Below are 144,179 nucleotides of genomic sequence, written 5' to 3'. Positions count from 1 at the left end.
AAGGAATCAAACCCAAATCAAGTTTGGTTGATGCCGTCAAACAAGCTCCAGAGCCCACCAACAAAGAAGAGCTCAAGTCATTTCTGGGTCTTGCAGAGTATATGGCCAAGTTCGTGAAAAACTTTGCAGACCAGGTGCAGCCCCTCAGAGAGTTGCTTAAGAAGTGTTCCAAATTTGAATGGAATCAACAGCATCAGTCAGCTTTCATTCTCATCAAGAAGGCAATTGCGGATGCCCCTATTCTGGGGGCGTTTGACTCCAATGCAAAGACCACACTTACCACGGACGCTAGCACAAAGGGGCTAGGAGCAGCACTAACTCAGAAAAGAAACGGACAGGAAGTTGTGGTAGCGTTCGCATCCAGAACGTTGAGAGACGCTGAATTTAACTACTCAACGGTGGAAAAAGAGGCTTTAGCCTGTTACTGGGCCATCAACCACTTTAAGTATTTTCTGTGGGGTATCCCATTTGTGTTAAGGACGGATCACAAACCGTTATTACCGTTATTCTCCACCAAAAGGTTGGAAGGTACTACTCCTAGAATAGCAAAGTGGGTGCTGAGTCTTCAAGGGTTCAACTATTCCATGGTGTACGTCCCTGGAAGTGATAACAGGATAGCAGACTGTCTTTCAAGGCTTCCTGTGAACGGGGGTGATCCGATGCAAAACCCACCGGAAGAGACGGTCTTATGGGTGGAGATTCCTGCCATCAACCGCAAAGAGTGGGAAGAATCCTTAAAGGAGGATAGCATGATGATCATACTGAAGAACATGATTCGCACAGGATGGCCGGATAACAAGTCCGAGGTGCCGGAAACTATCCATCAATTCTGGCCGGTACGTGATGAACTATCCATTGTGAGTGAACACGTCTGCAGAGGAAGTAAAATTGTTCCTCCTAAGGACATGTACGAAAGGATAATCCAGATTGCACATGAGGGTCACCCTGGTAGAAGTATGACCAAAAGTAAAATCAGACAACACTACTGGTTCCCAGGGATGGATTCCAGAGTGGAGGAGCAGGTTAAGAACTGCACGGCATGTGGTACCAGCGACAAAACCAAAGTGATTCGCAAGTTTCCCCTTGTTCCAGTTGAAGTCCCTACTACACCATGGGCTAAATTGGGGTTGGACATAATCGGTCCTCTCAACCTACTTAACCAATCTCAGAAGTTCATGTTCGTTTTAATTGACTATCACTCTCATTGGATTGAGACAAGACTGGTCCCCTCCATCACAACGACGGTGTTGTTAAGTTTCCTTAGAGATACCTTCGCCAAAGAGGGCATACCAGAAGTCTTAATAACGGACAACGGAGTTCAATTCGTTTCGGAAGAAATGAAGCTGTTTTTGACCACACTGGCTATCACTCACATCAAGGCACCACTCTACTGTCCCAAGGCCAATGGGCTAGTAGAAAGAACAAACAGGATGATTAAGAACACCATTCAGCTTGCATTGGGTTCTCGAGTATCAGTGGAGGAGGCCATCAGGAAGATGCTGTGGTCATACCATACAACTCCCAATGCGGTCTCAGGTGTGTCACCGTTTGTTTCACTTAAAGGGAGGAACCCAGGATCTAAACTCACGCCCAACTGGCTTAATGGAGGAAACCCCGTATGGGTGGACAGAGATCATGTGGCTGAGAAGACGCGGAAACATCAACAAGAGTACAAACTATGGTACGACAACCGATGGGGAGCGTCTACAAAAAAGTGGAATGAAGGCCAATGGGTGGTGGTTAAGAAGCCCTCCCTATCCAAATCCAAGGTTTCTTCATTTTCTAAACCACTGAGGATAACGAAGGTCTACAACAATGCTGTAGTGCTAGAAGATGGGGGCACATGGAGCATGGACAACATAGCGGGGTGCCCAAGCACAGTTGGTACCCAACCTACATGTGAGAGTAATCATAACACGGGTAGGCTGGGTAGAGAGGAACACAAAATTACCAGAGCACGTAGACCCCCAAATTGGCAAACAGACTACAAAATGGGACCGTGACTGTACATTGGTTTCCTTTACTTCATTAGAGTATCCTTAGTCATTTTCCATGCACAGTTTTTAGTTTGTATTGGTTTCATTGTAACCTGCAGTAGATGTGTCTGTTCATTTCTCTGCTCCGCAGGGAGATGTGTTATAATCTGTACCTGTGTTCCTTTCCCTTTCCCCCCCCCCCTCCTTTCCCTCGCCAGTGGATCAGCCCAACCTTAGAATGTTGGGGCTGAAGCTCGTTATAGAATGTTGGCGATAGCGTGAGTTAGAGGCTGAAGGATCTGGTGAATAAACGCCTGTTCTACTTACTGCTCGTTCTGGTAGTTATTCACAACAAAAACGATCTGGGATCACATTTATAACACAATCAAAATCACCCCCGATCAACACTGATCCTGTAAGAAAGTGCGGCAACCTCCCTGAAAAGAAGGCAGGCAGCTCAATATTACACCATAACTACAACATATCTGCCTTCAGTGTCTATGAGTTGGTTTGTGCAATTAAAGGGCACTCACGCCCGCACACAAATACGTAACCCCTGGGCAAATGCTAAATAAGTAGTATGAAAAAGTTGGGCACGCCCTTGCAGCTATAATTCCCTACCCTCATGGTCATCCAAGTAGGTCTCCTGAAGTAGTGCAAGCTGGACCCCTCAATGGGTAAATATGCATGTACATGATGATGCATCCACATGCATTGCATTCCCCTCACGTCACATGAAAGACAGTTATAAATCTTTAGCAGTACCCATGGCAAGTAGACCTCTGAGCCAGTCTGAGGTATGCTCTTTCCTCTCTCCCCAGCAGCTCCACGGTACCCTGCTCTGACGCAGATACCACCGGCCCAACCCAGGCAGGGTTCAAGCCCGCTCTGTGACACTTATTAGTGTCTTTGTCTTCTGACTCTTGCCATCTCTGACTTTCCCTGACGCTTGTCATCTCAGTTTTGTCCTTGGTGTCCTGTGCCTAATTACTGTTTTGGTGCGTTGGGCCTTGTCATTGTTACTATTGTTTTGCCTGTACATGTAATCTGTTCCCTGTATTCCGTGTATTATCCTCAAGTCACCCTGTCCTCCCACTTCTTACACGCTGATTTCCCACCGTTACTGCCCCCACTCCCGCGACCCAGCTGCATGTTCACGCCCCCCTCCCCTACATAATTGCAGCCGCTGCGTGGTCGGGCAGCGACGTGCACAGCGTGTGCGCCTAAGGCAAGCCTGTCTGCACCCGTACACGCCTGGACCACGCACAGCACCAGAACCACTGGCCCATGCAATAGCCACGCCACCCGACGACGCTACGATGCCAAGTTCCCCCATGAACTCAAGCCAGGCGTTCACCCAACTGCTTTCAGGCCACACCGAAGGTCAATCATGGACCCTTCTCCTGCCATGGCTGCAGCTCCACCAGCCACTGAAAACCTGCACATCCTGCCCCTCCCGCCAGGCCAGGATGCAACCACCTCAGATGCATACCACTCTACACTCGCCCCGTCCACAAGCACGCCATCGAACTCTGGGACCAACCCGACTCAACCGCCGCGGATGTCGCATTCCTAATGGAAACCTGGATGAATCCCTCCTCGGCCACCGACATTGCCATAGAGATCCCGGACAGCTACAAGTTCACCCGCAGGGACTGCTCCAACAGACCAGTAGGAGGAATTGCCATAGTACACAGCAATACCCTCAGATTCTCGACCAGCACCAAACACACCCTCAGCGCCAAAAAAAACCTGCACTTTCAGATCCACCTTGACTCAAGCACCACCCTCAGAGGAACTCCCGTTTACAGACCCCCCGGACCCCTACCAGAGTACAGCGACTCCATCTCCGACATCTCCAGCACGCACGCCCATGCTTCCACTGACTACATCCTCCTAGGAGACATCAACTTCCACCTCGAGAACACTGACAACAGCAACTCCAGCGCCCTGAACGAAAAACTCGTTAACCTCATACTCAAACAGCTTGTCACGACTCCCACACACTCCGCCGGACACACACTCAACCCCATCTTTTCTACCAGCAACCACATTACCTTCAGCCACACCACCAAACTCCACTGGACCGACCACCACTGCGTCCACTTCACCTTCCAGAAACCCACCACGCACCACCACCTGCAACGGATCCACTAACGCAGCTGGAACTAGGTCACCAAAGACCAGCTCATCACCACCTTCGCCCGAGACCCACCAACTGACACCACCGACACCAACACAGCCGCACGCAAGCTCAGACAGTGGCTCTACATCTGTGCCCACACCCTCACCCTAATCAAAAAACCCTCCAAAACCGTGGGCCTCATCCCCTTGGACCTCATGTCCGCCTTCGACACCGTCTGTCACCACACCCTATGAACACACCTCCACAACGCAGGGATCCGCGACAAAGCCCTAAGCTGGACCACCTCCTTCCTCACTGAGAGAACCCAGAGGGTATGCCTTCCCCCATACCGATCAGAAGCGACCAAGATCACCTGCGGCGTATCCCAAGGATCATCCCTCAGCTCGACCATCTTCAACGTCTACATGGCACAGCTTGCCAACATCGTCTGACCACACAACCTCAAGATCGTCTCCTACACCGACAACACCCAGCTAATCATCTCACTCACCAAGGACCCCACCACCGCCAAAAACAACATACACGAAGGAATGAAGACCGTCACCAACTGGATGAGGAACAGTTTACTGAAGCTAAACTCCAACAAGATGGAGGTCCTCATCCTCGGACCCACCCCCTCTGCCTGGGACGACTCTTGGTGTCCGGCCGCTCTGGGAGCCGCAAAGACACCCAGCAATCATGCACACAACCTGGGGTACATGCAGGACTCATCGCTTTCAATGACCCAGCAAGTCAACTCTGCCTCCTCTTCCTGCTTCAACACCCTCCGCATGCTTCGCAAGATCTACAGATGGATCCTCAACGGAACCAGAAGGACGGTCACCCAGGCCCTTGTCAGCAGCAAAATGGACTACATCACCGCCCTTTGCGCAGACACCACGGACAAGCTCCAGAAAAAACTACTATGCATACTGAACGCCTCCGCACGCCTCATCCTCGACATCCCCGCCACACCAACATCACAGGCCAGCTGAGAGACCTGCACTGGCTCCCAGTCAACAAGAGGATCACCGATATGCTCACCACCCACGCTCACAAAGCACTCCACAACGCCGGTCCAGCATACCTCATCAAAAACTCACCTTTTACACCCCAAACCACCAGCAATGCACCGCTAAGATTGCCCTAGCCACCGGTCCACACATCCACAGGATGACCACCGGCCGCAGATAATTTTCCTACCTCGCAGCCAATACATGGTACGTCCTCTCCACCCATCGACGACAGAACCAGGACCTGCTGACCTTCAGGAGATGTCTCAAGACCTGGCTGTTTGAGCAGGAACTGCACCCGCCACCCCTCAGCGCCTGTGCGCTTTACAAATGATTGATTGATTAACAATGCTTCACTACGAAATTCTCCAGTGACATATCTGGCCCGCAATATACACTTAACCAACAAAACCCGCCAACTGCCCCTCCCCAGGACAGATACTTTCAAAATAGCTTCCATCCAAGCGAAAACAATATACCCAAAATCCACTGTGAGTCCCAGAGGCATAAGGAGCGCGGCTTACCTAAGAGACGTACGCCAAGCAAAGTGCATCAGACATGTAAACAAGATAATTAGTTCTGAAACAATGACTGGCATTCTGAGTCCAGCACCCCTCCGGGGACCCAAAGCATTCTAGCTTAACATACTCATTTGAATTCTATCACCTGCTGTATTATGCGATACAACTGGCATCTTCATGCTATGGCTATGGGACGTGTCTGTTTCGTTGCCAGCAGATCACCTAGAATATTCCTCTTCCACTGTTGGAGTGGGGCTCCGTGCCTGCGCCAATGATGCCACTGCTTGTAGAGCCTCGGCTTGTAGAGCCTCGGGTCTCTCCTTCTCAGTTTTAGACGATGATGGCTTCCTCTGGGTTCTACCTCCGGATTGGCAATTCAATTGGTGTATGGGGCTGCGAGGACCCAGTCAGGGGCGAGCAAGTGCACACTCATGCGGCTTTCCACCCTTGCACACCTCTAAACAGTTCCAGGCATCTCCAGGAGAGTCAAAGTAGTGAGTGTTCCCCTCCAGGATGATACGCACCCGGGCCGGGAACATCAGAGAGTACTGGAGGCCTTTGTCCCGTAATGCTCTTTTAGACCTCAACATAGGAGGCCCGCCTCATTTGTACTACAAAAGTGAAGGCCAGAAAAAGGGTGACCCTAACATTGTCCATAATGAACGGGCCCCCAGAACACACCCGTTGCAGGAGCTGGTCCCTGACACGGAGAAGTAGCAAACGGGTCACCACCGGGCGCTGACGCCTCCCCGGAGCCTATGCCCTTGCTGGCACCTGATGTGCGCGCTCCAGAGTGTAGAAATCTGACATGCCCTCAGTAGACACCACACTACGAAAGCGAGTTCCTAGGAAAGACACCAAGTCATCTCATTCCGACCCTTCTGGAAGACACACGACACTGATGTTATCACTGCCGGTGCGTCCCTCCGTGTCCTCATCCCTATGCTCCAATTGATTTACTCTGTCTATGAGGGCTCACATATAGGATAGGATGTAGGATAGGATATAGGTCTTATATAGCGCTCGAATGCCGAAGCGTCTTGGCGCTGGTAAGTACGGAGAGGGAACAGAGTCTTCAGATAAGGGCTCCTTGGAAGAGCCTGGTTTTTAAAGCATTCCTGAAGCGTAGATGGTTATCTACTAGTTTTAACGAACAAGGAAGCCTGTTCCAACAATATATGTTGTTCTATGGCTTTCCGCACTGGAGTCAGTTCTGCAATACTGGTTTCAGTAGCCTTTACCCTTTCTGAGAGTATCCTGTGCTCTTCTCTCAATAGCCCAAGCACAACCGCTACCGTGCTAATGTCCTGGAGGAGAGTAGCCTTTGTGTCAGCTATGGCCTCCAATATTCTGTGAAGCTGCTGCTGTACAGGTCCATCTGAAGTGGACTGCGGCTTCTCAGCGGTGCCATCCTCCGGGTCCTGGGAGGCGCCAGCCTTGCGTCCACGTTGGTTTACCATGATGGTATGGTGGCAATAAACCCCAGCAAAAGCAGTACGACCTCTTTGACTTCTTTCACAATGCGTCACACAGTGGTCGCAAAGTGGCTGTTTACCATTTGCAGTCACACTTCTTTGGTTGCATATTGGCACCCCTGCGCACGTTGCCTCCCACAACAGTCGGGCTCCTCCAGATTGCCATGGGTGAGTGCTGACATCTAGCGTCCCAAACCAACCCCAGGGGAAATAGGTATAACTTCCCCTCCAAAAAGGTTTCAGTCAGTGCACGTGGTGGCCGGCAGGTAGTTATCTGGGCTTCAAAAAGGCATATGATCTCTGTGGCCATTCACTGCAATGCACAAGTAGACAAACACACCAGCAGCGCTCATTGTGCAAGGGTATGGTCCAGACCCTACCCAGGATGAAGCTCTGCCAATCGCTGCAGGAGCCAGTAACGGCCACTGCTACATGCAGGTACAGAGGCGCGTAATGGCGTCAGGGCCCACTGGCATACAGCTGCCCCCGAGGGGCCATCGCACCAATCGTTAACAAGGTCAGCCACTCTTAACAAGGACCAGTGGGCCAGAGTCACTCCCCAGGCACCAAGTCACTTGGCATGGCATTCTACCCAGTGCGAGTCTCTCGCACGTTCCCTGCGCCTCCACCGATGAAAACTTCATGCGTGCAGGGAAATTGATAGGCCACAAAGGCAACAGCAGCAACCACCCACTGCAACACCCATGTATTTATTTTATTTAGGCAATTTGTAGAGCGCGCAAATACCCTAGGGTGTCTCTGCGCTATGGAGTGTCTAGAGGTCGAACCAGTGGTGGAAGCTTATTGATTAAAAAGCCACGTCTTTAAGAGTTTCCTGAAGGCAAGAAGATTTTGACATGATTTGATGTGCAAGGGAAGAGTGTTCCATAGTTTAGCAGTAGCGATGACGAATCTTCTGTCACCCCAGGAGACTTTTTAGTGCGGGGGACCTTCAGAAGGTTGGCCGTTAGTGAGCGCAAGGGTCTGTTGGGAGGGTAGACACAAAACACCTTCTTTAGGAAGTAAGGTCCTGTATTGTGGATAGCCCTGAAGGCGATGCATAGGGCTTTGAATTGGATACGGCTTATTATGGATAGCCAATGGAGTTTCCGGACTACTGATGAGATTGATTGATATTTGGGGGTGCCTGTTATCATTCTGGCCGCTGCATTCTGCACCATCTGAAGTTTGTTGGTGACCTTTTTCTGGGCGTTGAGAAACAGGTTGCTGCAATAGTCAATTTTTGACATTACTAGGGTGCTGATTAGGGTTTGTCTGGCACTGGATGGTAAAAATGGGAGGAGTTTTTTTATCACTCTAAGAGTGTAGAAGGATGAGGAGACAATTGTGTTGGCATGCGATATGAAAGGGAGTTTCTCATCAAACATAACACCTAGATTTCTCAATTTGGTTGCCCACCAAATGAGAGACCAAACAGGAAGTAAGTTGCCGAAAATCAAAACTTCAGTTTTATCGGAATTTAATAATGTAAGCACCAGCAACGGAAAGTGCTGCGTGTGAATGAACCAAATGACAAGGACAGGAAAAGCCACGTAGGCTGGCCTTTCCTGTCCCTGCAAATATGGCGCCGCCAGTGTGTCACAAAAAGTGACGCAATGTCAGTGTCAGGGCCAGTGTCAGGGCCATAAACAGATGAGCAGCAACCTCAAACACAACATGCAATTGACACCAATATAGTTCACCATTTAAAACTCCACAAACTAGACATACAACACATGCCATGTATACTGATGTCAGCCAAAATTAACAAGTTTCTACTTCCCTTCCAATTACAGCTGATCAACGATATGGTCTACAGACGTGGGTGATAACAACATTTGTAAATCCACAGACTGAACCACAAAAGGCATACAACCATGCCCATTGTCGGACTCGAAACATCATTGAAAGAAGCTTTGGAATGCTCAAGTCCAGGTTTTGTTGCCTCGATTTATCAGGCGGAAGGCTACTGTATTCTCCAGAAGCTGTGTCCAAGATGATTATGACCTGTGCAATCATCCACAACATATGTGTAAAAACAAATGTGCCCTGGGAGGAAGAGGAACAGCAGCCTGGACAAATGGATGATGGTGAAGAACGTCAAGCCGAAGGACAAGACATCCTCCACACGGCAGCAGGGATAAGACGCCGCACACACATTGTCACACAATTCTACACATGATTTTGCAAATTTAAGTTTGTAACAATGTGTAATAAATTACCATCTAAAATTTAAAGTCGGAGCATCAACTTTGTGTCTATTAACTTTCCAGGTCTATGATAAACATATATATGTGCCGATATACATGAAACTACCGCTGAATGCCAGTGCTAGCACCTTGGTTGTGACAAGCTGTGGCACTTGCGTAGCACAGGAATGCAACATCATCTCAATGATATGTTTCATTGTTGTGTGCAACCCTATTTTGCACAAATAGCTGACATGCAGTGATTCATGCACACTTGCACCATGAGTTAAGGATGTCTGTGTGGTGTGCCTGACATGCATAGCTGCCGAAAGTGGCACCGGACATCACTCATTAAAACGCAGGTGCTAAAGTAAAAGTTCCTTGTGAGGCTGATGTGTCACGTATGGACATGTGAAAAGTGGTGCAGCAGTATCGCCATGAACCTGAAAATAAGCCACATGGTTGCGCGCAGTCACATGGTAAGCAATGACATGCAGGCAGTGCCAACAATGCGTGATGTAATGTTAGGTACCTGCTGTGCAAGTGCAAGTTAAAAGTACCACTAACAGACCAAACATAATTCAATAGGATTATGTACACATATACCATTACATATGGAAATGTTGGTGACAATAAACAACACAAGTCAACATTCAATAAGGCAACATGTTGAGAAGGAATACACACATGTACTATAAGTTACACATCCCTTTCACAACAACTCTGGGTAGAAGGACAAGCCTCCTGGGCCACCAGAATGTCACTTTGTCTGACGTACTGGAGGTGCATGGGGCCCATCCATATGTACAGAGAGAGGAAAAGCCACCCTGCGTGACTTAACATCTCCTTCTAAATACATCCTCTTCACATGCAGCACTTAGCGTAGAAGGTGCGTTCCATGGTAGTTGCTGTGGTAGTTCCCACACAACACCCATGGAACAAGATACATATTCAGATTGACCAAACTATTGAAATTCTGGCGATGCGTCTGAATTCTAAACCACCCTAGAGGTGGCATAACGAGTTGCAACAAGGAGATATTTTATATTTTCTGCTTGTCTTTTCCCTCTTTCTATACGTGCTGCATTCTACAGCACGCATTTCAAGAGGATAATGCCTGTATTGATTGTTTATGGGCAGGAAGCTGCCCCTTCATGCACACAGACAATATCCCACGACGCACGCATCCATGCACCAGGGTCCAAGGGTCCAGGGCCAGCGCATGGCTGCAGTTAGTGTGCCAGCGCAGGGGAAAGCACGGAGATGCAACATATTCCTATGAATAGGTCGCATCCCTGTGCATTCAGGAGTTTTGCAGCGTTACGCAGGCAAAAGGTTCACGGTGCAACAGTGCAACACCTCCTGGTATTTCTTCCCCCACAAATACACATCTATACAGTGACAAATCAGGGTTGAGTCACTCAGACCACAGATGAGTGTTGCATCTCAATGTAAAGTGTTGCAATTACCCAAGCGTTGATCATTTTACAATCTGCCTCCAATAAGCCCCATGAAATGTGTTGCATCCCCTGTAAAGTGTCGCAATTCCCCAAGAGTAAAGCATCTACTAATCTGACTACTCACTCAGCCCCCAAAATGTGTCGCATCTACCCGTAAAGTCTCGCAAAGTCACAAAAACGGGTAGCATCTCTCACTGTAAAAAACGTTACGCTTTGTAATGACTAATGCATGTTAATGCATGATGCAATACGCAAAACAGAGAAGCGTCACGCATGCATATGTGAGATGAAGTGCAAGAGTTGTAAAACGATGCATCGTCGGAAACGTGATGTAAAACGTTAAAATGTGTCGCATCGACGCAGAAAATGATGCAATGATTCCAGAAACTCCCAAACCAGGAAGTGCACAGTTACTTTCACTTCCACTTATTAGCTCTAGGTGTGTGCTTGGTGGAGGAGGTTGTTTGAGTTTGTGGAGTTTGCCAGTTGTCTTTTCAAGTGTCATTTGTCTGTCCTCTGTGTCTTTTAAAGTTTGTTGGTCTGTCTTGAGTCATTTGTCAGTCTTGTGTGTGTCAGTAATATTTGTATTTTGGGGTGTTTGTTTATAGGGGTAGTTAGTTTTATTGATAATATACGGGTGGGGTAACTTCTTATTTTTCTAAGTTAATTTTTGTACGTTTCCTTTAAAAAAAAAATCATGTCTGGAAGGTCAAGAAATCTGACCAACAGGGAGTTTGGCGGCCTCATATGGCTGATCTTCCACTACCTGCCCAGGATGATGAGCACGGGGGCGGGTTAGCCAGGGATACAACAAAGTGGAGCACAAGCGGCGGTGGACCCAGGTTCAGCAACATCTTGGGCGGATCTTTGACGTCTATCGCACACCCCACCAGATGAAGCACCGCTGGCAGAACGTCATCAACCGGGAGGCTGACCTGCTTGACCATCTTGGCCTGGATGTTGGTGGTCCAGTTGGTAAGTAAATGCGTGTTGGTACTCATATTGTTTTATTCAGAGGTGCAGAGCTATGCCATATCTCCCTCTGTCCATAGATTATGATAGATCAATTGGCGTTGCAATGGTCTGGGCGGAATTACATATGACCACAGTGAAAAAATTGATTGGTGTGTGGTCACAGACACATATGTTGTAACCAATATATATGATGTTGACATAGAAATTGTATATATTGACACACACACAGGCACCAGTGCCAAAAGTGGAAATATTATTGTGATGCTTAAATCTATGGGGTGGATCATTAAGATACAAACGCTGCGCGGTGCTGCAAATCATTTAAATATGCAAAGCAGAATTAGCTTCAAGTTGCAGGCATCAAACATCTTTTACACATCATGTCGCATCTCTGTGCCAACCCCTGCGCTGGCACACAACCTGCTACTATGTGCAAGTGCAGGCAACCTTGCACAAAGGTACATGGCTGCCTGCGTCATGGGGAGATAGTGTTTGTTAAGGAAGGGGCACCTTCCTGCACCATAATGTTACAATTGGACAGATTAACTCCTCCAATGTGTGCAGTCAAATGCAGCATGCATTGAGCGATGGAAAAGGAAATGAATAAATATTCAAATTTTTTCGACACGCTTTGCCAGCCCTAGGGTGGAGTGCCAACCTGATGCTTTCACAGTTTATCGCTTCATTGTAAGTCTGGCAATGCATCAGTGGATATGGGTGTTGTGTGTGAACATCCACAGCAACCAACATGGAACATACCTTCCGTGCAAACAACTGAGTGGAAAGGTTGCATGATCACAAGGGCATGGTAAGTCACGCTGGCTGGATTTGCAGGTCATTGTCAATGTTGAGCACGACCCGACACCACCAGTATGTGGAAAATAGTGAAGTACTGGTGGCACAAGGAATCTTGAAAATGTCCATGTTGTATTCAAGTCCTCGGGAATTTACACAGTGTGGTGCAGACAAAGGTCTTGTGTTGCATCACTGCTGCACACTCTTGTATTTCAGTCCATATCCTGTGTATATTTCAAGATATACATGACTCTGGTTGTGTATGTAAGCATGAGGCATCAATCGATGAATCAACCAGGCATCAGAATCATAAGTGGGCTACTCACATGTGAGGGTCGGAATCCAGGTGCAGTTGCAGAGTCTGTTCTATATAGTTCCAAAGAAGATGTGCATTGTGTGGTCTGCGCAGGATGATTGTTGTCAGCTCATTAAATGTAAGTAGGCGCAGTTCCACTTAAGGTGCATAATCTCACTATTACACAGCCGGCTTCATCGTAAACGATTAATGCTGGAGTGATGGCTGCGGCAGCTTGGTAGGAGAGGTTTGGGACAGGGGTTCATTTGTGATCATCAGTGGATGCCTCTCATGGTAGATGCGTTGTCTGGGGTGCTTATTGTTGTCCAAGATGCGATGGAGGGCTAGCTGGGTTTGCATGAAGATTGTGTGGTTTCATAGACCTGTGTCTCATATTGGAACTTATCCTGGAGGCACATGACATCTGTGTGGAAGTATGAGCAGAGCTTGTTGTAGTGTTCCTGTGAGGGAAGAGATGTCAGTATGCCCAATGCAAGATCAGCAAATGTAACTAATGAAGTGGATTCTTACCTTTGCATTTCTGGAGTTAGTGAGGATTGATTGGGGGATTCACTTGCTCATTTTAAAATATGATGTGTGGGTGGATTGTTGATATGGTATTCTTGCATTTGGATCCTTCTTCAGGGGATTTCCTGCTTTTTAGTCTCGCCGTTATTCATCTTTGCCAAATGGTGTCTGCATGTGCCTCACAAATTATGTGGTCTGTCCGGGAAACCATGTTGACTTCCTGTGCTGCTGTGTGTTGGTGTTAGAGACTGGTGTGAATTCATCTACACCTTACGATAACCATCTGTGTGGTCCATTTAGAACCAAGCTTGTGTAGTGGAAGGTGTTGGTGGCATTTTGGTTTGTGGCTCATAATAGTTTTTACATGTGAATCTTCTGTCATTTCCTTTGTGGTGTGCTAATTGTTTTATATGGATGCAGATGCTTAGTTGGCATGGAGGTGTACGTCAGACAGGTCCGTCCATGGGTGTATGTGGTCTGGGTGTGGTGGATGTGTTGATGTTCGGACCGGCCTTGTGGTTGTGGGTTGTGACAAGTTGTTACTGTCTGATGTTTACAAGATTGTCCATGCAGTTTGCAAATCTGTCGGCACTGAGGTAGTCAAGATGTGAGTTGAGCTATGTCACAAGTATGTGGTACATGTATGCGATTGCATGTTGGGTAATATGTATGTGATGTAGGTTTTGTACACAGCTCAGGGACTGGAAGGTGTGTGGACAAGGGTCCCGCAGGGGTGTTGTCCTTGGGCTGACCCGGATCTGTGCGCGTAGGTGTTTGGTGTTGAGCGTGCTGTGGCTTGAGCTTGAGTATGTGATTTGGACGTAGCTATTGAGTGCAATGGTATGTCCTCATACCGGACAGTTGTTGTAGACTATTCATGAAATTTGATTATTAATTGGTGATGCATTTGCCAATTTTGGTGGGAAAGGTAGCGTTTCCCATGATTCCTGTGAGTAGTCTTCAAAGGGTGGACACTTTGAGGGCGATGCATTTCATGATCCAGAGTTGGTGCAGTTTGGTGTGTACGTAGTGTGCGTAGTTGGTGGTGAAGGCCTGGGTGCAGTGTAGTCTGGATTACTGTCCATGGGTGTTGCTCGGTGTGTAAAGCTTGTATCGTAGAGATTTGCCACTGATACAGTCCATACAAATTGATCCAAGTTATAGCTGATGGATTGTGTATAAGCATGACCTGTGGCGATGATTGTGTTTGTATTTTTTGCTGGCTAAAGAGGAGTTTGGCTGATGAGCTGATACTGTGCATGTCTGCTGTGTGTACAAGCATCAAACTACATGTTCTTTTGAATGTTTCACAGATGTACACCTTGAACTCTGAATTCGTCAGGGTGGATGCACTTCCGGTGAATCAGCATCCACAACGGAGGGTGAAGCAAGCAGCCAAAAGTAGCACAAGTCATGTGCAAGCCACAGTGCTAAAATCATCAGCAAAGTCATATCAGTGTGCAATCAGAGAACAAGATAGAGTTTTACATGCTGCATGAATGTTGAGAGTCGAAGAAGTATTGTGAGTTTCCGAGGCAAATAAATGCTTACACATGTGCATGCGCAGACAAATATTGAAAACAGCCATCCTTACAGCAGTCAGAAATAGTGTCTGCATAAGGGCATGTCGGATGGATCTGTTGATGCACGTGCAAAATCACAGGGATGCCACACATGTTTGTTCCACAGTCAGTGAACAGTGATGTGGAATTAATCAAGTTTTTACAGTGTCCAGGTGTGGGTGACAAAACATTGCTGAACTCAAAGTGAAAGGAGTGACACGGCCTGGTAATTGCATGCATGTGTCACGCTAAAGTCATTTTTTTTCAATAGAATGTACATATGTTGTGATTCCATACCTAATTGTACATGTTACTGTTCTTTTAGGTGGCCCACAGCCATATACACAGGAGGAGGTTGACAGCTTTGAAGACCCCAATGCCACCAGTGAGTATCTAGGTTCATTGATTGTGATGTGTCTGATGTGCGAGGATGGACTCTGTATGTGGGCAACTATGGTATGATCACAACTTCCTGCTGCAGTCTGAACTTTGCATGCTCACTCAAAGTCCAAAGACCATGATGTAACACATTGTGAATGTTGTACTCCGTGGAGACATGTGTGGACAGATCAAAAGCCACAACAGTGTCAGACAGGCCTTCCCCCTATCCACAAGGGAAAATGGAGTGCCATTACCACTAGGACTGGAGTAGCAGAAGCCAAGTGGAGACGACAGCATCAGAAGTCTGACATATGGAGAGGAGGGCATTCTGGACACAGTGCTCACTACATGTGGGGAGTGGTGTTGTGACCAATCGTTGTATAGGGCGTGATTCCAGGGTTGCAGTGGGGGTGCAAGGTCAGAGTCAGCTGGTCTGGGGAAGTACATGGCTTGCCAGGCCTGTCAACATTGATTCAATGTGATGACACAGAGAACAACCAGGCACAAACTGGCCATGCTCAGTGTCCATGATTGTCATATGTCTCTTCACGTACGAGAACATGTATAGTTTAGTGACAGATTTATGTCATCCATGCATCAATTTAGCAATGTATCATGCTAGTAATACATGATCAGTGCACTTACCAACAACATGCCTAGCCCGACTCATTTGTATACAAACGAGCCATAGGAATGGCAGTCTGCCTTATTAATCAATAAATCAATCATAACATTTGTAATGTGCACTACTCACCCGTGAGGGTCTCAATGTGCTGTGGGGGGAGGGGTGCTGCTATTGCTCGAACAGCCAGGTCTTGAGTAGCCTCCTGAAGGTAAGGAGGTTCTTAGTCTGCTGTAGGAGGGTGTTCCAGGTCTTGGCGGCAAGGTGGGAGAACGATCTCTCGCCGGTGGTCGTTCTTCGGATGCGGGGGACGGTGGCGAGGGCGAGGTCGGCGAGGTCAGCGAAGCGGAGCTGGCGGTTCGGGTTGTAGAAGTAGAGTTGTCTGTTGAGGTATGTCGGTCTGGTGTTGTGGAGTGCTTTGTGTGCGTGGGTGAGGAGCTTGAAGGTGATCCTCTTGTTGACGGGGAGCCAGTGCAGGTCTCTCAGATGGGGTGTGATGTGGCTGTGGCAAGGGATGTCGAGGACAAGGCGTGCAGAGGCGTTCTGTATGTGTTGCAGACGTTTCAGGAGTTTGGCCGAGGCTCCTGTGTAGAGGGCGTTTCCGTAGTCCAGCTTGCTGCTGACGAGGGCCTGGGTGACCGTTCTTCTTGTTTCGGTGGGGATCCACCTGTAGATCTTGCGGAGCATGCGGAGGGTGTTGAAGCAGGAGGATGAGACGGCGTTGACCTGCTTGGTCATGGAGAGTGTTGAGTCGAGGATGACCCCCAGGTTGCTTGTATGGTTGGTGGGTGCCGGTGCTGCTCTCAGTGTGGTAGGCCACCAGGAGTTGTCCCAGGCTGAGGGGGTGGGGCCGAAGATGAGGACCTCCGTCTTGTCCAAATTCAGCTTCAGTTAGCTGTTCTTCATCCACTCGGCGACAGCCTTAATTCCTTTGTGGAGGCTGGTTTTGGTGGTGAGCGGGTCCTTGGTGAGGGAGAGGATCAGCTGGGTGTCGTCGGCATAGGAGATGATGTTGAGGTTGTGCAGTTGGGCGACGTGGGCGAGCGGTGCAAAGTAGATGTTGAACAATGTCGGGCTGAGGGATGATCCTTGGGGTACACCGCAGATGATCTTGGAGGCTTCAGAGCGGAATGGGGGAGGCGGACGCTCTGGGTTCTGCCGGAGAGGAAGGCGGTGGTCCATTCCAGAGCCTTGTCTCGGATTCCTGCGTTGTGGAGGCATGTGCATAGGGTGCAGTGACAGACAGTGTTGAAGGCGGCTGAGAGGTCCAGGAGGATGAGGGCTGCGGTTTCACCGTTGTCCAGCAGGGTCCTGATGTCATCGGTGGCGGCGATGAGGCCAGTTTCGGTACTGTGGTTACTGCGGAACCCAGACTGGGACGGGTCCAGGATGTTGTTCTCCTCGAGGTAGCGGGTCAGTTGTCTGTTGACGATCTTCTTAGTGACCTTCGCCCGGAACGGGAGAAGGGAGATGGGCCGGAAGCTCTTGAGGTCTCTTGGATCCGCCTTGGGTTTCTTGAGTAAGGCGTTGATCTCGGCGTGCTTCTAGCTCTCCTGGAAGGTTGCAGTCTCGAAGGAGATGTTGATGACCTTGCGGAGATGGGGTGCGATGGTGGCGCTAGCTTTGTTGAAGATGTGGTGCGGGCATGGGTCAGACGGAGAGCCGGAGTGGATGGTGTTCATGATTTTGATGGTGTCATCGTAATTCACATTGGTCCAGGTGAGCAGTGGGTTGGTGTGGATGGTGGCCGGGGGGTCTGAGGTGTCGGTGGCTGTCAAGGCGGTCAGGTTGTTGAAGCTGCCGTGGATGTCTGAGATCTTGCGATGGAAGAGGGTGGCAAGGGAGTCGCACATTTCTTGCGATGGTGGGATGTCGTTGGTGTTGGAGCCGGGGTTGGAGAGTTCCTTCATGATGTTGAAGAGCTGGCCCTTTTTGCGGTTCAGATGAGGTGATGGTGTCTGAGGAGGGCGTTCTTGTGGGACGCATACTGTCCGGTGTCTGTTCGCGGTGCCATTTCTTATCTAGTTTCTGGCAGGTTGGTTTGGAGGCTTGTATGTCCGCTGTGAACCAGCCGGCCTTCTTGTCGGTGTGTCTGTTGGAGGGTTTTTTGATCGGGACGAGAGTGTTGCCGCAATCGTTTAGCCTGAGGTTGCGTGCAGCAGTGTCAGTGTCGGTCGGGTGGACGGGTGGGCTCTGGGCGAGGGTGGTGTTAAGCTGTTCATCGGTGACTTTGCTCCAGCTGCGGCGTGGGATCAGTTGAGTGTGGTGGGTTTCTGGAAGGTGAAGTGGAAGTGGACCATGCACGCAACCTGGGGGTCGTCCTCGACTCCACTCTCTCCATGACCAGGCAAGTCCACGCCGTCTCCACGTCCTGCTTCAACACCCTCCGTATGCTCCGCAGGATCTTCAAATGGATCACCCTCGACACGAGAAAAAACGTTACCCAGGCCCTCATCACCAACAGACTCGACTACGGGAATGCCCTCTACTCAGGAACTACAAAAAAGCTCCTGAGACGACTCCAACGCATCCAGAACGCCTCGGCCCGACTCATCCTCGACGTCCCCCGCCGCAGCCACATCACACTCCACCTGAGAGGCCTGCACTGGCTCCCCGTCAACAAAAGGATCACCTTCAAGCTCCTGATCCACGCACACAAAGCACTGCACAACACCGGACCCACCTACCTCAACAACCGACTCAGCTTCCACACCCCCACCCGAAGCCTCCGCTCAGCCAACCTCGCCCTCACCACAGTCCCTCGCATCCGAAAAACCACCGCCGGCAGCAGATCCTTCTCCTACCTCGCCGCCAAGACCTGGAACACTCTCCCCACCATCCTACGACAGACCCAGGACCTGCTGGCCTTCAGAAGACTCCTCAAGACCTGGCTCTTCGACCAGTAGCACCCCCCCTCCCCAGCGCCTTGAGACCCTCTCGGGTATGTAGCGCGCTTTACAAATGCAGTGATTGATAGATTGATTGATTGCAGCGATGGTCGGTCCAGTGGAGTTTGGTGGTGTGGCTAAAGGTGACATAGGAGCTTGCAGAGAAGATGGGGTCGAGCGTGTGGCTGGCGGAGTGGGTGGGCGTTCTGATGAGCTGTCTGAGTCCGAGGTTGGCGAGGTTGTCTATCAGGGTGGCGGAGTTGCTGTTGCTGTTGTTCTTGAGGTGAAAGTTCAGGTCTCCGAGGAGGATGTAGTCTGTGGAGGCCATGGCGTGCGTGCTGACAAAGTCGGTGATGGTGTCACCGAATTGAGGGCGGGGGGTCTGTAGACGAGAGTTCCTCTGAGGATGGTGTTGCGGTCCGTGTGGATCTTGAAGTGCAGGTGTTCGGCGGTGCTGAGGGTGTCGTCGGTGCTGTTCGAGACCCGGAGGGTGCTCTTGTGAACGATGAAAATGGCGATTCCACCTCCTACTCCATTGGTGCGTCCCTGTGGGTGATCTTGTAGCCGTCCAGGATGCATATGGCGATGTCGGGCACAGAGGTGGCATTCATCCAGGTCTCCGTCAGGAAGGCAACGTCTGGGGAGGATGTGTCGAGCAGGTCCCAGAGTTCGATGGCGTGTTTGCGTATTGTGTATTATGTATTGAATTGCGGTAATCCTTGTGCTGGATCAATGACAATATCAAATTGTAATGTAGGGAAATGTCCAGTGGATATGCCTTGCGATCTGCATATCAATATGTCAGTGAGTCATGTAGTTAGCATTCAATCTGTAGCTCATCATATTTATCGGGTGCTCCCATTGTGCTAGAATACCCACCCACCTTGGATATGAATCCACTATTCCTACGACGGAGTCTAGATGACACTATGTACCATATGCACGAATAACAGCAAAGCAATGTGACTAGTATCCATGATTTTCCTTATGTTGAAAAAATGGCAGAAACAATCCACACAGTTTCAAGGATGATGTTCAAATATGTGCTCCACAGCTGGTGTAGTGTCCATGCATTAACTGTTCCTACATGTAACACAACAGATGGCAGCCCATGCGCATTTCGTCCTCCTGGACTTCATCAATGCTTCTTTCAAGAGTATGCTGGCTTTTTGTTTTTCAATTTACAGAGCAATTTGTTTGTGAGACAGGAATCACCCTTCAAGTTGATTTTTGGCTAACAGCCTTATCTTATATCTAGAAGTATCACAGAGCCACGTTCAAAATTTCTGTTTGTACTTGACTTCCAATGGGGTTCCCACAGATTATTGGATATGTAGGGAACAATCATTCAGATGCCCCTGTGCCATGATGACCTGCACAGCATTTTTGCATTCCAAAATAATGTATGGACTGCAGAGAAGCATTTCTGGGGTCCAAACACTTCAACAGCTGTGCATGAGTCCTTCGGTCATCATCCTTTGAACTGTACTGGTTGATTGTCCCTTTTTTCCCATAGGACAGATGAGGGATGATAGTGCATTGCTTTGATCTGCTTTGGTGCGTATGGTAGGTGACAATATTAAACTGTATCATCACACAAGTGTGGCACATCTTGTATTAAAAAATTGCATTCACATTCATGACAACGTAAGACTTATGTCATGATGCTGTGACGCATCCTTGATCCTTTATCATGACGACTAAGTAGCTGCGATCAAACAGTAGATATGTTTTGTGTGTCGTAGATTAGACAATACACACTAAAACTACAGTCTACATTTTGGAGCTCGGTGCATGTATGCTGTAAAAACAAAGCAGACGTTCAGTTCACCCTGCTAGTACTACGTGGCATGCTGCATGCCAGTCAACTTGAGTATTGTAATCAATTATGAGTCTCCTTGGTGTTGAGACAGCAACCACATCTCTGTATCCCTAAAAGCAAATTGCCACTACAGTGCATTACTCTGTTGGAGTGTGAAATGAATGTGCAAGTGGTAAATATGTCTAGGGAAGATGGTCTTCATCCATGACAAACTGTGACACTGTCAGAACTTAGCATCCATTGCAGTTAAATGTTCACTTGACTCCATAACTTGTGCAAGGCTAGCCAGATGATGTTAGTTTTTGGAGGAAATGATCAAATGCCATGATGTCTGTCAACTGGTTTGTCATTCCTATGGCTCCTCATTCATTTGTTAAGTGTGGGAATGATTAACGTGCAACCATGACATTCAGTTGACTGCACAGTTTATGATGTACAAAATCAGTAGTTCTGTATTGGGGTGTGTGGGCCCCACAGATACCAGATGATTGCCCCGAATGTTGATTACATAACAGATGATAGCATGCACTTCCTATTAATTTCTGTCCGTCATGTACTGGTGGACTGACACGTGTCCCTCTTTTCTTACAGATAACATGAATGCGGAAGAGGAACGGGTTTTCCTCATCAGGAAGGCCCGATATGCTCCCAAATGGCCAGTGGTGAAGGGCTTCAGGTGGACCTCCCGGCAGTATGATAAACAGAGGGCTGCCAATACGTGGGTCACCAACCCCGCGGCAAAGGATGGCAAGACAACACCCCAGCATCCTGTGTCCACCGTGGCCCCAGGCACAGCACCAGGAGCTGTCGGACCCCCCTCCCCGACGTCTGGCCAGTAAAGAGGACAAGGCATGGCGCCAGACGAGCTTGACACATTGATGGGGCGAATGGAATCAATGGACAAGAGAATAGACAATTTAACGCAAAAATTAGACATGATGCAGCAGAGCCTGGACCATTTGATCAGCCTGATCTGAGGGCTGATTGTATATAGTGTTTAATATTTATTCTGTTAGCTTTTTTATATGTAAGATTCCTTTTATTAGTAATTTTATAGTTGTTGATATATGTAGACATAGTTAGATTAGTTAGGTTTGTTATTTAGGTGTGCATTTTTGATAGCTTAATACATTTTTTTATCATAGGGGATTTTATTAACAATTAGGGGGGGGGGGGTCATGTTATGTGTGTTGATAGGTTTATAAAAAAAAAAATACCAAAAAAATATATGTTTGTTTTTTCATACATTACTAGTTAATTCAAGTATAGAATAAGTATGTGTATGTCTATTGTGCATTGATGTGTTAAGGGGGGTGGGGGATGATGTTTAGTTGTCCCACATGATCATAGTTTTGCTTAGGAACATTAAGTTAAGTTAGGTAGGTTAAGGTTAGTTAGTTTAGATAGGTTTAGGGATTTAACACTAGTTTTTAATGTATTTTAGAGTGTGTGTTATTAATGTTTTTTTTTTTTATATATAAACACTTTATTTACCTACATTGAACTATATTCTTTGATGGTCAGCATTTACTATGTTGTAGGTATGAGTAAATGGGCACATGGACTGTGACCACCGGTTCATATTTGAGTGCATCATATTAGTACATTCTGGTAGGTTGGTGCTACATGTCTGACTAGATGTACATGTTCATTCAACATCTGTGCTTTGATTTTTTGGGTAGCAAAAATAGGTCTGACACATACAAACATTTGGGATTCTAATCATGAGTCTTTGGACAACCTCTGCATGTGTATCTATCATTATTCAGTCTCTGCTGGGTATGATGTTGCTATATGTAAGTAAAATATGGCTTGTCTCATACACAGATGTACAGAATGTACTCACCACACATTAACTCCCTCGGGGTTGTAATAGCTACACCATGTTAATGTACAAGTAGTCATTGTGTTACGAGTGGCTAGTTCATATGACTGGACAACCCAATGTCTGTATACAGGCGTAGTTAAGTTTTAATGATGGTGTATGAAGTGCCCAGGTCAAAACTTCAGCCCATCTTGTTGGCTGGTATGTTAAAAATCTGAAGGCATAACAATGATATATTTTTACACAACGTCATCAATGGTGTATGTGCAGATTCAAAATCCTCTTGCACTGCCAGTACATGACTTTTTGTGACACACTGGCGGTGATTTTCTCAGCCCCATTTTTACAGGGACTCACCAAGCCACCCTGTGTAGACTTTTTTATGTTCTGTTTTGTTTAGACGTGTTATATTGCGCACATCTTCCCCAGCAAAGGGCCTTCCCAGCGCTGATAGCAGACAGAACAGGGGGCAGGTGACAGAAGGAGGCCTAAATTTAAGTGAAGAGGTGGATCTTGATAGCCTCACGAAAGCCCAGAGAAAAATCCATGCTGCAAATGTGTGTAGTAAATGAGTTCAAAAGTTGAGTTGCTATTGTGCAGTAGGAGCACCCACCAGCTCACACCCTCCTTACCCGTGCGACAACCGCCAGCTGTTGAGCTGTTGGTGAGTGGTGGTGTATTGTGACAGCATGTTGGCCACGATGCCAGGAGAGGATGGATTAAAGACCTTAGACGCAATGCAGAGAAACTTGTACTCACTCCTCTGGCCACCGGCAGCCAGTGAAACTGACAACTGGCGCTGGTGTTGAAGCAGGTTCTATGGAGACCAAGTAGAGTCTTGGCAGCTGCGTTTTTGGACCCTCGCCAGTCTCACAATCTCAGACTTGTTTGCCCCCAGCTGGAGCAAGGTGCTGTAATACAGTTTCAAAAAAACAGAGCCCTGGACAATAACCTGACTGTTGGATGGCTTGACAAAAATAACTACCAACAGCAGTGTGAACCCCCTTAGTATACCAAGACACGTTCCAGCCAATTTCTTAGTCTGGGCCTGGATGATGAGAGCCGAGTCAACCCAGACACCCAGGTCTTTCACCACCTGTTTATGTGTGAGTGCCAAACAAGGGTTGAAGGCCACCAGCATTCACTCCACAGCTTATTATCTTTACTCACCAGCAACACCTCAGACTTGCTGGCATTGAGCTGGAGGCAGTTGGCAGTCATCCACTCAGCAACAGCAGCAAGATTGTTCCAGAAATTATGGCCATCCGGCACCCAGTTATTGGAAAGTGCAGCTAGCAAGTGCGTATCATCTGCATGTGATACTGCTGTGAGCCCTCAAAAAATGGACAGCACAGCTAATGATTGGACACATGGATTAAGAAGTGTTTGGCTCAGAGCTGAGCCCTGTGGCACACCCTCTTTAATAGTGTGAGGCATGGAGGTGAAAGGGGGATCCATTCCATGGAAGCTCCTCTCAGGAGGGCAAGAGGTGAACCATTCCAGTGCAATGGCCGCTACGCCTGCCTACTCCAACCTTTGCAGTGAGATCTGTTGGGAGACCCTGTCGAATGCAGCACAGATATCCAATGGGACCAGTGCCAAAATACGTACATCATCCAATGCTGCACTTGTCACTCCAGCCATTTTTCTCTAAGCTGTATTTGTGAATGGTGCATTCCATGTGGGTTGCTGTGGGTGTTCACACCTCGAAACCCTGGAAGTAGACGGCATTCCAACTTTACAAGAAATCCTAATCCGGCAAATGGTCAGGTCACTGTGGGCCATATGTAGGTAATTTATATGTATCGGTAAATATAATGTAGGTAAAAAATCGGTAAATTTTACCGATTCAGTGATAATCGGTATTACTGATTCGGTATTAACCGAATCGGTAAGAAGGGATACCTTCCTATTCATTCCTATGGGCCTGGAGGCCCATAGGAATGAATGGGAAGCCATTGACTATTACCGATTCGGTAAATACCGATTCGGTAATAGGGGGAGCAGATTCAAGGGTGGCAGGGTGTCACATTGACACCCTGTTGCACCCCTGAATCGTGCATGTGTGCACATGTGGCGCACATACATGCCCTAAGGGCATGTATGTCTGCCACATGGCATATCTAGAAAAGCACAAAAGTGCTTTTTAACAGGTATTCAGTATTTACCACCAACCTGTAGTTGGTGGTAAATAACGAATCCTTGAAACAAAAAAGCACTCACTTGGGTGCCCCCTACATAGGATTTGAGGATTCGGTAATTTACCGAATCGGTATTTTACCGATTTCTTAACATACCGATTCGGTAAATTACCGAATCCTTAAAACCTGCCTCCTACATTGGAAAGGGCTAAATACCGGTCGGTAACAGGAAAATTACCGATTTTCGGCCGTTACCGACCGGTATTTAGCTATCTACATATGGCCCTAGGTGTGGCAGAGAGAGGCACATTGATGACCATGCTTTGCCTTTCTCCATGTTTCAGTGATTTTGAAGTTGCGCTGCAGTCTACAGCATGCATTAATTTGCCCAAAAGCCAGTTGAGACAATTTTTGTGTGTGGAGGTGCACCTTCATGCACAACTAATCACCCCACCATGACGCAGGCATCCTTGAGGCATGCTGCTAGTGTGCATACACAGGCTCATGGCAGATGTTTCAGCACCAGCAGAGGGGAGAGCACAGAAATGCCAAATATTCTGTGAATATGTGTGGCATTCCTGTGTTCAGGAAGGGCTTGTGGTGATGCGCTGCAGCACATTCATGAGTAGCAGTCACTTATTTCCACATGTGACAGCATGTATTTTCACATTTAATTAGTCATACTTACAAACATTTATCTTGTACTTAGGCACTATTCCATGTGTGTCTGGATTTCACATCAAACATTATACACAGTGATATTGTGGAATGGTACAAACTGGACCCAAGGGCACATTGTTCTTGACACACAAGTGAGGAAACAGCACTCGTTGACATGTTTGAGAGTGTTGGGACAAAGATATTTTATTTGAAACGGAGGTTGGTGATTGAAACATTGTTATTGTCACAATGTATTGGACTTCAGTTTTTCGAAATGAAAATATGTAGTGTGGCATCGTTGTACAATTTTTCATGATGCTCTTGTAGCCGGTCCTTGTTCTCATTGAAGTGACTTTTTGTGGGTTGTCATACGACACCTGTGACGTACTGTCATTTAGTGGCCAGTCTTCCTCTGGAAGTGGGTTGCAAAGTCATCGTCCGAGTCGTCAGAGTGTGTCTTGGTTTCTTCGTTTGCTGCAGGGCATGTTGTCCCACTGCTACCACCAGCAGTGGCAGAGGATGTGTGAGGGAACACATGTTCAGGGTAGATTAAGTTAGCCATTAGGTCATTCAGCATCAGTTGCTGATTTTTTATCACAGTCAGCAACTCACCATGAAAGGCTGTGAGGGTTGACATGTAAAGGTCTTGCAGTTGCTGCATGTCTCTCATTCTGTTGTCAATGTTTTGTAGGTGCTGGGCTACCTCCCTGGTGACACTTTGTGGTGGCATTTGAACATGCCTCTGACTCATGATATTAGCTGTTTAGTGATTGAGCTAGTCCCGGTGTTTGGGTGGAGCTGGCTTGCTCTGTGCTGATGTTAGCCAAATCCGGATTCATGCTTCGTAGTATGACTTGCATGATGCCGCCCATACTCACCACTGCAACATGTACCTCATTGAAGAGCTCCCGCTGTAGAGATACAGCAGTTCTTTGGAACTCGCGCTGTGTGTTCTCCCACTCGGTGCTCATGTTTGTGGTGGCAAAATCTGGTGGGGGTGGGGGTTCCGCTTGAGCAGCAATCACACCGTTGTCATGCTCTGGAGGTGGTGTAGGTGACCGGATAGTGGTTATTGGCTCCTCCAATGTGCCAGTGTCAATGGAGGGCGGGTTGTCATCCATATCATCCAACAGTTTGGTGTCCCCCACCTGTTGTGATGTAGAAGCAGCATTCTCTGAAAAAGAAGGAGCAAATCTGTTAGTAGGGTTTGCATGTTCAATTGTATTTATGTTTAGTGAGAGGCATCACGTGTCTTATCAAAGCTGATCTTTGTGACACATTCAAGCGATCTATGTCCTTAGGCAGACTGATGCTTTAGACTCATAGCCATTTGACTGGACAAAGCACCACTTATTGTTACAGTAGTGGTGCTGGTAATTGGTATGCATTGATACTGACCTGTGTACATACACCACAATGATAATGTTGCTCTTAGTGGTAGGTGTCATTTCTGGGCAACACTGCAAGTGTACATTTGTGTGTGATTCCATGGTGTTGGCCTCCTTTAAAAACAAACTAATGAGATGTGTCCCTGCACATTTTTGCAACATTACGGACCATGGGTGCCAACTACAACAAACACTAGTCAGCGTAAGTTTGTGTTGTGCCAGCTTATCACCCACTAAGGACACACTGTTCCTGAAGTTCTTACAATACGCTGTGACATAGCAAGATTTGCAGTTGTCTTCAATAAAGACTGCCAGGAACTCTGCTATGAAAGCGTTAGTAATTACACCATTGGCAAGCAATGAGTGATAAAAAACACATTAGCCAAAAATGCAATCAATTTATTCTGCACTATTTATTCTGGCATCAACTGTGTGAAAATGAGCCTATGAGTCAACCTACAATGATTACTATGTAACTAACATTGGTTATCATGCAGAATGTATTGGCCTGGCCCCAGTACCTCACAGAGCATCAAATCCCCCAGGCCCCCCAAATGCCATGGCCATCCAGAAACCGAGGAAAATGCAGAAGTAGCGGCTACACTACTGAGTACATGCACTTTGCTGAGCACAACCAGTGTGCATTACATCTCATTGGGCAATCCTACTACACAATGGCATACAAACCCATGTAGGCACCGATGAGTTCACGGCTCATGATGCCATTGCTGGCCTGCCATTAGTGAGTCAACCTGGGATGTGTAGGTGCAGTCTATTTGCTGGGCTCTGTTGTTGGGCATTGAGGCATTGAGGCATTGGTGATCACCCTTACCTGGTGTTGGAGCCAGCATGGTTGCATGGAGGCATGTTGCAGACTTGTGTGAGAATACACCCTGTACCCCCATGTATTTGTGAATGTTACCTGTTCTCCGGTGTAACTACCTAGGGAGGGTCACATTGCATACCATGCACCAACAGTACACTGTGCTGCACAAGGGATATTGCCAATGGTGTTCAACGCATATCTGCATCCTAGGCCACAGGATGGGTCAGTGGCCAGACGCTGTGGATGGTTTTGACCCTGAGATGATTCTAACGTATGTAGCATTGGCACTCAAAATACACACATAAGGGGTGCATGTTGCATCCCCTTCATCGTGTCATTGCCCAGCTGTCTTGGCAGGGAATGCTATTCCCAAGCCTGTGTAAGTCCACCTAGCGGAGGATCCTGCTGGCTGATTCACCGACTTTGTGAGGGTGCATCAGATATCACCACTGTGTGGATGTCCAAGTGAGTGCAAGGTGTGATGTGTAGTGTAGGATGCCCATGATATGGTAGTGTGCAGGGGTGCACCTGTGGGTGCAGGACACACATTGGGAGATAATCCTTTATGGAGCATGAGCTTTGGGCCCAGGAATTTGAGCAGTGCTAAACAGTGAAGCAAATACCATGATGGTCATTTATCTATGAACTGGTGCTACATTTCCTTTATGGGTGTGAGGGGGATTGGGGCTGCTCGACTCAGAATTAGGCCCATGACTCAGTAGTATGCCTACTGAAGTGCACAATGTCTGGTCATTTGTCCTCTCAAGCCGGCACAAACAGTCATGTGCACATCCCTGTTCACAATGCGGACAGTATTACATCGTGCATTAAGTACATGCCCACCCATCAAGCCTCTGTCAGAACGCACTGTCCCTGCGTGCATGAGGATTCACAAAACCACATTGCAGCCCTGTGATTGACTTACGTGAGGGAGCCTGGCTGCTTCCTGTCCCTTGAGGCAGACTCATGGGCCCAGGTGCACATATTACACATGCCCAGGCCTTGTTGCACATTTTCATTTTTAATGTGATGTAAGGCCCCCACTTACACCCACCCCCACATCCATGCCCCCTCCAGTGTATTTTCTACATTATTTCTCCAGCCAGCTGTCCAGTGCCCCTACATCATTTCTCACTGCCAGATGCTGTGCAGCCATGTGCAGCAGGCAGACCAGTTGTGAACAAACATAAGATGTCTTTTGTTGCAAGGCATACCATTCCATTTCTTTCAAATATGATGCATATCAATGGGTCTCATGTTACAACAGTGTGGTGAGAGCTGGATAGGATAGCCTTGTGAATTACAGTAACCACTACAATGAGTGCAACCCTAAAAGGAACACTTGTTAAACATAACAACGCCAGATACCTGAGATTCATCAAGACCCCCCCAAACAACAGTAGATATCACATTTGGTGCAGACAACACCATATTTTCATGGATTGCCCCCAAAAGACACCATATTTTCATGCATTGCCCCCATATGCCACCCACTTTTCATATTTTGCCCCCAAATGACACCCTATCTTCATTTTCTGGCCCCCATAGACCCACTATATTCAAATTTAGCCCACATTCGACACCCAAATTGCAATGTTTGACCCCAGAAAACACACACTAGTTTAATTTTTTTGCCACAAAAGGCATCCTGTTTTGCTTTTGACCACACAAAAAAGACACTATAGTCCCTTATTTCTCCACAAGACAGCCAATATCTCTGAATGTGTCACAAAGAAAAAGGATTACATTGCTATATCACACCGGTACACATTACCTAGGCTAGGACGGATGGAACTCCATTAGTTCCATCACAATGCATTGATATAACATGCAAGGTGAAGGCAACTGCGTGCCTGTGGTTACTTGGAATTGACATTCAAATGTGATAACTGTGTTGTAATGTACATCTAGCATGATGGAGGGAAGCCATGGATGAGACCGTATGCAGTCATTTGCCCTAGGACCACACTCACCAGCTAGGACCATTCCTCTTATACACTCCTCTGCTGCAACACAAACACCCTCCTCGACATCCACCCTGTACGCAACCACACCTGCCATCTTGCAGTACAGTATGCTTATCTTGCCCCCTGCGCAAGTCTAATCTCAGGACAGGCATTCTTATACATCAGGACACCAGTGACTTTTGTCACCCAGCAAAACAACAGTACACACAACCAGCTCAAAAAAACCTCCACAATCTGCCGGCACTACACATGCCCACTACAGAGATGTCACACAACCTTGCTGTTGACTCTTCATATGTCACCTGCTTCACATACACATGCACAAAACTTTGTTTGAGACCTGTAATCACCATCGGCATCAGTGACAGCTACTTAATTCCCCCCAAGGTCCACCACGTCCATCAAGGATGAGGCATTGCCATATCCTACGTGGAAGGAGAACACTCAAAATGAACATACACTTAAATGACCCAGCAGAAACCATGGTACGACTCAACTTAAAACGGTCAGACCAGGCAAGGCAACATCCACATTGGCACCTTCATTTTCAGGCCACCCGGGCCATGTACACCAATTCACCAATGCCATTGCAGACATCATTGCACACCAGGCTCGCACACACCCCCCTTCCTACTTCAGAAACTCTGGTTCCACCTGAACCACACCCGTGACCAGGACACCATTGCCTCCTTGGTGACATTTCTGACATCAGACTGAGGGAGCTATTGGCAACACCAAGCCACATTGCAGGAGACATTGACAGGCACACCTCCTCCACAGTAGACAGATTCAACTCCAGCCACACTACACTATTCACATGGACCAACCATCATTGTGAATGCCACATATTCACCATGCCCACCAGACACCACCACCATCATTGATCCACATTCCAAAGGGCTCCTGTACATCTAATCTGTTATCATGGAGTCCCTTGGCCACAGCACTTCGCCTACGCTTACATTCTATGACCCCGCTGCACACATCCTCCACCCACTGTTCTAAACCTGCCCAAACCTACTGGCACACCTCAAGGACGTACAGCCAAGATGTAGCGCCAGTTTGCAACTTATTATCTACGTTACGCATGTATGCATATGCATGATCTTGTGCACATCTTTTATGTACTCCTTGCACCGACAGATCTTCACTTTGGACATTCTGAAAAGTGAGGTACCGGTGGTGCAAGTCCCTACATAAATGATGTCCAGTATGTCTGCTCCATCAGAGATGGACATGGCGGTGCTTTTCTGAAATTTTAAATGTTTGATTGACATATGTGTTTGACTCACATTGAGAATTTTTGTAATTGTGGACAAGTATGAGGACAACAATATGCACATATCAGACTGCGGCACAGTGAAATTTCTAGCTGCTATGCCCACCATGACCCCTTTTGACATATGTGCATTTATTGTTACTTACCCGTTGTCTACTCTTCAGTTTCTCTTGCGGCACTGTTGTGTCCGGAGATTCCTGTCACTATTTCCTCTGGAATGACTCATGTCCCCCGCTCCTCCAGGTTGTCAAGGACCTCCGGGTCTGCTGGGCTGCCTCCTCCAGTTTGTAAGGCAGCCTTGCGGTTTGCTGCAAGTTTTTCTTCTTTTGTGCAACGCTTGCAGTCATGACACCTTTTTTTGCAGTCAAGCACGGTACGCTTGGCCTGGCCCACGCTGTTGATTTTCATGACAATTCGCTGCCATATCGCCTCTTTTTTGGAAATGGGCAGCTTTGAATTCACAAACAGCTGGTGCTTGTGGTTGGTGACCTTCATCACCAGGATTTCGTTTTCCTCATGGCTGAAGTTGGACTTGCGCTTTCGTTTGGCCACAGGTTCAGCCTGTGCATCAGGGCTTCTGCTGGCGATGTTTGCCTGTGTAGTTCCTGGGTGCTGGTGTGACCTTCAGGTTCCATTTTTGGCTCCTCTGTTGTCCACAAATATCTTTATTTCTATTTAAGTCGCTTTCCCGGTTGACTTTTGACATTTCACGCAGTGTGTGCTATCGCAGAGTCATCGGAATGGCGTTGCGTGTCGCAAGTCAGCCTTACGTGACTTTTCCTGCAGTTGCGTCAGGCTGACTTGCGGCACATTTGTGGCATCTACGTCAGTTTCTCTGACGCAGGTTGCCGTTGCGCCAGGCTCTGACGCCTTGTTGATATGGCGCTTCCGGGTTGACTTGCGTTGTCGCAGCAGCGAAGCAAGATTTCTGACGCATCGCTGTGTTGCGGCAGTGATGCGTCACTTTTCGTAAATCTCCCCCTATGTTTATTTGGAAAAATAAGCCTATGCACCTTAGTCTTAAAACTTTACAAATTCCCATACAAGAATGAGGTGTTGGCCTATCTGATTTCCAGAAATACCAAATGCTTTCTATGGTTCGAAAATATTGGTCCTTTTAAATCCCCCAAGTAGCTTACATTAGTGAAAGACTTACTAAAATCCTGCCCTCTTCCTGCTCTTATTACCATAACTAACAGTCAATTTGGTAACATTTCACCCACTTTTGCAGCCTCTAAACTTTCCCTTTTATTTTCTGATGAAATATGTCCTATTAACATTAAATCATCTAAAAAGATTCCATTTGGTTTAATCCCAACTTAAATTGAATAATCATATTTCTTTCTGAAGCTCATGGATAAATGCTGGTATTCTTTATATTACTGATACTTGTCCAGGTAATATGTTCTATTCATCAACGAATTAAGCACCAAGTATCATTTACCTGAATTGGGATTTCCTAAATATGAGTTACTTTGCAATACTATCCTTAATACGTATACATTCTGCTAAATTATCTAATATGGAACTCTCTCGAGGGCTATTTAACCACACATGACTTTTAGCTGCTATAGTGTATGAAACACGTTCTGCTCATCCTCCCCCTTTTATGGCTCTAAATCACAAATGGTCCTTAGACATAAATATACACTCTTCAAATATAAAATGGAAATCTGTTTGGCTATCTAATATCACTAGTTACTTTCTGGCTACTCTTATACAAACTAATATTTATTTATTATATCAATGTTTTGGTCCTCAGTTAAATTATTCAAAGTTAAACACTTAGATTCACCAAACTTTTGGCATTGGAAAACTGCCACTAGAGATTTCCAGCATATAATTGATAATTTTCCTATCATTTTTAAATTTTGGTCTGAAGTTTGTAACATTATTAACCAGCTATTTAAAATCCAGGTACCTTCATAGTTTCCTATATTAATCTACAAATCTTATTCTTTTAAAACAGTATTATCTCCTGATGATTGTAAACTTTTTGATTTTCTTATTTTTACAGTGATTAAATAAATTACTTCAGATATAAGGATGCAAAATTATTATCAGTTAAAGCTTGGTGGGAATGGATTATTTTCCTGAGACGTGGGCAATCCTCATTAATAACATAATTGTAAAGCCTGCTCTGTTATTAGTCCCAATATGTGGTATTTCTTGGACTCGCATATTAATACATGTAACTCATTACAAAATGAATGCTATTTTATGTCATAATTTTTATTGCAGCCCTTCTTTGTTTTCATTCCATTTTATGTATATATTTAGGTATTGATATGGTTGCATATTTCATACCTTGCAGAAATATTTTTTGTATTGTGATTATTGTGTATTATACTTAAAATTAATAAATATAAGCACTGGCCAACGTGGAACAGATATCCACGTATCTAGAGGGCGGTGATCTCTCTCGCCTGACGGATAAAAGTAGGGAGCTCCTGGAGTGGGATATTGTCAGTCAGTCAGTCAAAGCTTTTATTTCGGTAAAATACCATAAAAAGACATAAATACATAAATACATTTAAAACATGATTAAATAGCATTGTATAGAGTGAAATCCATTAAAACATTAAGACAGTTCTATGGAACTTACACAGTAAAAAGAAGATCTTTTCCACGAAACGGGAAAAAAGTTAAAATTAATCCAGGGCCAGAGATATACACATAATACCTCAAAGTACTAAGATGATGATATAGGTAGTACTGAATCAGGGGGGTGAGTAGCAGAAGACAAAAATTTGGACCTAGCAAACCACATTGAGAGGAGGAATTTAGCCATTGCAAACACTACCAAAGGGGTGGTGTCATATTTCAGAATTCTGAACACCTCCTTATAGTCCCTAAGACCCCTAGACTTGCATAGCTGGATGATCCACTTTTTCCGTGCAATAGTATATGAGGGACAAAAGAGAACAACATGCAGCTCTGTTTCGCAAGTAGCAGAGCATAGGGGGCACGAACTAACGGGGTTTGCAACATTAGACCATCTATGGGTGAGATCTCTCAGTGGAAGCGAACCGTGTCTAAACTGTATGTAAAGTTTCTTAGCCAGAGGAGGTTGGATCACGTCTAGGAAGACTTCGAATTTGGGACTGCACTTAATATCCAGAAAAGTGTCAGTAAGCCTGCCCAGGGGGGAATGGAGTAAGATACCCTTCCTAAAAGATTTCAAAACCTCCCTCAATGAGTTCTTCGAAAGTGTACGGCAGGTCACTTCCGGGGCAGACCATAAATTCCTCATCCCAATTAGGTTGCAAAGGTTCTTTATGTAGGGAAGCCAGGGGATCTTATCCGATTTTCCCCTTGCCATAACGTCACCGAGATCAAACCTATAGCTTTCCAACTCGGGCGTTGACCAAAGACGCCTCCAGAACTGAAGAGGACGGTTCAGGGCAATCTCTTCTATGGGGATCAAACCCAGATCCCATCTCAGAGGGATTAGTGGGGTGCTGACAGGTAGTTTCAGCAATCTCCTGATAAAGGAATTCTCAATAGATGAGAGGGAAGCGGGGGTAGAGTATCCCCATAATTCAGCACCATAAAGTGCTCCTCCTCTGGCTTGGGATTTGTAGATTTCCAATGGGGGGCCCAGAGGTTTACACGAAGAGTTATTAAACACCTTCAGGATACCCCCCACTGATTGGGCTAGTCTCAGATTTGCCTTTGCCAAATGGGATCCCCAATTCATTTTATCATTAAGGGTCACCCCCAAATAGTCAAACGTGGCAACCCTATCCAACTCAACCTCTCCCAGTTTAGGGTGGGGGCAATTAAGTGAATTAGAACCAAAAACCATAAATTTGGTCTTAGAGAGGTTCAGTTCCAGATCCCTGATTTTACAAAAGGAGCAAAAGGCCTCTAGTGTACTCTGTATGCCCATGTAAGATTGAGATAACAAGAGCGTATCATCAGCGAACATCAGGGCCGGGACCTTACGCCCCGCCAAAACAGGGGAGTCCAGGTTAGCGGAGCGCAAAAGATACTCAATCAGCCCATTGATGAAAAGGGAGAAAAGGGTGGGGGCCAGGACACAGCCCTGCCTCACACCCTTCTCTACCGGGAATGGCCTGGAGATTTCCCCGCCTCTCCCATATCTCACCCTTGCATAGGTGCCTAGGTGGAGTCGTTTGAATAAGTGGCAAAGGTAGGGGGGGGCCCCCATCTCTAGCAAAATGGCCCAGAGTTTTTCCCTTTGCACCATATCAAAGGCGGACCGAAGGTCCACAAAGATCAGATACAAATTACCAGCACCCATGCTGACTGTCTTCCAATAGATCAAGAGTAATCTAAATAGTTGATCAATAGTAGAAACCTTAGCTCGGAACCCCGCCTGTAGGGAGGTTAGGATGTGTTGATCCTCCATCCAGAACTGCAGTCTGGATAAGAGGACTCGGGCGAACAGCTTCTGAAGAACATCAATCAGGCTTATGGGGCGGTAATTGGCTGGGTCCAGTGGGGAAGATTTTTTGTGGATGGGTATGATTTCTGCACCCAACCAGGTGTCCGGGATTCTAAGGCCCTGCAAAATGGCATTAAAATATACACGTATATAAGGTGCCCAAATTTTTACATCACTTCGGTAGAGATCACCGGGGATCTTGTCGAGCCCCGGAGCTTTCCCTACTGAAAGGGAATTGAGGGCCAATTCGATTTCTGGGAGAGAAAAGAGGCTAGACTCAATGTCTTCCTGGCTCAGCAAGTCCATTGCAGTATCAATCTGTGAGAGGCCTGCATCGTTGCTACCCGGAGGGTTACTGGCCGAGAAGAGGGGTTGGAAATGGGCGAGCCAGACCTCCTCACTGAGATTAGGAATAATTGCTGGGGTACTAGCTACCGTGCCCGATCGAACAATGTTCCAAAACGCCCTCGAATCACGGTCTGCTAGAGCTTGGAGTAAATTTTGCCACCTTAGATCCTCCCACTCAGCTTTTGCTTCCTTGATCAGGTCTTTGTAGGTGGCCCTAGCCGCCCGGATACTGGACAAGGTACCCTCTTTCACTTCTATTAGCAGGGCAGACTTAGCCCGCCTACAGGTACCATTGAACCAGTGCTCGGGCCTAAAGGGCCTTGGTTTTGAGGCCGTAGGGTTATAAAAGAAGAAGCTAGCCAAACTGCCAAGAAAATCCTTGTGGATAGTCTGGAGTTCGAGAAAGCGGGACTGCGGGATATCCCCAGCAGGACTCAAAAGATGGAAGACTGCTTCCAAGGAGCGGGTCACAGTACTATATATATCGGCCAGCTTTAAGTCGTCAGACGCTACCCTTTCCCACCTGATCCGTCTGCCACCTGCCGCTAGAACCAAATTCTCACTATGTAATGGAGATTGGGGCCTAAAAGATTCACTACCACCTAGATTGGTAATCAATTCCAGAGACAATAGGTTGTGATCGCTATCGACCCGTGGAATAATAGAAAAGGAGGCCAAATGGCCCCAGAATTCCACGTTCACCAAAACATAGTCGATAGTCGAACAGCTCCCAGCTCTGTTAAAGGTGAAAGACCCCGGCACGTCCGGGCAGAGTCTACCATTGCAGGCCCGCAAGGAGTGTGCAATGGTAAGCCTATTAATCTCAAGGGCAAGAGGGGAAAGACGTTTGGCCGGATAGGATATAAGATCTGGGATTAGATAGATTTCATCCTCCTCGCAGGAGGGGGAAGGGATCCCTGGGAGGGGTTCAAAGTGGCAATTAAGATCTGCTCCAATTAGTTTATGGGACGCCGGTGGAAGAGAATGTAGAACATTTTCCAGGTATACGGGGTGGGCTGTCAACCGAAGGGATGGGAGAGGGGGGGCTGTGGGAAGCAAAATGCACAAGGGGGTTCGACCCTAGACAACCCACTGATGCACTGGGGGACAGGGACGATGGGGAAGGGGGCCCAGGGCCACTCTCCGTACCCGGAGCTACCGAGGGCACCATCGTCATTATATCATAAACATCCTCATCCTGGATCCCCCCCACGGGCAAGAACTCACCCTTGCGAGGACTCAGATGTGATGGTCAGTCCACCGCATTAAGCACACCAAAACGGTTTTCCACCGGGATGTTAAAGTAAGAATTGTGTGGGGCCTGGTGGAAGTAAGGTAAATCAACTGGGTCCAGAGTATTGGAGATGGAATAGAAGTACCCCAAATGCGATGCCTCAATAGCACCCCTTCTGTGGTGCCCTCCCTGCGCCAGAATGTGATCTACTACTCTGGGGTCCCTAAAATTAATCAGGACACAGTCCCCCCCTATGTCCTTTAAACGGGTCCCTAGCCAGCTAACCCTCCGAACATGAAGGATCTCCCCTCTCCCTACTCCCTTCAGTGGTCTATTTTTGGACAGCCAGTGGATGACTTTATTTTTTAGTTCAAGATAGGATTCCCCCCTTCCATTCATTACCGGTGGAACTCCTGTAAGCACGATCACATAAGGTGCTGCCTCCGGAGGAAGCTGGACTAAAAGATGTGAATCATCCACGCTCCGGAGGAGTCGGTTCCCCCCCCCATGTAGGCGGGATCCATCCCCGTCTATATTCCGAGAACCTGAATCCCTGCAGCGGGTTAGCTGCTCATTTGATGGAACGACAGTAGGGGCTCGGGGCATAGTCAGGGACAAATGAGGACCAGCGTTAAGGGAGGGGGCAGTTGGATGCACCATAGAAGGCTGGCCCAGATCCGTGGCCACCTGGATCGGGGGTAAAGGTGGCTGTGATTGGGGGGTGGAATTGGTAAGATTTACTTGAAAACTAGCACCCTCCGAACTGCCCAAGATGGGCTTAGGGTCCTGGGTTGGCTGCTTCTTCCCAAATCCTTTAGAATTAACTAAGGATACCAACCTGTCAATTTTAGATGACAGGGATTTAACCAGAAGGTTTAGAGACTGGTCTATGTGGGACTGGAGATCAATTAGTAGGGTAGTCACCCAGGTCGGAGGGATAGAAGTAGGGGGGTGGTGGGTCGGGGCCAAGAGGGGAGAGCTATCTACAGCAGGGGCTGGTAAAAATCTCCTTTTTCTCTGTTTCTGTTTGTTTTGTTTTTTCCTTGGCTTAACCTGCTTTATGGGGGCCACAATAGAAACAAAGGAGGATGATGATAACCCCTCTTCCACTAGAGCTGGCACATCTATTTGCGCCTGAGCGCACGGTAGTTGCGTAAATGAGGGCAACATGGAAGACATAGCTTCAGGATCCACCTGGTAAGAAGAAAAATCAGACAATCCATCTACAGGGGGGGCCATATTGAATGCCGGTGTGATCGACAGCCGTTTTTCTGTATTTTCAATGGCTGTAGCCACCACCCCGATTGTCTTTTGCAGCATCTTGTCTATCGCTGTAAGACTAGGGATCTGAGAAGTAGAGTTGGCTAGCTGTCTAGTCATCGGACGACTAGCTGTAGATTTGGAGTGCTTTCCCATGCTTCTAATGAGCCCCCAACAATAAGCAATGAAAAACTTATGGCACAACTCTCTAAAAACCAACGGTACTAGGTAAAAGGAACACACTCTAATCCAAGGAAATGACTGACTATAATAATTAAAATGGAAATAGCCAATGGGAGTTCAATCACTACTGATCCGAGGAGCAGTACTTAGAGGGGCGGCCCAGCCCGGCCTCCTCCGGCCCCGGACGGCCACAGACGGTCCCGCCCTTGTCCCGGGCTTCTCCCGGCGCCGCCCGCGCGCGGTCCCGCGACGCGGTGGTTCGCAGTGTTTTTCAAGCGCCTCCCGGCGCGAAAGAGCAGTGGGCGTGTTCGGGTTCCGCTTCCCGTGGCGCCGCTAAGGATCCTGGGGATGGTAGTCTCCCTCCGTGCAGCATCCGCGTTAGTAGTGGCGGGAGCAGGAGGGAGACAGACCGCAGCAGTCAGGAAAACAATAATCCGGCAGAATCACCCCTCGCCTCCTCACCAGGTAGGAACGCCGCCCGCTCTGTCGATGGTTCGCAGTGTTTTTCAAGCGCCACCCGGCGCGAAAGAGCAGTGGGCGTGTTCGGGTTCCGCTTCCCGTGGCGCCGCTAAGGATCCTGGGGATGGTAGTCCCCCTCCGTGCAGCATCCGCGTTAGTAGTGGCGGGAGCAGGAGGGAGACAGACCGCAGCAGTCAGGAAAACAATAATCCGGCAGAATCACCCCTCGCCTCCTCACCAGGTAGGAACGCCGCCCCCGAGTGGGATATTAGTGAAGAAGAAATATCGGCAGCCATTGCTAAACTGCCCTACCACAAGGGACCTGGCGAGGATGGATTTCCTGCGGAATATTATAAATGGTCTAGAGAGAAAGCGATTGATGCCCTACATGCCGCCCTGCAGGAGGCAGAAAGGACAACCTCCTTGGGCCCTCTCTCTAACAAGGTGGTGATTGCAGTACTACCCAAACCGGTGAGGAACCCACTACTATGTGGCAGTTATAGTCCCATCTCTCTCCTGAATGGAGATATAAAAATACTGGCCAGCATCCTGGCTGCGTACCTGACATCCACCACTCACAGGTTGGCTGTGTTCTGGGCTGCTCCTCTAGAAACCACCTCTGCACCCTAGCCCACACCCTATGGACAATGGAGGACCTGTCGGAGGATGGGGTAGCCGTCTAGCTCAATGCAGAGAAGGCGTTTGATGCAAAAGCAACAATTGATGGACAGAATGCAGAACAATGTCATACATTCACCCCATTACAGAGATCTGGGCCTAAATCCATCGTTTTTTTGCTCACCATGCCATTCCAGTTTGAATCCAGCCATATGCAAATCAGTCTTGACCCTGTGCCTCATGGGAACAGTCCAGCCCGATCTGCCAAGCCGGGTCCTCCCTGGACTGGAAACAAGCATCCTAGGACCGGTTTCGGGGTTTCACCCCTCTTCAGCCAGGATAGCTTGATTCCAGTGGCATGGAGAGCACGGGACTCACGTCTGAGCATACCCGTCCCACTCAGGGTGACAAATGCAAAAACAACAAGGCGTTTGATGGCATAGACTGGGATCCTTTTTCAACACTATGAAACACTTCGAGATAGGTGATCAGTTCATCTCCAAGGTCCGCCTACTGTATGACTCCCCAGTGGCTCAGGTCAACTGCAGAGGGTTTCTGTTGGACACTTTCAAGATTCAGAGAGGTACACTTCATGGCTGCCCACTTTCCCCCCTCCTATTCCTACTAGCCATGGACCCAGTGGCTTCTGTCAATTGCCACTCGCCACTGGTAGCAGGCATATCTATCGTGGGTGGCCTCTCTAAAATATATCTATATGCCGATGATATCCTACTTACCCTTAGCGACATACTGAGCTCCCTACCAGCATTGCTAGAAATCATAGAAGAGTTTGCGGCCCAATCAGGCCACAAGGTAAATTGGGATAAAAGCAGAACCCTCTCATTTTCCTTAGGCACCCCAAGGGCTGCAAGTCATGGTTACCTATTCAGGGGTTAAATCCTCATGGCTCAAATACCTTAGAGTACAGGCAATCAGCGGCTTGGAAGGAATGGTGATGGATAACCTATCGCCCCTTATATTGCAGATGAAATCAGAATTTGATATGGTCCCTTCTGGTATTATCCATCTGGGGTAGACTTCAAGCAGTGCAAATGGTCACGCTGCAGCGCTTCACCTATATAATGGGAATGCTGCCCATGGTGGTACCCTTAACTACTCTACGCCTCATTGACGCACGAATACTGGCCTTTGTCTGGGGCTCCACCTGCCCCCGATTAGTCACATCCAAGCTCACGGCCGGCCACCCCTGTCGCGGTCTGGGCTTACCATCTGTAGAACACTATACTTTAGCCCTACATCACTCCCAGCTCGCCTATTCGCTCTCGGGGACAATAGACACCCCCAGTGGGTGGCAACGGAAAGGTTACTCCTTAACTCTGGTGTTGGCCTAGATCCCCTACCCCCCACATGTCGGGACCACATCCTGTGAAACAGGCTGTACACAAAGCATGGAATTGTGCGCACAGACTACTGGGCATAAACCATCACGTACATGTTAGGCACCGATCTGGGGCAATGATAGCATCCAAATACGCAAACTGAGCCTTCACTGGCCCATATGGAAAGATCTGAACATCCGACTTTGGGCCAGGTGATACTGGATGGTGACTTTAAACCTTTCGATCACCTATGAGAGGAATTTAGGCTGCCCCCGCAACAGGCCTGGCAATATCTGCAACTAGAACACTGTCTGAGAAGATGCCTTGGCCCCCGACCTTGGACCCTCTTGTCCTCTCCAATAGGGGAATATCTATTGATATGGGGCAGACACAAAGGAGAGATGTCAGGACTCTATGGGACTCTATGGGACTCTGCCAAAACACCTGTTCTCACAACCTCTCCTACAAGGCCTCCGTGTCAAGTGGCAGGTATGGTTCCAACTTGCAATTGAAGAAGAGGACTGCACAGAAATCATAGAGGCCCAACTCAGATTTTGCCTTTTTAAATCCATTCATGATTGGTTTTGGACCCCGGCAAAACTGCAAAAGGCTGGCCTACTACCACACTCCAGATCTTGGAGGTGCCCAAACACACGATGCGACCTCCCCTATATACTATATATATATATCCCTCTGTTCAACCTTTTTGGACCTATGTAGGTAAAACCTTGGGAGAGACAATCCCCCTTCATCGTCCTCCCACATCCCTCGTCACCCTCCTACATGATACCAGAGACTCTCTGGATATCACCTGCCCACAATACCTGCTTCATACAGCACTGTCCGCAGGCAAGCTCTGCACCCTCCGGCAATGGAGGTCGACCACTCCCCCCTTGCTGTGAGGACTGGATGGCGGCAATGATCCAACCAGCGTCCCACAAACGCTTCATTTACGGCCTACAGGACCAGATGGAGGTGTTCATGCAGACGTGGACCTCCTTCCTCCCTGACATTATGAACTAATGCCCCACTGCCTTACTCAGCCATCACTGGGCTATTAGTCCTAAACCAGACGCCTAATTCTATGATCAACTTCCTCAACCGACCCCCTCTCCTTCCTTCTCCTCCACTAATACATCATTCCATCACACACCCTCTCCCCTAACTTTTCCCCTACCCCTCCATTCCCTACCTCCCCCTGCACTATTCTTCTTTCCTCCCCCTCTCTCTTCCTTACCCCCTCCCCTCCACACTGACCTATAATCTCCCCCCCACCCGACCGACTCTCAAACCCACACTTGGACGCGTAGGCAGGCACCTTCTCCTCCCCATACCCTTCCCCAACACGGATAGCCATCATCGTATACCCAAAGTCTGACACAATACTTCTCCTTTTACGGATACAGCCTATTCTGCTCTCTTGGCAACGCACCAGCCCTAAGTTCCCATCGATTGGCAGACATACACCCCCTTACTACACTTGACATTCGTCCCCTCACCTGAACGCCTACCACCATCACTCAAGACTAACAATCCCTCTTTAACCCACATCTGATAGGGGACTCTCCTCCCACCACCCCGACCCACCCGTTCTCCACCCCCTCCTCCCCTCCACCCAGCAGCCCATACCAGCATACGATCCCCCCTACTCTCCACCTAGATCACCCACCGCTGTGGTCATAACAAAGATCTCACCTGAGGGCATCTCCTAGATGCCATCCATGAAGCCTCTTGTCTCTAGACGAATGCCACCACTTCTTGGATGCTCTGAGCTGTTATACTGACAATGCTGAAGACGTTACTATCTGTATACGCCCCCTTCCACCCATCCTCCCCCTCTCCCCCTCCATCTTTCCCCCCTACTTCCCCATGCAGGTGGCCATTTTGATTAGGATGTGTCACTCCTGACTACAGCCTGCTCCTTCCTAGCTGGTTCCTTGTCCGGCCACTATCATAGAGAAATAATGTATCAGATACGAAAGCTCTCCTTCTTGCAAACCTAAAACAGATCATAACGTTCATAGTGGTGCATTTTTGTACTGCTCGTTTTCTCAAATATATAGTTTAATTTTTGGAAAAAAAAGATATTCTAAAATGTTATGTTGACATGGCATCCCGTGTCCATCCCCTCCCGCTTCACACCTCAAAATTATCTTTATGGTAGAGGTAACGTTGAGTTTGAATACTGAACTTGGCCAAATTTTCAATAAGATCTCAAAACAATTCTTCCAAATATTTTTCAATAGAAAGATTGAACAGATCCTTATGTTGCTCAGCACACCTCCCTTTTGGAAGCTGGCCTAGTGGGCCTCTTCTTTCTCCATCACACAGCACCCCATTGATAAAATAAAACCTCTTTGCATGATGTACAGAGTTTTGAAGGATTATGAAGCTAAAAAAAATCTTTCCTACTGCTGTTTTCAGAATTCGAGGTTAATTCTGGAATCATGGCTGATTATTGTGGAGGGAGACATAAGTATTACCTAAGGTTAAAGTACAGGACTGCCTCCCTCTATAAATGGACACTGAAAATTGCCTTTCAGTTACATAGTTCTGCAATGCCAGACCTTTTACACCTTTCTAGTCTGTTGTGAGGGAGAATAGAGATCTAAACAGACCACAAACAGTAGACAATATGAAGCGAAGTTCACCACCACCTTATGGAGTAAAAGTTTCATCCCTCAATGAGTTGAGTCTGAGTGAAGTGCAATCTCTAAATTCAAAGCATATGCTAGAAAGGGATTCTCTGTCAAGACATTGGTAGGCACATTCATCATATAACATGGTAAACTATCAGTTGCCCGAAGAAAATTTAGTGTGCACCAGTGCTTCATTGTCTGGTTGAATCAATATAAAACGTGCGATTCAAAGTCTGGCAGATGGACGATCCAACTGCTGGCGTGGTGGAGCAGACACCTATCCCGTTTTGTGGTGAAAGCCTGCCATGTAAAGATTGCTGCCAAGGCAACAGTCCTTTTCCTTTTGTGATCTTCCACTGGCATTGTGTCAACTGGCTCTGTGGGAAGCTCTTTAACAGCAAGTCTTTTTCCTCTGGTGGAATTGCAGTCATAGCATGTGGATACTGGAAAATGAACTAGGAAAAAGTTGGTAAGCTTCCAGTATCCACATACCCAGTGGTAACTTCCCTTTGGGAAGCCATTCTGCACACATGAATTCTACTGGGTGGTTTCAACCTGCACGTTGTGGGCACTTGTGTGCAATTCCATGCAACAGTTCCATCTTTCTTATGGTGACTTTGCACAGATGAGGTGTTATAAAAATAGTTGCAGGCATGCAATTTGTCATTTTCGCCAGAATCTACACTGCAAACCTGGATTACTCAATGGCAGAGCTGGGGGGGAGGGGCTGTGCCAAAAGGAAAGACTCCTTTCACAGACACATCTCCTGAGTGGCCTAGTGTTGCAAATTCCTCTGGAAAGCCCACATTTCCAGAGGCAGCGGAGACTCACCCCAGGCTGATTGCCCATATCTAAGACGGAAACGCAGGAAGCAGTACAAGGGCAGCTGCAGTGCCTCACAGCACCTGTGCTCTTCTGAGGGTAGGGACCGAATCCCAGTAGCTATGCTTCTGAGAGGCACTTGGAGAACCAGATCAACAGGGGCCCTTGTGCTCCATGGCCTGCTGGTGTGTCAGTGTTGTGAGCCAGAAGAAATGCCCATGAAGGACCAGCTTCATTCTTCAAAGCCCAGCTACTAAGAACTTTGACTCTAAACTCTTAACTTAGTGAGTTGTATGTGTGATCACCTAGTTGACATTGGCCAACTTCAATTCCACCTAAAGAAGCCAAAGGAAAAGGGGCAGGGGGAAAGAAGTATTAAACTTAAGGCAGAGAGGGGAGCTGATGACTTCCAATTTGGCTGAGTGAGTCCTTTCTTTTTGAACTTCCATCTGACACATAGCACAAAGGTAAGGTTTCTTATGAGGAAAGCACTTTAGAAGAACTGAAAGCAAATGTGACTCAAACTGAGAAGAAAGGGAGGGTCTTGATTAGAGTTTGTTGAACCTAGTGGAGTCTGTGGCAAACCATGTTCACAGAAACAGAATTAGAGGTATATTTGCATAGTGTTCCATACTGGCCCTCTAGAACACAAGGTGAGAAGTCTGAGAATGCAGCTCATGGTGCAAAATTGAGGCCTTTAGGAATTTTATTGATAACCAATATTCACCACTTGAGAGCAGTGATGCCTCATTTTCTGCAGCTGGGTGTGTGGTGACCTAATTACTTCTTTGAGCTTGAAGTCCACATAGCACTTAGACTGCTGATGGTAGGGCATTGGGGCTAGAACTCCAGGGCTGGGACCAAGGGGGGTTGAGCTGGGAGCACTGATACAGCTTGAAACTGTCACCCAATGTTGCAGTGAAAAAGAGATTTAAAGTTCAAAGGTTGCAAGCTTTCGTTGCTCCTGCATATAAAGGTACAGCACATCAACAATGTCAGAACAAATGGGAAACAGTAAAAGGTAATCTCTGCTCACTGTTTTCTAATTGTGCTGCCTGCACTTGACAAATTCTGAGCTATATGTATGAACTTTAGACATGTCAAAGACAAAAAACAGTCGCTCGGGCTCTGTGCTGAGCCAGCTTATGACTCTTGAGGCCATATGTACAATGAAGTGGCGGAGAAAGGCGTTAGCCGTCATGGCTTAACGCCTCTCTGCCACTTCTGAAACGCAAGGCTGCACCATATTTACAAGAATGTGGTGCAGCCTTGCGTTTCCCCCTACAATGGCGTTAAGTTTAGCAAGTTAACGCCAACACAGGCACCCTTGCACCATAGTGCAAGAATGCCTTGGCGGATTGTTTATGTGTAGAAAGGTGTCCCTTCCTGCACATAAACAATCCTAGAATGCCATTCTGTCACTTTCATGTGTCCTGCTTCATGCAGCACACATGATGGTGACAAAATGGCATTTTTTGTTAAAGTTTTATTCATGAACAGGAAGGGACACCTTCTTGTACATAAACAAACAATGGCATTTTGCTTTCTCCATGTGTGCTGGACAAGGCAGCACACATGGAAAAAGCAAAAAGGAGGAGAAATAAAGCATTTCTCCTCATTTCGCCATGTTAAGACCAGTTTTTACCTGGTCTTAATTTTGGCACTGCCTCCTATGTACGCCACCCTTGTACATAGGGGGCAGCATCAAAATGAATGGGTGTTGCGGTGGAACGGCCACCGCAACACCCACTGACCACCCCTTTCACGCTGACCATAGTGTGAAAGTGAGCCTTATGTACAAGGCAGCGTTAAGCCCTTAACGCTGCCTTGTACATAAGGCACAGTCCCTATTGCCACCACAACGTCACTATAGGTGACGTTGTGGTGGCGATAGGGTTTTGTACATATACCCTTTGGTGTCTCACTTGTCCGGTTCCCCCCTTCTTTCCCTCTCTTATTGTGGGGTTTGCATTGTGATTCCAATGCTGCCATCAAGTTACTGGCGCGAATGTTTCTTGGAAGTACCTTGAAATAGGTGTGTGCATTAAAAGTGGCTAAAAACAGAATTACAACTAAATAGTGACATTTGTGTATTACTTTCCACTAAAAAGTAAAGGATGGCTATAGAAGAAATCATATTTTCATTTAGGTTACATTTTCCTGGCACAGATCCAAAGAATGTTAACTTGAATGGCTGGAAAGAGTACGCGCCATAATTCATTTTAAGACTTACGTCTGTGTACCGCAAAAAAAACGTTAAAGGGATCTGCCAGAGGAAAGATATAACATGTTATTTGAATACAGAAAGTTACGATCTGCAGGGAGGCCGGTGGCCAACTGCTGTGGCTTTATAGGCAGCGTTTTTTAGGCAGCGTTGGTCATTGGGGGCTTGTTGAATCTGAAGTGTGGAGGGAAGGGTAATCGTGTGAGTGGACAATGGGGTGGAACTAATGACCAAAAGACAGAAAGGAGGCGAAGGCTAGGATTACCATTAGGGGGCTAAAAAGATCAATTATCCATCCAGTTGCACATTAGGATAGACCCAAACCTCCATTTCACTCCTTGCTTTACCCGACCTCCACTCTCTGACTCTTAACATTCCCCTTGATCATGTTCAACGCAGTGCACGTAGATTGCATATAAACTCTGGGGCAGATTTATGACGACTGGCGCATCCCTGCATATCAGCAGGGATGCGCCAGTTATTATGCTTCACTGCTGCGCCACCATGGATGCGCCGCATTTATAATGCGGCGCACCATGGGGCAAAAACGGCACAGATGCGTGACGCATCTGTGCCGAAAAGTGGCGCATTGCTGGAGTTGCGTCGCAAGCGCGACGCAGCTCCAGCAATGATCTGGGGGGCCCTATCTGTACAATGCTGCGTCAATCCTTACGCCTGCTTCAAGCAGGCGCAGGGTTTTGACGCAGCATGGGCCTAAAAGTGACTGAGTGAAATCTTGTAGATTTCACTCAGACACTTTTAGGAGGCGTTCCTGCGACGGAACGCCCCCACCTGCCCTGGAACGCCTACATGTGGCGCAGGGCTTTACAACGTGACGCATCTCCCAGATGCGTCACGTTGTAAATACCCCGCACCATGGTGCAGGATTTGCGCCGCTGATGCGTCACAAAAGTGACGCAACGGCGGCGCAAAAGTGGCGCAAGTGCAACATAATTCTGCCCCTAAGTCCTTAGCACTGATTTGTTCACCCGTACCCGAGCCGTTTCTTTTACAACAGTTAGTGCACTACCCCTTTCCTTCAGTGTGTCACACATTGAACGTTGTGTTATCCCCTGAGCCATGTACGTTATTCACTTACACTTCTGATTTGGGTCAACCTTTTAGCCAACTCTTATCTTGCCCTGTCAGGCTTCAATTTTAGTGTAATTTGTTTACTTTTTTAAATCTGAGGGCTTTGTGAGGAAATACCCAAATCATTTCGTACCCTACTGAGGTTTTAAGAAAGTATGATGTTAAGTACAGAGTCCGGCGTGGAGCTCCCTTATCTGCCATTCATTTGATGCCTCTGTTCTTCTAGTATTCAGTTGAAGGCCATCTTGTATAGACCGGTTTTCAGGTATTTCCTGCAGCGCAAGCAGATAGGATCTGCGCTCAAACCTATGTTCGACCTATTGCACAGCCTGGAGCCACCAACCTGCCTACATGTTTCACGCTCTTGTAAGCTTGTTGGTTGGTTGATTGTGTGCGCATCTGCAAAGTACAGGTTCCTCTTCAGCTAGGGTGATAAGACGTCCCGGTTTTCACCGGACAGTCCCGGTTCCCGGCGGACTGTCCTGGTGTTCATTTTGAATAAATGTACCGGGTTTTGGGACAAAGCTCAGGTAATTGCAATTTTAAGGAGAATTGGACGGCATGATCTCCTTACACGGGCGCTTCATAAGAATGCAAAAATTACGCGCGCAGAGCCTGATTCACGAGGTACTGACGCTAGCTGAGTGTCAGAGTGCTCACCTTTTATCTTTTAAAAAAAATCTATTTTCACCTGTGTTGCTACTGGTTTTAATGCTGCCCCCATTACGCTGCTACTGTAAAAATCAACTTGCTATTTGCACATTTACCTACTATACCCGCTTGAGTGCTCCTTAAGCCCCGGTCCGACTCGGCAAGTGCCGTTGAGCGGAGGGCTGGCTGGAGTCACTTCCTGGGCACTGCATTTCCGGGTCGTTCAGCGCTCTAGTTCTTCTTCGCTGACGCTGTATATATTCAGATGCACTGTCGATCTCGCAGCGGACGCGCGCAGCGTGCGTGCCGGCGCTGCGCCGAAGGCATGCCCGTCTGCGCCCATCCACGACCGGCCGGGACCTAGGGCCACAACCCCTGGCAGTTCCCACACCGCTATTCGCTACTGCGCCCAATCTCTTAAAGCCCTACAGGGTACTACTGCCACACAGTGCGCTCACTCCATAAATCCCATGAGAGAGCTCTCTGACTGCCCTTCCTGTTGCTTTAAACTACTACCAAGTGTCAAGGAGTCCAACACACCCGCCCTACCCCTGAAGCTGCTCCTACTAAACTGCCGCTCCCTCCCCAGACACTCCACAGAACTCCGCCTTCTACTAGAAGATCGTCAGCCTCACGTCCTATTTTTAACGGAAACCTGGCTACATAACAACTCCGACCCAGATATTGTCCAGACTCTACCCCCCGGTTATCTCATACATAGAGCTGACCGTAAGAACTCTAGAGGCGGAGGACTAGCAATAATATGTAAAACGTCTATTGGCTGCCGCTCATCCTCAGAGGGCCCCCTCCGACTGCGAAGGTATGCAGTTCGCTCTGGAATTCTCACCCACCTGTACCTTCTCTGGTCTTTTAATTTATCGTCCTCCCGGACTAATAGGCCAATTTCTTAACTCCCTTCCTTCATTCGTGACCGAGCGTGCTGTAACCCTTGCTAATTTTACGATGCTCGGTGACCTTAACATCCATTTGGACGACCCCGCTAATCCTTCCGCCAAGGAGCTGTCCACCTGCCTTTCTGCCCTTCAAATCATGCAAATGGGCTTCTCTCGAACCCACGACAAAGGCCACCTACTTGATCCTGTTTTTAGTAATGCACAGGAACTATCAGTGGCCGCGCCTATCCCTCTCCCTTGGACTGATCACTTATTAATTCCCATGACCTGGGAGACTAGTTCCCCTAATCCCGTTTTGCTGTCTACAGTCACCCTGGACAGAAAATGGTCGAACCTCTCCGCCAGTATTTGGTCGGATACTCTTGCCTCCCACAGACCCCTCTATAACCCTAACCCGGATCTGGCCAATAACATTTCAACGCCTGGATCCGTAACTCGTTGGATACACTCCGGCCTAAACTACCGGCCCACAAGAAATGTAGGGAGAAATCGGCCCCTTGGTACACTCCTAATTTAAGGAAAATTAAACAAACCTGCAGACAACTAGAAAGAAAATGGAGACTGAATTACGAGGAATGTAGGAAATCTGAGTACAAAGAAGCTTTAAGATCCTAAAAAGCTGAAATTAAATCAGCGCAAATTCACTTTTATGAGGACAAGATCACGGCCGCCGCTTCTTCCCCGAAAGAAATGTTGCGAATAGCCAAATCCCTGTCCTCCCCTCCCCAGGAGCCTCCCAAGTTGGAGGATGCCTCTCAACACTGCAATGAATTGGCTGAATACTTCCACCAGAAAATTCAGCTAATATGTCAGTCTTTCTCCCCTTATGCACCTAACCCCTCCTACTCCAGTCCCAGATCAAAAACGACGCACTCTCTAGAAGAATTCCCCTTGCTAGAGGAGAAAGGTCTGGACTACCTTCTCTCTAAGGTAACGTCTGGCTCCCCTACTGATCCTGCTCCCCCCACACCTTTTGCTGGTCTTTCAAACTATAGGCCCAGTCATCATTGACATACTCAACTCTTCCATTACCTCCGGCATAGTTCCCCAGGCCTGGAAATGTGCCCAGGTTAGAGCTCTGTTGAAAAAACCCAATCTGGACCGTTTGAATTTGGCAAACTACCGCCCCATCTCCCTCCTCCCATGGCTGAGTAAACTGGTTGAACGTCACATCAATGCCACTCTGGTCAACTACTTTGAATCCAACAATCTACTTCATACCTCCCAAACAGGTTTCCGTCCCCAGTTAGGTACCGAGACGGCACTGCTTGCTGTTACGGAAGAGGCCAGAAGACTTCTAGACCAGGGCGGTGCTGCAGCTATCATTTTACTTGACCTCAGTGCCGCCTTCAACACTGTCAACCACAACATCTTACTTGAACGGCTGATTAACATGGGGATAGGAAAGGTGGCGCTCGCCTGGATTCAGTCCTTTCTTAAGGATCGTCTCTACCAAGTTTTTGAGGGGACATCCATGTCCAATCAGTGGCCTCTTAACTGCGGGGTCCCGCAGGGATCCTCTTTGAGTCCCACCCTCTTTAATTCCTACATGGCCCCACTAGCCGAGATAGTGCATCCCTTCGGTATCAAAATAATCACCTACGCAGACGATACCCAACTGGTGGTATCATTGAACCACACTGAGGGCTCGTCTGGCGCTCTAGGACTCTGCCTTGAGGCAGTCGCCCAATGGATGATCCGCTCCCAACTCAAACTAAACGGGGAGAAGATCGCACTTATGTTCCTAGGGAAAACCCCCTCGCCCTCCTCCTCTTTTGTCTGGCCACCCTGTCTTGGACCTATGCCCACGCCAAAACAACAGATCAAAAGTCTCGGCATATGGCTTGACAGCTCCCTCATCATACTACTAAGCTCTCGGCCACGTGTTTTGGTCTACTACGAATGCTCAGGAAAATCCTCCCCTTGCTCCCTTTTCAAGCTAGGAGAATCATGGTTCAAGCCCTGATTCTATCCCGCCTGGACTACGGGAATGCACTTTACCTGGGTGCCCCTCAGTCCACCTTAAATAGGCTCCAGGTTATCCAAAACTGTGCAGCACGTCACCTATTACAGATTCCCCGCAGACAGTCAGCCAAGCCTGCTTTAAAAAATATACACTGGCTGCCCATTCGAGCCAGGGTCCAGTTTAAAGCTATGTGTCTGACTCACAAAGCCTTCTGGAAATACGGGTCCGACATTATTCAATCCCTAGTTGTTCCCTATCAACCTTCCAGAACTCTCCGTTCTAGTGCCGCCTTCCTTGCCATGCCTCTGAAAGTTCGTAAATCTAGATGGGGCGGCCGCTCCTTCACCCTGAACGCCTCCAACCTCTGGAACACCCTCCCACACACGCTCTGTAGTGAACCTAACATATCGGTCTTTCGTAAACACCTCAAGACCCACCTGTTCCTCTCAGCTTTTCAGTGATACTCCTTCCTTCTGTGCTCTCCGTGTTCGCAAGCGCTAGGAGGCCTCCGGGTAGCTACGCGCTATATAAATATAATTTCATTCATTCATTCATAGCACCGACGCATTTTTACACCGCAGTACTATAATGCTTCAGTGTGGATTTAAAGGGAAATGGATGCCTGATGTTATATACAAACACCTTCCTAATGCACATTTCAACAGTAGGAAAGACAACATAGTCCACAGACAGGGCTTTATTGCGTCTATGCACATGTATGTGTTTATTGTGCAGTACAAAACAAGCTGTAAGAAGTGGAGCACAGTCAAAGATAGGCAGCGATTGAGTCTCAAAGAGTGCGTCTTGGGATTCTAGAGCCCTTTTTATGAGTTGCCCAGGATGATAGGTTGTGTATATGTCCAGGGAATGAGGGGCAGGCACTCCAGGCACAGGCTCAGCCTAGCCCTTGCCAGCCTCCACCAGCAACACAGGGGGGAGGGGGCAGAAAGCAAGGCCACGGCCTCCCTTCACCCTACATGGATCCCCGCCCACAATCAAACAACCCGGTAATACATCTGACATCATTTTGATACCACCTTGAAGGATTGCTCGATTGTCACTTGCTCACATGTGTTAATTAAATATGTTCAGTCTAATCATTATGCAATTTCATTTGAAACATCCGTATGCATAACATGGTGTCCAGTAGTGTTGGTAACAATTTGAAATCAGACTTAGAACAATGAACCGTGCCATCCAGCCTTCTTTTAGTGTCTATGTCGTGTACTCATTTGCCCCCTCTGTGTAGGTTCTCTTCATGTCTGGTATATCGCAAACTCCACATGTGCCTTTGGTGTCAGTGCCTGACCAGGTGTAAGTCTCTCATCAGGGAAGCTGGGACTCCTGGCATCTTCCCCTTTCCATTGAGAATGTCTAGTAGGCATGCATAATCTACCTCCAGTGGGTGCCTCCCGAGCCCTCTGTTTTCCCCATAGTTTGGTGCTGAATCCTCTGCCAATGCCCATTTAGCACATTCCGACCTCCACCTGCTCTAGATAGGTCTCTTTCCAATGCATCACTATTGCCCTATTTGCAACTATGAGACCCAGGTCTATGAATCTAGTGTCAGCCTTGCTTGGTGAGGACTTGGGTGATCTTGCCCCAGAATCTGCCTATCGTTGGCTCACGTTGTGCAGAAAGTTGGCATCTTCTCTCCCGCATCCAGACATATTTTATCTGTTGTATCTGCTATGGTGTTCAGTCTCTATGGGGTCAGGTATGTAATGTGGAGGTAATTAAGTTGTGTGTATTTGAGCCTGATGGGCGTAATGAGACGCATCGTGACGGGTGCAGTGTAACGTCTCCTATTCGTAAGGTGGCATTTTGGGGTATCGCTGATCCTGTTTTCCATATGTCACGTATGCCCCCATTGAGTGCACTGTAGGCTAGTAATTAGGATTGCTGCAATTTGTCCTCATCCACTAGAGAGTCAAATCTCAGAAGTTCCCCATTGGTGTACCAGTCTCCCACCTTGATATCTCCAACTCCGTCCAACTCTCCAGTCTCTGGGTTGTGAAGAGCGCTCCTCTCAGCATTGGGAGTTCCACTAGTGCAGAGTTCTTCGAACGTTTTGATGCCGAGACCCGCTTGTCAAAAACTTTTAGTTGTAAGGACCCCCTCCTAACAAAAATATCAAGAACCTGGTACTCCTCCTCATTGACAACTATCGACAACCATAAACACCCCCAATTCCCGCAGCAAATTATTTTTACGGCGGGAAAATATTATTAAACAGTGTTCAGCAAACCAAAGGTCAGTGAGCGTGCAGGCATGGTCAAAGGTGTAGCTAAAAAAAAAGGTCCTCATTTATGAGGAATAAGTGTAGGGCAGCGCCACCAGTCTTCTTGCCGGCCTGCCTTACGCCAATGTGAAAGGGCAGGAATTCACAATATTTATGAAATCCGGTGCATTCCTGTCCTTTCACCTTGGGTTGGCACATAAATTGCTACCTAGCACCAGGGCCAGGCGGGCTGTAGCAGAATGCAGCACACATGGAAAGAGGAAACATCTAGGAGAAATGTAGCATTTCCCCTTTTTTATGCCACCTCTGGGGAGGAGTAAGGATTTGGCGCTGCCCTAGGTTTACGCAATTTTGTAAATCAGGAGCAGCATCAAAGTCCATGAGTGTTGTGTGGAAACATGCCCCGCAACGTCCATCGAATGCCTCCTTGACGCAGAGTAAGAAAACTCAGCGACTTGCACTGCTTTGTCTTACTCCATATCTATGAGGGCAGGCAAAGCCATGCAGGGTGAATTTGCAGCGGTTCATAGGTATGGTTTAGATGCTTGCGCCACTGGAGCATCAAAAGAAGTGATGCTCTGGTGGTGCAAGCCTCTCATAAATATGTCCGTTTCTGTACGTTTTTGGGGTCTTTTACTATCAGGTAGCTACGTATAAAATAATGGGCAGCTTAAATGAAAAATAAATTGTTAAAAGTTGTTACTCAGTGAGAAATACACTGTAGTACATTATGAAACCTCTAATCGTTAATGCACTGCAGAGGTGTGTGTAACCAGAGAGCCACAGAATTAAATCTTGGTTGTCACAGTGTAGAATAGTGACTTGTGTTTTTTTAGTGCTACGATGTCACAGCCTTCGATAGAAAGCACTGTGAATATGCAAGTCAATATTTTATACTTGCATTACACACAGTATAGGATAGGCTGCTTCAGAATTTGCAAATAGTATTACGAAGAAATCATGCTTTCAAAATGTAGATTTTAGTAATACCAGAAATGCATTTTCTTTTTAACATAACTGTACCATCAACACCTCCTTATGGGTAATAAGGACTGTGTAAATACAATTGCTATTAAAAGCACGCTCTCCACAGCCGAGTTGTTACCTCTTTGCACTAATACTCCAAAAAAACGGAGGGCTCCATTAGAATGTCGGGCGGTGGCGGAAAAATGCATTTTTCCGCCCGTGAGCAGCGGTCCTCATGGCCGCCATATTAGCATGGCCAAACATAGCCTATTTCCCGTCCGCCGTGGTGCGACGCGCACCGCCATCAAAGTGAGCCCGTCACCGCCGCAGTGGGAGCCAATGGAGACTCACTGCCGTGTGGAATGACGTTCACCCCGCTCCACAAATTAGGATGCCCCAAACAAGCAGACGCACCGCAGCGGAGAAACTGCCCAACCAGAGACGGCGAAAGTTCGATAGCTGAGCGCTAAACCAGAGTACTGGCACACACCACCCAGTAACGACCGCCATGGATCCAGCTCTACACATTTTTCTGGTGCTGTACCTGCTGCATCAGCAGCAACTCATGGACCGCCGCGGCGCCGCCGCAGATACACAATAACACAAACACAACACACAGCACATGAGCTGACACAGGGTCCAAATCCACATCAGACACCATGGTGGGGACAGGAACACATCCACAAGGGCACCCACACATCACCCACTTGCCACCAAGTCACCCCTCTGCATCCTGGACACACATCTCCTGTGACCATGCAGCAATGTCCCGGTCACGTCACCGCAGCGGTGAACACAAGGAAATACATGTGCACAATGCAGAAGGCAGGGCCAGTGCCAGGCATGGGCAGGGCACAAAGACCACAGGGCCACACCCCCACCCACCACACACTAGCACACCCCATGAAGGCACATGCCATGTGCCTCTCCTGTGCACCCCCATGCACAACAAGCAAGGTGAATCCACACCCTGCACCACACAACAAACAACCAGGGAGACAGCCACTGCAGGAGTGGCTGCACAGGAACACACAACACACAGCACAATAGCACAGGGCCAGGGAAACACACACACCACCACAACACCACACTCAGGGAAACAAAAATGAGCACAAGCACCAAATTAACACATACAAATGGACACACAGCCTGCATAGTCACACATACATACCACAGACTTACACACAGACACATACACACCCCACATGCTAACAGCAATGGAGCACAACAAATAGGAAAGCCAAAGTGGGCTGCACACAAATGGAAGGCCATGGAGACACACAGCAAGACAAGGAACAGAGAACAACACTCTCAGACCATCAAAGCACACATGGCTGGTACAGTCAGTGAGGTCAAACCACAGACATCACAGTGCAACAACACAGGGAGACAGCAAGGCAAACCATGTATAGGCACAATGATGAAAGGAGGGCCCTGAAGTCAAACTGTGAACAGCCACACATCTATACAATTATTTCAAAGGAGTACACCAGAAGCACTACACACAGGGCCCATTGACACACCCCATGACTGACAAACACCAGTAGGAATCTACACACATACCCCCCTCACACCAGCAGCACACAAAACCAGTGTCAAACACACTGAAGGCTGACAATACTTGCCAGTCAATACACACACACACAATCACACACCCTGGGGGTAGCCACAAACATCTCAAACACACACACAGGGATGCCACAACAAATGTCTGCACAAAAACAACTGAAAAATACATAACCCAACAGAAACACACACAGAACCACAACAAGAACAGACATTCCCTGTGCAGCTAAACTGTGGAAAGGCAATGGGAGCACAGACACAACTGGAGTGCACAACCTCATCACTCAGGAACAATGCACAGACAACATACCACAACACACACAAGAAGTGCACTATCACAGAACAACACAGCCACATCAAACAAACAACAGTTGCACATGCAGATAAGTCACATAGCAAACACAGCTGGACTTCAGGGGATGGACACCAGGCAATGACAAGGTAACATACACACACAGCACTGCATGCTCAACAAGCAGTGTGTGCACACCAAGCATACCAGCCACACACAGACAAGAGTGACAGAACATCAACCCACACAACACCAATCAGCACAGCACAAAGACAACAGCACACCCAGGAAGTGAAGCAATAATACAGCCAACACACATACATCCAACACAACACCAACAGGTGCACAAGTCTGGGACACAAAGGTGGAAACAATTTGACCAAAGGACTGGGCAGCACACACAGTTGAACTGCATAGGAGCAACCATGACTGCCAAACAGCACATCAAACCCATTGGTGAAATGCCCTGAGTGACACTGGGCAAAGAACTGCACCACAAAGCACAGTGTCACAAATGAAGGGATGGGGAGGCACACACACGTAAACCAAGGGGACAGCTGACACCAAAGTGAAGTGTACTGCATGTCAGTAGGGGACATGGCAGGAGTGTACCACACACAAAGAGAGGGAGTGCAGACCTATAATGGGTAGGCATCTGAAGCACAGATAGGGGATGGTATGACAACACATACAACATGCCATACTGGAGGCAAGAAGGCACCATGTGACAGCAGTGCATGAGAAAACACAACCACAATGGCAGTGTGGAACAGCAGGTCTGCACAGTCTCCACAAACAGTAACAAGACCAGTAGCGGTCCGTGGAGGGAGTTCGGTGAGGCAGTGAGGTGGGGTGGGGGAGGGGCAGGGTGTAACGGAGGTAAGTACACATTTAAATAAATAAAATGAATTCCTTTGCCCGCGCTGCATCGCAAAATGCGATGCAGCACGCGCAACGAAATTAGTTTTATTTATTTAAATGTGTACTTACCACTGAACTCCCTCCATGGACCGCTACTGAACAAGACACATGGATGTGCAACAAAACACAACACTGACTTGCCAGTCACACACTCTGCATACTCCCAAGTGACAAAAACAACAAGTAGGAGTCAGACAGAACTGCAAGGACACACCAACACACTGCACAGTGCACAACATACAACTCACACATGTGCATACAACCACATACACAGGGCTGAACAATCAAAACAACAGGCATACAACTCCTGGGTGACACGTGTGTAGTTGACAATGCAGGGGCATGCACACATCAACACTCCCGACAAACTCACCCCCTTCACACTGCACACTTCCTGACCATCCAAGAGCACACATGGAAAGTAAGCCATGGGACCAGGATGACTGGCCATCATCACAAGATGACCACACACATACACCACTGGGCACACATAAAGGAAGAATACACATACATGATGACCCTGGCCAGCCTGCCTGCAATACTGTGTGCAGAACCCCACTCTGTGCTGGCAGTGCCCCCCAACCTGACATGTGTACAATAAAGCCAACATGAACAAAATAAGAAAATGATAACTGCTCCCCATTGAAAATTGACACCATTGCCCCCACAAGTATCTGGAGCCCGTTATCCTTTCTACTGTCATCACCGCTTCTGAGTGCCGGGGACCCTGACCGCAGGCTGTTGCTGAGACAAATTACTGCCAGACTTCATCTCCTATCATCCTTTGCAGCGCGCACACCGCACACGCGTCGCACGCGCCAGGAGGCGCTTAAGAGGGGCCAGGGCTCCCGCAGCGCCGGAGCCCGTTATCCTTTCTGCTGTCATCACCGCTTCTGAGTGCCGGGGACCCTGACCACAGGCTGTTGCTGGGACAAATTGCTGCCGGACTTCATCCCTCGTCATCCTTTGCGGCGTGCACACCGCACACCGCATTGCACGTGCCAGGAGGCGCTTAAGAGGGGGCCGTTATCCTTTCTGCTGTTATCACCGCTTTTGAGTGCCGGGGACCCTGACCGCAGGCTGTTGCTGGGACAAATTGCTGCCGGACTTCATCCCCCATCATTCTTTGCGGCGTGCACGCTGCTCAACGCTTCGCACACGCCAGGAGGCGCTTAAGATGGGGTCAGGGCCCCCACAGTGCGGGACGCACGCGGTCGTGCCCGGGACGCGCCCGGGCCAAGGGCAGGCCCATCCGAGACAGCAAGAGGCTGGGCTGGACCACCCCCCTAAAACCTTGGACCGAAGACAACGATTCCACAATCTATTGATACATAAAGGTACTGTGTAGCTATACAGCGAATCATTGGTTTACCGAACTATAAGTTACCCTAGAATGGAGAAACGTAAAGGAGTTGCTGGTACGCTAGAAGCTTTTTTGGTCAGAGTGGAGTCACTGTTAACACACGAAATAGAACTTACCGAGCGACGCCTTTCCTTGGACCCGTCTATCATGCAGAGACATTTAAAAGCAGGTACCCATTCATTTTCAATGGGATGCTCTGCCCAAGAATGTGTGCCTAATATTGCCACAAATGTTTCTCCTACTCCTGCCCCCGTAGCACTTCCAAAATCCCCGGTAGTTTCTGCTAGAGCTACTAGGACGAGGGCCTTGAAGAATGGGGTAGCTCAAAAGGTGGAAGGTTTGCCAGTAAAAAGAAAGCGGGGGGTTGGGACAAGAAAAGTAAAGGCTGTTAAGGGCTCCCAAGTAACCGATTGTGCCAATATTGTTCTCAATGCTACTTCTTCCTCCTCAAAAAGCATTTTGGTTGGGACACAAACTGATATAGTTTCCGCCCTCACACGTTATGTGTGCTGTTAATACTAAGGATGTTATGACTGAGTCTGACGCTGGACTAAATGATCCAGCATTAGGAGCAGTGCTGCCTTGTGTCCATGATTTGGTCGAAAAAAACTTGCTCTACTTTGGGGAAAAAATTACTCTTTTAGACACTGCCATAAAAAATGTAAGTAGTAACAATTTGGGCCCGCAAGTGAGCAGAACAGAAAGGGAAGACTCGAGGACAATGGTGGCTAACTGCCCACCATTAGTACATGATGGTAAAGCTAAGAAAAATCACCTGATCATTCCCACTTCGAATAGTATGGGAGGTAGCTTGCAGGAGGCACCGAATGATATGAATGGTATGAATGTTCAACGCCCACATGGCCAACTGAATAGTTGTATGACACCCTTAGACTCAGGAAGTCGTGTGAGTGCTCCTGCTAAGAATCTAAGAATTGATGTAACTAATGACTCTTCGAACCCCAACATAGAAGTACTTGGGGGCATATGTATCAAACCCTTTTCCCGTTCACAAACGGGCCGATTTTCAGAATCGGCCCGTTTGCGAACGGGAAAAGGCCTTTTGGGATGTATCATCCCAAAAGGACCTCACAAATTAGAGAATCGCAAAATTAGCTTTTCTCTACTTTGCGATTGCATTTAAGGAATCGCAAATTGCGATTCCTTAAATGCAATGTATGAAGCCTAGAAAAATTGCAATTTGGCTGTAAGAAATCGCAACTTACCACCAACTTCAAGTTGGTGTTAATTTGCGATTTCATTGAAAAATTCACTTTTTGGCATTTTTCAAAGTGCCATGTGACGCACAGACATGCCCTTAGGGCATGTATGTGCGCCACATGTGCATACATACATATTTCAGGGGTGCAACAGGGTGTCCTTTTGACACCCTAGCACCCATGAAATTGCATTCTCCTTTTGCAATTCTCAAATTGCGAATAGCAAAATGAGAATGTCTTCCCATTCATTCCTATGGGCCTTCTAGCCCGTAGGAATGAATGGGAAGGTTTTCCTTAATTGCGATTAGCAATTTGCTAATCGCAATTAAGGAATGCCAAGGAATCGCAAAACATTTGCGAATTTTTTATTACATCCCGTTTTGCAATTCTCAAATAGCGATTCCCTAAAAATCGCTATTTGAGAGTTGCAAAAACGGAACTTGATACATATGCCCCTAAGTCTTCCCCCAGCTTCATGTCCTTATGTTTTAATTTTGGCTGGTGTTCCTACGTTAAGGGTTGGCCAGAGAGAAAATTGGAATGATCTACGGAACAAAACCATGGACTGGTTGATAAAACATAAAAGGTTCCATCCTTCGGATATTGAAGAGATTTTAATGGTTCGGAGATTAGGGTGGGTGGGTCAATCCATAAAGAGTATAAAGGGTGATTGCGTTGTGGTTAACTTTCGTAGGCCACAGGTGGTTCGTTACCTTTTACACCACCGTGAGACAACCTTTGCTCCTAACACTGGCATTTGTGCACTCCCTCTAGGATATTTCTACAAACCGCCAGCTGGATCCTTACCTAATAGATCTATACCAATTACAACATTTAACAGGTTTCAGGCATTGTTGGACTTGGATTCCCAAGACTGACAACTACCTATAGCCCATCTGGGAAGGATACTAGCTGCTGATTCTAATGTCTTGGAAACTATGTATTCTGCAAATGACCATAAAATGGAAAACACCACTGATAAGGTTGATGTAGGAATTGCTTCTAACATTTTAGAAAGGGATGCAGGAGAATTAAACACGAATATCTGTCATAGAGACCGAATATGTAACCCTAATAATAGTCAGAAGGCTACAATATACAGCAATATTGGTGGACCATCGATATGTATGGCGGATGCGAATGGTGCGTATGTTGAGATGTGTAAGACCTGGGGTCTCCAGGCCCTAAGGGGATAACGTGACACGAGCAGCTGGGCACCCAAAGGCTTGTGTGTAAAGCGACCATACAACATGCACATCCACTGAAGCCAGGAACGCACACAATAAGGGAAGCCACACTGTAGAGATTTATGCAAATAACTCAAGTTTTATCCAAGCAGTTCGAGATTAATGCAGTTCATAACATATATATGCACTTCATGAGATATAAATTCAGTTAAGGAGATGACAAGGGCAATTCACTTATGTCAGCGGTTGATCAGCCAGCACCATATTCACCAGTATGATATTCACCAGTATGATATTCACCAGTATGATATTCTCCAGTACCTTGTATATTTTACTCCCCGTGGTAGGGGTTGGGGATTGTAGCGCTACTCCTGGGGGCGTGCAGGGGCCCAGGGCAGACCTCGCGGGCCTACCGTTACCTTGGGACGAATCTGACGAACACCTTCAGAGCAGAGCATTAGACCATAGCGCCACTCGTAACCAGCACGCAGTGCATACTTCAGAGCAGAGCACTAGAACATAGCGCCACTCGTAACCAGGAAGCGGCGACTACTTCAGCACTGAGCATTAGAACATAACGCTACAAGTAATCAGTAAGCAGTGAATACGTCAGCACTAAGCATTGGAACATAACGCTACTCGTAATCAGTAAGCAGTGAATACGTCAGCACTAAGCATTGGAACATAACGCTACTCGTAATCAGTAAGCAGTGAATACGTCAGCACTGAGCATTCGAACATAACGCTTCTCGTAACCAATAGCAATGTATACTTCAGAACGGAGCATTTAGAACATAGCGCTTCTTGTAACCAATAGCAATGTATACTTCAGAACGGAGCATTTAGAACATAGCGCTTCTTGTAACCAATAGCAATGTATACTTCAGAACGGAGCATTTAGAACATAGCGCTACTCGTGATCAATAGCAATGTATACTTCAGAATAGAGTAATTAGACCAGCGCGCTACTCGTAATCTGTAGCAATGAGGACTTCAGTTCGGGAGACACAAAGTTCCAGGATAGTCAGTGGGGAACAAGGGCCTAATCCCTCGGAGGGGTCTCTCTGTCGTGGTGACCAGGGGACTCCCACGGAGAGGGAACCCGGGCTCAGGGTGCGGTGTGGCTCCCAGCCTGTAGGGGGCGCACCGGGGTCAGTCCCAAGCCTCCGGGCTTACCTTGCTCAACGTCGGGAAGGCGTCCACACCGGCTCCGAAGTCCGCAGGCGATCCTGTTGCGACGGGGGTCGGTCACGGCCTCACGCACCTTCACCACAGCTGTGACGGCAGCGACGGGGCCCCGGGCTTCTCCTCGGGCCTCGCGACGTTGAGGGACACTCTTCCGGCCTCCGGGCCACAGTGGTGAGCGCGCTTCAGCCTCCACGCCACAGGGGGGGCTCAAATTAATCTGGGGGGCTCCGCGCTTAACGGAGCACGCTGCCGGGGATCCCAGGCCAGGTCAGGGAGCGCAGGGGTCACAGCGCTAAGACCTGGTTGATCCTCAGCGATACCACAATCAGTTAGGTAGGTAGTTTCAAGGTTCAGTCTGGACACGCAGTCTCAGCATTCAGTTCCGGCAATCAGTTGCTCTTGAAAGTCTTGATGGCGCAGATGTATCTGGCGCCCTTAAGGGGTTCTGTTACAGGGGGGTAGGGGGTGAGTTGGCGACTAGGTCCTTCCTAGTCAGGTTGGGCAGAGGTTCCCTGGGTCCTCCTACTGCTGGGCAAGATCAGTGGGTTTCACAGGATCCCTCACTCACTTAAGAGGCAGCACCTAAATCCTGTCACTCTCAGAGGCATAAGTCCCTGGCTAGGCCCTACCGCCTACACTCCTGCATGGATTCTCCAGCTCTGCTTTACCCCACTGGCCAACTAACTACAAAAAGTTCCCTCCCTCACTTATGTATCCCTAGGTCAGGTGACCTCTAGCCAAGGCGGCAAAAGTAAAACCACACCTCCCTTCTAGAAGGTTCCAGCACATTCCAGGAGCTTCCCCATTCTACCTATGGGACAAAAAAGGCGGGCTGGTGTCGCAACATTGTTGTGGGGTTCCAGCCAGCTCCGGGCAGCTAGGGTGCTACTAATAAAGACCACTCTGCAGTAGCAGGGGCCTGTGGAAGCCATCTTGGGAGAAGGGAGCACCTGCATCTTAACACTGATTATCTGTATTAAAAAACGAAAAAATTCAGGGAAAAGGGCCAAGTCCAACAAGATGCGTTCCCTAAACCAGAGTAGTGAGGGAGATACCACAAATAATACCACAATCAATATCTCTATTTGTAATTTTCCAAATGAATGTGAGGAAATGCCAAGATTAGGAAATGAAGCCGAAGGAACAGGTTATGAACAAAACATGGAAGAACGCCAAGTTGAGATAAAACTGACTTTGTGGAACATAGCGGGCTCAGAAGAAATCAAGGGGATGTAGTATGGCAAGAATATATTGGTCAAAGCGAAATAATTTTTATTTCAAGAAACATGGGCTTTGGAAAGTCTCCACAAAGTAGGCTTTAAAACTTTTAGTGTTGCAGCAATACCTTCAGTTTGAGGAAGGCCCTCAGGACGTCTTGCTATTTGGGTAAAAATTACCCTAGGTGTTAATATAATACAGATAGATTTTCCTTGTCAGTATATCTTGGGAATAAGGTTTTTAGCACCAGACAAAAGGGAAGTATACATCTTAAATATATATTGTAGATCAAATTTAGATCTGTTTTAAACCTCTGTTAATCAAAGGGCTTTGATAATTGTGGGGGGTGATTTCAACCGCAAATTCGAACATGTGGTCGGATTTGAAAATATTTTCGAGGAAGAGGATATGGCCAATAACAGCCCATCACTGGACAGTAGTCCTGTAGTACCCTGTACAACTGCCGTAGCGCAGTTAATAAGACTGGTGTCAGGCCACGGCCTTCGTGCCTGTAATGGACGATTGCCTTCTGATAGCCCAAACTCCCCCCACATTCAATAGGGGCAATTCCAAAAGTTGCATAGACTATATATAGGTATCAATTCCTTTATGGTCAATGGTCCATGATCTAGTAATTGTGGACAGAACTGAGAGTGATCATTACCCTTTATGCCTGACACTGGATGCTAATCTCTTTCAGTTAGCCACCCAGAAGGCAGGTGCCACTAGCATCAGTGTAACTGAGCCACTATTATCCCACAATCGTAGAGCCCTTAGGTGGCCTTCGATAGGGGGAAATGAAATGGCTATTAAAAAGATTTACGACACATGCCGAGATACTTTCCCCATATATAGACCTATCTACAACAGAGATTCCAATTATGGAAAAACTCTATCGGCTGGTAGAAAATCTAATGCCCATACTAAGTAAGGCTCCAAAAGAACGTAAAAAGAGTGCAACAGAGGTTGCCGCAGTGGATAATCCATGGTACAATACAGAATGCCGAGAGGCAAAAAAGGATCTCATTCAGGCAACGAAAACCAAAGATATATTGATCCTAAGGGAAAAAAGGACCTAGTACAAGAGGTTATTAATCCAAGCGAAAAAAAGCTGGGAAGATAACATCTGGACTGAGTTAATTACGGCAGCTAAAACAAATGATCAATCAACCTTTTAGCGTTTGATATTTAAGGGCAACAAAAAGGGGAAATGTAGCAAAGATCTTTTTTTAGATACAATCACATGAGTAACCCATTTTTCCCGACTCTATTCTTCATCCACAAATGATTTCGAGTATAGTCTACCAGACTACGAAACATCCTTAAGTAGCACCTCATTACACTTTAGCTTAGAAGAAACAATAGTAGCAGTAAATGCAGTTAAACCAGGGAAGGCACCCGGACCTGATAAGATACAAGGTGACCAGGAGACACGATAACGAGGTCTGGGGTCCCTACATCAATTTTTTATCCAACTCGGTTGCCTCAGGCGCGCCTATACAGGAAACGTGGAAAGGGGCTGAGATTGCAACCATTTTTAAAAAGGGTAACCGCCATGACCCTTCGCACTATCGACCGATTAGTTTAATTGATGTTTTACAAAAGATATATACATGACAAATTTTAAATAAATTGAGTGATTGGATTGAGGAGCATAATATATTATCCAAATATCAGGCAGGTTTTAGAGCGAAAACTAGCACAATTGTCCAGGTTTTTAGATTCCTTTGTATAACTTGGAAGTATACTATATTCAGGAAAGGTCATTTGTATATTGCTTTTGTTGACCTTAAGGCAGCCTTTGATCTCATCCCTAGAAATCTCCTCTGTAAATTCTTGAAAGATCAGGGGGTTCTAGGGGAAATCCTCTTGCAGATAATAAGACTACATGAGGATAATTTTGCAAGGGTTAGATGGGGACTAAAGGGTGAACTTACGGATCCTATTTACATAAAAAGGGGGGTAAGGCAGAGATGTGTGCTGGCCCCCACTCTATTTTCGTTGTATGTCAACGACATTCCTGAATATCTTTTGGGCTGCGAACACGATTGTCCCAAATTGGGGGGGTGCCAGTACCGGCACTTTTATTTGCTGATGATACAATTTTAATATCGCAAATCCCCAAAGGACTCCAAAGTTTACTAAATACCTTTGGGACATTGTGAAACTAAGGGCCTGGAAATAAATTCTACTAAAACAAAATATATGGAAGTTAACCCACCCAAATCTTTTTTTAAAAACGCAACTGTCAACAATGAAAAGATAGAATATGTGCTAAATTTTAATTAATTGGGTATTACTTTGGATACCAAAATGAATTGGAGAGCTCAGTTGGAAAAAAGTAAAACTATTCTACTCCAAAACTCTATGCCAATAATAAGAAAACATGAGAATAGTTTGTCTAAAGCAGTATCTCCTGCCCTGGAGATATACGAATATAGGGTGCAATCGGGATACCTATATGGGGCAGAATTGTGGGGCCCGCTACTAATAATACTTTTACAGTGGAGGAGCACAAGTTTTTTAGAAAACTATTAACCCTTCCGGTGCGTACACTGCTGATACCAATAGTAATGGACCTAAACATATGCCGCCTTGACCAACAGGCAGTTCTAAGGCCATTATTGTTTTGGGTCCGCCTATGGTCTACAGACGAACTCGTTCATTACAGAGAAGGACTAGGGGAAATTCTTAGACTCAAAAATGGCACTAGGTTGCCATGGTTAAAACGTGTCCACGATTGGTTCTACAAATTAGGACTTAAACACTTTTGGGATGATCCTTTAGGATTGCCCATGGGTTCAAAAAAACTGTTGAAGCAAACCTTCTGGGCTTTTAAGCATGACACATTGTCCCATTGTTCAAAATTAGGCACACTGGGCCCGATTCACAGAACTAACTTAAGACAAAATCCTAAACTTACTACTTTTGGTATTCACAGAAGTTAGGATTTTGTCTTAAATTTGTCTTAAGTCAAACTTAATACAAAATCCTAACTTTTGTGAATACCAAAAGTAGTAAGTTTAGGATTTTGTCTTGTTAGTTCTGTGAATCGGGCCCAAAATGTTCACGGTTCCTAGAAATGAAATCAAATTGGAACTTTGAGTCTTTTTTGGACGAAATACAACCACAGTTGGCTAAATCTTTATATTTGAAACTTCGCTATGGTGTTTTACAGATAAATGCAAATACAGTAAAATGGCTCCATAGTGATGGAGATACAAATGTGGGATGTTGTGTTTTATGCCATACAGGTGCAAAGGAAAATGAACTACACTTATTATTCTTCTGCTCAGCTTACATACATTGCAGGAGGACATGGATCAAACCCATTTGTTGTCTTTTGGGTACCAGATCCTGTCATGAGGCAGAAAGAATATTGCGAACAGACAAAATGCAAACAGTGGTTTTTAGTGTCAGCAGATACCTGTTCGGCGTAAACCTAATAAGAAAGAGAGTAGGGTTGAAACTTTAGAATTTGTGTGAGTGCTTTTTAAGTACACATGGAACCCTTATTAGCTTGGTATTGCAATAAGAGGAATCATGCTCCATTACGCATCATATTAGGCATATGCTACGATTTTTGTACATTTTAATAGAATTTTAACAGATTTTACTTGTTAGTTTATAAAAGATGAATTTATTTTAAGAATGTCAATAACTTAATGCTGCTCAATCCATCTTTTCAACAAATGTACTAAATGATGGGTTTTTACTCATATTTATTTCTCTTCTTAATCTTTAAGAAAGGCCTTGCATTGGGACAGTGATTCCCAATATGTACGTATTTGTCTGGCGGAGCCCCTTTTGTAATATTATAATATGATGGGTTTTTGTTATTGTGAAGTATATTAATTGTATTAATTGAATGTAATCTTTTATGGTTTTTCAAACCAAAATAAAGATAATTAAATTGAAATAAAAAAAAGAAAATGACAACTGCTTCCCATTGAAAATTGACACCATTGCCCCCACAAGTATCTGGGTCAGGAAGAACTGAAGACCTTGTCACCCCTGTACAAAATAGGGTAAGTGAGCACAAACATTGACTATGTTGAAGTGGCACACAGACCATGTGGCACAGTAAACCATATACACACAGCAAAAGAACTTTATTCAGTAAGGACACTGACAAAATAGACAACAGGAGCAACTGTCTTCATTCACATATTGCACAGATAGGCACCATGAGAAGAGAAGAGTAAGGCACAAAATACAAAGCATGTCCATGAGAAGCTGCACAGGCAAGGGCAAAACAGCAGTGAACAACAAGGCCAGTGGCCAGTCCAGGGTGCAGAGCATGTCCATGAGAAGCTGCACAGGCAAGGGCAAAACAGCAGTGAACAACAAGGCCAGTGGCCAGGGCTAAGTGCAGAGCATGTCCATGAGAAGCTGCACATGCAAGGGCAAGACAGCAGTGAACAACAAGGCCAGTGGCCAGGGCTAAGTGCAGAGCATGTCCATGAGAAGCTGCACAGGCAAGGACAAAACAGCAGTGAACAGCAAGGCCAGTGGCCAGGGCGAAGTGCAGAGCATGTCCAAGAGAAGCTGCACAGGGAATACTTGAACACAGCAAAGAGCAACAAGGCCAGTGGCAAAAACGAAGTGCAGGGTATGTCCGGGAGAGGCTGCACAGGGAATGTGTGCGACTGTACCTTTCCATGGTCTGCAACACAGTCAGGGGGTAACAATGTGCTGAACAGGCCCACCTGTGTGAGAGACAGGTGTGTGAGGGTGACTACCACTCAGACTTGGCAGGGTGATGGGCAACATAAGCCCTGTGAGTGGGGGTGGCAGGGGTGATGGGCAACAGGTCCCCTGCGAGTGGGGGTAGCAGGGGTGATGGGCAACAGGTCCCTTGTGAGTGGGGGTGGCAGGGGTGAAGGGCAACATAAGCCCTATGGCTGGGGGTGGCAGGGGTGATGGGCAACAGGTCCCCTGTGAGTGGGGGTGATAGGGGTGATGGGCAACAGGTCCCCTGTGAGTGGGGGTGGCAGGGGTGATGGGCAACAGGTCCCCTGTGAGTGGGGGTGGCAGGGGTGATGGGCAACATAAGCACTAGGGTTGTGGGTGGCAGGGGTGATGGGCAGCATAAGCCCTGTGAGTGGGGGTGGCATGGGTGATGGGCAACAGGTCCCCTGTGAGTGGGGGTGGCAGGGGTGATGGGCAACATAGTCCCTATGGGCGGGGGATGGCAGTAGTGATGGGCAACATAAGCCCGATGGCTGGGGGTGGCAGGGGTGATGGCCAACATAAGCACAATGGGTGTGGATGGCAGGGGTGATGGGCAACAGATCCCCTGTGAGTGGGGGTGGCAGGGGTGATGGGCAACATAAGCCCTGTGAGTGGGGGTGGCATGGGTGATGGGCAACATAGTCCCTATGGGTGGGGGTGGCAGGGGTGATGGGCAACATAAGCACTATGGGTGTGGGTGGCAGGGGTGATGGGCAACATAAGCCCTGTGAGTGGAGGTGGCAGGGGTGATGGGTAACATAGTCCCTATGGGTGGGGGTGGCAATAGTGATGAGCAACTGGTCCCCTGTGAGTGGGGGGGCAGGGGTGATGGGCAACAGGTCCCCTGTGAGCAGGGGTGGCAGGGGTGATGGGCAACATAGTCCCTTTGGGTGGGGGTGGCAGGGGTGATGGGCAACATAAGCACTATGGGTGTGGGTGTCAGGGGTAATGGGCAACATAAGCTATGTGAGTGGGGGTGGCAGGGGTGATGGGCAACATAGTCCCTGTGGGAGGGGGTGGCAGGGGTGATGGGCAACAAAGTCCCTATTGGTAGGGGTGGCAGTAGTGATGAGCAACAGGTCCCCTGTGAGTGCGGGTGGCAGGGGTGATGGACAACAGGTCCCCTGTGAGTGGGGGTGGCAGGGGTGATGGGCAACAAGTCCCCTGTGAGTGGGGGTGGCAGGGGTGATGGGCAATATAGTCCCTATGGGTGGGGGTGGCAGGGGTGATGGGCAACATAAGCACTATGTGTGTGGGTGGCAGTGGTGATGGGCAACATAAGCCCTGTGAGTGGGGGTGGCAGGGGTGATGGGCAACATAGTCCCTATGGGTGGGGGTGGCAGGGGTGATGGGCAACATAAGCACTATGGGTGTGGGTGGCAGGGGTGATGGGCAACATAAGCCCTGTGAGTGGGGGTGGCAGGGGTGATGGGCAACATAGTCCCTATGGGTGGGGGTGGCAGGGGTGATGGGCAACATAAGCACTATGGGTGTGGGTGGCAGGGGTGATGGGCAACATAAGCCCTGTGAGTGGAGGTGGCAGTAGTGCTGGGCAACATAAGCCTTATGGCTGGGGGTGGCAGGGGTGATGGGTAACAGGTCCCCTGTGAGTGGGGTTGGCAGGGGTGATGGGCAACAGGTCCCCTGTGAGTGGAGGTGGCAGGGGTGAGGGCAACATAAGCCCTGTGAGTGGGGGTGGCAGGGGTGATGGGCAACATAAGCCCTGTGAGTGGGGGTGGCAGGGGTGATGGGCAACATAGTCCCTATGGGTGGGGGTGGCAGTAGTGATGAGCAACAGGTCTCCTGTGAGTGGGGGTGGCAGGGGTGATGCGCAACTTAGTCCCTTAGGGTGGGGGTGGCAGTAGTGATGGGCAACAGGCCCCCTATGGGTGGGAGTGTTAGTGGTGCTGGCCATGCAACCCCTATGGTGGGCTGTTGTTAGTGGCCAGGATGTGGATCCCCTGTGTGTGTGTGCCATTTTGCGTGTACGTATCGTTTGTTTGTGTTGTAGGTGTCTGTCTCACCGCCTGTGCCGTCGGCGTCGGTCCCTGATCCAGTCATAGATGTAGAGTACTGGTATGACCTGCGCGATGGGATTCATGATGTGTTCGTGTCGTACACGCTGCTTGTTGCTCTGTCTCGTACCCGCTGCAAGCTGGTCCGTCTCGTAGCCGTGGATTGATTAGTGGCACGAATCGTATCTGATATGCTTGTTTTCCGGATGCTGTGACATGCTGTACGTGGCGACTCGTCCGGCGCGAAGGAAGTACGCATCGTACTTGTCATGCCGGAAACTGCTATGGATACTGCTTCCGGGCGACTCGGTTCCTCTTTAGGAGTTACGGCTCGTACGGAGAATGGGGCTTGATTCACAGCCTACGTGTCGGTCGTGTTTTTGGCAGTTATGCGCATCGTACTTACTCTACAGGACGGACCGGCTCCGGGTACGTGTCGGTCGCAGGGTAAGGCTACGGACAGCTGTCCGACCGGCCATCCGAATCGGCCCCAATGTTGGGATTGGAGGATGCCACCGCCACGGTGGCGGTGGCATCCTAATCGCCCTTGCGGGACCGCCGCACCACTGGCGGTCGGTCCCAGCACCGCTAGGGTTCACCCGCCATCCTAATGGGCCCCTAGGTATGAATACCTACAACACAAAACTCGACTATTTCCAAACACCAAAGGGCTAGAATACCTAGATATGATTGCTAAATCTATACTTTAAACAAAAAAATGCTAAACATCATGAGCATTTTAAAAATCACAAAACATTTAAGTCTAACACATAAGTCTACTCTTTGTTAAATTAATAATTATAATTATGTCATCTACAATTTAAAAACGAACACAAAAATATATGACATAATATAATTATTAAAATAAAAAAGACACAAACAAACCAATGTAACCAAAAACATTTCCCACCCATAATAATAAAAAATAACTTTTATGCAGTAGACGATCCTCCAAAACAAAAAACAAAAAAATCCATAGTAGATAAATCGAAAAACAAATCCATTAAAAGAAAGCCCCCCAAAAAGCAAAAATACAACTGTGGAAAAAAGACTCCAATGACGCAATCCTCTCAATAACAAATCCCTCAAAAACCCAAAAAGTAGCTTAAAAAATAAAAACTCTCCAACAGACCAAAAATAAAAGGAAATGTGATTGAACTTGTTTAAAAAAAAAAAAAAACATTTGCCTTTAAAAATAAAAAAAGCGTTGTCAGCACCATCCATTCACGAAACGGAAAGCCTGGAAATAAAAAAAAGAACACTCTCCCACAATAACATTTACAAACCTGCACGCATCAATATCAACATTAAAGACAAGATAACAGAATCAAACAACTCATAACTAAAACTACATAACACTCTACTCATCCAACACTACGTCAAACACATCAAACACTATACTACCAAAACAACACCTAACTACTCCAAAAATGAGCAAATAACATCCTGACAAATATAACTACACCACTACTACCTCGCCCCTACCCTAAAACTACTTTAAAATTAAATTTAATTAAACTTACCTTAACCGCCGAAACACAGCTCCTAACTACGAGGTTCGGTCTTCCTAAAAACGAAATAGATAGACAGAAAAGTGAGGAAATGGGAAAAAGATGGCTGCGTAATAAAAATGAAAAAAAAAGACAGAGTCCCCATAGACAAGAATGGAGAAATAATAAGAAATTTCAATCAATTCAATGTATATTTTTATTTCTTGTAAAAAACAAATCAAATGTTCAAGAAATATTTAAAAAATAGTAAAATATACATTAAGGGGCCGATTCCAATGGCCGGTCGGACCGACACGTACCCGGAACCTGTCCGTCCTAGAGAGGAAGTACGATGCGCATATCTGCCAAAAACACGACCGACACGTAGGCTGTGAATCAAGCCCCATTCTCCGTCCGAGCCGTAACTCATAAAAAGGAACCGTGTCGCCCGGAAGCAGTATCCATAGCAGTTTCCGGCATGACAAGTACAATGCGTACTTCCTACGCGCCGGACGGGTCATCACGTACGGCACGTCACAGCATCCGGAAAACAAGCATATCAGCTACGATTCGCGCCACAAATCAATCCACGGGTTGCAGCGGGTATGAGACGGAGCAACAAGCAGCGTGTACGACACGAACACAACATGAATCCCATCGCGAAGGTCATACCAGTACTCTACATCTATGACCAGATCAGGAACCGATGCCGAAGGCGCAGGCGGTAAGTCAGACACCTACCACATAAACAAACGACACGTACACGCAAAATGGCACACACACACAGGGGATCCATATTCTGGCCACTAACAACAGCCCACCGTAGGGGTTGCATGGCCATCACCCCTGCTACCCCCACCCATAGGGACTATGTTGCCCATCACCCCTGCCACCCCCACTCACAGGGGACCATTTGCTCATCACTACTGCCACCCCCACTCACAGGGGACCTGTTGCCCATCACTACTGCCACCCCCACCCATAGGGACTATGTTGCCCATCACCCCTGTCACCCCCACTCACAGGGCTTATGTTGCCCATCACCCCTGCCACCCACACCCATAGTGCTTATGTTGCCCATCACCCCTGCCACCCCCACCCATAGGGACTATGTTGCTCATCACTACATCCACCCCCACCCATAGGGACTATGTTGCCCATCACCCCTGCCACCCCCATTCACAGGGCTTATGTTGCCCATCACCCCTGCCACCCACACCCATAGTGCTTATGTTGCCCATCACCCCTGCCACCCACACCCATAGGGACTATGTTGCTCATCACTACTGCCACCCCCACCCATAGGGACTATGTTGCCCATCACCCCTGCCACCCCCACTCACAGGGCTTATGTTGCCTATCACCCCTGCCACCCACACCCATAGTGCTTATGTTGCCCATCACCCCTGCCACCCCACCCATAGGGACTATGTTGCCCATCACCCCTGCCACCCCCACTCACAGGGCTTCTGTTGCCCATCACCACTGCCACCCACACCCATAGTGCTTATGTTGTTCATCACCCCTGCCACCCCCACCCAGAGGGACTATGTTGCCCATCACCCCTGCCACCCCCACTCACAGGGGACCTGTTGCCCATCACCCCTGCCACCCCCACTCACAGGGGACCTGGTGCCCATCACCCCTGCCACCCCCAGTCACAGGGGACCTGTTGCTCATCACTACTGCCACCCCCACCAATAGGGACTATGTTGCCCATCACCCCTGCCACCCCCACCCACAGGGACTATGTTGCCCATCACCCCTGCCACCCCCACTCACAGGGCTTATGTTGACCATCACCCCTGACACCCACACCCATACTGCTTATGTTGCCCATCACCCCTGCCACCCCCACCCATAGGGACTATGTTGCCCATCACCCCTGCCACCCCTGCTCACAGGGGACCTGTTGCCCATCACCCCTGCCACCCCCACTCACAGGGGACCAGTTGCTCATCACCTCTGCCACCCCCACCCATAGGGACTATGTTGCCCATCACCCCTGCCACCCCCACTCACAGGGCTTATGTTGCCCATCACCCCTGCCACCCACACCCATAGTGCTTATGTTGCCCATCACCCCTGTCACCCCCACCCATAGGAACTGTGTTGCCCTTCACCCCTGCCACCCCCACTCACAGGGCTTATGTTGCCCATCATCCCTGCCGCCCCCACTCCCAGGGGATCTGTTGCCCATCACTACTGCCACCCCCACCCATAGGGACTATGTTGCCCATCACCCCTGCCACCCACACCCATAGTGCTTATGTTGTCCATCACCCCTGCCACCCCCAGCCATCAGGCTTATGTTGCCCATCACTACTGCCACCCCCACCCATAGGGACTATGTTGCCCATCACCCCTGCCACCCCCACTCACAGGGAACTGTTGCTCATCACTACTGCCACCCCCACCCATAGGGATTATGTTGCCCATCACCCCTGCCACCCCCACTCACAGGGCTTATGTTGCCCATCACTCCTGCCACCCCCACTCACAGTGAACCTGTTGCTCATCACTACTGCCACCCCCACCCATATGGACTATGTTGCTCATCACTACTGCCACCCCCACCCATAGGGACTATGTTGCCCATCACCCCTGCCACCCCCACTCACAGGGCTTATGTTGCTCATCACCCCTGCTACCCCCACTCATAGGGCTTATGTTGCCCATCACTCCTGCCACCCCCACTCACAGGGCTTATGTTGCCCATCACCCCTGCCACCCCCACTCACAGGGGACCTGTTGCTCATCACTACTGCCACCCCCACCCATAGGGACTATGTTGCTCATCACTACTGCCATCCCCACCCATAGGGACTATGTTGCCCATCACCCCTGCCACCCCCTCTCACAGGGGACCTGTTGTCCATCACCCCTGCCACCCCCACCCATAGTGCTTATGTTGTCCATCACCCCTGCCACCCCCACCCATAGTGCTTATGTTGCCCATCACCCCTGCCGACCCCTCTCACAGGGGACCTGTTGTCCATCACCCCTGCCACCCCCACCCATAGGGACTATGTTGCCCATCACCCCTGCCACCCCCACTCACAGGGCTTATGTTGCCCATCACCCCTGCCACCCACACCCATAGTGCTTATGTTGCCCATCACCCCTGTCACCCCCACCCATAGGAACTGTGTTGCCCATCACCCCTGCCACCCCCACTCACAGGGCTTATGTTGCCCATCATCCCTGCCGCCCCCACTCCCAGGGGATCTGTTGCCCATCACTACTGCCACCCCCACCCATAGGGACTATGTTGCCCATCACCCCTGCCACCCACACCCATAGTGCTTATGTTGTCCATCACCCCTGCCACCCCCAGCCATCAGGCTTATGTTGCCCATCACTACTGCCACCCCCACCCATAGGGACTATGTTGCCCATCACCCCTGCCACCCCCACTCACAGGGAACTGTTGCTCATCACTACTGCCACCCCCACCCATAGGGACTATGTTGCCCATCACCCCTGCCACCCCCACTCACAGGGCCTATGTTGCCCATCACTCCTGCCACCCCCACTCACAGTGAACCTGTTGCTCATCACTACTGCCACCCCCACCCATATGGACTATGTTGCTCATCACTACTGCCACCCCCACCCATAGGGACTATGTTGCCCATCACCCCTGCCACCCCCACTCACAGGCCTTATGTTGCTCATCACCCCTGCTACCCCCACTCACAGGGCTTATGTTGCCCATCACCCCTGCCACCCCCACTCACAGGGGACCTGTTGCTCATCACTACTGCCACCCCCACCCATAGGGACTATGTTGCTCATCACTACTGCCATCCCCACCCATAGGGACTATGTTGCCCATCACCCCTGCCACCCCCTCTCACAGGGGACCTGTTGTCCATCACCCCTGCCACCCCCACCCATAGTGCTTATGTTGTCCATCACCCCTGCCACCCTCACCCATAGTGCTTATGTTGCCCATCACCCCTGCCGACCCCAGCCATAGGGCTTATGTTGCCCATCACCCCTGCCACCCCCTCTCACAGGGGACCTGTTGTCCATCACCCCTGCCACCCCCACCCATAGGGACTATGTTGCCCATCACCCCTGCCACCCCCACTCACAGGGCTTATGTTGCCCATCACCCCTGGCACCCCCAGCCACTGGATGGGTGATGCGCAACACATCCAGCATACGCAAACATCAGGTATGTCCGCAAAATACATCCCCCATGACATCATGACAACCGTGTGTAGTCTGTGACAAATGCCCACAACAGTGATTATGGCTATGAGCATACAATGTAAGTAACAGCACATGTGTGACCAACACATGAGTGAGACATACACAAGGCAAGCATCACCATAGCACTTTGGCAATGTAAAAAGAACACCCCCTCACTGTGTACAGCAGAAGTTAAGTGGGGGATCACAAAATGCAGCAGATGTCGAGCATTGTGGTGATGGGGACCAAACCCCCATCAACACAGTGACCAAAAGGTCATTGTCAGCATGGTCAAAGCTGCAAATAACAAACAGCATGTATGATCCCTGCTCCCAACACATTTAACACTTCTGTGGCAAACTAGTGGTTGTGTCCCATTCCCTCAGAGATGTGGTAAGGCTAACAGTGCAGTGAAAACCTAACACACTCTCGGCCATGTGCAGACAAGCACCACCCATGGGGACTGACAATGCATACAGCGTACAATGACACAACAGCAGAAGTGACCATCACCAAGCATGCACACATCTCGAAAATAGACACACCGATCAAAACAACATGTGTAGACTGTAGGTGTCAGATCCCAAACTCACATTCCATGCCAGCAATGGCACCCAACAACCAGGATCAATGTGCACAATGATGTGAAATGACTCACAGGGACAGCATGCAAAATCACAGAAACAGCATCCAGACAAAGGCCCCCAACAGCAATACCAATGCACTTGTGCAGATGCACAAACACAAACAGGCAAACTCACACTGTACATCGGACACAACATGTGTGTGTATGTGTCACAGTATCCCCAGGCAACTACACAACACATGAGGGGGGCTGAACCACAGTGACACAGATGTAGACACAGTGCCATACAAAAGTAAACCATCATTGGGACACCCTCAGTGGGCAATCAGGCGTTGGGAGATGAGAGGAAGCACAACAGACACATGTGACACAAGCTGGAATGAACACAAACTAACACAGCAAGAGACTGACACACAACACCACTACCCCCAGGGAATAGACAGTGGGGTGACACGAGCATGCATGACACCTCCACTGTGATGACAAAGGCAGATGTTGTACAAACTGGGAAACCCAGGCATGTGTCCTGTGCCACAAACGTACATCACACATACACAAACACAAATCACTCAGCATGGCCCCTCATCCATGGACAAACGGGATCTAGGGTACCATCCATGCAAACATTCACATCAGTCCACCATCAACACCACACACCTAAACTGCAACAATGTGTATCTGTGAAGTTCACATGGACAGGTGACATTGCACATGCACCCATGACAAACACAGGAATGTTGCTAGGAACTAAGGTGCACACACACATCACACTGTTTACAACCCTGGGGAATGACAGACACACTTCACAGTATGCGGTACATGGCCATGACCTCAAAGGTCATGTGACCTTCAGAATCCCTGCCACAGTCCCAGGGCTATGCAGATGCCAAGGAGGAACACAAGACACCCATGCTGACACCTGCCAGCATCGCTGCCGTGAACCCGACAAGTGGGAGCAGTCACACACACATACAAATGTCTCAATCACTGAAAACTACCACCTATGGACAACTACATGATATTGCGAACAAACAAGTGCCTTGAGGAACCCTGACTGTGTCCCATCTGTGTCTGACAACATCATCACCACTCAGAACTGACAAATCATAATGATGATACACCAATTAACAGTAGTGTGTCATGCACCCACACATCTGGTAGCCCATTGGAAAAGTAGTGGGATGAACCCAGTACCACTCAGCAAGCATTAACAACAGGAACATATCAAGGGAACACTGTCTGTGTATGAACAGGGATGTGGACACACACACAAGCACATAGAACACACACCATGGGCCCAGGCCATGTCACTGGACAACACACTAACTTGAGGGGACACAACTCCTGTGGGAGCCCAGCTGTGCCAAACATATTCACCGCAAGTCCCACTCATGTCTGCAGAACACTTGGACAGTCAGCCATCAGTTACCACACAATGAAGGCTCTGGTCACAACAGCCTGGGTAAGGGAGTCTCCCCTAAGTCAGCTGCACATACCCAAAACATATGTCTAGCAAGTTGCACAGAGGACCCAGTTGCTCCTATTACAATGATGCCCACACCTGTAGGGCCAGTAGTGATGAGCACGAAGTATGTTGAAGTGACAATTTGGACAATGGTAAGCACATCATATGTGCAGGGGTGCAGGCCACAGATGTGACCATGACAATGAAATGCTCACAGAGAGATGTACACAAATAGTTGATCCAGACACACCCAGGTAGCTGTAAAGGATGACATGGATTTCCACCAGAATAGGATACATATCTCATGGACCACAGGGAGTACCTCACATCAACACATCAGTATGCAACATTGTAAACCAAGCATTACAGATGCAAGGGCATGTAAAACAATATCAACATGATGTACAGCTAAATCAAGTTCACAGGGACAAAGTAAAAAGCTTTATTCAGCATATGAAAAGTGAAACGTCTGTTCCAAGAAAAAAGGCCAATGGCCAGTCCATGTCCAAATGGCAAGGAGTGAACTAAAGTCACAAATTCAGTATATGAAATGCTAAACGTCTGTGCAACCAAAAGGCCAATGGCTAGTCCATGTCAAAATGCCAAGGAGTGAACTAGAATGACAACTGTCACACCTTGCTTGCCTGCACTGCTAAGGACCGGGGTCATCCCCTCGGAGGGGCATACATGTGGGCAGGCCAGGCACCGCAGGGACACGATCAGGGCGCGATATCTGCTAGGAATCTTGGGGTGATGATAGACCCTGCCCTGGACATGGGCGGACAGGTTAGTAGAACCATCTCTACCTGTTGGGGCTTAATTCACACCCTGTGAAGAATCAGGAAATATCTTTCTCTGCAGTCCAGAAAGCAAATAGTTGTCGCTCTTATCTGCTCACGACTGGACTACTGTAATGCGCTGTATGCGGGGCTAAATAGGAGCCTACTACAGCGCTTGCAGGTAGTCCAGAATGCCGCAGCCAGATTTGTTCTGGATGTTCCCAGACGCTCCTCGGCCACGTTGGCCAGGAAAGCGCTGCATTGGCTACCGGTAGAGCATCGAGTACGGTTTAAAGTCTTATGTATGACTTATAGAGCCATTGCAAGGAATAGCGACATGGGAGTTGGTTCTATCATCTCCCACTATATTCCTGGAAGGGACTTGCGTTCCTCCAGGAAACTGCTCCTGACAGTCCCACGCATACGAAGAGCTAAGTGGGGTGGCAGGGCTTTCTCCACTTTGGCTCCTAAATGGTGGAATGATCTCCCTTTGGATCTCAGGTCCCTACCTTCCCTACAGAGATTCCGAAGTGCCCTTAAAACTCGCCTCTTCCTGCGAGCCTATGTGTAAGGCTGTACATGTACATTTCCATTTCTGTTTTGTTAGGCGCCTTGATACCTGCGGGTTATTGTCATGCGCAATATAAATCTTCTATCATCATCATCATCAGCAGCAGAAGGCGGCAGTGAAGAGGTGGGGGATGCAGGCGAGACACTTGCAACTGCAGTGGAGATGACTGAAGTGGTGGGTGCGGTCACAACTGTGGGGCACAAGTCAGATGGGGTGGGTGCCGGCACAACTCCAGTGGGCAGGTCAGATGGAGTGGATTGGTTCACCACTGCAGTGCCCAAGTCATACAAGGTGGTCGTGGACTCCAAAGCAGTGCCTACATCCATGGGAGCGGAATGGGGTACAGGTGAGGTCGGCAGGGCAGGGTGGTGGACACGGTCCCCACATCAGTGGCACCAACTGTCTGACCAGGTGTGGAGGAGCAAGTGCTGGGGGGATGGCCTTAGCATTTTGGGGATGGTGTATCTGTGTGTGGGGGAACCCGGGCAGGGAGTGGCGGGGGAACCTTTGGAGTGGTGGCCTGGGGGATGGAGGACGGAGACTTTGACTTGGAGCTGAGTGCTGGCGGGGGGATCTTGCTCTTCTTGCGCCGGGGTGACTTGCGGCTGGGCGTCTCGGTCTGACTGCACCTGGGGGATGGTGTCCGGCTGTGAGTGGCACTCCCTTCTGTGTGTGGGGACTTCCTCTGTCCCTTGTAATCAGGATCTTCTGGGCCGGTGGGGAAGAGGCCAAGATCACAGAGGAAGAGCTTCTGGGGGGATGGGGTTGCAGGTGAGGCAAGGGAAGGGAGCTGGGAGGGAGAGGTATCGGAGGACTGTGGATTGGTTGTTGATGACTGTGTGTGTGTCAGCAAACCAACCCCTGTGAGTGTGGAATCAGTCCCCTGCGCTTGCTTGTGTGCACGTCTAGCCCTTGGTTTGGGGGTTTCTGTGCTTGGGACAGGTACTGTGCTAGGAATCGTGGGTGGTGCAGGGGTAGGAGGGGTGTGGGACTGTTGGAGGAGGAACACTGCTGCCGTCAGGGAGGAGGCCACGGACTGGTTGGTCCTCTGTAGGGCAGACATTCCTGAGGAAATGCCCTCCATGAATGACACCAGTTGTGTCAACAGACCTGTGTGTGCATGGAGGACCTTCAGCATCGTTGTCTGCCCTACATGGATCTGTCGAAGTAAGTCCACAGACTCCTCACTCAGGGCAGCAGGGGACACAGGGGCAGGGCCTGGCACAAAGGAGACATGCTCACGAACACGGGAGCCCACAGGGACCTCTGGGATGGGAGCCAATGGGAGGGGGGTGGAGGTGGTGGTGGTGGCGGTGGCGGTGGCGGAGACAGCCTCACTAGCTGGTGTTTGGTGGCTGCTGACACCCGCCTCCACAGGGGAGTCATCCTCAGAGCTGCTGTGGCCTTCAGCTGGGGGGGATGGTGCTGACGACTCCTCTGTGTGGCTCAACTTGCCCTCCGTGCCACTGGGTCCACCTGACTCCTCTCCTTCTTCCCTGTAAGGCTCTGTGGCTCCTCCTGGTCCGTGGAGCTGTCCCCTCCTGTGGCCGTGGATGTATCTGGATAGGAATAGGAAGTAACAGAACTACATCAGTCACCTGCACCAACTGCACACACCACAGTGAGTACATCACATCACAGGGCAAGCCCTGGCATCATCAGCTGAACACAGCTCAAAGTGCCAACACTGTTTAGGATGAGACAAATGTCATTCTCAACCTCAACCATGGCACACATATCCCTCCTTGACTTTCACACATATGTCCGTTGCATGTTGGATGCTAACACACCAATGTGCCAACATGCACCACCCACACATTAGTTGTACATGCAAGTGAACATGTAGGAGTATGTCACTAGACCCACAGCACATCTCTTGCAACTGGCTCAGTACAGGTGTCCGGATGAAGGGATGGGCAGAGACTCATTTCACATGCTTGGGATGCATGCCAGCAACACATACTATGATGTACTCATGTCCTGATGGGCAAGGCCACAATGGGGTGCATGGTGCACACTTTAACACAACGCAGGCTCACTCATAGCAAGTTTAATGCCATGGCACTGGGATGCCCTGCAAGTCAGTCAACACTGTCTCCTGTCACAGGGGCAGGGCATCCAGACAGCAACAATATGCACTGACTCACAATCCTAGCTCAGGGGTAAATCTGACCAGCACACTTGCCCATCCCATGCAAACAACATATCCAGGACCCAGAAGACCCCACATCATGAAAATCAGACATATGAGTCTCAGCAAACACAAATCCATGTACATTAACACATCACAGTCTGCCATGCATATAACCCAGCTGCATGAGGGACACAGTTGCATACACCATTGTGCGCTGTCCGATGATCACACACCTATATGTCACACAGGTCTTGTCTCCCACAGTCACATTGCAGATGTCATGCTGACCCTCTGAATCATGGACACCCCAGTTGTACGTAGCAACAAGCCACACCCTAATGACACAGAGGCACACACCTGAGGGCACATGTCACTATGCACAACCTGCAATTTCAGACACAGGAGTGGGATTACAGAGTGTTTCTGAATGCCCTTGAGGGGGCAGGACTGGGCAGGACTAAGTGAAACAGTGTTTTGGCCCGGACAGTAGTCAGGTGGCTAAGAAATTGTACTTGATATACATACTCCTGATGCCCAAAAATTGGAGGCCCCTGCTGCATGGTTTTGTTTTCAATACCCCAGAAACATGTTGCGAGTCAGACCAGCAATTGGTACACATCTCAAGGGCACACACAGTTCACATGTCAGATCTCAGGCATTGTGTAAACAATTGAACCACCCATGAAACGCACAACAGAGTCACGGGAACTGATGCTGACTGGTACCTGAAACATAGCTGACTGCAGGGACACAGTGCCCTAGTGACACAAGCAACAGACTGTAGGGGCCACACCTGTGGAACAGATGAGGAGGGTGCATCACACAGATGAGGGACCTGATTTTGGGACTACAAGACCTACGTAATGTGGAAGTGTGACCCGGAAAAAAGAGTGCTATTTGCATGTCAGACAAAGTACACAGATCAGACATGGACTTACCCCCTTCCTGCTGCTGTCTGGCCTTCAGCTGCCTATCCAGGTCCGGGAAGACCACCGCCAGTATCCGGAGCATGTGGGGAGTCAGGGTCCGGTGTCCGCCCCTCCTGCGTGGAGGTGACAGCTTCAGCTGGACTCTAGCTATCCTCCGGGTCCAGCCCCGAAGGTCCTGCCACCTCTTCTGGCAGTTGCGGATGCGGCGCTTGTAGACCCCCACAGAACGAACAGCCCGGGCGATGGTCAGCCAGATCTCCTGCTTCTGGTGGGCATCAACCTGTGAGGATGACAAAGTGAAAAGTACTTTAACACACATGCCCCAGATTTGTGCAGCACACAATTGGTTATACATGTCATAATCACAAAGGGAAATAAATTACACAGGTAGTGCAACAATGGGGAATGAAAACTCACATGCATGTCTGACATGTTAACAATGCCTGGATAGTTTAAGCTTGCAATAATGCACTTTATCAGCAGGAAAACTATTCATTACATGTACCTACACACTTTGGTGGATGAAAGTAGTCAGTGAGAATGCTTGCCACTGGTGTACACACTGCTAGTACTGCTAGTCAGACAACATGCATAATCAGGAAGGCAGTGGACAGCACACTCACCTGCTCCCCTGGTGTCCCATAGAGCTTTTTGTACTCTGGAAGGAGCCCGTCCAGCAGGGCCTGGTTCACCTCCTCAGTGAAGGCTGGGGCCCTCTCCAGTGTACGTGCCATAGCAGGAGCCAGAGGATGCATAGACAGCAGCAGTGGTAGCAGGGATGTGGTCCAGTAGCATGTAGTGCAGGCAAGTGAGCTCCCTGGGGGCCAGCCAGCCTTATATCTGTGCTGCAGAGGCAGACTCTGTGCCTCGTGTCCCAAGTGATAGGTCCAACACGGTTTCATCCTATGAATCTGGCCAATCCATTCAAAAGTACGACTCGTACACACCTTCTGCATCTTTCAAATCTTCACCTTCATGGAACACTTGAAAATGCAACATTGTTGTAGGCATCCAACTGAATTTCCAGTGAACAACTCGTACAAGTTTTGAATCCGCATCCGTCTCCATGACAGTCCTGAGCCAATGGGTGCGCCCGGCTCGTTCAATTGACTGTACAACGCGTATTTTGAATATACACATGCACCCGTCTCCATACGATTCAATGACCAAGGCGTACGCCTGTCTCGGACCATGTCTGTCTGCCGCGTATGCATGATAGTCACCCGCGTCGGACCTCATTGGATTCACTGACAAGGCATACGCATGGCTCGGTCATGACCCGTACAATGCGTATGCATTGTCACCCGCGTCGGACCTCATTGCATTCACTGACAAAGTGTACGCACGGCTCGGTCATGACCCGTGCAATGCGTACGCATTGTCACCCGCGTCGGACCTCATTGCATTCACTGACAAGGCGTATGCACGGCTCGGTCATGACCCGTGCAATGCGTACGCATTGTCACCCGCGTCGGACCTCATTGCATTCACTGACAAGGCGTACGCACGGCTCGGTCATGACCCGTGCAATGCGTACGCATTGTCACCTGCGTCGAACCTCATTAGTGTGACTATTAGACGGATGCAACACACATATACTGGCCATGGACACCTGCACACACCTGCCACACTATAGCATTGGCCACACAGTGTCCCATGGCATGTGAGGCTGCATTCCCTGGGTGTTTGAGGGGGCCACATCTGTTTTTTTGTCCTGCACTTTGAGCAGCCACTCCCAGGCTGTTATCTTGTACATGGGGGCAGAGTCATTTGTGTGTTGTGCACATTAGCACCGGGATGTGCAATTGGACAGTAATGGGCATGAGTGAAGGCCACAGTGTCAGCTTGGATATGTTTAAGACATGTCACATACACCCTGAGTCCTGGGGGTGATGGCATGTATGTCACAGTGAGACCTGTAGCCCCAATACTGATGTGCACCCACAGTCTGTGTGAATGTTGTGTCTCAGATGTGACTGATCACATGTTACCAATGGGTGACAGTCTCCACATGCATGTGGTATATGCATCAACCTTGATGGGGTGTGTGTCTAAGAGACGTACATGTAGGGCCGGCAGGAACAACAGTAGCCACTACCTGTGGGACTCACGCTTGCCTTGTGGTTTGTACGTGCTACGCCATGTCCATTGCTGTGTTGATGTGGCAATACAGGGACCCTGGGTTTCTGCATGGAAAAAGTTCTGTGATGCCTGGGAGACATGAGTCCTCATTTGTCCCTGGGGTGGGTTTTTTGAACATTGTAGCTGCACATAGGTTGGGTGACACAGCCAGATGATTAGCCCATTTCACTACATGGCACTCATGTGGACATGTGGAATTGAGATGTGAGGTGGTGGTCTTGTAGGTGACATATGTGTCCATGCCCAACAGCACACACCTCAGTACATTGTGTAATGTCATGAACTAGCATGTGATAGTGATCGTGGTCATGGCCACTAGGGGTGGGCGGAATTAGCGAAATCCACTTTCGCAAATTATCGTGAAAATGTTAAAAATTATCTCAAACACGCGGAAATATCGCGAAGATGCGGAAGATTTTTTCCCGCATGTTCGCGAGATTTTCTGCATGGTTGCGGCTCGCCAACTTACCCATGTGGTTGCTCGCGGGCACGGCCATCTTTTTTTCAGTTGTCTCTTGGTGCATGATCGCGAGAAGAAAGACGTGATCGCGCGACGCATGACATCACTGCGGGCGCGAACTGTCGCGAGACAGCACAAATGGCTAAAAACAATACAACATCTCATGGAGAACGCGACCGGATCAAGAAAACTTGTTGGCGAACGCAGGGATTCAGGTAAGGCGATCGCGCGCGCGAGAATGTATTATTTTACAGCGCGAGCAAGAACCAAATTATCGCTAAGCTGCGGAATGCGGAAATTTTGACATTTTCGCGCTTTCCGCGGAACGCGAAAAGGTCAAATTATCGCAATTTCCGCAAACGGAACGAAATTTTAGCCCAGGCCTAATGGCCACATGGGTGGATGTACTGACAATCTTTCTTTGTGCATCTCTGTACTGGAGGGCACCAGCTGTCCATCGTCCATTCCCAGACCTTGCAACCATGCAGGAACACAACAGCATCAGACGGTACCGCTTCACCAGGCCACTGATTGAGGAGTTGGCGGAGCAGTGGGCTTCAGTTCTGCTACCTGGCCGGACATACCCTACAGCACTGACCCCAGAGGTGAAGGTGATGGCAGCCCTGCACTTCTTTGCTACCGGTACCTTCCAGTACACTGTGGCTACTGCTGGTGGTATGTCGTAAACGATGTTTAGTCGGGTGCTACACGATGTCTTGGAGGGGATGTTGCAATTCCTCTACCTGTATATCAAGTTCCCGAGCCAAGATGAACTCCCTGAAATTAAGGATGCCTTTTATACACTGGGGAGGATGCCAAACGTCATTGGATCCATTGACGGGACACATGTTGCCCTGATACCACCACAGGCACATGAGCAGGCATACCGGAACAGGAAGCACTACCATTCGATCAATGCTCTGGTGGTCTGTCTTGCTGACATGTTGATCACACATGTGCACGGTTCCCTGGTTCGGCGCACAATGCCTACATTATGAGGAGTAGTCATATTGCAACGCTGATGTCACAGATGCCAGCTCAGCGTGCCTGGCTTGTCGGTGTGTACTGACTGTTTCTCATTGTGTGTGTTTGTCAGTGTTGTATTCTGCACTCCTACATAACTCAGCTACTTGTTCATTTTTGTGTGTGTAGGTGACTCTGAATACCCCAACATGCCGTGGTTGCTGACACCCCTCAGGAACCCTGTGACACCAGCCGAGCTGCGCTACAATGAGGCACATGGTCAGAGCAGGAGGGTGATTGAGTGGACATTCAGCCTCCTGAAAAGCTGCTTTCGCTGCCTGGACAGGATCGGTGGGGCCCTCCCATATGAGCCTGCAAAGGTGTGCAAAATAATACTGGTCTGCTGCATGCTACACAACATGGCGGTGCGGAAGGAGGTGCCTCTCATCCAGGATGAGGATGACGACGACCAATGTCCGGCACCTGTGGAGGATCCCAGCCTGGGCCAAGATGTCAGTGATGATGAAGATGATTGTGACGTCTGCTCCCAGCTCATCAACAACTTCTTCACCTGAATGTGAGTTTCCAGTGTGGTTATGTGAATGTATGGAGGTAGCCTGGAATGTGTTGAGCCAGCTCTGTTGCTGTCTGAGTGTGTCTGTGTGCCACTTGATTGGATGCGTGCTGTGATGTGTCCATTTAGGTGGTGTGTACTCCACAATAGGGTAGTACTGCTAACTAGTGTTTATGTAGATGTTTTGCTACATGTTTTGTGCATGTGTATTACATTTCTCTCCTGTGTGTCTGTGCTTTTGACTGTATCTTGTCTGTCCTTCCCAGGGTACTTTGCCTGTTGTGTGGTCAACACTGGCCCCCAACACCCAGAATCCAACACCAGTGTGGAAGTTGACAATTCCCATCAACTGATGTACCACACATCCCTGGTCTTCCATTCTCCAACACATTGTGAGCGTGTGTCCACTGTTACGTCGAATTACCGTGCAACTAGTGTGGAATAAACGTGTTGCTGATGTGTAATGAACCTGTGCTACGCTTTGTGATGTGCGTTGTCTATCTTCCCACATCTGTTTGACATCTGCTTACCTCACATGTGGACTTGTTACCACTGACTGTGCTTGGTGTTGTCTCTGTGCATGCCAATGTGTTTCAGGTCAACATCATTGTGTGTGATGAGTAACATGCCCATGGTGAGTATGTTTTGTGTTGCCATAGCGGTGTGTCTCTCTCACATGTGTCACATCCCCATGACTCACCTTACGTTGGTCACATCGTTGCAGTATTTGGCATGCACTGTGTTGTGTAGCAGATCGACTTCGCCCTGAACATGACAAGTTGGAATCACAATAGAGGCAAGTATGGTGTACTGGTGAGTTTATTTACAAACATGTGTGAGTGAAGTGCACAGGATAGTGGGTGCTGTACAGTGGTTTGGGAATCCAAAGTTCACATTGGAGTTGGAAGTGCTGGTAGATGAAATGTCCAGAGTAAAGTCCACAGTCGTCTGCTACATTGGCCCAACATGAACCCTCCATGTCATGTGGGCGAGTTGTGTGCGATTGGACAAGGTGAACGGGTTGCGCACAAAGAACATTGTCCAGGACAGGTTTGTGGGCCCTGGGGGATGTGCTGGACATCTGCCTCTCACATGTCCTTCTTCGGACGACCCGTCTTCTTCCGGGGAGGGGGATCCTCATGTGCAGGCCTCTGCGGTGCAGGGGACTCTCCGCTAGAGTCCTCCTCCCTCCCTGTGGTGCTGGCAGATGGTGTTGCGACAGATGTTGTGGGCACACAGGGGGGTGGGGACAGGTTGGTGTTGATCTGGCAGAGGCATTGTAGTATGTCCCGATGCACCGCAGTAAGGGCATCTCACTTTGCCTCCATGCAGGCATGGTGGGCGCCCTGCTCATGTTGCATGTCCTTGAGGATCCCCACTACCTGGCCAAATCCTCCGGTGCTATCCTGGTACGCATCTGAGATGCATGCCAGTTGGGGGTCATCATGCAGTACAGACCCCTCTGCAAGGCGCGCCCTGTGGCTCCCACCCCTCCCAGCACCCCTCTCCACATGGGCAGGACCAGCGGCCGTACGCACAGGTGACACTGGGATCCATTGGGTGGTGTTGCTGGTGGTGTTGGCTGTAGCTTCCCGGGGGTCCTGTGTCCCTGTGCTGTGGGTGTTGATTGTCCTTGGTCTGTCCGTGTTGGCGGGTGTGCCCTGTCGGTGTCCAGATGCTGGAGACGTGGGTACAGGGGGGGCAGATGTTGCTGCTGCTGGTGCTGCATGATGGCTCACACCGGAGGGGCCAGGTTGGTCGTCGTCATCCGAAGAGGACAGTGAGAGAGTCAGACCAGAGAGCTCAGTGTCCACCAGAGTCTGGGACTGGGTATCCTCGTCATTTGGCGCTGGGTGCCCAGCACGACCTGTGTTTGGAAGAGACAAACAATGTGATTTATGTTTCTACATGCATCGTTGGTTCACAAACATGACATTTTCTACTTTTCAAACAGATGCCTGCCTGTACACTGCTTTTTCCCAGCTTGTCACATACAGAGTTTGATCTTGTTTTTGGCCATTTGCCAGCATGGTCTTGTGCTCCCCACAACAGAACCCAGTGTCAGACATCTTGTCAGTCCCTTCCCACTCCCTGTGAGGCGAATATGGTTCATGTTGATCTTTCTGTGCCATGTGGGTGGGTGTAGGTTGTCTGTGACTGCGAGTCCCATCATACTCTTGGCTACACCCCCTTTCCCAGCATACCCATGCTTCCTCCCTGTTGACTCTGCTTCTCTGTGAGGGGGCGTGACATCAATGGCAAGATGGCTGACTGTGAAATCCTGGTGTTTGTTTGGCTACCAGTCCCAGCATGGCCTTGTGCTCCCCACAACAGAGCCCAGTGTCAGACATCTTGTCAGTCCCTTCACACTCCCTGTGAGGCGAGTATGGTTCAGGTTGATCTTTCTGTGCCATGTGGGTGGGTGTAGGTTGTCTGTGACTGCGAGTCCCATCATACTCTTGGCTATACCCCCCTTCCCAGCATACCCATGCTTCCTCCCTCTTGACTCTGCTTCCCTGTGAGGGGGTGTGACATCAATGGCAAGATGGCTGAGTGTGAAATCCTGGTGTTTGTTTGGCTACCAGTCCCAGCATGGCCTTGTGCTCCCCACAACAGAGCCCAGTGTCAGACATCTTGTCAGTCCCTTCCCACTCCCTGTGAGGCGAGTATGGTTCAGGTTGATCTTTCTATGCCATGTGGGTGGGTGTAGGTTGTCTGTGACTGCGAGTCCCATCATACTCTTGGCTACAGCCCCTTCCCAGCATACCCATGCTTCCTCCCTCTTGACTATGCTTCCCTGTGAGGGGGTGTGACATCAATGGCAAGATGGCTGACTGTGAAATCCTGGTGTTTGTTTGGCTACCAGTCCCAGCATGGCCTTGTGCTCCCCACAACAGAGCCCAGTGTCATACATCTTGTCAGTCCCTTCCCACTCCCTGTGAGGCGAGTATGGTTCAGGTTGATCTTTCTGTGCCATATGGGTGGGTGTAGGTTGTCTGTGACTGCGAGTCTCATCATACTCTTGGCTACACCCACCTTCCCAGCATACCTATGCTTCCTCCCTCTTGACTCTGCTTCCCTGTGAGGGGGTGTGACATCAATGGCAAGATGGCTGACTGTGAAATCCTGGTGTTTGTTTGGCTACAAGTCCCAAGTGAGCCCCTGTGCTTCACACAGCAGCACCCAGTACGGGTTATCTTTTGCTGATATTTCAATGAGGTGAGTGTCAATGCATTGTACCCCGTGAGTTGTGTGGAGTTTGTGTTGGGGGGTGTCTCCTCATGCTGATTAGTATGGTCAGGGCTGTCAGTCCTCCTTCCCATCATGAAACGTGCTTCCATTATAGGGCGTGCAAGTTGTCGTTCAGGATGTCAGTCAGTGGTGTCCTGCTTCTGATTTGCACACAAGCCCTAGCAGGGCCTTGTGCTCCCCACAGCAGGAGCCAGTGTCAGTCATCTTGTCAGTCATTTTCCACTCCCTGTGATGTGGGCATGTTTCAGAGGGGTCTTGATGGGCCATTCAGGAGGGGGAGCATTATCTGTGACTACAGGCCCCATCATGCTTTTGTCTACACTCACTTCACCTGCATCCCCACTATTCCTTCCTGACAGTCAGCTGCACTGTGAGGTGGTGAATTTGTGGTGGCAAACTGTCTGGCTGGGTGTATTTGGCTTAGTGCCACTGGCTTGTTCTTTTTGTTTGTAGGTTGGTACATGTCATGACACAGTCCCCAGTCACTATGAGATGGCAGGTATTCTGTTTGTGTGACTGGCATACACATCTTGGGTTGATTATCTATTGGTTAGTGTAGCTTTGCTTGGGGTAAATGGTTTCACTGTCCCTTTGCCACACAACATTGGGTATGTTGTTTGTGTAGTCACCAGTCTCTGGGATGTCTGTTAGGCCATGGACGCTCTCTGGTAGTAGGATGTCCCGCACCTTCTCCTCGCAGGTCCTGAAGTAGACTGGTTTGGCAGGAGGGCCACCGCCGGTGCGCTGACTCAAGGCGTGATCTTTCTCGATGCGTTTCTTGACCCTCCTGCGCACGTCATACCACCGGTTCTGGATATCGTCCTTTGTGCGCAATGTTGGTGCTTGTGCGTTCACCTTGTCCACAATCCTCGCCCAGATCTTGGTTTTCTGTGAGATGGGGGTCCTTTGGACCAATGTACCAAACGAATGTGGCTCTACTCTGATGATCTCGTCTACCAGCACTTCTAACTCACTATCTGTGAACTTTGGATTCTTCTTTGGAGGCATGGTGATGGGTGGTGGTGGTGAGGGATGTGTGTGTGAGGGTGCAAGTGAAGTTGGTTTGGTGTTGGTTTTGCTGTGTGTATGTGTGTGTGCTTTTGTATGAGGTGCTGATGGTGTGTGAGTTGTGTGATGGGTGATTTGTGAGTGTGTCTGTGGTTGCTGTGTACTGGTGTTTGCTGCTGGCTGTGTCTCCTGTTTGCAAGGGATGATGGTAGTGATTGTAGTCCTTTATATAGTTGGAGTTGTGGGTGTGTCTTTGTCCAATTAATTTTTTTGGGGTATTTATTGGCTTAGTCATTGCTTGTTTGGTCCTTTTTTTGAGTTTTTTCCTTTGTTTTTTGTGGGCATGAAGGAGACGTTCATGTGACGGAAACGGACGCTGCTGTTGTCTCGTGCGGGTTTCTCCGCCTCGTTCACGCTGCCTGTCTTCTGTGTTTGGTACGCATCGTTCGCAGCGGTCTCTATTGCTTGTGTGCCGGGTTGTCTGTGCGTGTCGGTCGTGCGGCTTGGTCTCCGTGCGAGTCGGTCTGGTTTTACACGCATTGCATCGTACTGCGCTAATCGTACATCGCGGGTACGGGTCGGTCGGGTTGATTCCGGGTTTGTGTCGGTCGGTGAAAATCGCGTCGGTTTTCCGGCCGGATCACTATTTTCCCTCCGGCTCGGTCGTACGGATTGTATTCCGTACGTGTCGGTTGTAATTCACTCGCGTTGCATCGTACTGCAGGGGTCGTACGGCGCTGGTCCGTGTCAGTCGGTATTCGTTCCGTGTCCGTGTCGGTCGGTTCGTTTTGCGGCCGGAATCGGAATCGGCCCCTAAATAATATATTATCAAAAAACAAAAAATATAATATTTTTTAAAATGATTAAAATGTATGTTTGTTTCATGTACTGTAAATGTGCAAACAATAGCAAAATGTTCAATAAAAAATTATATGATGAAAAATATATTTGTTAAAAATAGTGTAAATCATTTAAACATAAAATATTATTTTATTATAAATAATATTCAATATTCTAAATAATAAAATATACAAAATATAATTTTGTGAAATACATATGATATAATTTTAACAAAATAAAATTATATAAAATGTATTAAAAAAATGAACAAATGTATACAAATGTTTACTTTTTATCATAAAAAATAATAAACAATAAAAATCAAACTGTTTATAATTAAAGTACTACAAATATATTTACTTTCCTATTACATGACTAAAGTTCAGAAAAATTTACCATTTTTCAAGTCTGTTAAAATAAATATGTATGTAAAATATATTTTGTTTTTACAATTGTACATAAAAAATGTATGTTAAAATATATTATACTTTCTGATCAAATCAAAATACCATCAACATTTCTGAATCTTTAAAACAATTTAAATGTAAACAAAAAATACATGTTTTTGCAAATAAATATTTTCACAATAACATAAGCCTCCTTTCTTATTTCAAAATACAAATAAACTCTAAAAAAATACATAGTAAAGAAATAAAAATACTATTCCAACTCCAAAACCAATAAACTCAGGAGAAGTGCTGGATAATAAACCGTAAAAATTGCTATTCCAACTCCAAAACCAACTAAACTCGGGGAGAGTGCTGGTTAATAAACCCCCAAAAATTACTATTCCAACTCCAAAACCAACGAAACTTGGGGAAAGTGCTGGATAATAAACCCCCATAAATTACTATTCCAACTCCAAAACCAACTAAACTCAGGGAAAGTACTGGATAATAAACCATAAATAATTACTATTTCAATTCCACAACCAACTAAACTAAGGGAAAGTGCTGGATAATAAACCATAATAGATTACTATTCCTAAATACAAACCAAAAAACACTACTTACTAAAAAATGACAAATATAGCAAAGTAAAAAATATGTTTATCCCCCAAAACATTTATTTATAAACATTTACATTTCTCTAACAATTTAAAAAATGTAACACAATTTTTTTTAATTCGTCACAAAAAATGTAAAATTATACATTTAAAATAAAAATAAAAATTAAAATTTTAATTGTTTTAAAAATGATAAGTATAAATTTGAGACACCCCTTCTAACAAAAATAAAAACAATATTAAATATAGATTCAGAATACATTTAATATTTTATATATTATCCAGTTTTTAAACTTTTTTTAAAACTAATAATAATAGGAAAAAATATATCTTACATACATTTTTAAATAAATAAACTAATCATATAGTTATATTTCTAAAATATTTTACACAATTTACATCAAACTATTAGCAACTAAAAATCAATACAAAATGTTAAACAGGTTAAAAATTTATTTTTTTAAATTATTTAAATATTTTAAAAAATCAATAAAATTGTATTTTTAACCCACATTCTTAAAATAATCCCCACCCTTATCCCCTATAAACCCAACATCCCGCAGTTACATTTTTACATAAAATAAAGAAATATAAAACCTTTTAAATACATATTTTTAAATTACTCCTCACCCTTATCCCCTATAAACCCAACATCCCGCTCCTAAAAATAAATTAAAAACAATAAAAACAAACATTATAACATAAAGAAATTAATTAAATATTATAAATAACTACAACCAAATTAATTAAAAAAATTACAAAACATTAAAGAAACTAAAACAAAAAAATTGATATTATTTACAACTAAGGGCCTGATTCCAATCTCGCTAGGAAAGCCCTCTGTATGACCCGGATCCGGAGGGCTTTCCGAGCGAAACGCGATCCGGGATTACGAACAAGCGAGTACGATGCAGCCGTATGCTTACGGACTCGGTTCGCTCGGACTACCATTGAACTATACGGGAGCCTGTGTACAGACGCGTACACTGGCTCCCACAGCAAAAATGGGTGGTTGGGGATAAGCATACATCCTGTGGCGGACACCCCATGGTGTCGGCCCCACCGTGCATGCCTAGACCGGGGGGACCCATGGGCACCCCATGACAAATCCAGAGGGCCCCGGGTGAAGTGCGGCCTGCTGCGGCGCTCCCGAAGTACTATTCCGACAGCCATTTCGTCTCGCTGAGACCAAGGCGAAGTGGCCGTCCGAACCATGCACTGTACTCGCTCGGTCTGAATTCGGCTCCATTGCGTGGCACGATTCAGCTACGAATAAGTCGTACGGACAGGTTTGGGTCCCGGAAATGATTCAGTCTACGCGTCCGCGATCTTCATATTGTACTTGGTCGTTCGGACCTGTGTACGATTCGCTCAGAAACAAGGGCTACGAATCGGATCCGGTAAAGCCAAATCCGATTCGGAGGCCTTCTGAACGACATCGAAATCGGGCCCTATATATTTGTCATTGATATTTATAAAATCGATATTTCTACATAACACAATAATCAATAGTTTTAAAAACTAAAAGACTTACCTCGATATTTTACACCATCGATATTCTTCACTTGATATTCAGGCAATTCGATATTTAGGTGTCCATATTCTGTCTCTGCACCCATGAGAGATACGGAAATTAGCCACACCTAGGGGGTCATTAGGATGGCGGGCGGATGTTGATCCGCCCGGCATCCCAACTTGATTTACTCCCTGCTAAATTATTATGGCGTTGGTATCGCGGTGGACGCACCGCCATCCATAGTATGATGCCTGGTCTAAAAGGCCTTGCCATGGTGGTGTGCTCTGGGGGCCCGCAGGGTGGGGGGTGGGGGTTGGGTGGTGCACTTGGGGGGTACCCATGGCACCGCGCAGTGCCTGCCACCTTGTGCATGGGAATGCACAACATGTACATTTGGCATTGCGGCGGGTGCATCCCAATCAGCGGTGCTGGACCGCCGTATTTCTGGTGGCCGGTCCCAGCACTGCGAGGATGGCGGGCGGACTGAGGTCCGCCCGCCATCCTAATGGGCCCCCAACAGTTGGTTTAGTTAGCTCTTGCTGCTCTGCTGAGATTGTAGCCATAATGATTTTGGAGGAATAGTGCTTTCTGGGACATGAAAATGTAACACCATGGAGGACGTGGTCTTGCACCGGTGTCGCACCCTGCCTCCCATTGATCAGGGGTACCTCCCCCCTTAATGCCCAGAACCTGAGATTAAATATGTGAGAGGTGTATAGCCTCTCAGGTCTGCTGCCTGAAATTAGAAGAAGAAGAAGGAGGATTGTCCTGCTGGAATCATGAACTGCACCTAAAGACATGCGTGGTGAAGACTGTGCCTGCTGCACTATCTGAGACTACAGCTCAGGGACTTTGCCTTGCTTCAGAAAAGAGTAAGGAGTTGACTCCCTGCAGCTACAGGGTAACAGAGCTTAACTGACCCTTCTTCAGCCACATTCCCCCTCCTGAACTATGTCCAGTGGAGTCTTAAGGGGTTGACCAAGTGCATTTTGGGGAGTGAAGTCCAGGCCTGCCAAGGACTATCTAGGAGATTCCAGACTCTTGGATTTGTGTTTTGGTCACGTTGAACGCAACAGGAGACCTTGTGAAAGAACCTCCAGAAGTTTGTGAAAATGTGGGAAACGTTTTGGAAAAAGCTCCAAGAGGTAACCGTGAGAGCCAATCCGGCCACCTTCAACCATGACTCAACCTGTATTCCAGGTTTGTCCTGCTGAAGAGCTCCAGGGGTCTGACTTCCAGGTCCCTGAAAGTCAACCTCACTGAATCCACACTGGAGGAGAGCATCGAGGGCCCACAGCTGAAAAACCTTCAGGAACTTTTCAGAGTCTGAAGGTACAATTTTGACTGAGGCCTACAACGTGGGGTATTTGAGCAGGGCTCCATCACGGCCGGCCTCAAACTTTGACTTTGTCCCGGTCTAGCGCAACCAGTTGTCTAGAAGTGGTGCTGTTGGTTGCTAAGCAATAGAAATTGTTTATTCTTTAAAAATTCATATCTCCAGTTCCCTACATTGAATTTTCATGGGTTTGGCGCAATTTTAAAGATACAAAAATTTCCTATTCGTATAAATTGGTGTAATATTTCTATTGTGTGTTTTGTCTTACTTATTTACTGTATTGGTGTTTTTAAATGCTTTACATGCCTGTCTCCTAAGTTAAGCCTTATTGCTTGGTGTCAGCTACCAAGGGTTGAGCGAGGGACTAATTATAGAGACCCTATTTAGGACCCAGTACCATGTTTATGGCTTTGAGGCTGGTGATAGGTACCTACCTACCACACCTTATAATCCACCTTCCAACATTTCAACATGATTCTTGCATAACATATATATGTGCTGCAATCAATAGACAGAAACAAATGAAAGTTATTAGAAGTACTAGGACAGTGAACAAACAGAATAAAAAGATCCACCATTTTACTAAAACAAGGTTTGTCTGCAAGCGCATAAAACAATATAGTAATCTGGCACACTCCTACTATGCATCCCCTAACCTAAGTGTCTAGGGTGTGTGTATATGTTCTGCCAAGAATGCCCGTACTGAATTATCCAACCCCTGTTAACAGAAGGGAAAGAATGTAGTTCCCCATCGAGGACATAAGCTGCACACGCCTTACAAAGATATGAGCAGGCTGCTGGGTCAAAGTAAAAGCGTATAGAGACCTCAGAATGACAGCAAAGCACTTCTCTGTTAACACCCGGAAACTGATGCTTATTTATAAGAAAAGGTATCCTTGCCTTGGGCCAAGATCTTGATCAGGATGCCATTGTTTGGGTGTTAACGATAGTTTTGTTGACATATGTATGAAAATAACAAGCACATTTGCACAACATATGTATACATCTTGTACATGGTGTCAAGGAAGCATGATAGTGTTCTTACAAAGTTGGTTCTGTAAGCAAGTATAGTTTCCAAGAAACTAACCCTGACTGTTACGGATACAAATGTGTGTCAGAAGTAATAAAGTAAAAGTGAAAACAGCACTAGGAAAGACCTGTATATATGTAAAATGACAGTGTTTCCCTCCAGGCCATACTGGAATACATGACACCCATTCCTGGAACATAAGTGAATTAAGAAAGGTATCTACAAGAGCAAATCCTATTGCTAAAAATGCAGCAGCATATGCAAAAGGAATCCTAAAATGTATAATTAAAAATCAAGCTAAAAGCTGTTTAAAAAGCAATCATGCTATTCAAAAGACCAAAGCAAAAAATCTTCGACCCATTTCATTACTCCCCATCCTTGGTAAAATCATTGAAAAACTGGCAAATTACCAATTGATGGCACTCTTGGTAGAGGCCAACATCCTCTATCCTCAGCAGTCTGGCTTCTGCCCTAAGTATTCTACGGAGTCAGCTCTGCTCGAGGTTGCAGATACTCTTGGCTTCATTTATGGGGCACTTGCGCTGCCAGAACATCACTTTTGTTACATTCCAAGGCGGAGGAGCGTGCTCCATATTTATGAGGTAGCACTACGCCACCTTTTTTGGCTTAATGTTGCCTGTAAATATTGTTCCCTTTAAAACAGTTTTCTGCATTAAAGGAGCATGCAATGGGTGCTGGGGTGGTGTTCCCAGGACCTTTCATGGCTTTTTTACATTGTCCCAGATTTATGATAAAGCGTAAATCTGAGGCAGCACCAAACATTTACGACTCCACAGGGGAAGCGTAAAGGAGGCACAATGAGGAGAAATATCCTTATTTCTCCTCGTTTTTCCTTTTTCTATACATGCTTCATTCTGCAGCACACATAGAAAGAAGAAAAAGCCTCTTGTGATTGTTTTTGTGCGGGGAAAAAACTGCACAAACATTATCATCACCGTAATGCAGGACCATTGCACCATGGTGTAAAGGTGCATGCATTGGTGCACGGCAGACCATTGTGCACCAGCGCTGGGGAAAAGGTCAGGAATGTGTCATATCTGATAAATATGGCACATTCCTGCCATTTTCTTTTGCCGTAGGGCAAGTTGGAAGCAGGAAGGTGTGCGGCACTGACTCTACAGCAAAACCTCATAAATGAGGCGGTCAAAATGTAACTTCAGATGCTGGAAAGAATGCTGTGCTGATCTTATTAGATCTATCAGCCACATTTTATACCATCGCCCATGATATCTTATTACAGCAGATCAAAAGGTGTGGCATTTCGCATATAGACTAAGCCTGGTTGGAATCTTTCCTTACTGATTGCACACAAACAGTGGTACTGGGACCTTTTCTATCCCCTGGGAAAGCGGTTACCTAGAGAGGGCTCATCGCTCAGTTCTGCATTGCTTAATGTATATGGCCTCTCACATTACATTGATTGCCTCCTTTGGAATCGAAACTATTTCATATGATGATGACACACAGCTTATCCTTGCCTTGGATAAAATATCCATTGGATCTGAGATGAATTTTAAACTCTGTTTAACAGAGGTCATTCGGTGGATGCAATCTAACCACTTTAATGCAACACCGATAAATCAGAGATCAGGCTTTTAGGTATGGACAACATATTTGATCCTATGTTATGGTGGCCTAATTCCGCACCGCTTCTGCCCAATACCGTTGAGGTAGTAAAAACCTAGGTGTCATTTTCGATTCCTCCTTATCATTCCACCCACAAGCTTTGGCAGTGGCAGGGATGTGTTTTAACCCAATATAATCACCAAAAACACTTTTTAAGATTATCTTCCTTTTGTAGCAAGAAAGACAGTGGCATTTGCACTGATTACGTCCAGATAGGACTATTGCAATAGTCTATATGCAGGTACCACAAAACAAATTCTTCCAAAGGTACAGGTAGTACAACACGCATCTGCTAGCCTGGTTCTATTTAAAATCCTTCTGCTCACCTTTAAAGCTTATAGAGCAGTAGGACCAAAATAATTAATTGCCAGATTTATTCATTACACTACCTCTCGGACTCTGAGATCGTCATCTGCTAACCTTCCTAAACCTCTGTCATGTAGGCTCAAGACTAAAGGGGGCAGATCCTTTGCTTTCTTGGAGACTATGGCTTGGAACCATCCTCCCATTCAATTGAGACACACACATTCCCAATCCCTTTTCAGGAAACTACTGAAGACCTGGATCTTAATGGCCGATGATTCTTTGTGTCATTCACTAATTGGATGATTCCTCTTAAGGCCTTGTCCTGCTGTTTTGATTTCAGTTTTTTGTCTATTTGTTTTACTGCTCAGCGCCAGGATGCTCACATGGGAGTGACAGCCTTGTTTTATAAATACTAGAATCATTCATTCATTCACGTCTTTTTGAAACAGTAAGGCTTTCAGTTTGCTCAGGGCATCAAAATGCACAGTGGTAAGATTTATTGAAGGCCAGAACGTTGTCTCCATAACCGTATGGATAGGTGAAAACTGTATTTGTGTACAATGAGTAACAACAGAAGAAACCATTACCAGATAGGAAATCCCAAGATTCATTCTGCAGCAACCCTGACCATTCAACATCAGGTACCTCCCATTAGAGACCAAAGTCTGATGTATTATGGCCACCAGGGAACCTTTCAAGTAGCAGGATAGGTTTGCCACAGAAGTATCACAAGCCCCATGCAACAAAATATCCTTGCAAACCAAGGATCAAACTAAAGTACTCCACAGTCAGAACCGCTGAGAAACACTTCAGTTCCCTTATTTCAACACCAAAACTTAAAAGAAAGTTCTCAAGACTCATGTACAAACCCATCTCCTAACGCTCATATGTGCCCACTGGGTGATGTTGTGGGTAGTACTGAAAATGAAATGTCAAGATTGGCGTGTAATGTACTCATAGATTATTCAATCAGTGGATGTAATTTCAGCAGCGGTGAAAGGTAACTTCTCTAGTTTTTCTATGTGTGAGATAGTGTATTTAGCATCCTTGCATGCCAGAAGTATCTGTTGTTCTGTAAGATGGAATGGGCAAAACAGATTTGTGACGTTGAGATGTCGCCACGGCACGTGGCTAGAACATAGGGCACCATTAGTATGGCATGCAGATTTTGTCCGCCCGCCATACCCTCGGGAAACGGGACCGCTGGCTGAGGGTGCGGCGGTCCCGCTCCCCCGATTGGCATGCGCCCGCCACACTGGCTGGCGCATTGTGAATCTGCAACATTGCGGCAGGCGGTGCAGAGAGCACCGCCTGCCGCAATGCCACAAAGGCAGCCTGTGCCTTTCAATGCACAACGTGACAGGAACCGCGCTGTGCCTGCCACGTTGTACATTGAAATGCAGGGGGTACCATAGGTACCCCCATGTGCACCCCCCACCCACCAGAATCCCTGGGGTCCTGCTACGGGCCCCCAATGTCAAACACCGCCTGCCTTCATAGTAATATGGATGCGGTGTCTACCAGACACCGCCACCATATAAACTGCTTTTCCGCGCGGTAGAAAATCGGGCAGATTGCCTACCGGCGGAAAACCGGCGGACGGTCTTCCCGTCCGCCGGGGTCCCCCCCACCATGGTAATGTGGCGGGGGAAATTGAATGCGGGCGGAGGTTTTTAGCGCGCGCATCGCCACCGCCATACTAATGGGCCTCAGAGTGTTTGTAATGTCCAGCTCTATAGCATAATAGTCCAAAGTTGTGATTGCCCATCTTTTAACACAGACATATCTTGTTGAACAATGTCTATCGCTGAGGATATTATGTTTCCCAAAGAGTATATCCTAGATGATAAGGTGGTCATACCTTTGTCAACCACTGCAAGAGCCTGTTCTAAATTAGCCCTATCAATTTTGCACAATCTTTCAGCAGTCTTCTGCTGAGAGACCTTCCATATTTCATTGAGTATGGCATACAAGAAGTGCTTTTGACATGGTTTCCAAGACCTAATAAAAGGTGTCCGAGTTCCAGGTCATCAGATAAAAGGGATAAGTGGTGTTTCGCCTGAGACAGTGTTGAGGTTTTGAGACAATCAAGGCGCAACTTGACAATACTGTAAGTTGGTACTACCCTCTTGTGTTCAGACTGCATGGACCCCATATCAGTCCTAGTTGTTTTAAAACCCTCAGTGTTGTCAAAGAAGCATGCCTGTCATCTGTTCATGAGACACACAGATGATGGACGGAATGCAGGGCAAATCAAACATTTAACTCCATGCCATCCCAGTTTAGACCCAGTCATATGCAAATCAGTCTTGACCATGTTTCTTAAGGGAACAGTCCAGCCTGAACTGCCAAGCCAGGTCTTCCCTGGCCCAGAAACAAGCATCCTGGGACCGGTTTCAGGGCATCACCCTCATCTGCCAGGCTATCTTGAATCCAGTGACACAGTGAGCCCGGGACCCATGTCTGGGCATACCCGGAGCACTTAGGGCGAGAAAGCAATAGACAGATAGATTATGCAGAGCAAATCAAACATTCAACCCCAGTCAAGACATCTGGGTTAAATCCATTGTTCTTTTGCGCACCATGCCACCCCAGTTTAGACCTAGCCATACCTGGCCTAGGGCATACCTGGCACACTTAGGGTGAGAAAGCAAAAGACACACAGATGATGGGCGGAATGCAGAACAAATCAAACAGTCACCCCCAGTTAAGGGAACTGGGTTAAATTCATCGTTCTTTTGCTCACCATGCCGCCCCAGTTTCGACCCAGCCATGTGGAAATCAGTCTTGACCTTGTTCCTCATGGGAACAGTCCAACCCGAAATGCCAAGCCAGGTTCTCCCTGGACTGGAATCAAGCATTCTTGGACCGTTTTCGGGGCACCACCTCATATCAGCCAGGCTAGCTTGAATCCAGTAAAACAGTGAGCCAAGGATCCAAGTCTGGGCATACCCAGCGCACTTAGGGTGAAAAAGCAAAAGACACACAGATGAGGGACGGAATGCAAAGCAAATCAAATACTCCCCCCTGCAAGGGATCTTAGTTAAATCCGTCATTGTTTTGCTCACAATTCCACCCCAGTTTAGACCCAGCCATATGCAAATCAGTCTTGACCCTGTTCCTCATGGGAACAATCCAGCCCGAACTTCCAAGCCAGGTCCTCCCTGGCCCAGAAACAAGCATCCTCGGACCAGTTTCAGGGAATTTTCCCTCACCTACAAGGCTAGTTCAAATCCAGTGACACAGTGAACCAAAAACCCACGTCTGGGCATACCTGGCGCACTTTGGGCAAGAATGCAAAAGAAACATAGTTGACAATGGAATGCAGAGAAAATAAAAAATTCACCCCAGTCAAGAGACCAGGGTAAATCCATTCTTCTTTTGCTCACCATACCACCCCAGTTTAGACCTAGCCATATGCAAATCAGTCTTGACTCTGTTCCTCATGGAAACAGTCCAGCCCGAACTGCCAAGCCAAGTCCTCCCTGGACCAGAAAAATAATTCTTGGACTGCTTGCGGGGCATCACCTCATATCAGCCTGACTAGCTTGAATCAAGTGACACAGTGAGCTCAGGACCCACGTAAGCACGAGAAAGCAAAAGACACTGAGATGATGGATGGAATGCAGAGCAAATCAAACATTCACCCCTGTCAAGAGATATGGGTTAAATCCAATGTTCTTTTGCTCACTATGCTGCCCCAATTTAGACACAGCCATATGCAAATCAGTCTTGACACTGTTCCTCTTGGGAACATACCAGTTCGAACTGCAAAGACAGGTATTCCCTGGACCGGAAACAAGCATTCTGGGATCGGGATCACGCATCACCCCTTATCAGCCCAGCTAGCTTGAATCCAGTGACACAGTAAGCCCGGGACACACATCTGGGGATACCCGGCAAACTTAGGGTGAGAAAGCAAAAGACACATATATGTAATGCAGAGCAAATCAAACATTCACCCCCAGTCAAGAGATCTGGGTTAAATTCATCGTTCTTTTGCTCAACATGCCACACCAGTTTAGACCCAGCAATGTGCAAATCCGTCTTGACTGTGTTCCTCATGGGAACAGTCCAGCTCTAACTGCCAAGCAAGGTCCTCCCTAGACCAGAAACAAGAATCCTGGGACAGTTTTTGGGGCATCACCTCATATCAGCCAACCTAGCATGAATCCATTGACCCTGTGAGCCAGGGGCCCACATCTGGGCATACCCGGCACACTTAGGGTGGGAAAGCAAAAGACACACAGATGATGGACAGAATGCAGAGCACATTAAACATTCACCCCCATTCAAGAGATCTGGGTTACATCCATTGTTCTTTTGTTCACCATTCCACCCCAGTTTAGACCCAGCCATATGCAATCAGTCTTGACTCTGTTTCTCATGGGAACAGTCCAGCCTGAACTACCAAGCCAGGTTCTCCATGGACAGGAAACCAGCATCGTGGGACTGGTTTGGGGGTATTCCCCTACATCAGTGAGGTTAGCTTGAATCCCGCGACACAGTGAGCGCAAGGACCCACGTAAGGGCATACCTGGCGCACTTATGGCAAAAAAGAAAAAGACACACAGATGATTAACGGAATGCAGAAGAAATCAAACATTCACTCGCTGTCAAGAGATCTGGGTTAAATCCATCATTCTTTTGCTCACCATGCCACCCCCGTTTAGACCCAGCCATATGCAAATCAGTCTTGACCCTGTTCTTCGTGGGAACAGTTCAACCCGAACTGCCGTGCCAGGTTCTCCCTGGACTGGAAACAGGCATTCTGGGACCAGTTACAGGGCATCACCCCTCATCAGCCAGGCTAGATTGAATTCAGTAAACAGTGAGCCCAGGACGCAAGTCTGGGCATACCCAGTGCACTTAGGGCGAGAAAGCAAAAAACACACAGATGAAGGATGAAATTCATAAGAAATCAAACATTCCCTCCCAGTCAAGAGAGCTGCGTAAAATCCTTCAAATTTTTGCTCACCATGCCACCCCAGATTAGACCCAGCCATATGCAAATCTGTCTTGACCCTGTTCCTCATGGGAACAACCCAGCCTGAACTGCCCAAGCCAGGTCCTCCCTAGACCAGAAACAAGCATCTTGTGACCGGTTTTGGAGCATCACTCCTCATGAGCACAGCTTGCTTTAATCCAGCGACACAGTGAGCCCGGGACCCAGAACACTTAGGGCGACAAATCAGAAGACACACAGATGATGGGCAGAGTGCAGAGCGAATCAAGCATTCACCCCTCCAGTCAAGATATCTGGGTTAAGTCCATTGTTCTTTTGTTCAGCATTCCACCCCAGTTTAGACCCAGCCATATGCAAATCAGTCTTGACCCTGTTTCTTTTGGGACCTTCCAGGACCGGAAACAAGCATTCTGGGACTGGTTTCGGGGCATTACCCCTCATCAGCCACACTAATTTGAATCCAATAACTGAAAATAAATTGGAGTTTCCCTGGGGAGCAGTGGTTATATGTTAGGACGCCCTTAACATAGTAGCGATTCATGCCAGTTGTAATCATATGTATAGTTGTCTAAGAACTTTTTTAGCTTGGATCCAGTAACAAAGTGAGCCCAGGACCCACGTCTGGGTATACCCGATGCACTTAGGGCCAGAAAGCAAAAGACATACACGTTCATGTCTAGTGGCCAAACTAGCCATCCCTTCCAATTGAAAGCATGGTATCTAATGTATCCTCACTGGATTGTGCAAATTGTTGCCAGTTTTCAAAACGTGCAAATGTGGGAATTCGTGGTGTGTTAAAATCTTTCATCTTGGCTATTCCAAGACATGATGTTTGTTGAGAAGGTTTGTTCAAGAAATTCATTTGTTGTGGTATCAGGCATGCTCTAAAGAAAGCCTCAGTTCCCGGAACAAGACAGTTTTTTTGACCCCCAAATAGACTTTACATCTACAGTTTCCCTCCAAAAGTCGAAACCCTGTACAGACAGCTGGGAAAGAAAAGAAGCAGTTATTGTATTTTTATTTGCATGTGATAGTGCAAGTTTATAAAAATATGAGGTTGGGCCAGATGTATTGTAACCAGAAACATAAGCAAAAGTCTGTGTAAACATTTTTTAACTACACCATGGTGTTGTACGGCAATATTTCAATTGAGTGTAATTGCAAACACCATCTGGAATACTTGCTTTATGCAAAAAATGAACATTGTTGAAAACGGAACTTGTCATCGTAATTTGATGTACCATTATGCAATTATTTAGAGGCAAACTCAGTTGAATGCCCTAGATCTTCTATCAGTTCATGCACTGTATCAATGTCCCAATCGTCAGACACATTACTTGGGGTAATGACATAATTAAAAGAAATTTTGAACAGATATAGAATTTGTAAAAGCTCAGTGGGGCCATACACATCATATGATAACCTATCCCAAAACAATCCCGTCTGGAACTTGAATACCTGTAATGTTCACCATGGAAAGGTCTCTTCGTACTCGGTGTGATGACAAATGTCATTTAAGAAACAAGTTCACCAGTTGTATCACAGAGCATTCTGGGAAGAAATATCCATTGAGAAGCGGGAGAAAGACTTTAAAAAAAACAATCCAAAGGACTAGGAAAAGTAACGAAATTATAATCCAAAAATGTATCCGTGGAGGAACAAAATATGTTGTTTTCAGCCAAAGATAGAAAACACACACTTACGGCCTGAAAGTAAGAGGGGTTGTGGTTCAGTTGAATCCGATGAGAAGTCAACAAAGTCGATGAAGTAGTCAGAGGTCGTCTGATCTATTTTTGGCAGCTCAGCTGGCTCTGTAGAACTAGGAGTTGACTAGATCTGTGGTACATTGACATAAATCATTTTCTTGTCAGGTTTCCAAACTGAGATCTGTGTTTCTGTACTAGTTGACTGCACAGTTGTCCTAGTTGTAACAGGTAGAAGGCATAATTTGTTGTTGTTGATTGTTGTCTCTCGTTGGAGGGAGGAGGCCTCTTCAGTTCTCAAAGCTTCCATACAAACTTCCTGTACGGTAGCAAGAGCAGGCAGGTAGCTACCCAGGAGCCCATGTGGATATTGTTGAGAATCAGGCACATAGTGTGGTGTGATCCGATCAATGGAGAAAAATCTTTTGTCTTTGGGACCAGCAAAGGGTGGAAGAAGTATGGTTCTGGTACCTACAACAGCCAGGACACGTACATTCGCTCTGTAGGGTGACCCAAATACTTTCTTCCCCGCAATTTTTTCCTGACCAGATCCCCAACCTTCAGGATACAGCCAGGCCTCACTAGGACTACCTGTGTTTTACTTGGACATTGGTTTGTTTGTCCCAGAAGTCATTCAGTTCCTGTAAAACAGCAAAACATTCATTGATGTCAAATGGTGTTTCCAGCGCCACGGTGGTGGAATTGTCAAGGTCTGGGACCCACACCAATACCTCAAACAGAATTTAATAGGGAGTTTGACAACCCAGGTATTTCTCTGCATATTACTGTGTGCCCTCTGGGCCCCATATAGCTTATGGTCCAAACTGCGACCTGAGCCTAGTACCCTTGCTGTTAAAGACTGCTTTATGTCATGTTTTTTCCTCTTCACAACAGCATTTCCCTCTGGATGGTATGGAGACAAGAAACGCTGTGTCACACTCAAACTTCCCATGGCCTCTTTCTAAGCTCTAGAGCTAAATGCCAGACCTTGGTTGGAATGTAATGTGCCAACTGTGTAAGTCCCAATAAAGATCCTTTATAACAGTTTGTCCGTCAGCCGACTGCTGTGGCCATACCCACAGGAATCAAGAGCAGGAATCGACAGCTACCAAGATTAATTTGTAAGCCCCATCTAATTATAAGGGTTACAATGGTACAGATAAACACAAGCCGGTGGCTTGTTTGAAATCAGGAATAGGACACGTTACAACGCAAACATTTACAACGAATGCCTTTACAACGCGGTTTTTACATCGCAACATCCAACTCACAACGGCCAACCTAACTAATTACATCGCATTATGCCGACTAAAAATGAGTAATATAAACTATTAACGTGGGTAAAGTAACATTTTTTAAACATCAGCCTAACTAATTACACCGCATTTTGCACAACTAATTACATTGGATTGTGCCAAATTAACATAGCACCCCACAGAAGTGTATGATAGTTGATCATGCGGTCATTCTAACTAATTATACTGCATTTTGCACAACTAATTACACTGGGTTGTGCCAAATTAACATAGCATACCACATAATTGTATGAGAGTGGATAAAAAAGCTTTTAATACATCACTCTAAGAGGCTATTCTCTACTTTCTTAACCGTTACAGATTTTAACTACTGAGTTGCAATGCAAAGAAAGCAACACAATCAGGTAATGGTTTAGCCCATATTTCCAGAAATGCAATTAAAATGCATATGAATAATGTTATTTTAGATATTTATCAAGTATAGTATCTTTGTCGCGCAGTGAAATTGTCAAAAGATAGAAAATGATCTACCCACAGGGAGAAGTTCAATCACAACTCACTAATCTAGTGGATGAAGGGATTCTTTTGATTTTAGCAGTAATCATTGATATACTTCGTTTAATACCCTATCATGAATAAATATATATAGGGAAATTGACATTCAATTCTTATTTTGAAGGACGCTTATATACAGCGACTAATAGTATCGGTGGTTCCTACGAATGTATCGTTTAAGAACATAGTACCACATAAAAAGGTTTGCTATAAGGAACGCATTATTATTCTTAATTTAAGGGATGCAAAATACATGGATTGCCCTGTTTTTAGTAAGAGTGTGGAGTAATAATTGATTAACTCTATTGTAGGTTACTTTTGTTATCGCTTCCACAAAAATGCCTGGAAGAACGAATCTCAATAGAATCATACAGAGGATACTTGGTTGAATTGTATTAGGTAGGTTATGAGAAAATGGTTCATGTGCTGTTGTGTACTCATTTTTGATACTGTAGAACCTGTATTTCCAACTGGGGTCACATTGTAATGAACAATATGGAGTTGTGTATCAAAAGTAGACTTGTGGATGAATACTAATTTATTGATTTTTGTTGTTGACAAAAAACTTTTTTGAATGTGGATTTATAACCTATTGCATTGTCTAAATTCTAAATTTTGTAGAAAACTTTGTCCTGAAGAAGGTGGTTGATCCAAATTGCACCGAAACGCAGCGTCGACTTTTAGTTTTCTTGTTCAGATGATCAACACGAATATGTTGTAAAAATTGATTGTTTTTAAGATATTTTTAACATTTTAAAATGGATGTGTATCTTTGATTGTAATAATAGATAAAAATCGATTTATACTTTTTTATGAAAACATCTTTTTTTTGGCATTATTGTCTTCACTGTATTTACAAGTCACATGTAATTAATGTTTATGTTTAAATACTGTATATGTTTTAACCCCATTTAGTATTGTACATGATTACGAGGCAACACATGATCCACAAATTAGAATAGGGACCTGTTTTTCTTTCTTGATGAAAATCACTCTTCCCACTCCAGTGAGTGCAACAATAGGGTAAGTGTTGGATAGAGTAGGGGTAAAATGTACTATTCTCATTCTAATGAGTGCAACAGTAGGGTAAGTGTTGGATAGTGTAGGGGTATTCCCATTTACTCATCTTATAATGCGTTGTAATGGCATGCGTTGTAGTGACATGCGTTGTAAGGGCATGCGTTGTAGTGACATACTTTGTAATGGCTGCTTTGTAATGGCATGCGATGTAAAGGCAGTTGCGTTGTAATGACTGCATTGTAAATGTAGTGTGTTGTAATGACTACGTTGTAATGGTTTGTGTATTCCGAAATCAGAACAGGTGTCTGCGGTGAATGCACTAAGGCGGAACCCTTCATCTGCTGGCAGATGTTGCATTTAAGGACAAAGTCCTTGGTCTGGTGTAAATACTTGGCCACCAATAGCGCTGCTGCAATAATTAAATTGTACTGGTAACCCCCGCTTGTACTGAGGTCAGACTCTTGTGTGCAAATAGTACTAACCCCCATCTGCGGTCAGTGTTTGGTATTATTCTATCCCCCACCCCCGCAATGTGAGCATATGGTATGTTCTGTGCATCTAATTTGTAGAAGTACTTCACTGGAAAGCCTTTAGGCAGGTAGGTGCCATCGCATTCAGTGTTGAGAGCCAACATGATGTCTAGGTCATGCTAGAACGAATAAGTGCAGCAACCGCAGCAGTGTAAACTGTTGTCTTTGTGGCTTCATCAGCCATGATATTCCCTGCAACCTGGACACCAACATATTGATTAATCAATGTGTGTATTATATGAGTCTGTGGCAAGTCGTCTTTTAGCTTTGCCACTTGTTCCCAAAGCATCTTGTGGTTTATTGTGCAACCCTTTGGACCTCTGAATCCATTCTGGCTCCAATAGTTTAGGTATTCCTTAGAGGACTGGACACAGTAATACGAATCACACACTATAAGTGTGGGGAATCCGGGATCCATATTTCCTAGTGCCAGTATTAGAGCCTGTGCAGTCACCAAGTGACTTCTTGTAGGTTTTCACAGGATAGAATTTTCCATTGTGCATGTGCCCTTTCACAGTTGCTCAAGCAGCTGAGTATTGGTGCTTAGTCCCTATGGCAGGCTGGGCAGACCCATCAGTATATATATATGAATTAATCATAGCGATCTAGATGCATTATTTCATAACAGAGGATATTCTTGTTCGTACTGCATCAGAACTTGGGCTTGTAGTGTACAATCTAATCTATAGTCTAAATTTTTTGCAGTGAGTGAGTAAGCTCATTGTATCCATCGTGGATTTAAAGCTTTAGCATTTGGAATGCTTTCTTAGGTGATGGCCTCTTAGGTTGGCACCGGGGTCACAACAATTATGAATTTACCCTGATCCAGGGTTTGCTCCCTCACCATAGCAGCCTGCACTGCTATCAGGATTTTTTCAGTAGGTGTAAAACGCGTTTCAGAATTAGGGGCGGATTACGATGTCTGTCGGAAAGCTTTGGACTGCTAGTCGGAGGCTTTCCGATCGCGGTCAGAGGCTCTCTGACCGACTCAGTCGGTCTGCGGTACGACAGTCCGATTCAAATGCCGACGGTCAAAACGTAAACCAGCTGGTCATTTCGACTCGTTTCTGACAGGCTCTTGGTGATTCCAGCCGGTCGGAACTTCACTACAATCCTCTATGGACGGTGTTTCTGCCGTCGGTATTACAATGTCTGTTTACCACAGCCTTTCCGTGCAGGCCTTTCCAACACGGAAAGGTTGTCGGACAGTGACTTTGGAGGCCCCTTGTAGGGCCCCCTTGCCTCAGCGGTCTACAGTCAGTGGTCAAGGGGGTGCCGGCCACAGGGTGTAGGGTTTTACACCCCCCCATTTCTCTATAGGAGTCTGTATTACAGCCAGTTTACGTCTGTGACACAAGCTCACATAATAAGTGGGAATCCGACCTAACAGTGTTCCGTCTCATGGTAATCAGGCGGTCGGAACCGCCGGCCTCAGGTCCGTCGGTCCAAAGTCTGAGACGGTGTCGGTCGGAGGTAACTTTGACCGACATCGTAATAGGCCCCTTAGTGTATAAATGTGATTTATATGCAAATGGTACTGTGTAACCTTCATTGAAGGTGACATAAGTGTACCCTGATGTTCCTGCGATGATGCAGATCACCTGGTTCATGTGTTCACGCGTGTGTATAAATGTATGGAAGCTATGATGTCAGCCTGCACAGAACAACAAATATTTGTGTACCTGTGTCCAATGTCTGCTTGAGAAGTCTTCACTCATAAAGTCGTTGAATGGTTTAACCCATTTTGCATAATCTAGAGTGTGTGGTCTGTCCAAATTTAGGACTGTAGACTTTTCAATGTTTTTGGAGGTTGAAGCAGAGCACATTTCTCTAAGAAGAATGTAGCAAGGCTTTTGCCTTCGCTTGACAGCTCATATCCCAGAAAAAGGGCATTGAGGTGGTAAATTTGATATTTTCTTATATTTCATTTGCAGCCTATGTGAACAAACCCTAAACTTATACTGTCTACTCTTGTCAAGTGTTCCATGAGGTCATCAGCCATCAGATAATGTCATCAACATATGACAATGCCTGGTCATCAACATTTTGTAGTAGATCGGTTACTCTGGCTGAAAACAGCCCAGGGCTATTCTTATTCCCCTGGGGCAATCAACAGAATTGCCTCTGAGAGCCTAGCACTGCAAATGTGGTCAGATGTCTGCTTCAAGGCACTATATTCTAGGAGAAACTGCTGTTTTGTATTTCTTCCACACAATGTTGTTCATTAGTGCTGCACTGTGAGCATTCTGCACTGCAAATATGCGAGTAGCTGTGTTTAAGTTTCTGTAGTCTAATACTAGATTATATGAATTTTTATTCATTTATTTATTTTTAAATTGTTTTATAAAGTGAACATGACCCAAGCGGGTATCAGAGCGCTTTACATACGAGATGAGGAAGACATAGGTAAATAGCTGTGGGAGAAAAAGAATAAAAATATATATCAGGAACACAATAAAGTATTGGCAGGCGACACTGAGATCGAAGCATATGCCATGTAGCGTGTTAAACAGCAAAACAAGATAGGAGACAAGAGGAGTGAAACTTCTAGTTCAGCACATTATTCAACAGTAAGGCTTTCACTTCTCTTTTGAAGTTAAATGTTGAGGGAATCAGTCTTGTTTCCACACGTAGGGAGTTCCATATTCTCGGGGCAATTCCAGAGAATGTACGATTGTAGGTTTTAATTTTCTCACATTTCTTCGGCTTGAGCAGAAGTGTGCTGGTGCTCCTAGAGAGCCGGGAGGCTCCCAATAGTTCAAGCTTATTTTCCAGGTAAAGGGAAGTGTTGTAGTGAATCGCTCTATGAGTAAATCATGCAATTTTTTACTGCATCGTTGATTCAAACATGAGCCAGTTGAGCGATTTCAGGTCCAGAGAGGTGTGGTTGGTTTTCCTAGAGCTAGTGATGAGTCTAGTCACAGCACTTAGCGATGCTCTAATGGCGGCTAAGCTGAGTTTCAGAAGCCCGCATGGAAAAGCACTGTCGTATTCTAGTCCGGAGATGACTGGTGCTTGCAGCGCAGATTTGAAGTCATCTTGGGGACGATAGGGTTTGAGTTTTCTTAGGATGCTCAGTTCATAGTGCGCTCCTTTGGTATATGCTCTGATGTGATCCTGAATGTTTAGGTTCTTATCGAGCACAATTCCTAGTGATTTCATGGAATCAATGATGTGAGGTGTGCAGTTCAGAGCTGAGAGATTTTTAAGATATTTCTCAACAATCGTGGTTTCTTTAGCGGGAAAAATGAGGAGGAATTCCGTTTTAAGGGCGTTTAGTTTGAGGTGGTTAGATGTTAGCCAATTAAGAGTTTTGTGCAGGGTTCCGTTGAGTGACTTATTATCTTCAGGGGAGGTTATTTTCATGTACAGTTGGGTGTTGTCTGCGTACATGTGATATTGGATGTTTGAGTCTTTGAGAATTACAGTGAGTGGTTCCATGAAGAGGTTAAAGAGCGTGGGGGAGAGCGAGGACCCCTGGGGCACACCCAGCGAGCAGTGACTGGAGTTGGATAGTGTTTGATTGGATTTGATTCTCTGAGTTCTATTGTTGAGAAAAGAGGCAAACCATTTTAGAACAGTGCCTGAGAACCCCATCCTACATTCCAATAGGCTCAGTAGATTGTCATGTTTGACAGTGTCAAATGCTGATGAGAGAGCAAGTAGTATGAGTAGGCAAGACTCGTTCTGGTCAAGCAGGGTGAGAGCGTCGTCTACTATATGAGTGATGGCCGTTTCAGTGCTGTGGCCGGGACGGAAGCCCGATTGGAATTGGTCAAGCAGTTGAAATTGCTCAATGTGTTTGCGCAGTTGTTCGTGTACACATTTCTAAAGTAGTTTTGCCAGGGTAGGGATGTTTGTGATTGGCCAATAGTTATTCAAGTCTTCAGGGTCTGCTGTGGGTTTGTTGAGAATGGGGAGAACTAGGCCCTCCTTTAAGCAGTCAGGGATCACACTTTGCAGGAGACACTCATTGATGATCTTGGACCAGAGTGGGACTAGTGATACTATCATTTCTTTAAAGAAGTTGGAGCGGAGGGGATCATTGAAGTGATTTGATGGTTTCAGGGTTGAGAGAATGCTGAAGATGGCAGTGTCATTGATGGGTGTGAATTGACTCCAAGAGGCACTGTTTTTAGTGGAGTGACAGGGCGGAATAGGAGGGGATGAGTGTAAGGAGGAGTCAGGAGAGGGTGAGAGATCAATCAGGGCAGACTTTGGATCTGATTCGATCTTACTCGCCTTTTCAAGGAAGAAGTCGCCAACGTCATTGCAGTTAGGCTGAGGGCAGGAGATGAGAGGGGATTAAGCAGGAGTGGTATTGGATTGTGACTTAATCAGCTCAAACAACCTTTTCGGGCGATTTTTGGCTTTGTCCAGTTGTGGTTTGAAGAAGGTTGATTACGCCTTTCTGATGAGTTTGTTGTATCTACTCCTTTTTAGTCTTAGAATCTTTAGTAGATCAATGGATGGAGCAGATCCCCAAGCACGTTCTGCTAGTCTCATGCTGCGTCTGTCAGCATTTAGGCTGCCGTTGAACCAAGGTTTGGAGTCTTTGATGGCTTTTCTTTTTAGTTTAAGGGGGGCAGTTGCATTCAGGGCAGACAACATGGAGTTGTCATAGTGCTTTGTGAGGTCATGCACATCAGCCATGTTTGCAGGCGGCGGTAGGGAGATATTGCAGCGAGCTATGAGCTCATTAACGTTTGTATTTTGGAGTGTTCTTTTCCAATGTTTTTGTTTTAATGGTTGTGCTCTTTTGGAGTTCCAATTTTCTAGGATACGGAAGGTGATCAGGTGATGATCAGACCAGTCATAGGGAGGATAGATTCGAGCTGTATGGAGTTGGGATTGGAAATGATTAGATCGAGGTTCGATCCTAAATTGTGCGTCATCTGAATGATCTGGTTTCATTACTTGAAATAAAGGTTTATTCATAGATGAGGTGCAACTTTCTATTACACCTTGGTTGTAGGATTTCCCTATGTAGTCAGATGAGTGTTGTTTGTCTTTCTTTTATTTCACGTGCTCCTCAGATCTGTGCTCTGACCGTTCACCTCTCTCCGAACATTGATCGAATGACCTTTGGAAGGAACGAGATGAGCATGTATCAGTGTCCTGATACTTGTCAGGAGGTCTAATATTATTATGGTTTCAAAGATTATATCGTTTTTTAGTGTCATCCTCTTTGAGGACACCCACCCTGTGATTTTTGTCTTATCTTTATTTTGTATGTTTATTCTTGCACTTCTTCATTGTTGAACAGTCGGGTACTTGATTAGAGTTATTCATTTCAGAATTACTCGTCAATTGTGGTTTACCAAGTCTGGCTCCAAAATTATCTTTACCTAGCAAAGCATAGGCTTCTTCGATAATTTTAGGTAATTCATGCTCCTGCTGTGCCAGAGTGAAATCCCACATGGCTGCGCTGGTTTATAGCCAATGCTGCTGCTTTTCCTTTTATGTCACTTAACATAATGGCGAATACTGAAGCAAAATTGCCCATCAGTTTCATCACCAAGTCCAGGGAGGTGCTGCCCCATGCTCATTCTCAAGCTTTTTCAGCACTTCAGGCAAAACAGCCAGGGAAGGGGTACCATGCGTTCTGGTATATACTGCAGCAAAGAGTGCACCCCAAATTGTGCAGTCTTCCAAAGGGGGAGCCATCCCCATTGGCAAGCAAATAGTTAATATTCTGTGTTTTCTTGCTGGCCAGTATGGGGAAACACCACATCAAGCTGACTTGTTTTTTATGCAATCCGGAACAGAATCCCCTCCTGTCTGACAGGAACTTTTGCCATGACTGCATTTAGCGTTATTGGGCCGATTACTGAGGTTGCCAATTGTGGTTGTGCAGCTTCAGCAGTCGGCGCAGGGTTAAGTATCAATGTTCGCATAACAAACTGTGTAAGACATTTATATATTGTTACTAAATCTTTGTATAGTATTTCCACCTCTGCTGTTGGTAAATTATCAACATTAAGATGCAGTGTGTTACTGGCTAAGACGGGTCACGTTGGTCCCGCATTGCTGAGAGGATCGACCCTAACATTTGCTGTCATGTCAACCAGTAATCGATCACCTCTGTCCTAAATGCTTCGTGTGCCTCAACCTCAAAGGTAACATCTCCACTCCTGGATGTGAGGCCATCGTCTAAAGTTTCCTAGTTACCTCATGTCTGCAGTTCTCAGCTATGTTCAATGCCTGAGGATCTTTGTCTCCAGACATAATAAAAAAATGAATTGCAGAGTGGATAAACACAGTGGAAATAAGATCCTTTAAGAGTTCAAGCTTGAACAGCCTACAGCCAATATATAGGTGTTACCTACTCAGCTGAGGAGGATGTGTCCAGTTAGTAGGTAAGTACGTGTCTCTGAAAAAGCATGATTGAACTACTCAGGCAATCCATTAAAATAAGAACTAAACCAATGGTGGTGGTGCCTTGTCCTGTAGTTTCCACCCTACAGAAGGAAGTGCTCTAATGTGGACAGCATAACCGTTGGGATGGTGCCACACTGATTAAATGCAACTCCTCAGTATATGTCGTCCCTATAGGCCAGCTAGCTCACAATGCCACAATAAGTACTTCTAAACCTAGGCAGGTAGCAAATGGTTCTGGCAACCACTAAACATGACAAACCTGTTCCCCCAAGAATTCTGTAACAGATTTAGAACCCTTTTGCTCAGTCACTTGTGCTGTCTTTCTCTCAGAGAAATATCCATGGAATAAACAGTGGGACGTTTTTAATATTTATTGAACCAACATGATTCTTGTATAAAATATATGTGCTGCAATGATCAATAGACAGAAATAAATGAAAGTTATGAGAAGTACTAGGACAGTAAACAGAATAAAAAGTTCCACCATTGTGCTAAAACAATGTATATATGTAAGGATATAAGATAATATAGGCATCTGGCATACTTTTATTATGCTTCCCCTAACCTGAGTGTCTAGGGAATGTGTATATGTTCTGCCAAGAATACCCGTACTGGATGATCCAATCCCTGTTACCTGAAGGGGAAAGAATGTAGATCCCCACCGTGGTCAAAAGCTGGACAACCCTTGCAGAGATATCATAAGGCTGCCGGTCCGAAGAATCAGCATGTAGAGACCTCAGAATGACAGTAAAGAGCTCCTGTGCCAACACCCGAAAACAGATGTTTATTTATAACAATATTCATCCTTACCTTGGGCCAGGATCTTCATCAGGCTGCTATTGTATGTGTGTTATAGATAGCTAGCAGTGCTCTACACTGCTCCATAATTACAAACTGATGCATTGGGCCCAATGCAGCAGTTTGTAGAGGCCTGCGTGACATTATGTCTGCACCAGGTATATGTCAGCAGGGTAGGCATTCCCACGTTAAAAGCCACGTAGAACTGACGCAGGGAAATTTACAACTTTTTCACTGTGTCACTCTATAACTTGATGAAATTCCTACGCTTTCTCAAACCAGGCATAAGGATTGACACAGGTCTTTTAACATGGGACTTGCCTCTGTGTTCTGACGTATTGCTGGAGTGGCACCAGTCGTACGACCAATTCCAGCAATTCATCACTTTAGTGCCAACAGATGCATCAAAATGTATAACGTATTTGTAAATACTTGCCCATGGAGCCCTGTATTGTAAAAATGGTGCATCCATGGCGTATTTAAGGCACAAGAAATCTGACGCATCGATGGAAATGCGCCAGTTCTTGTAAATATGCCCCTATGTCCGGATCGATGCTCTATGTCTGCCCTACTCCATCCGCATAAGTAGCAGACTGTGGTTAGAGGTGGTGCAGAAAAGATACTTAATGGATGTGGCAGCCGCTCTAACTATGTGCGTATCCAGCAGGGCATCTAATCACACGTGCAGGTCATGTACAGGGGAAAATAATGAGCATTCCCCTTGTCCAGGATATTTTGCATGCCATGTATCGGGGACTTCCTAATGCACCATCCACTGACCAAACTCCTGGGCCAACCAGACCGAGGGAGAATTCGGGAGGAGAGGGGTTGAACTATCCAGGTTTACAATGGCTATACAGTTATAGCCTCCTCCTAACAGTATTGGCAGGTGCCCCTCTCTGGCCAAGGTCTTAGTGATGGTCACGAGAAATTCTTGTTGGCCAATATTAAGGGCGTCGAGACTACCAAAATAGCACCTCGATTTCATCTAGTCTCCCATGCAATAGCACACACCTTCCGTCCTTGTCTATGTGGGTGATGATGGCCTCAAAACGTGTTTCCGGTGTGACCCAGATTAACGTGCCACCATCCTGTGGCAAATACCTGCCCTCTCCAGTGCTTCCTCAGTTTTGGTGTGCCCACCCTTGCCAGGAGCGTTTCCTATCATAGCTCAGTGTCCACTCCCCTTTGTCTCAGGTAGGTCAGTACCTTGTAGAGCTTCCCAGGGTTTTAAGGTGTTGCATTCCTCGTATGTTCCTTGTTTGGATTTTACTTACCTGGTGAGTCTAATATGTGGGTGGTATAATCTTGTATGTGGGAGACTTTTTGTGAGCGGCTTAGGTCTTATTCATGTGTGCGGTGTGGTGGAACAACCAATTAACCATAAATACTTCCCAACTCCTGCACCCTTGCTTGTTCCGGCTTTAGACTGCTCCAGCGAGTCCCAGGCGTTGAATGGTTCAGTGAAGAAGTGAGTCTGCCCATCCATTATGATCTTTAGGTGCGATGGGAATAGGAGCATATATGTCATGCCAGCTGCCATCAGTTCTTTCTTGACTTCTGAAAATGAAGTCTTCCAGCATTGGACCAGCATGGTGTAATCAGGAAAAATATCCACTTTACTGTTTTCCACGCGCAAGTTGTCATTGGTTCATCCCTTCTCGCTGAGCAAGTCCCCATCCTTGTAGTGGAGAAGGTGGGTCACCCCTAGCCTGGGCTGGGGCCCCAGGGGTTGGAGGTGCACCAGACACTATGGGCACGTACTGGTAAGATCGGGGACCCATGCCCCAACAGGCCACCGCTGTGGGGCGTGTATTGTCCCGGCCTGAGTGCATTCCAGGACTCCTTGTAGATCCGGTTCACCCAATGGTGTGGTGCGCTCCACCGGCTCCCACTCCCCGTGTGCATCAATGCCTATCCGGGGCCTGCTACAGCAGAGAATTTGGGGACCGAGCGCGATCCTGTAGGGAATACGGGTCATTCTTGCTGGTGTAGAAGGTGGCATCCCCAAGCCCAATCATGTGAAAGGTCCAGTTAGACGGGCATATTCCCCCTCCACCCTTCTCAGCCACAGCAGGTATCAGCAGCATAGTCCCCCCTTCATGATCCCTCAGGGCACTGGGAGCTTGTTGCTGGTGCAGCTCGACATCTCAGAGCTGCCACGAAGCCTCAGGCAGCAGAACCGTTCCAGGGGCCTATTCCCTGCCGGCCCCAGCAGTAAGGGACCCCCGCAAGTTGCAGTTGATACCTGGGCAGGTAGCCGCCCCAGGGGCCGCACGTCATTCCCCAAGCCCCCAGTTGTTGGCGTCACATTAGCTCTTCCAGGAGCACTCCTCTGGCCAAAAGGGGTTTGCTTTCAGTTCCAGTCCACCCACACAGGTGTCAGGCTCCCCCTCCTCACCCTCACCCTCCACCATCTCCAGGCACTCACAGTGTGGTGCAGTCACTGCAGCCTCCACTCCATGCGTGTTCCCCAGATCATCAGGCAGCAGGGCCAATCCGGGAGCATGACATCTGTTGACCACTTCCGTCTAGAGTCGCCACCGGCACTTAGGGCAGCCGTCGGGCCCAGAGGGGCCAGCAGATCACTCTTCCTCCCCGATCTCCAGGCTCTACCACCACGGAGGTCACTCTGGGTCTCACACAATGCCCCCCTGACAGAGAGGGCGCCCGAGTTGCACCAAGCCGCTCGGTCACCCCAGCCCCTCAGCGCTCTTGATGCACCCAGCCATCTGCAGCTGCCATCCTGGCCCGGTCCGCTGCTCCCACAGCATCTCTGATGGTCTTCCAGGGTGCGGTGATTGCGTTCAGGGATCTCTACCCCCATGGGGCCCTAGGGGCAATGCTTTCGGTCTCAGGTGGATGCAGTATGATTCTGGCAGCTGGAGCAGGAGTTGGAGTCAAGCCACAGTCTTCACCTGCAGTTTGACGCGCCCTGATTACAGTTACCACCTGCTCAGAACCAGTGGCAGATTTCAGTGGAATCGTCACAGGAAGTGGAACGAAACGCAGATGATCCTATGGTATTTCCAGGTCTTCCTAGTCAATCCCCATTCTAGGGACTAAAGCATGCAAAGGCTGTATAGTTCGGCAGTGAGATACGAGCCGAAATGGGAGATTCGGGGCCCCAGTATCCCAGAGCTTAAAACTGGCTAAATTATAACAAGGGCCGCAGTTGGTGGTAGGATGCGTGTTTGGTTGCGGACAGGGAACCGGGCTGTGTTTTTCTCAATGGTTTTTCTGCTGCTGCTTTGAAAAGGCAGGTGAGTTTTTATTCCATTCCTGAAGTGCAAAAGCCGCGTAAAAATCCCAATGCGAGACGAGTCAGAATGCCAGATCTGCTGCATTTTGTTTTTTTTTAAAACTCTTCGGGGCAGATTTATGTTGCACTTGCGCCACTTTTGCGCCGCCGTTGCGTCACTTTTGTGACACAGCAGCGGCGCAAATCCTGCGCCATGGTGCGGGGTATTTACAACGTGACGCATCAGAGCCCGGGCCGGGTAGGCGAAGCCGGACCCGATAGGGGCCCGGGCAAAACGCCGTCCGGGGACGGCGCCCCTCCCCCGGCCACCCCCACGGGAATGTAAATTAAGGGCTAGGCCGACGGGTGCCAGGATTGGCCCCGAAGGCGGGAGCGAGCCCCCCCCCAATCAGGGGGCGCGCTCGTGGGCCAGGGGGGGGAATAAAAGGGGGCCACCAGGGCAGGTCTCCACAATTCCCCCCCCCGGGCCAAGGGCGAGTGAAGAAGACGGCGCGGGATCACCTGTGGAAGCAGCGGCGACAGCGGTGACCGGGTTTTGGCGCCAAAGGAATTCCAGGAACGACGCGTAGAACAGGCAGCCCACGCTGCAGCGAGCCTTGCTGAGTCTCCGATCGAGAAGCGTCAGCAGCGGAAGGGCGGAGCGACGCAGGCAGCGGGAAGGGCAGCCAGCACCGAAGGACCCCCGGGGACGACGAATAGCAGGGCAAACACCAACCTCGCTGCAACGCAGGCAGCCTCTCGCCAGCGCGCCATTCCCAGGACACCTACAGCGAGCCGCCCGGCCGCACCTCCACGCAGGCGGCCTCTCTCCAGCACGCCTCGCTCCAACACGCTTCCGCCTGCATCAATTTCATCAGCGGAGGGGAGGGAGTTGGTGAGGGGCGCGCCCACTTAAAGGGACAGTACACGTCCTCAGAGCAGGTGGCAGCAATAGGAAGGAGAAACCGAGAAAGAGGATGGCAAGCAGGAAAGGGGCGGCAGGAAGGAAGAGGCAGCCCCCAGCCCGCTTCAGGGAACCACAGGAGCAGCCGGCCACAAGGACAACAGACACAAGGAAACGCAAGGAGGACGACATGGACGAGGATTTATTGGACATGCTGGAAAAGGCAAGGGCACTGGTGGCGCTGAAGGGCAGGAGCTGGATGGAGCAGCAGATCAAAGAAGCCCCCCCAGGGAAAGGGAGGCGACGGAGCCAGGTGCCCACGCCGCCACCAAAGAGAGCAAAGACAGGGGGGTCTGTAGCCAACACGGCGCCCCCCCACAAAGACAAAACACGGGCAAACAAAGAGGGAACCTCGTCACAAGCATCCAGGAGGAAGACCCAACCACCAGCGGTGCAGGTGGACAGCTCGGACTCGGACGAGAGCAGCGAGGGCGAGGGGTTTGTGGCCAACACGGCGGCCCCGCCAGAAGGACCCACGCAGAGCACCCTGGGTAAGCATGGACTATCACGCAGCGCTCGGGGGCAGACAGGGGGGCTGGGGCCACAAAACAGAAAGGGGCCACAAGCAGAGACAGGTAACAGCGCGACAGGAGGGGGCCCATGGCAGACACCACCACCCTGGCATACAGGCGCAGGCCTGGAGGCCTGGCCCGGGGGAGCGATGCAACCTCCACCCTGGGTGCCCTGGTGGCAATGGCCAGGTAGTGGGGTGCCATTCCAAGGGAATACACCTTGGAACGCAGGGGGGCCAGCAAGGAACCTGGCGGCGGACAAAGCGGCCAAGCAAGGGCCACAAGCAGCCGGGGGGGCGGATGAGGAGCCCGCAGGGGGTGGCCAGGGAGAAGGGGCAGAGGCAGTGCACACAGGACATGGGCACGCGGAGGCCAGGACAGGGGAGGGCACAGCCACAGCCGGGGTAGGCGAGGGCAAGCCGGCAAGCGAGTACATACGCCCATCCCCAAGCGACCCTCCCACGACAACAAGGTTGCTGGGTCTGGCAAACCTCATCCCAATCACGGTGAAGGAGAGAATCTGGAGGAAGGAATTTATAGACATATTTTCCTTGCTAGAGGTGAGGCAGGCAGGCCTGGATCTAACCACTCAGGACAGGAAAGATGAGGACAGGAGGGGCCCCAGGAAACCCAGGGTGGAAAGAAGCATAGAGAACTGGTTAAAAGCCTTTAGGACATTAGCGTGCGTATTTATTGAGAAATTTCCAGAAAACGCAGCTGCACTGATACTATACGAGCAGAAGGTGCACGAGGCGCAGCAGCAGTTCCAGGGGAATGCATGGCTACAATATGACGAGGGCTTCAGGGAAAAAATGCAGGTATGGCCAACGATAGGCTGGGACTGCCAGGACATGGAGGGCTATTCCAAGCACATGGTGGCGGCCAGAGAAGGAGTGGGGGTGAAGGAGTCTAATTTTCGTGCCTACGGGAATAAGGGCAAATTTGAAGGGTATGGGAAGGACCACAAGGGTAGGGGACAAACAGCCACAAAATCCAACAAAACATGTTGGAAGTTTGACAAGGACGAGTGCAAGTGGGGGGCCGCATGCAAATTCAAGCACGAGTGCGGGTCTTGCGGGGGGAACCATCCCGCAGTCCGATGCCGGCGGCACACAGGGCAGGCAGCAGAAAAACCAAAAGCTGACCCAAAGAAATAGAAGTGAGGCGCAGGCCCCAACGGGGGGGGCCGGGGGCGAAGGGGGCGGGGGACAGGCGCTCCCAACACCCATAAGAGCAGGTAGGCTATTGCACCTACTAAACAGGTACCCCAAACTCACAGACAGGAAACTATTGGCGGAAGGGTTTACGCGCGGTTTCCCCATCCCATATTGCGGCCCGAAGGGGGCGCGGGAGAGCACTAATTTGAAATCGGTCAAAGACGCCCCTGAGGTAGCAAAACAGAAGGTGGAAAAGGAGGTCGGGATGGGCCGGGTGGCGGGCCCTTTCCCCACCCCGCCAATGGAGGGCTTAATAATATCCCCGCTGGGTTTAGTCCCCAAGAAGGAGCCAGGCAAATTCCGCTTGATTCACCATCTATCATACCCGGAGGGGGAGTCAGTCAACGACTGGTTGGAGCAAGGAGCATGCTCGGTGACCTACGCCTCGGTCGACGATGCTGTGGACCTGGTTAGACAGGAAGGGGCGGGGGCTCTCATGGCCAAATCCGATATAGAGTCAGCGTTTAGGCTACTACCGGTGCACCCAGACAGCTACCACTTGTTGGGCTTTAGACTGGACGGGGGTTACTACTACGATAAGTGCCTCCCCATGGGCTGCGCAATCTCATGTTCACATTTTGAGGCTTTTAGCAGTTTCTTAGAATGGGAACTGGGGCAGCGGACACCAAGTGGAGGGCGGGTCCACTACCTGGACGATTTTCTGTTCGTGGGTAAGGCGGGCACAGAGGACTGCAACAACCTCCTTGCTAGTTTCAGGGCGCTGACGCAGGAGCTCGGGATCCCGCTAGCCCACGAGAAAACAGAGGGTCCCACAACAAAACTGACATTCCTGGGGATAGAGCTGGACTCAGTGGCAGGGACATGCAAGCTGCCACCCGACAAGATAGCGGACATGCTCAACGATATGCGTAGGTTGAGGCAGCAGAAGAAGGCGACCCTGGGAGAGCTACAGCAGCTACTGGGGAAACTGAACTTTGCCACAAGGGTCATCCCCGCAGGACGCGCTTTCGCCCGGCGGATAGCCTGGCTCACGAGGGGTCTGGCACAAAAACACCACAGGGTTCGCATCACGCAGGGAGTAAGGGACGACTTGGTCCAATGGGAGAGTTTTCTAACAGAGTTCAATGGCACCCGGATCTGGCGGGCCCCCTGGGCTCTGGCCTGTGAAGTGGAACTCTACACTGACGCAGCAGGGGGTTACGGCTTCGGGGCCCTGCTGGGGACGGCGTGGTCGGCAGGGGCATGGCCGGAGGCATGGCGCACAGCAGGGTTAACCTCAAACATATCTCTACTAGAACTGTTTCCCATTGTAGTAGCCTTCCACATCTGGGCCCCCCAACTAGAGAATAGACAGATCACGTTGTGGTCAGACAACCACGCAGTGGTGCAGGCGATCAATACAGGAGCAGCGCGTTGCCCAGCAGTGGCGGCCTTGCTGAGGAAGTTAGTGGGCTGCCAGTTGAGAGGGAACATTGCATTAAGGGCCAGGCACATTCCGGGCGTGGAAAACTTAGTGGCGGATGCTATTTCTCGTTTCCAGTGGGACAGATTCAGGAAGCTAGCCCCGGGCGCGGACATGCAGATGACCCCGATGCCGGAGGAAGCATGGGCATGGGTGGAAGCGGTTTGAGATGGTTGCTGGAGAATGCACTGGCCCCAAAGACCAACAGCCGGTACCGGAAATGCTGGGAAACGTTCAGGGCTAAAGCTGGCCTGCGGAGGGGGCAATTGGCCTCAAAAAGGGACATCCTGGATTTCATCGAGTGGGCTTTCCAGGAAGGGAAATCAAAATCTTGGGCACAAGCACATTTAAGTGCAGTAGCTTACTACACGAAATTGGCAGGGCAGGCCGATCAAACAGGGGGATTTGAATGCCGCATGGCCATGAAAGGGTGGGGTAGGTTGCAGCAGGCACCGGAGGATGCAAGGCGCCCCATCCATTTCAGATTACTGCAGGCAATGCTGGGGGCCCTGGACGGGATATGCTCCTCGAGGCATGAAGTCAAGCTGTTCCGGGCAGCATTTGCAGTAGCTTTCTTCGGGGCATATAGGGTCAGCGAGGTGGTAGCCCCCTCAGTGGTGGAGGCAGGAGCAGCATGCATACAGAGAGAAGGGGTGGTCATGCAGGAGGAGCACATGGACATACTGCTAAGGAGGTCCAAGACGGACCAGACAGGCAAGGGAGTATGGACCAGACTGCGCTGCACGGACAATGAAGACCATTGCCCGGTATGTTTGCTAAAGAGGCACCTAGAGAGCGTGCAGGGGAGGACGGGGCCGCTATTTCAGCACAGAGATGGATCTTTCCTCAGCCGCTTTCAGTTTATAGCGGTAATGAGGAAGGCATTGGAAGCGTTGGGCCTCCCCGCTCGGGAATATGGGTCACACTCCTTCAGGATCGGGGCGGCAACGACGGCGGCAGGGCTGGGCATGGGGGGGGGCGCTATCAAGGGGATAGGGCGGTGGGCATCCGGCGCGTACAAGCGGTACATTCGCCCAGCAGTATGCTAAGCCTCCCCCCCCCCCCCCCCCCCCCTTTCCCCTCTCTTCTAGGCTCGGATGCTGCACGCAAGAAGGTGTGGATCGTGGGGCACTCGTACGTTACGCGGGCACAGCGGTGGGCAGCGGCCAGACGGGACTTTGGCGGTATCTGGCTGCGGGACACCGACATAGAATGGTGGGGGCGCCCCGGGATGAGATGGGGGGAGCTGTTGTCCATGGCGCAGGAGGCACAACGGCGGGGCAGCAAGCCAGACGCAGTGGTGGTCCACTTAGGCGGGAATGACTTGGCAGCAATGGGGCGAAAGGCACTCCTGGAAGACATGCGGAAGGGCCTCACAGCAGTAGCAAGAATGACACGCCCCGCGGACATAATTTTCTCAGAAATCATCGTGCGGAGCACCTGGCGGGGGGCGATTGACCTGGGGGCCGTGGAAAAGTCTAGGAAAAAACTTAATATCACCATGGCAAAAGTATGTAAGGCCAATGGCTGGGGCTTCGTGCGGCATGGGTTCATAAACTTAAGATCCCCGGGGTATCACAGCGGAGATGGAGTCCACCTCACAGGGGTGGGTATGGATATGTTCCTGCTGAACATCGTGGGGGTTCTGGAACAGAGGGGTTTCCTATGACAGTCGAGGGTAGGAGTCGGCGAGGGGGGAGCTCCCTCTGATCGGAAAACCATAGGGAGCGTGGCGGAGCTAGGTAGACTAAGCTATCAAAAGAAAGGGGAGAACCCAGTAGAAGATAGATGAGAGGCTCTCGCAATGCCTTGGGGATGCCGCACGGCAGGGGCACTGAGGGAGCCAAAAGGGCGGCACGCCGCCAACAAGGATTAGAGACAATACTCTCCCCATGACCCTTGGGATGCCTCACGGCAGGGGCTCAGAGGGAGACAAAAACAAAGGACCCAGTCACAAGAAGTTACAGTAGATGCACAAGAAAGGCCCTTGGGATGCCAGCCGGCAGGGGCCTCGGGGAGAAGGGAGGGCCCCTGTAAGGTCACAGGGCGAGCGGGACGGCACTTGCGGCCCGGACAGGTCCAAACGGAGACCCGCCCATTCGGTAGCAAGCTGAAGCCTAAACCCGGAAGCAGAAAGGGTTCCCTCCCCTCCCAGTTGATTGACAGAGCTGGGACAAGATTAACCATGCATTATGTACATGACCTTGAACAATGCGTTACGATTGTATAAAGTTTTTTGTGATATGAATAAAACTGCGACCTTTTCAGGCACCCAACAGAAGTTGTCAGTGGTGATTTGAGGTAGCAGAGCATAACAGGTTGGAAAAGGGGGGAAGCAGGGAGGGGAGATCCGACGCCTGGACGGGGTTAGAGCCCGGGCCGGGTAGGCGAAGCCGGACCCGATAGGGGCCCGGGCAAAACGCCGTCCGGGGACGGCGCCCCTCCCCCGGCCACCCCCACGGGAATGTAAATTAAGGGCTAGGCCGACGGGTGCCAGGATTGGCCCCGAAGGCGGGAGCGAGCCCCCCCCCAATCAGGGGGCGCGCTCGTGGGCCAGGGGGGGGAATAAAAGGGGGCCACCAGGGCAGGTCTCCACAATTCCCCCCCCCGGGCCAAGGGCGAGTGAAGAAGAAACCCACCCACCCACACCTAAAAGTCGGGCGTCGCAGCTGCAAGGTGGAGGGTAGCGGAGCTAGGTAGACTAAGCTATCAAAAGAAAGGGGAGAACCCAGTAGAAGATAGATGAGAGGCTCTCGCAATGCCTTGGGGATGCCGCACGGCAGGGGCACTGAGGGAGCCAAAAGGGCGGCACGCCGCCAACAAGGATTAGAGACAATACTCTCCCCATGACCCTTGGGATGCCTCACGGCAGGGGCTCAGAGGGAGACAAAAACAAAGGACCCAGTCACAAGAAGTTACAGTAGATGCACAAGAAAGGCCCTTGGGATGCCAGCCGGCAGGGGCCTCGGGGAGAAGGGAGGGCCCCTGTAAGGTCACAGGGCGAGCGGGACGGCACTTGCGGCCCGGACAGGTCCAAACGGAGACCCGCCCATTCGGTAGCAAGCTGAAGCCTAAACCCGGAAGCAGAAAGGGTTCCCTCCCCTCCCAGTTGATTGACAGAGCTGGGACAAGATTAACCATGCATTATGTACATGACCTTGAACAATGCGTTACGATTGTATAAAGTTTTTTGTGATATGAATAAAACTGCGACCTTTTCAGGCACCCAACAGAAGTTGTCAGTGGTGATTTGAGGTAGCAGAGCATAACAGGTTGGAAAAGGGGGGAAGCAGGGAGGGGAGATCCGACGCCTGGACGGGGTTTGGGAGATGCGTCACGTTGTAAAGCCCTGCGCCACATGTAGGCGTTCCAGGGCAGGTGGGGGCGTTCCGGCGCAGGAACGCCTCCTAAAAGTGGCTGAGTGAAATCTACAAGATTTCACTCAGTCACTTTTAGGCCCATGCTGCGTCAAAACCCTGCGCCTGCTTGAAGCAGGCGTAAGGATTGACTCAGCATTGTAAAGATAGGGCCCCTCAGATCATTGCTGGAACTGCGTCGCGCTTGCGACGCAACTCCAGCAATGCGCCACTTTTCGGCACAGATGCGTCACGCATCTGTGCCGTTTTTGCCTCATGGTGCGCCGCATTATAAATGCGGCGCATCCATGGTGGCGCAGCAGTGGCGCATAATAACTGGCGCATCCCCGCTGATATGCAGGGATGCGCCAGTCGTCATAAATCTGCCCCTTCTTTTTTTTCCCTCTAATCTTTGAGGCTGGTGAATTCGTTTTTTTTCTTATTTTGTTAAGAAAGGATGTGGTGTTACAACCAGAGCTGCTGACTTTGGAATTGAACAGCAAGCATCGGCTCAAAATCCTAGGATTCTGGGGAAGTCCCAAATTTACTAAAATGTTCATGGTTGGGTTTCAAGGGTGGAGTATGGACGCTCCTGTGCATCCACCCATGGATTTTGATGCAAACCTAGTTTTACTAAAGTCTGTATACCTGGGTTTGTGCCAAAATGCTGTATCTACCCAAGGTTGGCGTAAAGAAGAGAAATACCTTTATTTCTCCTTGCAATTTCCCCTTTGAACGTGTGCTGCATTGTGCACCATGCAACTAAAGGAACGTAATCCTCTAAGAATAGCTTTTGTGCAGGAAGGTATCTCTTCCTGCGCAAAAACTGTTCTGACCACAGAGGCATCATGGTGCAAGGGTGCCTGCGCTGGCCCTAGGCTGGCACAAATTGGCCAGCATATGGACAGATCAGAAGTGTGCCATAACTTTGTAAATATGGCGCATTTCTGCTTTATCCCTTTCATGCAACGCAGAGCTGCGACTTCCCTTGCTGTGTTGCGTGGAAGCTTAGTAAATTCAAACCCCGGGCCTTAATCTCACCATGTCTAAAAATGAATGAGACCTTGTGTAATGTAACTAGTGCCCATGTAAAGCGCTCCAACATCTTCGGGGCTAGCACGCGCTATATGAAACGCCAGATAAAACCTCCTAACAAGATGGAAAGTGATGAAACAAGTCTTAAAGATGACACAGGCTCCAAGCAACAGTCAATGTATATTCTTTAGAGTTGGTTGATGTGAAAACATTTATTTAACCCTTTGATTCAGACTTTTTTTTGAGAATACCTTTCAGTGGGGCCAGTGTTATTTCAGGGTCACTGGAAATGAGGGTGTCTGTTTTAGCTATGTATGCGTCTTCCCCCATGGAAGGGCAGGTTGGTGCCATGCTATCTGAGTTTTCTTGCTGAAGGTAAGGTAGTTTTCAAAGGATTGTTCAAAGCAGCTCATGCAATTGAAGCATTTGAGGCATGAGCAAATGCATGCCACCTTCAATGTTCAGCTATTGAGGGTTTGTATGGGCAACACATCTTGGGATATCAAAAGGCGGATAGATCTCTGAACTCAATGTGAAAGTATTCATCAATCAGTGTACTAATCTGTCCCTGAACTGGAAACATTGGGAGGGACTGCTATAAGGTCACATTTCTCATGATTTAGTTGCCTTTCTAGGAATACATGACTCATAAAAGGTGTATCAACACCCACTTACCTAAATGGATGACGTAGAAGTAAATAAGGCGTAACCTAGAAGATCTTTCCTCACCACAATCACTCATCCCTCTTGACTGTCGGCCAAGTGGATCCATTTCCTTGTAGAAGTGAATGACGATGTGAAAGGAGAGGGCTGTAAAGTTAGGTAGGATTTCGAATCTCCGCATCTAGCAATGTCCAAGAAAGTGCAGCACCGATGAAGCGACAAGTGACCCGCTGGCAGGCAGTCGGTGTTGACTAGCTCGCCTTGATTAGCTTCATTCCTCGCTACGCGTTCTTGGTCATGGATTCTTTTTTTTGCACTGATTGATTACAAAAGCATTAGTTGTGGGATTTACCTGAAGTCTCATAAAACAGCTGTGGTTTATTAAGAGGGTGTGGGAGCGCCTGCTGCACATACCAGGTACAGAATGGAACTGCCAATCAAGGGGAGACTTGGCAGAATGTGCAACTATTGGAAGAGAGGCAAAGAAATGTTTGAAATGTGAATGTCGCTCACTGGGTACGAGGTGCGAGGGTCACAGTGTTCTGGTTGGCCGTCTGGATACATTGTGAGTGCTCTCCGGTAGGTACGGTGATGGCACATCAGTTATGCGTGTCTGTGACACATCTGCGCAGCCCATTATGAGTGAGATCTCTATTGAGTACAGGAGCTCAGGTAATGGAAGCCTGGGTGGTCCAGCAGCCCCCGTCCAGCCTCAAAGCACTCAAGGACTAAAGAAAGAGCTGCTGTTTGCAGTCATGCAGCTCAGAAACCCTCCCACTGACCATGGTTCCAGCACCGGGGCAGCAGAGAGAAGGAGCTCTGATATTGAAGGAGCTCCGATATTGAAGGAGCTCTGATATTGAAGGAGCTCTGATATTGAAGGAGCTCTGATATTGAAGGAGCTCTGATATTGCAGTGAAACAGCTTCCAGTGCAACCCCTTTCCTTTCAGTGTGTTATTGAACATACAACCAATGAACTGTGATTCCAAAACATGCATGTTTCTAGCACATTCTTCTGTTCTCAGATGTGTCATGAAGTTATGATAACCAAGTTCGTGCAAAAACACATTAATTAATTGATTAATTTAGAAGTTTTTCCAGGGATGTCATAAACACTATGGGCCGGATGGATCAAACAGTTTTACCCATTCAGTGCCTATGGGAAAATGTGTTCATACATCTGGCCCCATGACCATTCCCCTTCATAATTCTATGAATTTGTTTATTTTATTCACTTGCTTTTGGTATTCTGTATTTGGGTTTTAGTGGAAAGTTCGAGGTTCGCAAATACATGCAGGGCAGATTTCATTTTAGCGACGGTTTCCCTGTTGGTATGCCTGTCTGCACTTTAGTTCACAGTCAAATGTTATGTCACCTTTTGCAGAACTAGTTAAAACGTGTTATGTTTGAATACCCTCTAGCCTGAATTGTTACTTTATCATGAGTCACAAGTCCAGAACATCTGATCAATCTCAAAATCTCAAGATGTTAGCAGCAGGACTTAAGGTAAACGTGAGTTCAAGAGAACACAAATGTTTAGAGGCGTTTCACATAGGTGACATACCTTGCAGTCCGGTTAGATCTAGGGGCAGATTTACAAGATTGCCATGCAATGCAGCGCAGCAAGTCACTCCGCTGTGCTAATTTTGCCTCCGCCTCCAGCCCTCAGCTTTGGATGAGTCTCAACGCGGACCTTGATTGAGAGTTTCTACAGACGTGTTGAGGCACTGATGGTGCGGGCATGAAATTGAAATGAGCCCCATGTTCCAGGTCCTGAGGAGAACCCTTTAAACAATTGTAGGGTTTGAAACGCGTAGACCTTCTATTTCTATTTTTTGACCAAACAAGTGGGGTCTAAAAGTGAGAGTATAAGGTCTTGAGGGGACAAGTGCCCTGTAATGTAAAATAAAACCGTTCGTTGAAGACCTGAATAGGACACTGTTTGGTCACCCTTGTCTAGGGCTGTGTTGCTTTGAAGAAATCAAAATAGAATCGATCTGCCTTAGCCCCGGGCTTCCTTTCTATTTTTTTCTCTGTTTGCTTTAAGTTTTTCTTTATACTCTTTCTTTATCTGTTCTTTGGAACTTGAGCTTTCTCTATTGTCTTTAAATGGTTTTTAATGTATTTGAAAAAACAATTTGTTATATATTTGTATGTTTTCATGTGGTCCGCCGATTATGTTAATTGAATTAATAACATGAACTGATTATAATTGGAAATTAAAAATCTATTTAATTAAAAACAAAAAAAATGAATATATTTTTTCCGATCACTGTGAGTGGCACGTGTGATTGGGACGAGTGATAAGATAAGTAACTATCAGCACTGGCACTTTTGTTGTTTCTAGTTTGCGGTGTAGGCCTAGCCTTTCTGATTAAGGGCCAGAACCCATTTTTGATTTAAAGTGCTGCACTGAGGGACAGGGAAAGGGCAGGAATATGCCATATTTATGCCAATACGGTGCATTCCTGCCTTTTCCTCTGCACTGGCAACCTTTTCGCAACCTAGCGCCAATGCAGGCATCCTTGCACCATGGTGCCGGGGTGCGCCCGTTGCAGGCAGGATTGTTTTTGTGCAGGAAGGTGCACCTTCTCACACACTAAACAAGCCTGAGAGGCATATTCATCTTTCCATGTGTGCTGCACAATGCAGCGCCCACAGAAAGAGGGAGTAACGAGGAAGAATAAAGATATTTCCAGGTTTCTCTGTTCTGGTAAATCTGGGAATGCATCAAAAACCATGTAATGCCAATGGCATGCCTCCCTAGCGCAGAGTAAGGCAACGGAGTGGTTTCCGCTGCATTGCTTTGCTCCAAATATTTGCAGCCAGTCAGGGCCACACAAAGTCGCCTTGGGCGACTTCATAAATCACATTTAAGGTTCCTGTAGCGCATGTACCACGTTGCGTGGTGCAAACGTGACACAATCTGGCTCATAAGTGTGCCCCCTAGTGTCTAGAAATCCCTATTTGATTCTGCAATGCAGGCTGAAAGTCAGTAATCAATCCTACATAAGTCTCCAGTTTTGACCACTGAGGAGAGAGAATCTTCATGCGGAGCGCAGATCCAGATAGGACCGGCACCAGATTCCAATGCCTTAACCAAAGCTGCTACACTCTTGCAAACCATTTTACTTTCCCTGGCTGGTGCCAGGATTGCCTTCTCAAGCAGACACAATCTCCCTGTCCCTGTGCTCGAAACAGCTGGCGAGCATTCCATACAGACAACAAACCTGGTCTCCACCTACAGTGTTAGTGAGGTCTGATAGACATAGTTTGAGTGAAATCTCTCAGAAAAGTGTAAGAGGGGTCTGATGAGTGGAGTGTGAGTGACATTTGCCATCCAGCTTGTGAGCTAGATGCGCAAGGCACAAAATAAGGGTGGGCTTCCAGGCATAATATGAAGGAAGGCTGGGAGGCACACTGGGTGAGGGCAGCTGGGTAGAGTGTGAGTCAGTTTTGCTATGTGCTGGGTTAGTGAGGTCGGCTATGCCTAGAGTCAGGTAACTATGTATGAATGTATATGATAATTCTATAGCCCAGACCTAGCAAAAGGCAGCAGAGCTCTGTACCTGGTCAAAGCAAGCTTAAAGTCGGCGAATAGTGGGAGAGTAAGAGGCGCTGTGGGTGGTTAATGTACTGTGGCCTGGTGCTCCTTGGAGAGGTAAGTCTTCAACTAGTTAATTGTAGCAGCTTTGGGGAGTCCGGTAGGCATGTGTGATTCATGAAACAGAAGCTACGGATACACGATGTGGCCCGGAGTCCCTCTGCGGGGTTTCTGATCTTGCATTCTGCAGCTCCTTCTGAGGGCTCCATTCACAATGCCATTAGGCTTGTAAGTTTCACTGGCACACGCACATGACTTGATTTACAAATGCAAACCTTTTTTCAAAACGCGAATAAACACATACATTTACTCATTCCCTACAATGGTGTAAAAATGCAAATGAGTGACAGGGCCAGAGTGTTGGCAGCAAAAGAAGGGATGCTCTGGAAATGTGGGAGCAACAACAAAATATAGGATTGTAGGTATTTATTAACCTTTCCGTGGCACATCCCGACCCTAGACATGGCAGGGATTTAGCACTGAGAAGGGTAGGAGTGTATTTCATTTCTATGGATGGAATGGACTTAGAACACCACCAACATAGGTAAAGGGGCAGGAGAAGGCGTTTATCCAGAGAGAAACATGTTTTTCCCTAAAGAAGTTAAAAAGGCAAAGGTGCGATGGCACAACAGCGACGGTGTCTCCCCATGCTCTTTGATACCCTATGAATAATTGTGCAAACAGGAGTGCAAACATGGTCACTTTCAGCAATGCCTTCAAATCTATGACTCATGCAGAAATCCAGGCTGTAAAATCCGACAACTGGAAAACTGCACACATCCAGCCTTTCAAAAATGTGGGTGTGAAATGTATGTGAGAAGCGGGACGTGTGTGTTTTGGACAGAGATTGTGGATTCTTAGGGGCAGGCGTCATTGCACAAAGGGAGGGGCTTCCTTGCAGAAAGTTTGCTTTTGAACAGGTCCAAAAAGAATGAAATATGTTCGCTGCCCGCGCTGCCTCGTCCCATGTGTTGCCAAAGCTTTGGGGCCACAGTGTGGTGTATACTGGTGATGTAGCGCTTAGAAGGTTGAAAATCGTAGGGGTGCGTTATATTCACTGTTAGTCGGCACCCGCATATAATCAAATGTGTACTCAGGTATTTTTGTGTGCAATGTATTAAGAATTGTATAACCTATGTCGATTTCAATAGAAGTGTTAGCTATGTACAAGCATCTTATGTATATATTGAAGCAATGCATAGAGCTTAGTCCTTTGAACAATGTGATGTTAAAACGTGTAGATTAGAATTCGTGTCTGTAGACTGTTTAGTTTGACCACACATGAAAGAAAGACGTAAATGTCAATACTGTGATTTAAACCTGCTTGTGTAACCGAAGTAGTGGCCAGAATTCGCATATATCGTTGAGGCGAAAGGCCTGGTATTTTCTTATGTTAGCCAAGGGCAATAGGCCAAAAGGGATTTATTTCAGTAGAGGTTTTAGGCTGTAGTAAATTGCAAGTTAAAAGATGTGAAGTATGTCTGCTTTGCATGATCTCACCCCAGGTGCAAGGACAGTTGCTCGTTAGTAGAGAAGCTCTTTGTTCACAAATTGACTTATGTAGAAAAAGCCAGACATGGGAGTGTATTGGAATGTGCCAATCGTAACTCCTAGTGCGGATGGCGTCTGGGACTCAAGGCCAAGCGATGGACGATGGAACTGGACAGCGCTCTGTGGAAAATTACTGAAAGTCGACCCCGCAGAAGAGGAGGCGCAAAGGGCGTGTTCTGAGATTTGGGGTTCTGTATTAGGGACAGCGCCCCGAGGGTGGAGGCAGATCAGAGCGGCCCTGAGCAGAGGAAGGCTAGGCGAAGAGATAGAGGGGGCAACTTAGAACAAGCTCTATAAGTGAAGACTTCTTAGGAAGTTTCACTCTGACACCTTTTACTCGATTGAGGGTCTTGGGGATTGCTAAGTAGGGATGTCATCTAGTACAGAGTAGGGACAGAGATGGTATGGTCCAGTGTCCCTAATATCGACATTGGCTTGGTAGTTTTCTACCTCATGCTTTTAGAAATTGTACTTTTAGTTATTTTTAGCCGTATGCGGATTCTTCGTAGAGTAGCATTTGTGTTAGTGCCTATGTACTTGTTGTGCCTCGTATTGAGGACTCTGTATCTTCAAATCTTTATGCTGATAATAAAAGCCAGAGAGCCAAGAGATTAAGTTTCGCGTCCTTGATTATGGCAAATTGTGGACAGTAATTTTGATAATTGTGTTTATTCCCTCTACGCTATTGGGCAAGTAAAAAGTTCCATCCGACCAGAGTGGGTTCTAGTAGATAATTGCGAGATACTAAAATGGGCCGGAGCAGTTGGTAGCAGAAACGGATGGTTACTTCCGATAGCGAGGGACGATTAGATTAGATAAGGATAAGTGATCCTCGAGGCCCAAAAGACGATAAGTGATGCTGAATCATCAGATGGCGAGCAGCAGACGGCAGCAGATGAGCATCGACGGCGAGTAGCAGCGCGGCCGAAAGCAGCAGTTCCAGGAGTGAGTATGAAAATGAGATGTTGTAGATTGCGGTGTTGATTTGTTGTGTGATGTCTTGCGGAGTTGATGTGTATGTCGTGTGATTGTGAGATCAGGCTGTGAGCGCGCGCAGCCCGGGAATTGTGGTGTAGAAGACACCTGAGATAGATTTTGTTGACCACCCAAAGGAGATCGTGAGTTACCATCGATCACCTGGACCGAGATAGGGGGAGCGAACGTGTGTGTGTATGGCAACTTAACGCTGGTCGTGGGTTGTTGTGTGCGGATCGGAGTGTTAGTAACCTATCAGTGGCGATCTGTCTGGCCGGACGGGGGCAGACGGGCGCCAAACGAGGTCAACAAGGTCGAGAGACTGTGGACGAACAGTCAGAGGCTGTGGACGGACAGCCAGAGCAGTGTATGAATGGGACGAGAGCAAGCGTGAAACGTGTTTGGAGAAGGGAACTGCTGCGAACGGAGGAAGGTGACGTCAGAGGGTGTCGCGCTGTGATAGGCCGGTTGGTGTGAGTCGCGCTGTTATTGGAGGATTTAAGAACAAGAAGTAAACAGAGCGTGAGATCGAATTCGCGCATCATGAAGTGTCTCAGGGTTTTGCGAGAATTGTGTAGAGGCGATAAACATGTGGTCGTGCGAGAGGGAGAAGAAGCCCCTCCCGAGGACACCCCAGCACATTATATGGCGAAGAATGTGGGGTTACATACTATAGTTTGGATTGAGAATTGGCACAAGATTACACAAGGGGAAGGGGAATTAGCTTTCCCGAGGTATGGCTCATTTAGATTAGCAGTGCTGTACCAACTGAAGACGGTGATGGGGTCCTTAAGACCCTTGCCAAGACCGGCGCAGTTCGAAGCATTACATGCGTGGATTAGAGCAGCGCATGATAAGGAAAAGGGAAGAAGTCAGGAGAGGATGAGGAAGTCGATTAGAGCATTTCAGGATGCCAAGTGGGACGCAGCGGAGAAAAGATGGAGAGTGCAGACAATTGAGGAAGAGAAATTGTATCCCTTGCTGATAGACTCGACGGGGATAAGGCATGTGAAAGCACAGGAAGAGGAGAGTGACTCAGATGATGGGGTATTGCAAAGACTGTTAGACGAGAGACCACCTCCTTATAATCCGGACGGAGAGGATGATAGGTGGGGTGAGAGGGGAGAAACTAGAAGGGTAACGATCCAACCCGAGACCCGAGTAGAGGGGTTGGTTTCGTTTGAAACAGCGAGTTCACAGGGTCAGTCTGAAGCTAGTGGGAGGATTGAAAGAGAGATGAGGTTACCGGATGCATTGAGGGTACCGGTCACCATTGGACCGATTGTGTCGATATACAGTCCGGAATCAGAGGAAAGAGGGAGGTCAGAACGAGTGGCAGAAAGAACGAGGAGAGAAAGCGGAGAAAGTTGGTTGGAAGGGGCAACGGCCCGACCTCCAAGCCCTGTCCAATGGAGTACACCATTAGCAGCGGTGTCAGATACATCTAGGGGCGAAGAGGACCAGAGATCGGAGAGGCCGAGGACTCTGATGGAGTCGAGATCAGATTTAAGGTCATGGGTACCGTCGGAGAGCCACCTGAACAGGAATGCGGGCCAAGCAGAGAAAACTCGAGAGGACTTTAGGAGTTATTCTGTTCCCATAGAAACACCAGAAGAGAGGAGAGGGAAGGAACCAGAATGCGAATATGATGAGGGACGTGGAGCAAGTTGTCAGGTGTTGAAAGGAGCCTTGAAGGCAGGGATGATAGACATAGTAAGGCTCAAGGCAGAGGTAGATGAAATTATATATGGAAGTCTACCTCTTGAGAGGATAGTATCTTACAATCCAGATGAGCTGTTTTTCGTGGCGAAAGATGTGACGCGGAAAGCACGAATGGCACACGAGAAATTGAGGGGATTGGCGAAGGAATATGATGTGGATTTATCCAGGACTAGGGTGTTGCAAGGAAGCCATAGGATGCATTATACTGAGCGAGAGTTGGAGAAGAGGGTTGTTGGATTGAGGTCACATGCCAGAGAACTGGTCCTAGCCATGCGGCCATGGCTGACGCTGGACAAATGGGAAGAGAAATGGTCAAAGAAAAAGACCTCTAGGGGAGCGGAAGGAGGGACCCCGGGTGAAGGGTTGTTACTAGCAAAGACCTTTCCCCTGCGGGAAGTGGCGAATGGAGGGTATGTGCATGTACCATGGAGTAGGGGGGATTTGGCATCATTTACGAATGATTTTCCCAGGCTCAGGGAGAAGCCTGCAGAGTGGTACAAGCAAGTTGAGCGTTTTGTTAAGATTTCGAAGGTATTGTGGATAGACCTGAACACCTTATTTGATATTGTGGTTCCAGGAGATCTGTGGAACGCATGTAAAATTGCTGTTGATTGGCCGGACTATGAGCCTGAGAGGAATATGATTACAAATGGTCCGTCGCCAGCGGTGATGAGGCTGTATGAGAAAGTAATTACTTGGTTGAAATCGAAGGTTTCACCCCAAGACATTGATTGGGTGAAAATAGACAGGACGGTGCAGGAGCCTAAGGAGACAGTACATGAGTTTTATGAGAGACTTTTGAAGGCTTTTAAGCAATACAGTGGCCTAGATGAGCTGGAAACGAAGGATATGGGACAGTTTGTGTCTAAGTTCGTGCTGGGTTTGAAGCCCGAGGTTAGTCTCATGATACAGCAGCATTTAATCTGTTGGCAGAATAAGCCCGTAGATGAAATCTTGCGGTACGCCCGGTACTGCACGGATGAGATTGAGTCGAAACACAAGAAGATGAAGGATAATCTATTGCTCATTCAGATGCAAGCTGCTCAGGGACCGCCGAATGGGGGTCCAGTGGTAAGGAGACAGGGAAACTACCAGACAGGGAATCAGAACGTGCAGGGTCAGGGGAGGCCGAGGCCCGTAGACCCTAGGACAGGCATAGATGTAGCAATACTGAAAAAGACGACAGCTTGTCACCAGTGTCACCAGGTGGGACACTGGAGGCGCGAGTGTCCCTTGAACCCCTATAATCAGCCACAGATGGAGGGAGGAATGGGTCAGGTCCCTGGGGCGGAACAGGTACAGACGGTGACTGTACCGAGGATGATGCAAGGGGGGACCGGCATCTCGCAAGTGCAGGTTCCCCAGCCACCCAGAATACAGAACATACAGCAGGGAGCTCGGACTTATTTACAGATGCCCATGTTTGAAGTAAACGAAGAGAAAGATGTGGATTTGCTGGCCCAGTTGAGTTTAGGCCAGGACGATGATTGCATACTTAGGGCTATTCTAGAGGTGGATCAGAGAGGACCCTTCGTGAAAGCAGAACTCGACGGACACCCTACTACCTTTTTGGTTGATACGGGGGCTACCAGGTCAACTATAAGATCAGCAGTAGTTCCGGGTGTAGCCCTTTCTGGAGAAAGCATACAAGTGGTTGGAGTAGCGAACAAGAGGCTAGTTAGCCCCTTGACAGAACCGATTCCAGTCAGGATAGGAAACTTTAGGGATCGACATCAGTTCGTGGTGTGCGATTCTAGTCCTGTTTGTTTGTTGGGGAGAGACTTATTGTGCAAGCTCAATTGCACAATTTACTGTACCCCGAAAGGAGTAGAGGTGCAGACAAGAGATGAGGATGCGACCTTTAAGGTTGCAAATCAGCGGGTGTGCGTGGAAATGTACCCAGCTTTGACAGTGGAAGAGCTTCCACAGGATTTGAGGGAATCAGTATCGGCTGACGTGTGGGACCTAAGTGGAGAGGAGATTGGCTTAGTCAGGGGAGTGGAACCAGTGAAGATTCAGGTTAAGCCAAACGCGGAATTCCCGAGAACACCTCAGTATAAATTATCCCCTGAAACGATTGCTGGGATCAAACCTGTGATTGAGTCTATGATTAGGCAGGGAATACTGGTGGAGATTATGGGTAGTCCATGTAATTCGCCCATTATGGGATTGCAGAAACCAAGTGGGAAGTTCAGGATAGTGCAAGACCTGCGGAAAATAAACGACATAGTCGTTCCATGTTATCCAGTGGTACCGAATCCATCTGTGATACTGTTTCAGATCCCATGTGAAGCTGGATGGTTCACGGTGATTGACTTGTGTCAAGCATTTTTTTCGATCCCCCTACACGAAGAGAGCAGATTTCTTTTTGCATTTAGATTAGAAAATCATTTATTAACATGGTGTCGTATCCCACAGGGGTATACGGAGAGCCCATCGATTTTTAATCAGCTCCTAAAGAAGAATCTTGAAAGTCTTGTGTTGCCACGAAACTCTGTTTTGGTGCAATACATTGACGACCTGCTTGTTGCGTCAGAAACAGAAGACGCTTGCAGGACTGATACAATTGCGTTGCTGAACTTCTTGGGAGAAAATGGTCACAAGGTGTCTCCAAGCAAGTTGCAATACTGTTTACCTGAGGTACAGTATTTGGGGCACAGAATCGAAAAGGGTAAAAGGAAGGTGTCTCCGGATCGCATTGATGCGATCCTAAGAATGCCAGTTCCCTCGACCCAGAGGGAAGTTAGAATGTTTTTGGGAATGGTGGGCTATTGCCGCCAGTGGATCCCAAACTTTTCCTTTGAAGCGAAGCCTTTACAGCGGCTGACGCGAAAGGATGTAAGTGATCCGGTACCATGGGACGACAACTGTTTGAAATCATTTCTGAGGCTGAGAGAAGCCTTATGTAGCGCTCCTGCGTTGGGAATGCCGGATTACAACAAGGCATTTGCATTGTTCTGCTGCGAAAGAGAAGGTTGCGCATTAGCTGTGTTAACTCAGAATCATGGAGGTGTCCGTAGACCAGTTGCCTATTTCTCAGCTACTTTAGATCCAGTAGCTTCTGCGTTGCCCGGATGTCTCAGATCCGTTGCGGCAACAGGTGTCAGCATCGAGAGATGTGAGAGCATTGTGATGGGTCATCCTCTTACTGTACATGTGCCACATTCTGTTGAATTGTTAATGACTAGGACTAAAACACAGCACCTCACGAACAATAGGTTGACTCGCTACGAGCAAGTTATCCTTGCAGCCGATAATGTGACGTTGAAGAGGTGTGCTGTTTTAAATCCTGCTGCACTGTTACCTGTTCCCAAAATAGATGATAATGAAGATTGTGAGGACCATGATTGTCTCGACGTTACGGAACTATGCACCAAACCGAGACCTGACATTGTCGATGAACCACTCCCAGTTTCAGATGAGATTTTCTTTGTGGACGGTTCATGTTTAAGAGACAGTGTCGGTCGACTGAGAGCAGCGTTTGCTGTATGCACCATCACGGGTGTGGTTGAAGCCGCTTGTCTAGAAGGAGTACACTCCGCGCAGGTGGACGAGCTCATTGCTTTGACTCGTGCCTGTTTGGCAGCTGAGAAGATCCGTGTAACGATTTACACGGACAGCCAATATGGGTTTGGTGTGGTTCATGACTTCGGACAGCTATGGTCCCAGAGAGGGTTTATGACGTCGTCAGGTTCACCCATAAGAAATGGCGACCACGTACGAAAATTGCTTGAGGCATTGCAAGGCCCTGATGAAATTGCCGTTGTTAAATGTGCTGCACATACGAAGGGGAATGATTTTGTTTCGTTGGGTAACAACTATGCTGATGAAGTAGCTCGGTTTTGTGCAGAGCAGGGATGCAATTTTACGGGGACTCACATTGAAGAAACTGAGAAGGAATTGGTGTATGATCAAATGTTAGCAATGGCAGACTCTTGGGAGGAACTGAAACAGCTTCAGGAAGGGGTTTCTGATCAGGAGCGAGACAGTTGGATACGAGCTGGATGTGAGAAAGGAGATGTGGATATATGGGTTTCGAATGATGGACGAGCAGTGTTGCCGGAAGGGTTGTTGAACCCCATGGCGAGGCTGATACATGGTGCTGTGCATCTTGGGAGAGACGCAATGATGAGAGTGTTTCGTCAGACTTGGTACAACCCAAAGTTTCGGGCAGTGGCTGAAACCGTGTGCCAGAGGTGTGTTACTTGTCAACAGATGAATGTAGGAAAGAGGACAGCTGTGACGTTGAGCCACATAGGGAGGTCAGGAGGACCTTTCAATAGGATGCAGCTGGATTTTGTTGAAATGCCGAAGTGTAATGGGTTGAGGTACATATTAGTCATAGTATGTGTCTTTTCCAGGTGGGTGGAGGCATACCCTACACGTAGATGTGACACGCTCACGGTAGCAAAACTACTATTGAGAGAACTCATTCCAAGGTACGGGTTCCCGACGTCCTTTGAATCGGACAGAGGAACTCATTTCCATAGCGAAGTTATGAAGTTGCTTTGTGCTGCCTTGAATATAGATCAGAGACTACATTGTAGCTATAGACCAGAAGCTTCAGGGATAGTGGAGCAGGTGAATGGAACTCTGAAGGCTCGGATGGCGAAAGTATGTTCGTCTACGTCTCTGAAGTGGCCTGATGCATTACCCTTGGTCCTTATGAGCCTCCGAAGTGTGCCTGATAGAAGAACTGGGTTGTCTCCCCATGAAATCCTCATGGGAAGAGTGATGCGTTTGCCTGCAATACCTGCCACTGCGCTGATAAATATCACTGATGATATGATCCTGGACTATTGTAAAGGCCTTGCTGACGTGGTCCGTTCTGTGTCTCAGCAGGTGCAGACAGCAACGGTTCCAGCTGCGAGTGACTTGTGCCACGACCTTTGTCCAGGCGACTGGGTCCTAGTTCGCAAGCACGTGAGGAAGAGTTGCTTGGATGCAAGGTGGCGCGGCCCATTTCAAGTGATCCTCATCACGAACACAGCAGTTAAGTGTGGAGGTTTACCGAACGGGGTGCATGCTTCCCATACCCGCCGAGTCCCAGCACCCTTAGAAGATACAGCCCCTCTCGAGAACGAAAGTCCAGCTGAGCCGATAGAATCACCTGAGAGGGCCAGTCAAGCTGTAAGGGTTGCTGAAGCGGCTGATGGTGCACTGAATCGAGTTGGGGAAGGACGTGAAAGAAGTACTGACCCAGAAACAGGCGAAGGAGCAAGAGGTGCAGTGGGTAGTACGGAATCGAGTTCTGCCGAAGAGGAGGAGATCAGTGCACAGGGTATCGAAGGGAAGACCGGAGGTGCCACCGAAGCAGAAAGGGTTTGGCCCGCAAGACAGAACCGGGTAAACCTGAGGTCGGTACCGGACACAGATCTTGCACCAGTTTCAGAGGAGCCAGAAGAAGAATCAGGCGACGAGGAGAATCCTCAAGGTGTGAGAAGATCAAAGAGAACAAGAGTGCCAAGTCGGAAGTACGCTTCACCCGAGTGGGCATATCAAGTGACTGATGCCAGGGTTACCGAGCACGGGAAGATTGAGGTCGATGACATTGGTCAACAGTGTCCCGCTCCAGAGAGTGGAAGTGTTGTTGAAAGTTCCGGGATTGGAGATCGAAGGAATTCTGACAATTCATATTCCGAGTCCGCCTTTCCTGAGTGTCATTCGAGGTATGATCTTGGACAATTTGGAGTTCCCGACGTTCACGACTGTGCCGGACCCACAAGAACTGACCATTCTTAAGCTCGAAATATTGCAGGGAGTCTTGGAGCTGTTGGGCCCAGCGGTTATGTTGGATTGATTTGAGAGGGTTGCAAGCAGAGAAGAAGATAACCTAGACCCGAGCGGAAGAAGAACAAAATTAGGGATTTTTCCGTTATAGAACGAAGAAAAGTTAGGGAGGTTTGCCTAAGTTCACGAAAGAGACATTAATGAGAAAGAGATTTACCTTTTCAGAGACTGTATTGGACACTGAGTATATTCCGAAGATGGCAGATCCTGCAAACCCACATCGTAGGGCTAAATTGATAATAGGCACATTGATAGGAGTTGTGATAGTCACCATATTTGCAGTAGTGATAAGTTCGTACATGGTGGCTCACAGGCAAGAGGGAAAGGTTCAGGGAGTACCCACACCTATTACCCCAGAACAGAGAGGTGTCAGCATCAGAGAGCAGGGAATATCGAAGTTGAGGGATGATCGCAGACTCCACATGGATTTGTCGAGGGGTGATTTTAAGCTTAACGCGTATGCAAAGCTGCTGTATAAGTATGTTGATGCGATGGATGTGAAAGATTGCTATGTGTGTATGCAGTTGCCTGCTTCAGTGGATGAAGGTATCAAGTATCATCATCTCCCATTGACATATGGGATTTCTTGTAGTTTATTGCTCAGTCTATTTTATGACCGGAGGCAGTTCGAGTATTTCTTTTCGAATTTTGACACAGTACTTCCTGAAGTACCAGCAATAAAGCATTTGAACAAATACGATTATTATAAGAAAGAGGGCAGACTCCTGAAGTATTTTAGACCGACTGTGAAGTTGGATACGGCGCATGCTCACAGGAATAACCTGACATGTGCGTTATCTGAGACGGAGAAGAAATTCATTGATCAAGTAGAGGACAGGTATAGAAAGTTGACCCAGACACGACACACCGGAGATAGTCCAGTAGATTGGACAGAGGAGGAGAGGGCTCACAGGTCAAAGGGAAGTTATGGACCAATAGCATTAGATGAAGTGCAGAGAGGGAATTTGTGTATTGGACGGCCTCAATCGGCCACAGAGAAGGTTGCGGTAGGACATAGCACCTGTTCACAGACTTTCACTCTGGACGCTTCTGTTAAGGGCTTTATGCAAGGTCCAGTAGAAGTGATTCCGACAGTGTATTATGTCTGTGGGAAGAATGCTTATGTCAGGCTACCCGCGAATTGGTATGGCATATGCTATTTGGCTATCATATTCCCGAAGATTTATCACACAGAGGACTTGGAGTTGTTAGAGACGAAGCGACATTCTAGAAGACGGAGGGCTGCAAACGCAGGTGCAGTGATTGGGGACATATACGGAGCAATGATACCTAGTATGGGTGTGGTGTTGAATGACGTGAAGATCAGGAGGTTGGCGACTGTAGTTGATGAGTTGTCTATGAACACGGCAAGGTCGCTGTTGTTGGTGGCTGGAGAGATGTTGTCGATACGAAATATGGTTATGCAGAATCGCCTTGCGTTAGACGTGTTATTAGCCAAAGAAGGCGGAGTCTGCAAATTATTGAAGGTTCAAGAATGCTGCACATATATTCCAGACAACACGAAGGAGATAGGGAAGTACATAGATAACATCACAACTATTCACAAGGAGATTCTGGACATGACGGAGGAGAATGTATGGGAGAAGATTGGAAAAGGGTTTGGAAGAGTGGGAACGTGGTTTGCGAATTTGGGAAGAGGATTTCTTGGATCAGTGCTGAAGCCAATTATCATTGCTGTAGTTTGCGTGATTTGTTTGTGGGGATGCGTGAAAGCATGGAAGTGGTATCAAGGAGGCAAGGTTGAGAGAGCTCTTAGGGCAAACGAGAAGAGGGTGGCGAAGCTCCAGGAGCAACAATATGAGAGTCTTAAAAGAATGGAGGGAATTCGACATGGCGGAGCCATGACTAGTACGGTTTAAATCAGTACTGGAAAAGGGGATTGTAGTGGTGTGATGACAGATGTCATCAAAGGGGGGAACTGATGTAGCGCTTAGAAGGTTGAAAATCGTAGGGGTGCGTTATATTCACTGTTAGTCGGCACCCGCATATAATCAAATGTGTACTCAGGTATTTTTGTGTGCAATGTATTAAGAATTGTATAACCTATGTCGATTTCGATAGAAGTGTTAGCTATGTACAAGCATCTTATGTATATATTGAAGCAATGCATAGAGCTTAGTCCTTTGAACAATGTGATGTTAAAACGTGTAGATTAGAATTCGTGTCTGTAGACTGTTTAGTTTGACCACACATGAAAGAAAGACGTAAATGTCAATACTGTGATTTAAACCTGCTTGTGTAACCGAAGTAGTGGCCAGAATTCGCATATATCGTTGAGGCGAAAGGCCTGGTATTTTCTTATGTTAGCCAAGGGCAATAGGCCAAAAGGGATTTATTTCAGTAGAGGTTTTAGGCTGTAGTAAATTGCAAGTTAAAAGATGTGAAGTATGTCTGCTTTGCATGATCTCACCCCAGGTGCAAGGACAGTTGCTCGTTAGTAGAGAAGCTCTTTGTTCACAAATTGACTTATGTAGAAAAAGCCAGACATGGGAGTGTATTGGAATGTGCCAATCGTAACTCCTAGTGCGGATGGCGTCTGGGACTCAAGGCCAAGCGATGGACGATGGAACTGGACAGCGCTCTGTGGAAAATTACTGAAAGTCGACCCCGCAGAAGAGGAGGCGCAAAGGGCGTGTTCTGAGATTTGGGGTTCTGTATTAGGGACAGCGCCCCGAGGGTGGAGGCAGATCAGAGAGGCCCTGAGCAGAGGAAGCCTAGGCGAAGAGATAGAGGGGGCAACTTAGAACAAGCTCTATAAGTGAAGACTTCTTAGGAAGTTTCACTCTAACACCTTTTACTCGATTGAGGGTCTTGGGGATTGCTAAGTAGGGATGTCATCTAGTACAGAGTAGGGACAGAGATGGTATGGTCCAGT

At 47.8% G+C, this 144,179-nt stretch overlaps 2 protein-coding genes across 2 annotated transcripts; one reads left to right on the top strand and one right to left on the bottom strand.

The window, feature by feature from the left end:
- Nucleotides 1-25,587: 25,587 nt before the first annotated feature.
- LOC146809168 (uncharacterized) lies at nt 25,588-127,758 on the bottom strand. The gene is made up of 2 exons (XM_085614301.1): nt 127,653-127,758; nt 25,588-26,427 (listed from the first exon to the last, which is right to left on the bottom strand). Exons 1-2 carry the CDS (start codon nt 127,747-127,749, stop codon nt 26,009-26,011), a joined length of 516 nt encoding a protein of 171 aa, XP_085470427.1. The 5' UTR covers nt 127,750-127,758; the 3' UTR covers nt 25,588-26,008.
- Nucleotides 121,369-122,754, top strand: LOC146809169 (uncharacterized). Its single transcript, XM_085620363.1, has one exon. It carries the CDS (start codon nt 121,369-121,371, stop codon nt 122,752-122,754), a length of 1,386 nt encoding a protein of 461 aa, XP_085476489.1.
- Nucleotides 127,759-144,179: the final 16,421 nt, after the last annotated feature.

This window comes from Triturus cristatus, chromosome 7 (assembly GCF_964204655.1).
Source record: "Triturus cristatus chromosome 7, aTriCri1.1, whole genome shotgun sequence".
Taxonomy (NCBI): Eukaryota; Metazoa; Chordata; class Amphibia; order Caudata; family Salamandridae; genus Triturus; species Triturus cristatus.
This window is presented reverse-complemented; position numbering and strand designations above follow the sequence as displayed.

Coding starts and splice junctions, on each gene's coding strand:
- LOC146809169 (XM_085620363.1), top strand. CDS start 121,369: ATGGGCCGGGTGGCGGGCCCTTTCCCCACCCCGCCAATGGAGGGCTTA.
- LOC146809168 (XM_085614301.1), bottom strand. CDS start 127,749: ATGGATCCACTTGGCCGACAGTCAAGAGGGATGAGTGATTGTGGTGAG. Junction 26,428..127,652: donor CTTCTACGTCATCCATTTAG/GTAAGTGGGTGT, acceptor CTTCTTTTTCAG/AGAATGCTGCTTCTACATCA.